Below are 121,896 nucleotides of genomic sequence, written 5' to 3'. Positions count from 1 at the left end.
ATAGAATGCAAAATATCTTCAAGATAGCATTGAAAGCATTAAACACATAAGTTGTGTCCCAAATGGCAGACTATTCCCTATATAAGGCATTACGTTTGACCATAGCTCTATGGGCCCTGGCCGCCCTGGTCAAAAGCAGTGCACTATATAGGGAATAGGGTGCCATTTGGGACTCAAGAGCTGGTTCATTTCCATGCATTTCCATGGGCTGTAATTCCTAATTATGCCACATATCTTGATCCTTTCTCGTTGAGCACAGAAACTCTGTCCAGAGAGAGAGAGAGAGAGAGAGAGAGAGAGAGAGAGAGAGAGAGAGAGAGAGAGAGAGAGAGAGAGAGAGAGAGAGAGAGAGAGAGAGAGAGAGAGAGAGCGAGAGAGAGAGAGAGAGAGAGAGAGAGGAGAGAGAAGAGAGAGAGGGAGAAAGAGCACAATATTTAGGCTACAGATAAACACAAAAATTAGATTAGCCAAAAAAACATATCCTTAGGCTATGTTGTAAACATTCTCCTTTCAAATTGTGGCATTTAGATAAAAGGTGAATAGGCCTATACATGTTTTATTTGTTGTAATCATGGTAGGCTATTCCATAAAACACATACATGTTTTATTTGTTGTAATCATGGTAGGCTATTCCATAAAACACATACATGTTTTATTTGTTGTAATCGTGGTATGCTATTCCATAAAACACATACAAACTGGTACCAGGGTACCTCTCATTTTAATGCTAAATTGTAATTATTTCGCCTCTATGGCCTATTTATTGCCTTACCTCCCTACTCTTCTACATTTGCACACACTGTACATATATTTTCCTACTGTGTTATTGACTGTATGTTTGTTTATTCCATGTGTAACTCTGTGTTGTTGTTTTTTGTTGCACTGTACTGCTTTGCTTTATCTTGGCCAGGTCGCAGTTGTAAATGAGAACTTGTTCTCAACTGGCCTACCTGGTTAAATAAAGCTGAAATAAATAAATAAAAACTCAAAACGTTGGCTGCTGTCAAATGTTGGTCACCATGGAGACGAGGAGGAACCGCGAGCGCTGCTCTCCTCCCACGGGCGGAGCGGGCCGGTTTAAATACCTGGGTAGGATGCTTCATCCGGTGGAAGGATAGTTCAACCCTGAGCAGTTTACCTGTCCCGTCCCGCTATCTCGTGGAGTAACCTATACCGAGACAACTTTGTAGGATAGACTACATCCCGAGTCCAACATCTACAGGAGAAAGACTAAAAGTGAGTATTGAGTCTGCTTCCTTTTAAATAAATGTGGCCGGTTGCAAATAGTCTACCGGTAACAGCCTGCCGTTCTGTGTAGACCGGTGCAGATAGAGAGGTCTGTTACTGCGTGCAGGAGAGAGTTGTTTGAACATGGAAATACATAGTCAGTTCTGTTCGAAGAAAGACCGTTGGAAAAGGAAATATGCTACAAGGTTTTAGGCCTCGCTGCACCTGTTCAGGTACTACATGTGTTGCCTTGCAATGTTTCAATCAACAATGTGCACTTTATTGGAATTTCAGATAAATTGTTGTCGCTATTTAGATGACGTTTCGACTTTTACATGTAGGACTGATCACCTGGGTCTCAGTTTGTGTTTTAGAGATGTGGTGATATAATGGTATAGTTTGGTTGGGTTTGAACAGGCAATAAGCACGACATTACCTACCTACTGTGCCATAAAGGTTTAGACCTCTTGACAGAGGCTGTGCTATGCTTACACACAGGCTAGGATAATAGAGTGATGTTTATGTCAGGTGATAGACTTTTTCCAACTGCCATTTCATTTATTAGCGTGTCACCTTGTGCAACAATTCATAGACCTATAAAATAAGTAAAACCATCATCACCAGTCAACAGAAGTTGGTTTGACACCAGCGTTGGGATCAATCCCATTTCAACTCCATCTACTCAAAATACAACGGCACCATTCAATAACTTGAATGTGATTTTCAATTCATCTCCTCTATTGAAATGGAATTGACCCGAACCCTGGTATCCCCGCTGGCCCAGCCGCCACACACCGCAGCACCTGGTAACCTGTCCTTGCTGTGCACCCAGAACATAATCAGCTAATGTCAACGTGGGATCCTTTCACTGGACACTTTCATCTCTTCATTCAAAGACTCAATCATGGACATTCTTACTGACTGTTGTGGCTGCTTTGTGTGATGTATTGTTGTCTCTACCTTCTTGCCATTTGTTCTGTTGTCTGTGCCCAATAATGTTTGTACCATGTTTTGTGCTGCTACCATGTTGTGCTGCTGCCATGCTGTGTTGCTGCCATGTTGTTGTCATGTTGTCTTAGGTCTCTCTTTATGTAGTGTTGTGTTGCTGCCATGCTGTGTTGTTGTCTTAGGTCTCTCTTTATGTAGTGTTGTCATGTGTTGCTGCCATGCTGTGTTGTTGTCTAAGGTCTCTCTTTATGTGGTGTTGTGTTGCTGCCATGCTGTGTTGTTGTCTTAGGTCTCTCTTTATGTAGTGTTGTGTTGCTGCCATGCTGTGTTGTTGTCTAAGGTCTCTCTTTATGTGGTGTTGTGTTGCTGCCATGCTGTGTTGTTGTCTTAGGTCTCTCTTTATGTAATGTTGTGTTGCTGCCATGCTGTGTTGTTGTCTAAGGTCTCTCTTTATGTGGTGTTGTGTTGTCATGTGTTGCTGCCATGCTGTGTTGTTGTCTAAGGTCTCTCTTTATGTGGTGTTGTGTTGCTGCCATGCTGTGTTGTTGTCTAAGGTCTCTCTTTATGTGGTGTTGTGTTGCTGCCATGCTGTGTTGTTGTCTAAGGTCTCTCTTTATGTAGTGTTGTCATGTGTTGCTGCCATGCTGTGTTGTTGTCTAAGGTCTCTCTTTATGTAGTGTTGTCATGTGTTGCTGCCATGCTGTGTTGTTGTCTAAGGTCTCTCTTTATGTGGTGTTGTGTTGCTGCCATGCTGTGTTGTTGTGTTAGGTCTCTCTTTATGTGGTGTTGTGTTGCTGCCTTGCTATGTTGTTGTCTAAGGTCTCTCTTTATGTACTGTTGTGTTGTCTCTCTTGTCGTGATGTGTGTTTTGTCCTATATTTTTATTTTATTTATTTGTAATCCCAGCCCCCGTCCCTGCAGGAGACCTTTTGCCTTTCGGTTGGCCGTCATTGTAAATAAGAATTTATTATTAACTGACTTGCCTAGTTAAATAAATGTTTGATAAAAAATCTAAAAATGTTAATGCTGTGACCAGAGACTAAGCGCCTAGTGACTGACTGACAGGTCACCATGTTGGTGTCAACAGTAACGCTAGGCTGGAGCTGGCCACAGGAGAGGAGAGACGGACTGGACACACAGTCCCCTTATAAGGAATAGAAGTGGTTAAGTCCCTGGCTGTGCCCTTAATCGTACCCTATGGGCCCTGGTCAAAAGTAGTGCACTACATAGAGAGTAGGATGCCATTTGGGACGCACACCCTAGCATCTCTCTGTATAGGGCCAGCTTCAACCAAACATGGTCATCATTATCGTCCTCCCAGCATGGCTTATCAACCGCTGTTTCAAGGTTCTATAGCTGCTGTTATCCTGCTGCTATTTTACATATTCTATGGCGTCGTGGTCATGGGCAGGCGGAGCTGGGCTGCTGCAAAGCCTCGTGGGTCCTGTGACCCGCAGCAGGGAGAGAAGAGGAGCTGTCAGTGAGTAATGATGACGTGACGTGGACCATGCAGCGATATTCACTATATAGGGAAGAGGGGGTCATCTGGAAGGCAGATTGATAAGTGAGGCTTTACAACAGTACGGCTGTACTGTACTGTTTATCTTTCTTTATCTATGTGGTTGTAGGAGATTGGGAATGAGACCCTGAATAATTCAAAGTTCATTGAGATTGAAACTGAGGCTGTAGACCGATATAACGAGGCATTGGAGGATGAATTGAATATGTTCTGTTTAACGACAGAGTGTGATACAGAGAGAGAGAAAGAGAGAGAGAGGGAGGGAAGGAAGAGAACGAGGGAGAAAAATGGGGAAAGAGACAGACAGACAGACAGACAGACAGACCGACCGACCGTTGGAATGTTTCTGAGGTCTAGAGTAGCATTTCCTATTAATCACTAGAATTGTTGTGATTGTTGTTGTTGTTGTCTGAGTTGATGTTTTATGAATTCCCCATCATCATCAGAGGGATAGTTATAACATCGTACTCTCTCCCCCTCTTCCTATTTCTCTCCTTCTCCTCCTATATCTCTCCTTCTCCTCCTCTCTTCATCTCTCCCCCTTTTCCTATCTCTCGTTCTCCTCCTGTCTTCATCTCTCCCCCTCTTTCTATATCGTTCCTTCTTTTCCTCTTCCTATATCTCTCCTTCTCCTCCTGTCCTCATCTCTCCTTCTCTTCCTATATCTCTCCTTCTCCTCCTGTCCTCATCTCTCCTTCTCCTCCTATATCTCTCCTTCTCCTCTTCTCTTCCTATATCTCTCCTTCTCCTCCTCTCTTCATCTCTCCCCCTCTTCCTATCTCTCGTTCTCCTCCTGTCTTCATCTCTCCCCCTCTTTCTATATCGTTCCTTCTTTTCCTCTTCCTATATCTCTCCTTCTCCTCCTGTCCTCATCTCTCCTTCTCTTCCTATATCTCTCCTTCTCCTCCTGTCCTCATCTCTCCTTCTCCTCCTATATCTCTCCTTCTCCTCTTCTCTTCCTATATCTCTCCTTCTCCTCCTCTCTTGATCTCTCCCTCTCTTCCTATATCTCTCTTTCTCCCTATCTTCCTGTACCTCTCCTTCTCATCTCTTCCTATATCTCTCCTTCTCCTCCTCTCTTGATCTCTTCCTCTCTTCCTATATCTCTCTTTCTCCCCCTCTTCCTGTATCTCTCCTTCTCATCTCTTCCTATATCTCTCCTTCTCCTCCTCTCTTCAACTCTCCTTCTCCTCCTCTCTTCCTATGTCTCTCCTTCTCCTCCTCTCTTCATCTCTCCTTCTCCTCCTCTCCTCATTTCTCCCTTTTCCTCTCTCTTTCTCTCCCTCTCCCTCAGCTTTGAGACCGACCCTCCGATCACTGACCCTCCAATCACAGACGACCTTCCTGTCACCGACGACGACCTTCCCAAGATGGCAGCCGACTCCGCCTCTGACGACAGCAAGTTCCTGCGGCAGGACGACGACTTCAAGAACAGTGGTGTGGGGCAGGCTGATTGGTCGGCCAAGAAGATGGTGTGGATCCCGTCAGAGAAGGAGGGTTTTGAGGCCGCCAGCATCAAGGAGGAGAAGGGAGACGATGTAAGGCTGTTACACCCCAAATGGCACCCTATTCCCTATATAGTACACTACTTTTCACCAGGGCCCTAGTGCACTATATAGTAAATCTTCCTCCTTCTCTTCCTCATCTTCCTCAACTTCTTCTTCCTCCTCCTCCTCATCCTCTTTCTCCTCTTCTTCCTCCTCCTCTTCATCTTCCTCCACTTCCTCCTAATTTTCCTCCTCTTCCTCCTGCTCCTCATCTTCCTCCTCCTCATCTTCATCATCTTCCTCCTCTTCCTCCTTCTCCTTCTCCTCCTCTTCATCTGTTTCCTCCTCTTCCTCCTTCTCCTGCTCCTCATCTTCCTCATCTTCCTCCTCCTCCTCCTCTTCCTGTTCTTCCTCCTCCTCTCTCCTCCTCTCCAGGTGCTGGTAGAGTTGGCTAACGGTAGGAAAGCGACAGTCAACAAGGATGATATCCAGAAGATGAACCCTCCTAAGTTCAGTAAGGTGGAGGACATGGCAGCTCTTACCTGTCTCAACGAGGCCTCTGTTCTCCACAACCTCAAAGAGAGGTACTTCTCCAGCCTCATCTACGTGAGTACACTCTTAGAAAGAAAGGCTTCCAAAAGGCTTCTTCAGCTGTCCCCATAGGAGAAGCCTTTTGGGTTCCATGTAGAACCCTCTGTGGAAAGGGTCCTATATGGAACCCAAAAGGGTTCTACCTGAACCCAAAAGGGTTCTACCTGGAACCCAAAAAGGGTTCTTCAAAGGGTTCTCCTATGGGGACAGCTGAAGAAACATTTTAGGTTCTAGATAGCACTTATTTGTTCACCTTTTGCTGCAGTGGGCTAAATCAGCACCACACAGTGTTTCTGGGTAGTCTTAAACAAATCTACTGTGAAACTACAGTATACACCTCAAACACATGGTTATGGACTTAAAGAAAGAAGACACCTGTACCATGTCAGATATAGAGTTTACATGTATTACATTTAGAGATTCAATCCTAATATTACACTTTATATACATCACAGAGGACTGAAATATAACAAAACTGTTTGACATAGAAACACTGAATTCTCAGCGGGTTTTTATGAATAATGTTTATAAAATGATGAAATTATAACAAATATGAATAACATTCCACCCATGAGGCCAGTAGAGGGTGATTTGGTCATCTGACTGCAGGAAAGATCTACGAGTGTATAGACAATATCCGTATACACACACACACACACACACACACACACACACACACACACACACACACACACACACACACACACACACACACACACACACACACACACACGCACGTACACACACACGTACACAGACATGCACACACACATGCACAGGTACATGCACAGGTACATACATGCACTCACATGCATAAACAATACACACACAAACATGATGTCAATGAGCAATTTGTGCTGAAGTTTTTATCATGTGTACAGAACAAAAATGATGATTTGGTTTTAAGTGTATGTTGATCCTAACCTTTCCTCTCCTCCTCCTCCTCTTCATCATCTTCCTCTTCTTCCTCTTCCTCCTTTTTCTCTCCTGCTCTCTTCCTCCTCTTGCCCCTCTCCTCCCCTCTCCACTCCTCTCCTCCTCCTCTCCTCCTCTTCTTCCATCCTCCTCCTCCCCCTCCTCCTCTCTTCCTCCTCTCCCCTCCTCCTCCTCTCCTCTTCCTCCTCTCCTCTCCTCTTCCTCCACTCCCCTCCCCTCCTCTCCCCTCCCCTCCCCTCATCTCCTCTCCCCTGCTCCTCCTACTCCTTCGCTCCTCTCCTCTCCCTTCCTCCCCCTCCTCTCCTCTCTTCTCCTCTCCTCCTCTCCTCTCCTCCTCTCCTCCTCCCCCTCCTCCCCCTCCTTCCCCCTCCTCCTCTCCTCTTCTCCTCTTCTCTCCTCCTCCTCTCTTCTCCTCTCCTCCTCCCCCTCCTTCCCCTCTTCCCCCTTCCCTCTCCTCCTCCCTCTCCCCTCCTCTCCAGACGTATTCAGGTCTGTTCTGTGTGGTGGTGAACCCCTATAAGATGCTTCCTATCTACTCAGAGAAAATCATTCAGATTTATAAGGGGAAGAAACGCCACGAGGTTCCTCCTCATATCTACTCCATCACTGATAACGCTTACAGGAACATGATGCAAGGTAAAGGGGAGAGGGACACACACACACAGACAGAGAGAGAGAGAGAGAGAGAGAGAGAGAGAGAGAGAGAGAGAGAGAGAGAGAGAGAGAGAGAGAGAGAGAGAGAGAGAGAGAGAGAGAGAGAGAGAGAGAGAGAGAGAGAGAGAGAGAGAGAGAGAGAGAGAGAGAGAGAGAGAGAGAGAGAGAGAGAGAGAGAGAGAGAGAGAGAGAGAGAGAGAGAGAGAGAGAGAGAGAGAGAGAGAGAGAGAGAGAGAGAGAGAGAGAGAGAGAGAGAGAGAGAGAGAGAGAGAGAGAGAGAGAGAGAGAGAGAGAGAGAGAGAGAGAGAGAGAGAGAGAGAGAGAGAGAGAGAGAGAGAGAGAGAGAGAGAGAGAGAGAGAGAGAGAGAGAGAGAGAGAGAGGCTTACTCTCTGTGTGTGTAATTTAATTAATGTTATAGAAACAGGACAGTTTCATTGACGACAGGCGATACAGCATTGAATGTCTAGAGATATCTGTCTGTCTGGTCTAGCAGTGGATTTAACCTCAAAACTGCCTTCCAAATGGTACCCTGGTATTCCCTATATAGTGCACTACTTTTCACCAGGGCCCTATTCCCTATATAGTGCACTATTTTTCACCAGGGCCCTATTCCCTATGTAGTGCACTACTTTTCACCAGGGCCCTATTCCCTATGTAGTGCACTACTTTTCACCAGGGCCCTATTCCCTATATAGTGCACTATTTTTCACCAGGGCTCTATTCCCTATGTAGTGCACTACTTTTCACCAGGGCCCTATTCCCTATATAGTGCACTACTTTTCAGCAGGGCCCTATTCCCTATGTAGTGCACTACTTTTCACCAGGGCCCTATTCCCTATATAGTGCACTACTTTTCAGCAGGGCCCTACTCCCTATGTAGTGCACTACTTTTCACCAGGGCCCTATTCCCTATGTAGTGCACTACTTTTCACCAGGGCCCTATTCCCTATATAGTGCACTATTTTTCACCAGGGCCCTATTCCCTATGTAGTGCACTACTTTTCACCAGGGCCCTATTCCCTATGTAGTGCACTACTTTTCACCAGGGCCCTATTCCCTATATAGTGCACTATTTTTCACCAGGGCTCTATTCCCTATGTAGTGCACTACTTTTCACCAGGGCCCTATTCCCTATATAGTGCACTATTTTTCACCAGGGCCCTATTCCCTATGTAGTGCACTACTTTTCACCAGGGCCCTATTCCCTATATAGTGCACTACTTTTCACCAGATTAAATCATATATTTGTCACATGCTTCGTGAACAACAGACTAACAGTGAAATGCTGATTTATGTTCCCAACAATGAAGAGAGAAGATGAGATAAAAATAATAATATAGAAATAATAACACAAGGAATAAATACACAATGATTAATGATAACTTAGTTATATTCACGGGGCACCAGTACCAAGTCAATGATAACTTGGTTACAGTGAGGGGAAAAAAGTATTTGATCGCCTGCTGATTTTGTACGTTTGCCCACTGACAAAGAAATGATCAGTCTATAATTTTAATGGTAGGTTTATTTGAACAGTGAGAGACAGAATAACAACAAACAAATCCAGGAAAACGCATGTCAAAAAGTTATAAAATGATTTGCATTTTAATGAGGGAAATAAGTATTTGACCCCTCTGCAAAACATGACTTAGTACTTGGTGACAAAACCCTTGTTGGCAGTCACAGAGGTCAGACGTTTCTTGTAGTTGGCCACCAGGTTTGCACACATCTCAGGAGGGATTTTGTCCCACTCCTCTTTGCAGATCTTCTCCAAGTCATTAAGGTTTCGAGGCTGACGTTTGGCAACTCGAACCTTCAGCTCCCTCCACAGATTTTCTATGGGATTAAGGTCTGGAGACTGGCTAGGCCACTCCAGGACCTTAATGTGCTTCTTCTTGAGCCACTCCTTTGTTGCCTTGGCCGTGTGTTTTGGGTCATTGTCATGCTGGAATACCCATCCACGACCCATTTTCAATGCCCTGGCTGAGGGAAGGAGGTTCTCACCCAAGGTTTGACGGTACATAGCCCCGTCCATCGTCCCTTTGATGCGGTGAAGTTGTCCTGTCCCCTTTGCAGAAAAACACCCCCAAAGCATAATGTTTCCACCTCCATGTTTGACGGTGGGGATAGTGTTCTTGGGGTCATAGGCAGCATTCCGCCTCCTCAAAACACGGCGAGTTAAGTTGATGCCAAAGAGCTCCATTTTTGTCTCATCTGACCACAACACTTTCACCCAGTTGTCCTCTGAATCATTCAGATGTTCATTGGCAAACTTCTATATGTGCTTTCTTGAGCAGGGGGACCTTGCGGGCGCTGCAGGATTTCAGTCCTTCACGGCGTATTGTGTTACCAATTGTTTTCTTGGTGACTATGGTCCCAGCTGCTTTGAGAACATTGACAAGATCCTCCCGTGTAGTTCTGGGCTGATTCCTCACCGTTCTCATGATCATTGCAACTCCATGAGGTGAGATCTTGCACGGAGCCCCAGGCCGAGGGAGATTGACAGTTCTTTTGTGTTTCTGCCATTTGCGAATAATCGCACCAACTGTTGTCACCTTCTCACCAAGCTGCTTGGCGATGGTCTTGTAGCCCATTCCAGCCTTGTGTAGGTCTACAATCTTGTCCCTGAGATCCTTGGAGAGCTCTTTGGTCTTGGCCATGGTGGAGAGTTTGGAATCTGATTGATTGCTTCTGTGGACAGGTGTCTTTTATACAGGTAACAAACTGAGATTAGGAGCACTCCCTTTAAGAGTGTGCTCCTAATCTCAGCTCATTACCTGTATAAAAGACACCTGGGAGCCAGAAATCTTTCTGATTGAGAGGGGGTCAAATACTTATTTCCCTCATTAAAATGCAAATCAATTTATAACATTTTTGACATGCATTTGTCTGGATTTTTGTTGTTGTTATTCTGTCTCTCACTGTTCAAATAAACCTACCATAAAAATTATAGACTGATCATTTCTTTGTCAGTGGGCAAACGTACTGTCAGGGCTGGCTCAAGGAAGCAGGAGAGGTAGAGTCAAGCGCAGGAGACAGTAAATTCTTGAACACACTTTTAATCCGTATGCACAAAAACAAAGAAAGTCCAAACACGGCAGGGCAGGGCGCCAAACAGATACCACGCTCCAACACCCTTATTAGACGTCCAAAATAGGGACCCAGCCCATAAATACCTCTGTGATGCTAAAACACAAAACAACCACAGGCAGAGGGAAAAAAAACCACACGTTCCTCAAGATTCCACATACCTGACAAGGAACATAATCACGCACAAACACAGACATACCTCGCTAGACTAAATAACCCCCCTACTAATAACTAAACCAAAACAGGTGCGTGCCTAACCTAGACCTAACCAACAGAAAGTGAAACAGAGGATCGATGGCAGCTAGTAGGCCGGCGACGACGACCGCCGAGCGCCGCCCGGTCGAGAAGGGGCGCCACCATCTGTCGGTGTCGTGACACGTACAAAATCAACAGGGGATCAAATACTTTTTTCCCTCACTGTATATACACGGGGTACCAGTACCTAGTCAATGATAACTTGGTTATATACACAGGGTACCAGTACCAAGTCAATGATAACTTGGCTATATACACGGGGTACCAGTACCAAGTCAATGATAACTTGGTTATATACACGGGGTACCAGTACCAAGTCAAATCAAATCAAATGTATTTATATAGCCCTTCTTACATCAGCTGATATCTCAAAGTGCTGTACAGAAACCCAGCCTAAAACCCCAAACAGCAAGCAATGCAGGTGTAGAAGCACGGTGGCTAGGAAAAACTCCCTAGAAAGGCCAATACCTAGGAAGAAACCTAGAGAGGAACCAGGCTATGAGGGGTGGCCAGTCCTCTTCTGGCTGTGTCAGGTGGAGATTATAACAGAACATGGCCAAGATGTTCAAATGTTCATAAATGACCAGCATGGTCAAATAATAATAATCACAGTTGTCGAGGGTGCAACAAGTCAGCACCTCAAGAGTAAATGTCAGTTGGCTTTTCATAGCCGATCATTGAGAGTATCTCTACCACTCCAGCTGTCTCTAGAGAGTTGAAAACAGCAGGTCTGGGACAGGTAGCACGTCCAGTGAACAGGTCAGGGTTCCATAGCCGCAGGCAGAACAGTTGAAACTGGAGCAGCAGCACAACCAGGTGGACTGGGGACAGCAAGGAGTCATCATGCCAGGTAGTCCTGAGGCATGGTCCTAGGGCTCAAGTCCTCCGAGAGAGAGAAAGAAAGAAAGAGAGAATTAGAGAGAGCATACTTAAATTCACACAGGACACCAGATAAGACAGGAGAAATACTCCAGATATAACAGACTGACCCTAGCCCCCCAACACATAAACTATTGCAGCATAAATACTGGAGGCTGAGACAGGAGGGGTCAGGAGACACTGTGGCCCATCTGATGATACCCCCGGACAGGGCCAAACAGGCAGGATATAACCCCACCCACTTTGCCAAAGCACAGCCCCCACACCACTAGAGGGATAACTTCAACCACCAACTTACCATCCTGAGACAAGGCCGAGTATAGCCCACAAAGATCTCCGCCACGGCACAACCCAAGGGGGGGCGCCAACCCAGACAGGAAGACCACGTCAGTGACTCAACCCACTCAAGTGACGCACCCCTCCTAGGGACGGCATGGAAGAACACCAATAAGCCAGTGACTCAGCCCCTTTAATAGGGTTAGAGGCAGAGAATCCCAGTGGAGGGAGGGGAACAGGCCAGGCAGAGACAGCAAGGTCTATGATAACTTATACACGGGATATACACGGGGTACCAGTACCAAGTCAATGATAACTAGGCTATATACAGTTGAAGTCGGAAGTTTACATACACTTAGGTTGGAGTCATTAAAACTCATTTTTCAACCAATCCACAAATTTCTTGTTAACAAACTATAGTTTTGGCAAGTCGGTTAGGACATCAACTTTGTGCATGACACAAGTAATTTGTCCAACAATTGTTTACAGACAGAATATTTATCTAGTGGGTCAGACATGCCTTTAAACAGCTTGGAATATTCCAGAAAAGTATGTCATGGCTTTAGAAGCTTCTGATAGGCTAATTGACATAATTTGATTCAATTGGAGGTGTACCTGTGGATGTATTTCGAGGCCTACCTTCAAACTCAGTGCCTCTTTGCTTGACATCATGGGAAAATGGGAAAATCAAAAGAAATCAGCCAAGACATCAGAAAAAAAATTGTAAACCTCCACAAGTCTGGTTCATCCTTGGGAGCCATTTCCAAACGCCTGAAGGTACCACGTTCATCTGTTCAAACAATAGTACGCAAGTATAAACACCATGGGACCACGCAGCCGTCATACTGCTCAGGAAGGAGACGTGTTCTGTCTCCTAGAGATGAACGTACTTTGGTGCAAAAATTGCAACTCAATCCCAGAACAACAGCAAAGGACCTTGTGATGATGCTGGAGGTAACAGGTACAAAAGTATATATATCCACAGTAAAATGAGTCCTATATCTACATAACCTGAAAGGCCGCTCAGCAAGGAAGAAGCCACTGCTCCAAAACCGCCATAAAAAAGCCAGACTACGGTTTGCAACTGCACATGGGGACAAAGATCGTACTTTTTGGAGAAATGTCCTCTGGTCTGATGAAACAAAAATAGAACTGTTTGGTCATAATGACCATCGTTATGTTTGGAGGAAAAAGGGAGAGGCTTGCAAGCCAAATAACACCATCCCAACCGTGAAGGACAGCATCATGTTGTGGGGGTGCTTTGCTGTAGGAGAGACTGGTGCACTTCACAAAATAGATGGCATCATGAGGGGAGAAAATTATGTGGATATATTGAAGCAACATCTCAAGACATCAGTCAGGAAGATAAAGCTTGGTCGCAAATGGGTCTTCCAAATGGACAATGACCCCAAGCATACTTCCAAAGTTGTGGCAAAAATGGCTTAAGGACAACAAAGTCAAGGTATTGGAGTGGTCATCACAAAGCCCTGACCTCAATCCTATAGAAAATTTGTGGGAAGAACTGAAAAAGTGTGTGCGAGCAAGGAGACCTACAAACCTGACTCAGTTACACCAGCTCTGTCAGGAGGAATGGGCCAAAATTCACCCAACTTATTGTGGGAAGCTTGTGGAAGGCTACCCGAAATGTTTGACCCAAGTTAAACAATTTAAAGGCAATGCTACCAAATACTAATTGATTGTATGTAAACTTCTGACCCACTGGGAATGTGATGAAAGAAATAAAACCTGAAATAAATAATTCTCTCTACTATTATTCTGACATTTCACATTCTTAAAATAAGTGGTGATCCTAACTGACCTAAGACAGGGAATTTTTACTAGGATTAAATGTCAGGATTTGTGAAAAACTGATCTTAAATGTATTTGGCTAAGGTGTATGTAAACTTCCCAATTCAACTGTAGATATGTAAATATAGGTAGTGGTAAAGTGACTAGGCAACAGGATAACGATTAAACAGAACTATTTTGGGTTCCATGTAGAACCCTTTCCACAGAGTGTACTACATGGAACCCAAAAGGGTTCTACCTAGAACCAAAAGTAGTGCATTATTTAGGGAATAGGATACAATTTCAGACAGAACCTAAATCCTACTGGTCCAGTTTCCAGCCATCAGTAGGGGGTGATCGCCAAAATACCCAGACATGGAGTCTGTCTGTGTGTGTTAAGTTGTGTGTGTGTGTGTGTGTGTGTGTGTGTGTGTGTGTGTGTGTGTGTGTGTGTGTGTGTGTGTGTGTGTGTGTGTATGTGTGTGTGTGTGTGTTTGTGTATCAAAATACCCATACATGGAGCAGGTTACCAAGGTTACCTTCCTCCAGTAGCCCTCTCCATCCCCCTGCTATTTTTAGCCAATATTGAGTGACAGAGAAGTTAATCTGGTGCAGAAATAGATGTAGGAAGATTTAGGAAGCTGTTCCTAGCCTCTAGTCTTTCCTCTATGTGTGAGTGAACAGAGCACCTTAAGTTCATGTTTGGTGTGTTCAGCTTGGCTTCAACTGTCCTGCCTTAACCCATCTCTCTCCCTCTGTTTCCCTTCTCTCCTTCTATCTCTCTCCCACTCCTTCCCTCTCTTTCTCTCTCTCTCTCCCCTCCCTCTCCCCATCACTCTCTGTCTCTCTCTCTCTCTCTCTCCTCAACCTCACCCTCTCTCCATCTCCCTCCTTCCCTATCTCTCCCTCCCGCTCCCCCTCCCTCCCTCCCTCCGTACCTCCCTTTCTCTCTGTCTTTCTCCACAGAGCGTGAGGACCAGTCAATTCTGTGCACGTGAGTCCAAATCTCAAACACAGACATATTTTTTCCAACACATGAACTTGTTGCCCCTTGTACCAGGGATGCGTCCCAAATGTAACCTTATCCCATGACCTTGGGACTATCAGGTTTTACCTGAGCTAAGCATTGTTCTGAGATTTTGAGCATCAATGTTTTCACATCTCAGAATTGTTTTGCTCACTCTTAGAATACAGGGTTCTAAAAGGGTTCTTCGGCTGTCCCCATATGAGAACCCTTTTTTGGTTCCAGGTAGAACCCTTTTGGGGTTCTAACCCCCTGTCTCTCTCCTCCCTAACCCCCTGTCCCTCTCCTCTCTAACCCCCTGTCCCTCTCCTCTCTAACCCCCTGTCCCTCTCCTCTCTAACCCCCTGTCTCTCTCCTCTCTAACCCCCTGTCCCTCTCCTCTCTAACCCCCTGTCTCTCTCCTCTCTAACCCCCTGTCCCTCTCCTCTCTAACCCCCTGTCTCTCTCCTCTCTACTCCACCAGAGGTGAGTCTGGACCCCTGTCCCTCTCCTCCCTAACCCCTGTCCCTCTCCTCTCTAACCCTCTGTCCCTCTCCTCTCTAACCCCCTGTCTCTCTCCTCTCTAACCCCCTGTCTCTCTCCTCTCTAACCCCCTGTCTCTCTCCTCTCTACTCCACCAGAGGTGAGTCTGGACCCCTGTCCCTCTCCTCCCTAACCCCCTGTCCCTCTCCTCCCTAACCCCCTGTCCCTCTCCTCTCTAACCCCCTGTCTCTCTCCTCTCTACTCCACCAGAGGTGAGTCTGGACCCCTGTCCCTCTCCTCCCTAACCCCCTGTCCCTCTCCTCTCTAACCCCCTGTCTCTCTCCTCCCTAACCCCCTGTCCCTCTCCTCTCTAACCCCCTGTCTCTCTCCTCTCTACTCCACCAGAGGTGAGTCTGGACCCCTGTCCCTCTCCTCCCTAACCCCTGTCCCTCTCCTCTCTAACCCCCTGTCTCTCTCCTCTCTACTCCACCAGAGGTGAGTCTGGACCCCTGTCCCTCTCCTCTCTAACCCCTGTCTCTCTCCTCTCTAACCCCCTGTCCCTCTCCTCTCTAACCCCCTGTCTCTCTCCTCTCTAACCCCCTGTCTCTCTCCTCTCTAACCCCCTGTCCCTCTCCTCTCTAACCCCCTGTCTCTCTCCTCTCTAACCCCCTGTCTCTCTCCTCTCTACCCCACCAGAGGTGAGTCTGGACCCCTGTCCCTCTCCTCTCTAACCCCCTGTCTCTCTCCTCTCTACCCCACCAGAGGTGAGTCTGGAGCGGGGAAGACAGAGAACACGAAGAAGGTGATCCAGTATCTGGCGGTGGTGGCTTCCTCTCACAAGGGCAGCAAGAAGGACACTGGAGCTGTGAGTGTTACCTCTAGTGTACAATACAATATGATACACTATAATACACTGGAGCTGTGTTACCTCTAGTGTACAATACAATATGATACACTATAATACACTGGAGCTGTGTTACCCTAGGGTTGCAAAACTTTCCCAAATTTTCCAGAAATCCTGGATGGAAGTTTCCTGGAATCAGGATGGAATAAGCAGGGCATCTGGGAATCATCCAACTGGGATTTCTGAAAAACCTGGGAATTTACAGGAATTTTTACAACCCCTACCTCTTCTGTACTCTGCTAAACACATTCAAAACAATGTGACTTGTTTAGTCCCTCAGAGGATAGCAGCAGATATTGAGACTTGTTTAGTCCCTCAGAGGATAGCAGCAGATATTGTGACTTGTTTAGTCCCTCAGAGGATAGCAGCAGATATTGAGACTTGTTTAGTCCCTCAGAGGATAGCAGCAGATATTGAGACTTGTTTAGTCCCTCAGAGGATAGCAGCAGATATTGTGACTTGTTTAGTCCCTCAGAGGATAGCAGCAGATATTGAGACTTGTTTAGTCCCTCAGAGGATAGCAGCAGATATTGAGACTTGTTTAGTCCCTCAGAGGATAGCAGCAGATATTGTGACTTGTTTAGTCCCTCAGAGGATAGCAGCAGATATTGTGACTTGTTTAGTCCCTCAGAGGATAGCAGCAGATATTGAGACTTGTTTAGTCCCTCAGAGGATAGCAGCAGATATTGAGACTTGTTTAGTCCCTCAGAGGATAGCAGCAGATATTGAGACTTGTTTAGTCCCTCAGAGGATAGCAGCAGATATTGAGACTTGTTTAGTCCCTCAGAGGATAGCAGCAGATATTGAGACTTGTTTAGTCCCTCAGAGGATAGCAGCAGATATTGTGACTTGTTTAGTCCCTCAGAGGATAGCAGCAGATATTGTGACTTGTTTAGTCCCTCAGAGGATAGCAGCAGATATTGAGACTTGTTTAGTCCCTCAGAGGATAGCAGCAGATATTGTGACTTGTTTAGTCCCTCAGAGGATAGCAGCAGATATTGTGACTTGTTTAGTCCCTCAGAGGATAGCAGCAGATATTGTGACTTGTTTAGTCCCTCAGAGGATAGCAGCAGATATTGTGACTTGTTTAGTCCCTCAGAGGATAGCAGCAGATATTGTGACTTGTTTAGTCCCTCAGAGGATAGCAGCAGATATTGGGACTTGTTTAGTCCCTCAGAGGATAGCAGCAGATATTGAGTTGATGGGAATTGAACTGAAATGTCTAAACTGTGTAACCCTTCTGTTTTAATTGAGAAGAGTGCTCATAAGAGACTGTACTTTTATCAATGTGATAACAAAACATTTCTTTAACAATGAGACATTTCTGTGTGACATTTTTGTTGTGTGACAGGATGCACCAACACTAGTCAAGGTATGACAAGTCTTTCTGTGGTGTGGGCTATGCAGACTACTGTAACCTTAACCTCTTGGGGCTAGGTGGGACGCTAGCGTGCCACCCGTGGTGCACTCCATCAACAGCAGGTGCATTTCAAGAGCGGCAAATTTGAATCCAAATAAATGTCAAAATTCAAATTTTTCAAAAATACAACTATTTTACACCATTTGAAAGATAAACATCTCCTTAATCTAACCACGTTTTACGATTTCAAAAAGGTTTTACGGCGAAAGCATAAATTTAGAGTATGTTAGGACAGTACATTTACAAGAGTTGTGTGTAATGTTTTGTCAAGTCAAAGACAGGGTCACCAAAACCATAAAACCAGCTAAAATGATGCACTAACCTTTTACAATCTCCATCAGATGACACTCCTAGGACATTATGTTAGACAATGCATGCATTTTTAGTTCTATCAAGTTTATATTTATATCCAAAAACAGCGTTTTACTATGGCATTGATGTTGAGGAAATCGTTTCCCTCCAATAACCGGCAGTCAAGTCAGCGTCAGAAATTAAATAATTAAAATTAGAAAACATTGGTAAAATATTATATTGTCATTTAAAGAATTATAGATTTACATCTCTTGAACGCAATCAACTTGCCAGATTTAAAAATAACCTTACTGGGAAATCACACTTTGCAATAATCTGAGCACTGCGCCCAGAAAAATACGCGTTGCGATACAGACTAGACGTCATGTTGGGGAGATCTAAAATCGAAAATACTATGTAAATAATCCATTACCTTTGATTCTCTTCATCAGATGTCACTTCCAGGTATCACAGGTCCATAACGAATGTAGTTTTGTTCAAAAAAGCTCATCATTTATGTCCAAAAATCTCCGTCTCGTTAGCACATGATGTAAGCCAGCCGGACTTCTCGTCATGAACGAGGGGAAAAAATATATTTCCGTTCGTTCAAACATGTCAAACGTTGTATAGCATAAATCATTAGGGCCTTTTTTAACCAGAACATGAATAATATTCAAGGTGGACGAATGCATACTCTTTTATAACGTATTGGAACGAGGGTACCCAACATGAACTCGCGCGCCAGGTGTCTAGTGGGACATCATCGTTCCATGGCTCTTGTTCGGTCAGATCTCCCTCCAGAAGACTCAAAACACTTTGTAAAGGCTGGTGACATCTAGTGGAAGCAATAGGAAGTGCCAAAATATTCCTCAGCCCCTGTGTTTTTCAATGGGATAGGTTTAAAGTCAATACAACACATCAGGTATCCACTTCCTGTCAGAAAATGTCTCAGGGTTTTGCCTGCCAAATGAGTTCTGTTATACTCACAGACACCATTCAAACAGTTTTGGAAACTTTAGAGTGTTTTCTATCCATATATAATAAGTATATGCATATTCTAGTTACTGGGTAGGATTAGTAACCAGATTAAATCGGGTACATTTTTTTTATCCAGACGTGCAAATGCTGCCCCCTAGACCCAACAGGTTAACTGACTGTGTGGTAGAAACTACTGTTGGTCTGGTTGGTGGACTGCTTCCTCTTCTCTTTGTGGTGTGGGCTATGCAGACTACTGTAACCTTAACTGACTGTGTGGTAGAAACTACTGTTGGTCTGGTTGGTGGACTGCTTCCTCTTCAGTTTGTGGTGTGGGCTATGCAGACTACTGTAACCTTAACTGACTGTGTGGTAGAAACTACTGTTGGTCTGGTTGGTGGACTGCTTCCTCTTCAGTTTGTGGTGTGGGCTATGCAGACTACTGTAACCTTAACTGACTGTGTGGTAGAAACTACTGTTGGTCTGGTTGGTGGACTGCTTCCTCTTCAGTTTGTGGTGTGGGCTATGCAGACTACTGTAACCTAACTCTAAGTCCTGCTATGGACCCCCCCCCCCCCTCCCCAGTAGTTCTATATTCAATACTGATAGCCAATGAGCGGTACTCTAAGTCCTGCTATGGACCCCCCCCCCTCCCCAGTAGTTCTATATTCAATACTGATAGCCAATGAGCTGTACTCTAAGTCCTGCTATGGACCCCCCCCTCCCCAGTAGTTCTATATTCAATACTGATAGCCAATGAGCTGTACTCTAAGTCCTGCTATGGACCCCCCCTCCTCCCCAGTAGTTCTATATTCAATACTGATAGCCAATGAGCTGTACTCTAAGTCCTGCTATGGACCCCCCCCCTCCCCCCAGTAGTTCTATATTCAATACTGATAGCCAATGAGCTGTACTCTAAGTCCTGCTATGGATCCCCCCCTCCCCAGTAGTTCTATATCCAATACTGATAGCCAATGAGCTGTACTCTAAGTCCTGCTATGGACCCCCCCCTCCCCAGTAGTTCTATATTCAATACTGATAGCCAATGAGCTGTACTCTAAGTCCTGCTATGGACCCCCCCCCTCCCCGTAGTTCTATATTCAATACTGATAGCCAATGAGCCGTACTCTAAGTCCTGCTATGGACCCCCCCTCCCCAGTAGTTCTATATTCAATACTGATAGCCAATGAGCTGTAATCTAAGTCTTGCTATGGACCCCCCCAGTAGTTCTATATTCAATACTGATAGCCAATGAGCTGTACTCTAAGTCCTGCTATGGACTCCTCCCAGTTCCATATTCATATTCTATATATTCTATATTCCCCTTACCCAATCACAGAAGAAGACAGTTTCGGGTTCATAGCAGAAAAAGGAGAATAGAAGAATACTTTATTGTGTATCATAATACGTTATGCCAGGTTATAATACGTTATGCCAGGTTATGCCAGGTTATGATATGTTATGCCAGGTTATGATACATTACGCCAGGTTATGATACATTACGCCAGGTTATGATACGTTATGCCAGGCTATGATACGTTATAATAGGTTATGCCAGGTTATAATACGTTATGCCAGGTTATAATACGTTATGCCAGGTTATAATACGTTATGCCAGGTTATGATATGTTATAACAGGTTATGCCTGGTTATAATATGTTGTGCCAGGTTATAATACATTATGCCAGGTTATGATACATCATGCCAGGTTATAATACATTATGCCAGGTTAGACCAGGTTCCAATACGTTATGCCAGGTTATAAAACGTTATGCCAGGTTATAAAACGTTATGCCAGGTTATGCCAGATTTTAATACATTATGCCAGGTTATAATACATTATGCCAGGTTATAATTCATTATAATACATTATGCCAGGTAATAATGCATTATAATATGTTATGCCAGGTTATAATGCATTATAATACATTATACCAGGTTATAATACATTATAATAGGTTATAATGATCACATCATCCTCTGCCTCCTCTGTAGGAGAAGCCAGAGAAGCCTGGGTCTCTGGCCTATGTGAGTATGAGAGTAGCACCCTATTCCCTATTTAGTGCACTACTTTTGACCACCGCCTATAGAGGTCTGGTAAAAAAAGTGCACTGCATATGTAATAGGGTGCCATTTGGGAGTTCAGAGCTGCATGCTAGCTAGCGTGTCACACCTACATTTGATTAAACGATATGATCAATCTCTCCTCTCCTATAGCATGTGAACACTATTAACTGTTGACGGACCTCTCTGTGTGTTAGAAAGTAGTGGCCTGTATGGCATTTAAAATAGTGTGTGAAACATCAGTCACCCCATAATAATCTTTTCACTAATCTCTCTGAGTGGTTGCTATGCTACATCTCACTGACTGTGTTTTGCTCTGTGTCTGTTGCACTGCTTTGTAGTGTGCTAAAAAAAGGTGTGTCTCAGTTGTCCATTTCTTTCTTGTTGTACAGTGTAACGGAACTTGTGTTGTTTTGTTGTGTGACATCATTCTTTGGTAATATGCATGAAGTGGAATAATAATTGTGATGTCACAGATATGTGATTGTTTTTCCTCCTTTCCCCCGTTTGCCCTCCAGGGGGAGCTAGAGAAGCAGCTGCTGCAGGCTAACCCCATCCTGGAAGCCTTCGGCAACGCCAAGACCATCAAGAACGACAACTCCTCACGATTCGTAATTAACTCACAGTTTACACACACTCAGACACTATTACACACTCAGACACTATTACACACACTCAGACACTATAACACACTCAGACACTATTACACACTCAGACACTATTACACACACTCAGACACTATTACACACTCAGACACTATTACACACTCAGACACTATTACACACACTCAGACACTATTACACACACTCAGACACTATTACACACACTCAGACACTATTACACACACTCAGACACTATTACACACTCAGACACTATTACACACTCACACACTATTACACACTCAGACACTATTACACACTCAGACACTATTACACACTCACACTCTATTACACACACTCAGACACTATTACACACTCAGACACTATTACACACTCAGACACTATAACACACTCAGACACTATTACACACTCAGACACTATTACACACACTATTACACACACTATTACACACTCAGACACTATTACACACTCACACTCTATTACACACTCAGACACTATTACACACTCAGACACTATAACACACTCAGACACTATTACACACACTCAGACACTATTACACACTCAGACACTATTACACACTCAGACACTATTACACACTCAGACACTATTACACACTCAGACACTATTACACACTCACACTCTATTACACACACTCAGACACTATTACAGACACTCAGACACTATTACAGACACTCAGACACTATTACACACTCAGACACTATTACACACACTTTTCAAACGAAACTATATATATTTAAAAAATGTCAAATTAAATTCATTCATTCCTTCGCTCTCTCCACATTACTACTAACTTAATTAACCTACTAACTTACTACTAACTTAATTAACTTAATTAAAGCTTTTAACTAGGACCCAGATTCTTTCCCTGTTTGATTATGTAGTCAGGAAAATCTCCTGGCCCTTGTTATTATAATACAGACTGCTATTCCTTGTTATTATAATACAGACTGTTATTCCTTGTTATTATAATACAGACTGTTATTCCTTGTTATTATAATACAGACTGTTATTCCTTGTTATTATAATACAGACTGCTATTCCTTGTTATTATAATACAGACTGCTATTCCTTGTTATTATAATACCGACTGCTATTCCTTGTTATTATAATACCGACTGTTATTCCTTGTTATTATAATACAGACTGCTATTCCTTGTTATTATAATACAGACTGCTATTCCTTGTTATTATAATACAGACTGTTATTCCTTGTTATTATAATACAGACTGCTATTCCTTGTTATTATAATACAGACTGTTATTCCTTGTTATTATAATACAGACTGTTATTTTAGTGATATCATGACATCTATCAAGAGCTCAGTCCTCACATATACAGTATCCTACATATCTCTCCTCACATATACAGTATCCTACATATCTCTCCTCACATATACAGTATCCTACATATCTCTCCTCACATATACAGTATCCAACATATCTCTCCTCACATATACAGTATCCTACATATCTCTCCTCACATATACAGTATCCAACATATCTCTCCTCACATATACAGTATCCTACATATCTCTCCTCACATATACAGTATCCTACATATCTCTCCTCACATATACAGTATCCTACATATCTCTCCTCACATATACAGTATCCTACATATCTCTCCTCACATATACAGTATCCTACATATCTCTCCTCACAGGGCAAGTTTATTAAGCTCAACTTTGACGTGACCGGATTCCTCGTTGGAGCCAACATCGATACCTGTATCCTCATGAAGTATACTTTCTATAAATATACCAACTTTGGGCTCCTTATAGAGATGTATTGTAGTGTTTATCAAATTCATGTTTTAGAGATTTGGGAGATATTATAACACACAAAAGGGACAGTTTCCCGGACACAGATTAAACCTAGTCCTGGACTAAAAAGCATGTTCAATTAAGAATGTATATTTATATTTCATGTGTGTCGGGGGAAACTGGCCCAACGTAAAATGCAGTGTCTTGTTCCTGCACCACAGAGTTTTTTGTCTTTAACCCTCCCTTGTCCACCAGACCTGCTGGAGAAGTCTCGCTGTATCCGCCAAGCCAAGATAGAGAGAGCCTTCCATATCTTTTACTACATGGTGGCCGGGGCGAAGGACCAACTAAAGGGTGAGGAGATGGATAGATGGAATGATGGATGGACAGGCCAGGATTGGTCGTTTCTCCTAAACAAGGGTCGGCAATCATTTTGTCTCGAGAGCCACATCGGGATTTCAGAATTCTGGGTCGAGCCCACCCCTGTCCTAGATAGTTATGCTGATTTAAAGGACAGGTCTGAAACGACTTTCTGTCTCTATATAGAGAAGCTGTTGCAGGGGGGTTTCAGTGTGTATCGTTTACTGGTAGCAGTAAACACTGAGTGTACAAAACATTAAGAACACCTTCCTAATATTGAGTTGAACCCAACACCTCCTTTACCCTCAGAACAGCCTCAATTCATCAGACCATGGACTCTACATGGTGTTGAAAGTGTTCCACAGGGATGCTGGCCCATGTTGACTAAAATGCTTCCCACAGTTGTGTCCAGTTGGCTGGATGTCCTTTGGGTGGTGGACCATTCTTGATACACACAGGAAACTGTTGAGTGTGAAAAACCCAGCAGCGTTGCAGTTCTTGACACAAACCGGTGCGCCTGGTACCTACTACCATACCCCGTTCAAAGGCACTTAAATATTTTGTCTTGCCCATTCACCCTCTGGATGGCACACATACACAATCCATGTCTCAATTGTCTCAAGGCTTAAAAATCCTTGTCTCCACCTCTTCATCTTTAACCCGTCTCCTCCCCTTCATCTTTAACCCGTCTCCTCCCCTTCATCTTTAACCCGTCTCCTCCCCTTCATCTTTAACCCGTCTCCTCCCCTTCATCTTTAACCCGTCTCCTCCCCTTCATCTTTAACCCGTCTCCTCCCCTTCATCTTTAACCCGTCTCCTCCCCTTCATCTTTAACCCGTCTCCTCCCCTTCATCTTTAACCCGTCTCCTCCCCTTCATCTTTAACCCGTCTCCTCCCCTTCATCTTTAACCCGTCTCCTCCCCTTCATCTTTAACCCGTCTCCTCCCCTTCATCTTTAACCCGTCTCCTCCCCTTCATCTTTAACCCGTCTCCTCCCCTTCATCTTTAACCCGTCTCCTCCCCTTCATCTTTAACCCGTCTCCTCCCCTTCATCTTTAACCCGTCTCCTCCCCTTCATCTTTAACCCGTCTCCTCCCCTTCATCTTTAACCCGTCTCCTCCCCTTCATCTTTAACCCGTCTCCTCCCCTTCATCTTTAACCCGTCTCCTCCCCTTCATCTTTAACCCGTCTCCTCCCCTTCATCTTTAACCCGTCTCCTCCCCTTCATCTTTAACCCGTCTCCTCCCCTTCATCTTTAACCCGTCTCCTCCCCTTCATCTTTAACCCGTCTCCTCCCCTTCATCTTTAACCCGTCTCCTCCCCTTCATCTTTAACCCGTCTCCTCCCCTTCATCTTTAACCCGTCTCCTCCCCTTCATCTTTAACCCGTCTCCTCCCCTTCATCTTTAACCCGTCTCCTCCCCTTCATCTTTAACCCGTCTCCTCCCCTTCATCTTTAACCCGTCTCCTCCCCTTCATCTACACTGACTGAAGTGGATTTAACAAGTGACATCAATAAGGGATCATATCTTTCACCTGGATTCACCTGGTCAGTCTGTGTCATGGAAAGAGTTGTGTATACTCAGTGTGTCTTATTGCTATTATAAACTGGTTACCAACATAATTAGAGAAGTAAAAATACATGTTTTATCATACCTGTGGTATACGGTCTGATATACCACGACTGTTAGCCAATCAGCATTCAGGGCTGGAACCACCCAGTTTATAATGTCTGATCTACCATGGCTTTTAGCCAATCAGCATCCAGGACACAAACTACCCAGTTTATAATAATATCATAAATATTATATACTGGGTGGTTCGAGCCCTGAATGCTGATTGGCTGACAGCCATGGTATATCAGACCGTATACCACAGGTATGAGAAAACATGTATTTTTACTGCTCTAATTACATTGGTAACCAGTTTATAATAGCATTAAGGCACCTCGGGGGTTTGTAGTATATGGCCAGTATCCCACGGCTAAGGGCTGTGTCCAGGCACTCCACGTTGCGTTGTGCGTAAGAACAACCCTTAGCCGTGGTATATTGGTCATATGTCACACCTCCTCAGGCCTTATTGTTTAATTATATAGTGTATAAACCATACAGCTCCTCCTCTCCTGTCTGTCCCCGTATAGAGGAGCTGTTACTGGAGGATTTTGGGGACTACCGGTTCCTGGTGGCAGGTCATGTGGAGGTGCCTGGTCAGGAAGATGATGAGATGTTCATAGAAACACTGGAGGCCATGGAGATCATGGGTTTCTCTGAGGACGAGAGGACAGGTACTGGGGAAGAGGAGGGCTGTCTCTGAGGACGAGAGGACAGGTACTGGGGGAAGGGGAGGGCTGTCTCTGAGGATGAGAGGACAGGTACTGGGGGAAGGGGAGGGCTGTCTCTGAGGATGAGAGGACAGGTACTGGGGGAAGGGGAGGGCTGTCTCTGAGGACGAGAGGACAGGTACTGGGGGAAGGGGAGGGCTGTCTCTGAGGACGAGAGGACAGGTACTGGGGGAAGAGGAGGGCTGTCTCTGAGGACGAGAGGACAGGTACTGGGGGAAGGGGAGGGCTGTCTCTGAGGACGAGAGGACAGGTACTGGGGGAAGGGGAGGGCTGTCTCTGAGGACGAGAGGACAGGTACTGGGGGAAGGGGAGGGCTGTCTCTGAGGACGAGAGGACAGGTACTGGGGGAAGGGGAGGGCTGTCTCTGAGGACGAGAGGACAGGTACTGGGGGAAGAGGAGGGCTGTCTCTGAGGACGAGAGGACAGGTACTGGGGGAAGGGGAGGGCTGTCTCTGAGGACGAGAGGACAGGTACTGGGGGAAGGGGAGGGCTGTCTCTGAGGATGAGAGGACAGGTACTGGGGGAAGAGGAGGGCTGTCTCTGAGGACGAGAGGACAGGTACTGGGGGAAGGGGTGGGCTGTCTCTGAGGACGAGAGGACAGGTACTGGAGGAAGGGGAGGGCTGTCTCTGAGGACGAGAGGACAGGTACTGGGGGAAGGGGAGGGCTGTCTCTGAGGACGAGAGGACAGGTACTGGGGGAAGGGGAGGGCTGTCTCTGAGGATGAGAGGACAGGTACTGGGGGAAGGGGAGGGCTGTCTCTGAGGATGAGAGGACAGGTACTGGGGGAAGGGGAGGGCTGTCTCTGAGGACGAGAGGACAGGTACTGGGGGGAAGGGGAGGGCTGTCTCTGAGGATGAGAGGACAGGTACTGGAGGAAGGGGAGGGCTGTCTCTGAGGATGAGAGGACAGGCACTGGGGGAAGGGGAGGGCTGTCTCTGAGGACGAGAGGACAGGTACTGGGGGAAGGGGAGGGCTGTCTCTGAGGACCAGGGGATAGATACTAGAGGGAAGAGGAGGGCTGTCTGGCTTTTAGTCTATCATTCTCTTTCTCCACCTCACTTTGTCTTTCTCTGTCCGTCTGTCATTCTCTCTCTCGTTCTATCTCTCTTGAGGACGAGGGGATAGGTAGGGGTAGGGCTTTCTCTCTTACTGCTGTCTCTCTCAGTGATGTCTGTCTCTCTCTCTCCTCCCACTCTCCTCTCATCCCTCACTCCTCTCCTCTCTCTAGGCATGATGAAGGTGGTCTCCACTGTGCTCCAGCTGGGGAACATTAAGTTCAACAAGGAGAGGAACAATGAGCAGGCCACCATGCCCGACAACACAGGTAATACATGACATCACACAGGTAGTAGCAGCACATGTGAGACATGACATCACACAGGTAGGAGCAACACAGGTGAGACATGACATCACACAGGTAGGAGCAACACAGGTGAGACATGACATCACACAGGTAGTAGCAGCACATGTGAGACATGACATCACACAGGTAGGAGCAACACAGGTGAGACATGACATCACACAGGTAGTAGCAGCACATGTGAGACATGACATCACACAGGTAGGAGCAACACAGGTGAGACATGACATCACACAGGTAGTAGCAGCACATGTGAGACATGACATCACACAGGTAGGAGCAACACAGGTGAGACATGACATCACACAGGTAGTAGCAGCACATGTGAGACATGACATCACACAGGTAGGAGCAGCACATGTGAGACATGACATCACACAGGTAGTAGCAGCACATGTGAGACATGACATCACACAGGTAGGAGAAACACAGGTGAGACATGACATCACAAGGGTAGTAAGAACACAGGTGTGACATGACATCACAAAGGTAGGAACAACACAGGTGAGACATGACATCACACAGGTAGGAGCAACACAGGTAACAACAGAGTTTGTTCACAATAACACAAGATTGAAAATACAGTTTACATTTAGCACAGTTAACACAGAGAGGAAAGCACAGGTAAGAAAGACAGCAGGTAACATACCACTAACACAGGTAAGAAAGACAACAGGTAACATACCACTAACACAGTTATGAAAGACAACAGGTAACATACCACTAACACAGGTAAGAAAGACAGCAGGTAACATTCCACTAACACAGGTAAGAAAGACAACAGGTAACATACCACTAACACAGTTATGAAAGACAACAGGTAACATACCACTAACACAGGTAAGAAAGACAGCAGGTAACATACCACTAACACAGGTAAGAAAGATAACAGGTAACATACCACTAACACAGGTAAGAAAGACAACAGGTAACATTCCACTAACACAGGTAAGAAAGATAACAGGTAACATACCACTAACACAGGTAAGAAAGACAACAGGTAACATACCACTAACACAGGTAAGAAAGACAACAGGTAACATACCACTAACACAGTTATGAAAGACAGCAGGTAACATACCACTAACACAGGTAAGAAAGACAACAGGTAACATACCACTAACACAGGTAAGAAAGACAACAGGTAACATACCACTAACACAGGTAAGAAAGATAACAGGTAACATACCACTAACACAGGTATGAAAGATAACAGGTAACATACCACTAACACAGGTAAGAAAGACAGCAGGTAACATACCACTAACACAGGTAAGAAAGATAACAGGTAACATACCACTAACACAGGTAAGAAAGATAACAGGTAACATACCACTAACACAGGTATGAAAGATAACAGGTAACATACCACTAACACAGGTAAGAAAGACAGCAGGTAACATACCACTAACACAGGTAAGAAAGATAACAGGTAACATACCACTAACACAGGTAAGAAAGATAACAGGTAACATACCACTAACACAGGTAAGAAAGACAGCAGGTAACATACCACTAACACAGGTAAGAAAGATAACAGGTAACATACAGTATGACTAATCTTTCTCTCTCTCTTTCCCTTTCTTCTCTTCTCTCTCTCTCTCTCTCTCTCTCTCTCCTCCCCCCTCTCCCCTCTCTCTCTCTTGCCTCCCTTCCTCCCCACTCTCTTCTCTCTCTCTCTCTTCAGCGGCTCAGAAAGTGTGCCACCTGCAGGGTATCAACGTGACAGACTTCACCCGTTCCGTCCTCACCCCTCGCATCAAGGTGGGCAGAGAGGTGGTGCAGAAGGCTCAGACCAAGGAACAGGTACTCTTCTACTCTACTCTATTCTATTTTACTCTATTCTACTCTATTATGTTTTATTCTACTCTATTCTACTCTATTATGTTCTATTCTACTCTATTATGTTCTATTCTACTCTATTATGTTCTATTCTAATCTATTATGTTCTATTCTACTCTATTATGTTCTATTCTACTCTATTATGTTTTATTCTACTCTATTCTACTCTATTATGTTCTATCCTACTCTATTATGTTTTATTCTACTCTATTCTATTCTACTCTTTTCTATTGTACTCTATTATATTCTACTCTATTGTTCTCTATTCTACTCTATTATGTTGTATTCTATTCTACTCTATTCTATTTGACTCTATTATATTCTGCTCTATTCTACACTATTCTATTATCTTCTATTCTACTATCTTCTATTCTACTCTATTCTACTATCATCTATTCTACTCTATTCTACTATCTTCTATTCTACTATTTTCTATTCTACTATCTTCTATTCTACTCTATTCTACTATCTTCTATTCTATTCTATTAAATTCTACTTTATTCTATTCTACTCGGTTCTACTTTGTTATCTTTTACTTTATTCTATTAATGTCTACTTTATTCTACTATCTTCTATTCTACTCTATTCTACTCTGCTCTACTCTATTATATTCAATTCTACTTTATTCTATTCTTCTTGGTTCTACTTTGTTATATTTTACTTTATTCTATTCATTTCTACTCTATTCTACTATCTTCTATTCTATTCTACTCTGCTCTACTCTATTATAGTCAATTCTACTTTATTCTATTCTACTCGGTTCTACTTTGTTATATTTTACTCTATTCTACTCATTTCTACTCTATTCTACTATCTTCTATTCTACTCTATTCTACTCTGCTCCACTCTATTATATTCAATTCTACTTTATTCTATTCTACTCGGTTCTACTTTGTTATATTTGACTCTATTCTTTTAAACTCTACTCTATTCTATTCAACTCTACTCTATTCTACTCTATTCTAATCTTCTCTGTTCTACTCTATTATGTTCAATTCTACTCTGTTCTACTCTATCCTGTTCTATTCAACTCTACACTACACAAAATACACTTCTACTCCATTCTTTTCAACTCTACTCTATTCTACTCTACTCAATTCTACTTTACTATATTCTATTCTGCTCTATTCTACTCTATTCTACTGTGTTCTACTGTATTCTACTTTATTCTACTTTATTCTACTCTATTGTATTGTATTACTCTATTCTATGCTACTATATTCTGTTCTATTCTACTTCATTCTATTCTACCCTTTTCTGTTCTATTATATTATACCCTGTTCAACTCGTACTTGTACTCTACTCTATTCTACTTTATTCTATTAAACTCTACTCTATTCTACTATTTTCTATTCTACTCTATTCTACTCTACTCTATTATATTCAATTCTACTTTATTCTAATCTACTCGGTTCTACTTTGTTATATCTCACTCTTATATATTCAACTCTACTTTATTCTATTCTACTTTATTATGTTATATTATGCTCTATTCTATTCAACTCTACTATATTCTACTCTATTATAATCTACTATAATCTACCTGAGTCTATTCTATTCCATTCAACTCTACTCTATTCAACTCTACTCTACTCTATTCAACTCTGTTTGACTCCATTCTATTATGTTCTACTCTATTCTATTGTACTCTATTCTACTCTACTTTATTCTGTTATATTCTATTCTACTCTATTCTGTTTTATTCAACTATAGATTACTCTAATCTACTCTATTCTATTAAACTCGTTTCTTCTCTTTAATCAACTCTATTATGTTCTACTCTATTCTTCTCTACTATATTCGACTTTATTCAACACTACTCTATTCTACTCTGTTCTACTCTACTCTATTCTTCTCTACTCTATTCTACTCTGTTCAACACTACTCTATTCAACTCTACTCTATTCTGTTCTATTATGTTCTACTCTGTTCTATTCAACTCTACACTATTCTATTCTAATCTACTCTATTCTAATCTATTTATCTCTACTCTGCTCTATTCAACTCTAATCTAATCTATTATATTCTACTCTATTCTATTCAACTCTACTCTATTCTACTCTACTCTACTCTACTCTACTTTATTATTCTCTAGTCTATTGTATTCTACTGTATTCTATTCTAGATACAATACCTTCCTCTCACATGTTCAGTTAAAAGTGTAATCTTATTTTCAACAGAGACCTGGCAACATATAATGTATCTGAAGCATAAGTAGTTATAGTACATAGCCTTTCTCCAGGAGAAGCTTTAGTCAGAGACAGGGATGTACGTGGAGGCAGACAAGATGACGGTTCACACACTCACTGTCTCTCTATCTCTCTCTCTCTCCCTCTCCTTCTCCCCTCCCGCTCCCTCTCCTTCTCCCCCTCCCTCTCCCCTCCCGCTCCCTCTCCTTCTCCCCCTCCCTCTCCCCTCCCGCTCCCTCTCCTTCTCCCCCTCCCTCTCCCCTCCCGCTCCCTCTCCTTCTCCCCTCCCGCTCCCTCTCCTTCTCCCTCTCCTTCTCCCCTCCCGCTCCCTCTCCTTCTCCCCCTCCCTCTCCCCTCCCGCTCCCTCTCCTTCTCCCCTCCCGCTCCCTCTCCTTCTCCCTCTCCTTCTCCCCTCCCGCTCCCTCTCCTTCTCCCCCTCCCTCTCCCCTCCCGCTCCCTCTCCTTCTCCCCTCCCTCTCCCCTCCCGCTCCCTCTCCCCTCCCGCTCCCTCTCCTTCTCCCCTCCCGCTCCCTCTCCTTCTCCCTCTCCTTCTCTCCTCCCCTCCCGCTCCTTCTCCCTCTCCTTCTCCCCTCCCGCTCCCTCTCCTTCTCCCCCTCCCTCTCCCCTCCCGCTCCCTCTCCTTCTCCCCCTCCCTCTCCCCTCCCGCTCCCTCTCCTTCTCCCCCAGGCTGACTTTGCCATCGAGGCCCTAGCGAAGGCCATGTATGAGCGGTTGTTCAGGTGGATCCTGGCTAGGGTGAATAAGACTCTGGATAAAGCCAAACGTAAAGGAGCATCATTCCTGGGGATCCTAGACATCGCTGGCTTTGAAATCTTTGAGGTGAGATTGAGGAGCATCATCTTTAAGTTGACAGAGAAAGGAATTCAGCAGGGGTCCCGTGAGGCCAGTTGGTAGCTCATGGCGCATTGCAACGCCAAGGTTGTGGGTTCGATTCCCATGGAGGACCGGTAAAAGAGAATGATGCACCCACTACTGTAATTCACTCTGGATATGAGCATCTGCTAAATGACTGAAATTGAAACCATTTAAAATGGGTAGACGTAGCGATTTGGGAGCCCCATCTACCTCCCAAAAGGGACATTTCCCCCAGAACATTTCCTACTATGATTATTATTATCCCACAATTAAAAACACCCCTACGGGCCCTGGTCAAAGTAGTGCACTAAATAGGGAATAGGATGTCATTTGGGATTCAGACCTGATGTACAGGACTATGACGTGAGAAGTACCTCTATGTTCACATCCATCTCTCCCATCTCCCCTCCTCAGGAACTACCATGGTACTGTAGCTCTGTGTAAACCACTATGTAACTTCTCCTCAGGAACTACCATGGTACTGTAGCTCTGTGTAAACCACTATGTAACTTCTCCTCAGGAACTACCACGGTACTGTAGCTCTGTGTAAACCACTATGTAACTTCTCCTCAGGAACTACCACGGTACTGTAGCTCTGTGTAAACCACTATGTAACTTCTCCTCAGGAACTACCACGGTACTGTAGCTCTGTGTAAACCACTATGTAACTTCTCCTCAGGAACTACCACGGTACTGTAGCTCTGTGTAAACCACTATGTAACTTCTCCTCAGGAACTACCATGGTACTGTAGCTCTGTGTAAACCACTATGTAACTTCTCCTTCTCCTCAGGAACTACCATGGTACTGTAGCTCTGTGTAAACCACTATGTACCTTCTCCTTCTCCTCAGGACAACTCGTTTGAGCAGCTGTGCATCAACTACACCAACGAGCGTCTGCAGCAGCTGTTCAACCACACCATGTTCATCCTGGAGCAGGAGGAGTACAAGAGAGAGGGGATCGACTGGGCCTTCATAGACTTCGGCCTGGACCTGCAGCCCTGCATAGAGCTCATCGAGAGACCGGTAACACACACACACACATACAGAGACACTCACACACACGGAGAACACACACACACACACACACACACACACACACACACACACACACACACACACACACACACACACACACACACACACATACACCCTGGACCTACAGTAATGCACACACGGATGGGTGCTGGTTCCCTAAAGCTGACCCCTCCCCCCACCCTTCTAGAACAATCCTCCAGGTATCTTGGCTCTGTTGGATGAGGAGTGCTGGTTCCCTAAAGCCACAGACCTGTCCTTCGTTGAGAAGCTGATGAACACACACACGGCCCACTGCAAGTTCTCCAAACCCAAATCACTCAAAGACAAGACTGCCTTCTCTGTTCTTCACTACGCCGGCAAGGTGAGATTAGATGATATGTTTCTGTCTGAAGAGTTCTCCACTACGCCGGCAAGGTGAGATTAGATGATATGTTTCTGTCTGAAGAGTTCTTCACTACGCCGGCAAGGTGAGATTAGATGATATGTTTCTGTCTGAAGAGTTCTCCACTACGCCGGCAAGGTGAGATTAGATGATATGTTTCTGTCTGAAGAGTTCTTCACTACGCCGGCAAGGTGAGATTAGATGATATGTTTCTGTCTGAAGAGTTCTCCACTACGCCGGCAAGGTGAGATGAGATTATATGTTTCTGTCTGAAGAGTTCTCCACTACGCCGGCAAGGTGAGATTAGATTATATGTTTCTGTCTGAAGAGTTCTCCACTACGCCGGCAAGGTGAGATGAGATTATATGTTTCTGTCTGAAGAGTTCTCCACTACGCCGGCAAGGTGAGATGAGATTATATGTTTCTGTCTGAAGAGTTCTCCACTACGCCGGCAGGGTGAGATTAGATGATATGTTTCTGTCTGAAGAGTTCTCCACTACACCGGCAGGGTGAGATGAGATGATATGTTTCTGTCTGAAGAGTTCTCCACAACGCCGGCAAGGTGAGATGAGATGATATGTTTCTGTCTGAAGAGTTCTCCACTACGCCGGCAGGGTGAGATGAGATGATATGTTTCTGTCTGAAGAGTTCTCCACTACGCCGGCAAGGTGAGATGAGATTATATGTTTCTGTCTGAAGAGTTCTCCACTACGCCGGCAGGGTGAGATTAGATGATATGTTTCTGTCTGAAGAGTTCTCCACTACGCCGGCAGGGTGAGATTAGATGATATGTTTCTGTCTGAAGAGTTCTCCACTACGCCGGCAAGGTGAGATGAGATTATATGTTTCTGTCTGAAGAGTTCTCCACCACGCCGGCAAGGTGAGATGAGATGATATGTTTCTGTCTGAAGAGTTCTCCACTACGCCGGCAGGGTGAGATGAGATTATATGTTTCTGTCTGAAGAGTTCTCCACTACGCCGGCAGGGTGAGATTAGATGATATGTTTCTGTCTGAAGAGTTCTCCACTACGCCGGCAGGGTGAGATTAGATGATATGTTTCTGTCTGAAGAGTTCTCCACTACGCCGGCAGGGTGAGATTAGATTATATGTTTCTGTCTGAAGAGTTCTCCACTACGCCGGCAGGGTGAGATTAGATGATATGTTTCTGTCTGAAGAGTTCTCCACTACGCCGGCAGGGTGAGATTAGATTATATGTTTCTGTCTGAAGAGTTCTCCACTACGCCGGCAGGGTGAGATTAGATGATATGTTTCTGTCTGAAGAGTTCTCCACTACGCCGGCAGGGTGAGATTAGATTATATGTTTCTGTCTGAAGAGTTCTCCACTACGCCGGCAGGGTGAGATTAGATGATATGTTTCTGTCTGAAGAGTTCTCCACTACGCCGGCAGGGTGAGATTAGATGATATGTTTCTGTCTGAAGAGTTCTCCACTACGCCGGCAGGGTGAGATTAGATTATATGTTTCTGTCTGAAGAGTTCTCCACTACGCCGGCAGGGTGAGATTAGATGATATGTTTCTGTCTGAAGAGTTCTCCACTACGCCGGCAGGGTGAGATTAGATTATATGTTTCTGTCTGAAGAGTTCTCCACTACGCCGGCAGGGTGAGATTAGATTATATGTTTCTGTCTGAAGAGTTCTCCACTACGCCGGCAGGGTGAGATTAGATTATATGTTTCTGTCTGAAGAGTTCTCCACCACGCCGGCAGGGTGAGATTAGATTATATGTAGGTGGACTACAATGGTGCCAGCTGGCTGATTGATAACATGGTTGTGTTGTGGTTGTATTGTGGTTGTGTTATAGGTGGACTACAACGGTGCCAGCTGGCTGACTAAGAACATGGTTGTGTTGTGGTTATAGGTGGACTACAATGGGACCAGCTGACTGACGGAGATCATGGTTGTGTTGTGGTTATGTTATGGTTGTGATGTGGTTGTATTGTGGTTGTGTTATAGGTGGACTACAATGGGGCCAGCTAACTGTCAGAATAATTTGATATCTTGATGATAATAATCAATAATCAATTCGCCTTGACTAATGCCCAAGGTTTGTAAGACAATGGGTTAAATAATTAGGCAAGGACTCAGCTTTCTGCAAAAGGTTTCTGTAGCTTTATTCTTGAGAACGTTCTGGCGTCAGGATAACAAAACAGTCATTATATAGTTCTTGCTTACTTACGCACATGCATTTACACACAAACTGTTGGTGACCTGCATCCCCCATAGACTTCTCACACTGTTTATCACTATTCAGAGCTCAGCCTGTTCCTTTCCCTCAAGGTTAGGAACCATTTGAAGTTTTACCCCCTTTACCATCTGTCCCCTGCTCTCTACACTAATTACATACACACATTTCTTTCCCTCTCCAGTGGTTCCTGGACTTTCTGGAACTAATCAGACCAATCGATCACTACATTGATCATTACATTGATTATTCATTAACCATGCTGTATGACTAATAATTCATCATGGTTTATTGATTCATTTACCTTTATTAGATCATTATCTTATCACTAACTGAGGGAGAACATGGTTGTGTTGTGGTTGTGTTATGGTTGTGTTGTGGTTGTGTTATGGTTGTGTTGTGGTTGTGTTATAGGTGGACTACAACGGGGCCAGTTGACTGACGGAGAACATGGTTGTGTTGTGGTTATGTTATGGTTGTGTTGTGGTTGTGTTATGGTTGTGTTGTGGTTGTGTTATAGGTGGACTACAACGGGGCCAGTTGACTGACGGAGAACATGGTTGTGTTGTGGTTGTGTTATGGTTGTGTTGTGGTTGTGTTATGGTTGTGTTGTGGTTGTATTGGGGTTGTGTTATAGGTGGACTACAACGGGGCCAGTTGACTGACGGAGAACATGGTTGTGTTGTGGTTGTGGTTATGTTGTGGTTGTGTTGTGGTTGTGTTATAGGTGGACTACAACGGGGCCAACTGGCTGACTAAGAACATGGACCCTCTGAATGACAACGTGACGGCTCTCCTCAACAACTCATCCAACCCCTTCATACAGGACCTCTGGAAGGATGGTGAGCCACATGCGTCCCAAAATGGCACCCTGTTCCTTGAATGGTGCACCACGTTAGACCAGGCCCCATAGCACTCTGGTCAAAAGTTGTGCACTATAGTAAATCAGGAATAGGGTCCTATTTAGGATGCAAGCACATACTACCAATTCACTTTACTGTACTCCCATCAGTAGAAATGTGTTGTCTACTACCCATTCACTTTACTGTACTCCCATCAGTAGAAATGTGTTGTCTACTACCCATTCACATTACTGTACTCCCATCAGTAGAAATGTGTTGTCTACTACCCATTCACTTTACTGTACTCCCATCAGTAGAAATGTGTTGTCTACTACCCATTCACTTTACTGTACTCCCATCAGTAGAAATGTGTTGTCTACTACCCATTCACTTTACTGTACTCCCATCAGTAGAAATGTGTTGTCTACTACCCATTCACTTTACTGTACTCCCATCAGTATTCATCAGTATTCTACTGTCTCTCCTTCTTGTCTGTCACCTGTTCTTCTCCCTCTTTCTCTTTCATCTCCTCCTCTTTCTCCCTGCCTCTCACCTTTCCCGCCCCCCAGCCTTTCTTCTCAGAGGTCATGAATAATCCTTGTTCTGTTTCCAGTGGACCATGTGGTGGGTCTAGAGACCATTACTAAGATGTCAGAGAGCTCGGCCCCCAGCGCCACCAAGTCTAAGAAGGGCATGTTCAGGACAGTGGGCCAGCTCTACAAGGAATCCCTGGGCAAACTGATGACCACGCTGAACAACACACAGCCCAACTTCATACGCTGTATCATCCCTAACCACGAGAAGAGGGTAGGACACTATCCCCCTACCCAGAACCCCTACAGCTATTTCTATATGTTTCATCAATTCATCTCCTCTCTCATGAGTCACCTGTGATCTCTCTCTCCCTCATTCTTCCTGTGTGTGTGTGTAGGCAGGGAAGCTGGATGCTAACCTGGTTCTGGAACAGTTGAGGTGTAACGGGGTTCTGGAAGGGATCCGTATCTGCAGACAGGGCTTCCCCAACCGCATCGTGTTCCAAGAGTTCCGACAACGGTGAGGAATGTTCTAACACCAACGTTAAGGAACCACGATTATGTCTGTGTGGTTATCATATAACAACTTGTACTCTTCCTTCTGTCTTCCTCTCTTTCTTCCTCTTCTTCCTCTTCCTCTTCTTGTAGCTATGAGATCCTAGCAGCCAACTGCATCCCAAAGGGTTTCATGGACGGGAAACAGGCTTGTCAACTAATGGTGATTTCATCTTACTGAAACGTCTGAGTTGATCTAACTGAAACGTCTGAGTTGATCTCACTGAAACGTCTGAGTTGATCTCACTGAAACGTCTGAGTTGATCTAACTGAAACGTCTGAGTTGATCTCACTGAAACGTCTGAGTTGATCTCACTGAAACGTCTGAGTTGATCTCACTGAAACGTCTGAGTTGATCTCACTGAAACGTCTGAGTTGATCTCACTGAAACGTCTGAGTTGATCTCACTGAAACGTCTGAGTTGATCTCACTGAAACGTCTGAGTTGATCTCACTGATACGTCTGAGTTGATCTCACTGAAACGTCTGAGTTGATCTCACTGAAACGTCTGAGTTGATCTCACTGAAACGTCTGAGTTGATCTCACTGAAACGTCTGAGTTGATCTAACTGAAACGTCTGAGTTGATCTTACTGATACGTCTGAGTTGATCTTACTGATACGTCTGAGTTGATCTTACTGATACAGTCACTGAGCCTAAAAACGTTTTGGCACGTTTGAACCCGCATTTTTAGAAAACCAAAAGTTGAGCAATGAACTAAATAGGACATGTTTCTACCTTAGTTCTGGATAAGTAAAGAGTTATTCTAAAGGGACCTTTGTTTTGAAAGGTGTCACGATAAAGGTGTTACGATAAAGGTGTTATGATAAAGGTGTCACGATAAAAGTGTTACGATAAAGGTGTTACGATAAAGGTGTTACGATAAAGGTGTCACGATAAAGGTGTCACGATAAAGGTGTCATGATGAAGGTGTCATGATGAAGGTGTCATGATGAAGGTGTCATGATGAAGGTGTTATGATAAAGGTGTCATGATAAAGGTGTCACGATAAAGGTGTTATGACTTCCTCTCCAGATGAAGCACCTGGACCTGGACCCTAATCTGTTCCGTATTGGTCAGAGTAAGATGTTCTTCAGAACAGGAGTGTTAGCCCAGCTGGAGGAGGAGAGGGACATTAAACTGACCGTGGTCATCATCGCCTTCCAGGCCCACGCTAGGAGCTTCCTGGCACGCAAGTTAGTGTAACAGTGTTGCTTCCAGCCTGGGCTCCACATAGGGACCCTCTGAACACATCGACACATTTCACCCGTGAGGTAGCGTTACCAGTCGCTCCCTCAACAGCATGATAGCAGACACACTCTGATGTGACTTCTGTCCACAGAGCGTTTAGTAAGCGTCAGGCCCAGCTGACTGCTATGAAGGTGATTCAGAGGAACTGTGCTGTCTACCTGGTCCTGAAGAACTGGCAGTGGTGGAGACTCTTCACCAAGGTACATATCACACACACACACACACACACACACACACACACACACACACGCACACACGCACACACGCACACACGCACACACGCACAAACGCACAAACGCACGCACGCACGCACACACACACACACACACACACACAGGTGTTTGATTTATGGTTATCTGTCCTATCCAGTGTTGTAGATGTTCTGCCACGTCCATCATGGAGAACCACTATGTAACTAGTTTTGATATATCGTAGTATATCGTAGTTTTGATTCGTTGATTTGATTTGATATCAGCTCTTAAGTAAACTTAGATTGGTTGTCCCGCAGGTGAAGCCCCTCCTCCAGGTGACGCGACAGGAAGAAGAAATGGGTCAGAAGGAGGAGGAGCTGAAGTCCGCCAAGGATCTGGCCCAGAAGAGCCAGGTGGAACTGAAGGAGATCTCCCAGAAACACACACAGGTGAAGTGGAGAAACACACACACACACACACACACACACACACACACACACACACACACACACACACACACACGCACACACACGTAAGGTGGACACACACACACACACACAGGTAAAGTGGAGACACACACACACACACACACACACACACAGGTAAAGTGGAGACACACCCACACACACGCACACACAGGTAAAGTGGAGACACACACACAGGTAAAGTGGAGACACACACACACACACACACACACACACACACACACACACACACACACAGGTAAAGTGGAGACACACACACACAGGTAAAGTGGAGACACACACACACACACCCACACACACGCACACACAGGTAAAGTGGAGACACACACACACACACAGGTAAAGTGGAGAACACACACACACACACACACACACACACACACACACACACACACACACACACACACACACACACACACACAGGTAAAGTGGAGACACACACACACAGGTAAAGTGGAGCCACACACACACACACACACACACACACACACACACACACACACACACGCACACACAGGTAAAGTGGAGACACACACACACACACAGGTAAAGTGGAGACACACACACACACACACACACACACACACACACACACACACAGGTAAAGTGGAGACACACACACACAGGTAAAGTGGAGAACACACACACACACACCCACACACACGCACACACAGGTAAAGTGGAGACACACACACACAGGTAAAGTGGAGACACACCCACACACACGCACACACAGGTAAAGTGGAGACCACACACACACACACACACACACACACACACACACACACACACACACACACACACACACACACACACAGGTAAAGTGGAGACACACACACACAGGTAAAGTGGAGAAAACACACACACACACACACACACACACACACACACACACACACACACACACACACACACACACACACACACACACACACACACACACAGGTAAAGTGGAGACTCTCTCTCTCTAGGTAGTAGAGGAGCGAGCTAAACTGGAGCAGAAGCTTCAGGCGGAGACAGAGTTGTATGCTGAGGCAGAGGAGATGAGGCTTCGTCTGGAGGTCAAGAAGCAGGAGCTGGAGGAGGTGCTCCATGAGATGGAGTCGCGGCTGGAGGAGGAGGAGGAGAGAGCCACACAGCTGCAGCAGGAGAGGAAGGACATGCAGCAGCAACTACAGGTGGGCAGATCCAAAATGGCTACCGAGCAATGACCTTTTCAACTATGGTATATCAGTGATGAGTCAAAATGGACAAAATCATTTCAAAGTAGCGTCAAACCGACTCAATCCCTTTCAGAAACTTTGGCATGAAATGTATGAAATGCTAATATCGATATTACCGGGTACATTGACTTCCATTGGTTTCTGGTTGGAAAATGCTGAAGTTAGTGGATGGTGGATTGACTGCACTCTGTCCTTATCCATAGACTGGTATAGATGTAAGGCCCTGTTGTGGATCAGGTGGAGGTCCTGTTGTGGGTCAGGTGAAGGTCCTGTTGTGGGTCATGTGGAAGCCCTGTTGTGGGTCATGTGGAGGCCCTGTTATGGATCATGTGGAGGCCCTGTTGTGGATCATGTGGAGGCCCTGTTGTGGGTCCAGTGGAGGCCCTGTTGTGGGTCCAGTGGAGGCCCTGTTGTGGGTCCGGTGAAGGAGGTCCTGTTGTGCGTCAGGTGAAGGAGGTCCTGTTGTGGGTCAGGTGACGGAGCTCCTGTTGTGGGTCATGTGGAAGCCCTGTTGTGGGTCATGTGGAGGCCCTGTTGTGGATCATGTGGAGGCCCTGTTGTGGATCATGTGGAGGCCCTGTTGTGGATCATGTGGAGGCCCTGTTGTGGGTCCAGTGGAGGCCCTGTTGTGGGTCCGGTGAAGGAGGTCCTGTTGTGGGTCCGGTGAAGGAGGCCCTGTTGTGGGTCAGGTGGAGGCCCTGTTGTGGGTCAGGTGGAGGCCCTGTTGTGAGTCAGGTGGAGATCCTGTAGTGGGTCCGGTGGAGGCCCTGTTGTGGGTCCGGTGGAGGCCCTGTTGTGGGTCAGGTGGAGTGACAAAGTCCATGTGGGTTGAAACATTGTGATTGTATTACCTAACCTTTATTAAAACATAATTTTGGGGTACAGAAAACACAAACTCTTATCCTATTTATCTCGCCTCCCTGTCCCTCTCTCTCTCTTTTCTCTTTCTCTCTTCATCCCTTTCTTCTCTCTGTGTATTAGGCCATGGAGGCCCACCTGTCAGAGGAAGAGGACTCTCGTCAGAAGCTGCAGCTGGAGAAGGTGACTGTTGAGGGGAAGGTCAAGAAACTGGAGGAGGACGTTCTCATCATGGAGGACCAGAATAACAAACTACTCAAGGTATGTTGTTCTCCACCCCTGTCTCAATAAACACCATTCCCCCACCCTCCCATCCACCCACCGATCTCCTGTTCCTCAGCAACGTGAGCTGTTGAAGGAGCATGTAGCACTCAGTCCCTGACCCCTCACCTCTGACCTCTGATTAACCTTACTCCCTGCTGTGTGTTGTCCTTCAGGAACATAAACTGTTGGAGGAGAGAGTAGTACAGTCCCTGACCCCTCACCTCTGAACCCTGACCTTTCTCTCTTTTATCCGTTGTCCTTCAGGAGCGTAAACTGTTGGAGGAGAGAATAGTACAGTCCCTGACCCCTCACCTCTGAACCCTGACCTTTCTCTCTTTTATCCGTTGTCCTTCAGGAGCGTAAACTGTTGGAGGAGAGAATAGCAGACTCCAGCTCTAACCTGGCTGAGGAAGAGGAGAAGTCTAAGAACTTGACCAAGCTGAAGAACAAACACGAGTCTATGATCTCAGACCTGGAGGGTGAGTTACTCACCTCTGACCTCTAACCCCTGACCTCTCACCCCTGGCATCAATCAGTCATTCAGTCAGTCAGTAATCAGTCAATTATTGTCTTTCATTTAGACCTTAATTGGTTGAATCTGGTGTGTTAGGACTGGGATAAAGCTGAACAAAGCTTACACACTCTCCAAGAATGCATCAGTCTACCTCTGCTATAGACGATGATGATGATGATGACGATTCCTCTTCCTCCTCCTCCTCCTCCTCCTCCTCCTCTTCCTCAGTGCGTATGAAGAAGGAGGAGAAGGGCAGGCAGGATGTGGAGAAGGCCAAGAGGAAGCTGGAGACGGAGCTGGCTGATCTCCAGGAGCAGCTGGCCGACCTGCAGGCCCAGATAGCCGAGCTCAGAGCACAGCTCGCCGCCAAGGAGGAGGAGCTACTGGCCACACAGGCCAGGTAATCAATCCCAGATCATCAGTGATGAACTATCTTCAATCAGTAGCTTTATTATCCAGGAATATATAAACACACTTGACAAATAGTTAAAGAGTTGAGAGAGACCGTACCTTGACAATCTTAACCATTATTGGGCATATCTACACACATAGCATAGCTATTACTTCCCATGCCCTAAATCTCTCTCTCTGTCAGGTTGGAGGAGGAGTCTGCCGCTTGTGTTGCGGCGGTGCGTCGTGTCAGGGAGCTGGAGGGGCTGTTAGGTGAGATCCATATCAACACGGGTCAAAAGTAGTAGGTTGGCGTTGATTGGGATGAGTCTCGTCCTTGAGGCAGAACTGAGCGTTGATTGGGATGAGTCTCGTCCTTGAGGCAGAACTGAACGATTTCTGCTAGATGGGCAAGCTGCAAAGTCTATATTCTCTATATTGTAAATATTCCTGAAAACAAATGTAGCTTTTTGGTCTTGATTTAAGGTTAGGCATTAAGGTTAGCAGTGTGGTTAAGGTTAGGTTTAAGGTTAGGTTTAAAGTCAGACGTTATGACTTTGTGGCTGTGCCAGCTGTTGACCACTCTGCAGAACTGCCTCCAGAACAACATCCATGATGGAAAACACTAACCTGCTCAAAGGTAGTGCACTACATGAGGAATGGGTGGTGTGTGTGTGTGTGTGTGTGTGTGTGTTTGTGCGTGCTCTGGTCATATGTGTGTGTGATAAATAGGTGAGATCCAGGAGGACCTGGAGTCAGAGGGGGCTGCCAGGAGGAAGGCTGATGCAGCCTGTAGAGACCTGGGAGAGGAGCTGAATGCTCTGAGGTCTGAGCTGGAAGACACTCTGGATACCACCGCCGCACAGCAGGAGCTACGGTACGGTCAAGTCACGGTCATCACCACATCCTGACCATACGGTCTCAGTTTGACCTCTAGTGACCCTCTAGAGGACACCACATCCTGACCATACGGGCTCAGTTTGACCTCTAGAGAACACCACATCCTGACCATACGGTCTCAGATTGACCTCTAGTGACCCTCTAGAGAACACCACATCCTGACCATACGGTCTCAGTTTGACTCTAGGGAAACATCCTGACCAACGGTCTCAGTTTGACCTCTAGAGGACACCACATCCTGACCATACGGTCTCAGTTTGACCTCTAGAGGACACCACATCCTGACCATACGGTCTCAGTTTGACCTCTAGAGGACACCACATCCTGACCATACGGTCTCAGTTTGACCTCTAGAGGACACCACATCCTGACCATACGGTCTCAGTTTGACCTCTAGAGGACACCACATCCTGACCATACGGTCTCAGTTTGACCTCTAGAGGACCCACTAGATACCACCGCTGCACAGCAGCACTGATGGTTGCTGTGTGTTGTGTTCTCCAGGGCGAAGCGAGAGCAGGAGGTAGCCATGTTGAAGAAGGTGATGGAGGAGGAAGGGAGGAACCATGAAGCTCAGGTTCAGGAGATGAGACAGAAACACACACAGACTGTTGAGGGACTGTCTGAACAACTGGAGCAAGCCAAGAGGGTAACACACACACCTGACGCCTGCATGGGAACACACACACACACACACACACACGCACGCACACACACACACACACACACACACACACACACACACACACACACACACACACACACACACACACACACACACTCCCTCACACCCTCCTTTCTCTCCCCACTCCTCACACCCTCTTTTCTCTCCCCACTCCTCACACCCTCCTTTCTCTCCCCACTCCTCACACCCTCCTTTCTCTCCCCACTCCTCACACCCTCCTTTCTCTCCCCACTCCTCACACCCTCCTTTCTCTCCCCCTCCTCACACCCTCTTCTTCCCCACCCTCACACCCTCCCATCTCTCCTATCTCCCCACTCCTCACACCCTCCCATCTCTCCCCACTCCTCACACCCTCCCATCTCTCCCCACTCCTCACACCCTCCTTTCTCTCCCCACTCCTCACACCCTCCCATCTCTCCCCACTCCTCACACCCTCCTTTCTCCTCACACCCTCCCTTCTATCCCCACTCCCTCATTCCCTCACACCCTCCTTATCTCCCCACTCCTCACACCCTCCCTTCTCTTCCTCACTCCCTCCACCCTCCCTTCTCTCCCCAGGTGCGAGCCAGTCTAGAGAAGGCTAAGCAGGGATTGGAGAAGGAGTCATCTGACCTCAGCGCAGACCTCCACTCATTGGCCAACGCCAAGCAGGAAGTGGAGCACAAGAGGAAGAAGGTCGAAGGTCAGCTGTCAGACTTGCAGTCGCGCCACAACGACAGCGAGAGACAGAGGGGGGAGCTGGGAGAACGAGTCTCTAAGTTGACCGTGAGTAGCGTACACTGGCTACAGATGTAGGATCTTCATTTGAACCAGTTTGCTACAGCAGGAAAATAATCCTGCAGCAACAGGACATTTTAATTATTATGTGGATTGTAATTAATGGACATTTTTGTAGGGGTTGATACATTTTTTCGTAAGGTAAACTCAAGTCTGAAACTCCAAAGTGGAAATTAGTTAAACTTTTAAAACCTTAAATACACTACACGTTTGCAGAAAATGTATCCTGCAACAGGGTGATCGAATGAAGAGCCTCTATCTGTACCTTACATGTCAGATGAAAATAATAAAAGTGACAAACTTTTAAAACCTGAAACACGAGCAGGGGATTGTCCTCGTACAACTGTCATCTATTTATTGGTGAGGCATCTGAGAACACTAACAACACCCCTTACCCCTGATGTGACCAGGTAAGTTGACTGAGAACATGTTGTGGTTTACAGCGAGGACCTGGGAGAGGGGAGGAAGCAGCGTATTTGGTGTATTTTATTTACATGATGACAGACAACATATTTTATTATTTCATGTTTGTGACAACCTGCTACCCTTCTTCACTCATCCACTTCTTCTCTCATCCACTTCTTCTCTCATCCACTTCTTCTCTCATCCACTTCTTCTCTCATCCCCTTCTTCTCTCATCCCCTTCTTCTCTCATCCCCTTCTTCTCTCATCCCCTTCTTCTCTCATCCCCTTCTTCTCTCATCCCCTTCTTCTCTCATCCCTCTGTTCCAGTCTGAGTTGGACAGTGTGAGCAGTCTGCTGAATGAGGTGGAGGGGAAGAACATTAAACTGAGTAAAGACCTGGTCAGTCTGGGGTCCCAGCTACAGGACACTCAGGTGAGACTCAGACCTACAGGACTCTCAGGTGAGACTCAGACCTACAGGACTCTCAGGTGAGACTCAGACCTACAGGACTCTCAGGTGAGACTCAGACCTACAGGACTCTCAGGTGAGACTCAGACCTACAGGACACTCAGGTGAGACTCAGACCTACAGGACTCTCAGGTGAGACTCAGACCTACAGGACACTCAGGTGAGACTCAGACCTACAGGACTCTCAGGTGAGACTCAGACCTACAGGACTCTCAGGTGAGACTCAGACCTACAGGACTCTCAGGTGAGACAGAGACCTACAGGACTCTCAGGTGAGACTCCGACCTACAGGACTCTCAGGTGAGACTCAGACGTGAGACTCTCAGGTGAGACTCAGACCTACAGGACTCTCAGGTGAGACTCAGACCTACAGGACTCTCAGGTGAGACTCAGACCTACAGGACTCTCAGGTGAGACTCAGACCTACAGGACTCTCAGGTGAGACTCAGACCTACAGGACTCTCAGGTGAGACTCAGACCTACAGGACTCTCAGGTGAGACTCAGACCTACAGGACTCTCAGGTGAGACTCAGACCTACAGGACTCTCAGGTGAGACTCAGACCTACAGGACTCTCAGGTGAGACTCAGACCTACAGGACTCTCAGGTGAGACTCAGACCTACAGAACTCTCAGGTGAGACTCAGACCTACAGGACTCTCAGGTGAGACTCAGACCTACAGGACTCTCAGGTGAGACTCAGACCTACAGGACTCTCAGGTGAGACTCAGACCTACAGAACTCTCAGGTGAGACTCAGACCTACAGGACTATCAGGTGAGACTCAGACGTACAGGACTCTCAGGTGAGACTCAGACCTACAGGACTCTCAGGTGAGACTCAGACCTACAGGACTCTCAGGTGAGACTCAGACCTACAGGACACTCAGGTGAGACTCAGACCTACAGGACTCTCAGGTGAGACTCAGACCTACAGGACTCTCAGGTGAGACTCAGACCTACAGGACTCTCAGGTGAGACTCAGACCTACAGAACTCTCAGGTGAGACAGAGACCTACAGGACTCTCAGGTGAGACTCAGACCTACAGGACTCTCAGGTGAGACAGAGACCTACAGGACTCTCAGGTGAGACTCAGACCTACAGGACTATCAGGTGAGACTCAGACCTACAGAACTCTCAGGTGAGACAGAGACCTACAGGACTCTCAGGTGAGACTCAGACCTACAGGACTCTCAGGTGAGACTCAGACCTACAGAACTCTCAGGTGAGACAGAGACCTACAGGACTCTCAGGTGAGACTCAGACGTACAGGACACTCAGGTGAGACTCAGACCTACAGGACTCTCAGGTGAGACAGAGACCTACAGGACTCTCAGGTGAGACAGAGACCTACAGGACTCTCAGGTGAGACTCAGACCTACAGGACTCTCAGGTGAGACTCAGACCTACAGGACTCTCAGGTGAGACTCAGACCTACAGGACTCTCAGGTGAGACAGAGACCTACAGGACTCTCAGGTGAGACTCCGACCTACAGGACTCTCAGGTGAGACTCAGACGTACAGGACTCTCAGTTGAGACTCAGACCTAGAGGACTCTCAGGTGAGACTCAGACCTACAGGACTCTCAGGTGAGACTCAGACCTACAGGACACTCAGGTGAGACTCAGACCTACAGGACTCTCAGGTGAGACTCAGACCTACAGGACTCTCAGGTGAGACTCAGACCTACAGGACTCTCAGGTGAGACTCAGACCTACAGGACTCTCAGGTGAGACTCAGACCTACAGGACTCTCAGGTGAGACTCAGACCTACAGGACTCTCAGGTGAGATTCAGACCTACAGGACTCTCAGGTGAGACTCAGACCTACAGGACTCTCAGGTGAGACTCAGACCTACAGGACTCTCAGGTGAGACTCAGACGTACAGGACTCTCAGGTGAGACTCAGACCTACAGGACTCTCAGGTGAGACTCAGACCTACAGGACTCTCAGGTGAGACTCCGACCTACAGGACACTCAGGTGAGACTCAGACCTACAGGACTCTCAGGTGAGACTCAGACCTACAGGACTCTCAGGTGAGACTCAGACCTACAGGACACTCAGGTGAGACTCAGACCTACAGGACTCTCAGGTGAGACTCAGACCTACAGGACTCTCAGGTGAGACTCAGACCTACAGGACTCTCAGGTGAGACTCAGACGTACAGGACTCTCAGGTGAGACTCAGACCTACAGGACTCTCAGGTGAGACTCAGACCTACAGGACTCTCAGGTGAGACTCAGACCTACAGGACTCTCAGGTGAGACTCAGACCTACAGGACTCTCAGGTGAGACTCAGACCTACAGGACTCTCAGGTGAGACTCAGACCTACAGGACTCTCAGGTGAGACTCAGACCTACAGGACTCTCAGGTGAGACTCAGACCTACAGGACTCTCAGGTGAGACTCAGACCTACAGGACACTCAGGTGAGACTCAGACCTACAGGACTCTCAGGTGAGACTCAGACCTACAGGACTCTCAGGTGAGACTCAGACCTACAGGACTCTCAGGTGAGACTCAGACCTACAGGACTCTCAGGTGAGACAGAGACCTACAGGACTCTCAGGTGAGACTCAGACCTACAGGACTCTCAGGTGAGACAGAGACCTACAGGACTCTCAGGTGAGACTCAGACCTACAGGACACTCAGGTGAGACTCAGACCTACAGGACTCTCAGGTGAGACTCAGACCTACAGGACTCTCAGGTGAGACTCAGACCTACAGGACTATCAGGTGAGACTCAGACCTACAGAACTCTCAGGTGAGACAGAGACCTACAGGACTCTCAGGTGAGACTCAGACCTACAGGACTCTCAGGTGAGACTCAGACCTACAGAACTCTCAGGTGAGACAGAGACCTACAGGACTCTCAGGTGAGACAGAGACCTACAGGACTCTCAGGTGAGACTCAGACCTACAGGACACTCAGGTGAGACTCAGACCTACAGGACTCTCAGGTGAGACAGAGACCTACAGGACTCTCAGGTGAGACTCCGACCTACAGGACTCTCAGGTGAGACTCAGACGTACAGGACTCTCAGGTGAGACTCAGACCTAGAGGACTCTCAGGTGAGACTCAGACCTACAGGACTCTCAGGTGAGACTCAGACCTACAGGACACTCAGGTGAGACTCAGACCTACAGGACTCTCAGGTGAGACTCAGACCTACAGGACTCTCAGGTGAGACTCAGACCTACAGGACTCTCAGGTGAGACTCAGACCTACAGGACTCTCAGGTGAGACTCAGACCTACAGGACACTCAGGTGAGACTCAGACCTACAGGACTCTCAGGTGAGACTCAGACCTACAGGACTCTCAGGTGAGACTCAGACCTACAGGACTCTCAGGTGAGACTCAGACCTACAGGACTCTCAGGTGAGACTCAGACGTACAGGACTCTCAGGTGAGACTCAGACCTACAGGACTCTCAGGTGAGACTCAGACGTACAGGACTCTCAGGTGAGACTCAGACCTACAGGACTCTCAGGTGAGACTCAGACCTACAGGACTCTCAGGTGAGACTCCGACCTACAGGACACTCAGGTGAGACTCAGACCTACAGGACTCTCAGGTGAGACTCAGACCTACAGGACTCTCAGGTGAGACTCAGACCTACAGGACACTCAGGTGAGACTCAGACCTACAGGACTCTCAGGTGAGACTCAGACCTACAGGACTCTCAGGTGAGACTCAGACCTACAGGACTCTCAGGTGAGACTCAGACGTACAGGACTCTCAGGTGAGACTCAGACCTACAGGACTCTCAGGTGAGACTCAGACCTACAGGACTCTCAGGTGAGACTCAGACCTACAGGACTCTCAGGTGAGACTCAGACCTACAGGACTCAGGTGAGACTCAGACCTACAGGACTCTCAGGTGAGACTCAGACCTACAGGACTCTCAGGTGAGACTCAGACCTACAGGACTCTCAGGTGAGACTCAGACCTACAGGACTCTCAGGTGAGACTCCGACCTACAGGACTCTCAGGTGAGACTCCGACCTACAGGACTCTCAGGTGAGACTCAGACCTACAGGACTCTCAGGTGAGACTCAGACCTACAGGACTCTCAGGTGAGACTCAGACGTACAGGACTCTCAGGTGAGACTCAGACCTACAGGACTCTCAGGTGAGACTCAGACCTACAGGACTCTCAGGTGAGACTCCGACCTACAGGACTCTCAGGTGAGACTCCGACCTACAGGACTCTCAGGTGAGACTCAGACCTACAGGACTCTCAGGTGAGACTCAGACCTACAGGACTCTCAGGTGAGACTCAGACGTACAGGACTCTCAGGTGAGACTCAGACCTACAGGACACTCAGGTGAGACTCAGACCTACAGGACACTCAGGTGAGACTCAGACCTACAGGACACTCAGGTGAGACTCAGACCTACAGGACTCTCAGGTGAGACTCAGACCTACAGGACTCTCAGGTGAGACTCCGACCTACAGGACTCAGGTGAGACTCAGACCTACAGGACACTCAGGTGAGACTCAGACCTACAGGACTCTCAGGTGAGACTCAGACCTACAGGACTCTCAGGTGAGACTCAGACGTACAGGACTCTCAGGTGAGACTCAGACCTACAGGACACTCAGGTGAGACTCAGACCTACAGGACTCTCAGGTGAGACTCAGACCTACAGGACTCTCAGGTGAGACTCCGACCTACAGGACTCTCAGGTGAGACTCCGACCTACAGGACTCTCAGGTGAGACTCAGACCTACAGGACTCTCAGGTGAGACTCAGACCTACAGGACTCTAAGGTGAGACTCAGACCTACAGGACTCTAAGGTGAGACTCAGACCTACAGGACTCTCAGGTGAGACTCAGACGTACAGGACACTCAGGTGAGACTCAGACGTACAGGACTCTCAGGTGAGACTCAGACGTACAGGACTCTCAGGTGAGACTCAGACCTACAGGACACTCAGGTGAGACTCAGACCTACAGGACTCTCAGGTGAGACTCAGACCTACAGGACTCTCAGGTGAGACTCAGACCTACAGGACTATCAGGTGAGACTCAGACCTACAGGACTCTCAGGTGAGACTCCGACCTACAGGACTCTCAGGTGAGACTCAGACCTACAGGACTCTCAGGTGAGACTCAGACCTACAGGACTCTCAGGTGAGACTCAGACGTACAGGACACTCAGGTGAGACTCAGACGTACAGGACTCTCAGGTGAGACTCAGACGTACAGGACTCTCAGGTGAGACTCAGACCAACAGGACACTCAGGTGAGACTCAGACCTACAGGACTCTCAGGTGAGACTCAGACCTACAGGACTCTCAGGTGAGACTCAGACCTACAGGACTATCAGGTGAGACTCAGACCTACAGGACTCTCAGGTGAGACTCAGACCTACAGGACTCTCAGGTGAGACTCAGACCTACAGGACTCTCAGGTGAGACTCAGACCTACAGGACACTCAGGTGAGACTCAGACCTACAGGACACTCAGGTGAGACTCCGACCTACAGGACTCTCAGGTGAGACTCAGACCTACAGGACTCTCAGGTGAGACTCAGACCTACAGGACTCTCAGGTGAGACTCAGACCTACAGGACTCTCAGGTGAGACTCAGACCTACAGGACTCTCAGGTGAGACTCAGACCTACAGGACTCTCAGGTGAGACTCAGACCTACAGGACTATCAGGTGAGACTCAGACCTACAGGACTCTCAGGTGAGACTCAGACCTACAGGACTCTCAGGTGAGACAGAGACCTACAGGACTCTCAGGTGAGACTCAGACCTACAGGACTCTCAGGTGAGACTCAGACCTACAGGACTCTCAGGTGAGACTCAGACCTACAGGACTCTCAGGTGAGACTCAGACGTACAGGACTCTCAGGTGAGACTCAGACCTACAGGACTCTCAGGTGAGACTCAGACCTACAGGACTCTCAGGTGAGACTCAGACCTACAGGACTATCAGGTGAGACTCAGACCTACAGGACTCTCAGGTGAGACTCAGACCTACAGGACTCTCAGGTGAGACTCAGACCTACAGGACTCTCAGGTGAGACTCAGACGTACAGGACTCTCAGGTGAGACTCAGACCTACAGGACTCTCAGGTGAGACTCAGACCTACAGGACTATCAGGTGAGACTCAGACCTACAGGACTCTCAGGTGAGACTCAGACGTACAGGACTCTCAGGTGAGACTCAGACCTACAGAACTCTCTGACTTACTTCACAGAACAACTGGTAGGGGAAACACTGAATAGATATAGGATGTTCAGCTGACAGGGAAACCTTCTCAGAGTGATAGATAAACAGAGTTTATTTTTCGGTTGTCCCCCTGTCTAATGCTTCTCTTTTTAAGTAATGTATGTTAGGGCCTTTGAGGCTAAAGTGAACTACAACACACTACCACAACCTGTTTATGTTTATCTGTTTCCCTCTCTCCCCCCTCTCGCCCCCCTCCCCTCCTCTCTCCCCTCCCTCTCTAGGAGTTATTGGCAGAGGAGACTCGTCAGAAGCTGAACCTGTCAGGTCGTCTACGCCAGACAGAGGAAGACAGGAACAACCTTCTAGAACAGCTGGAGGAAGAGACAGAGGCCAAGAGAGGAGTGGAGAGACAGGCCTCCAGCCTCAACATACAGGTCAGTAGAGAGAGAGAGAGAGAGAGGTCAGTACTGTTACAGAAAGAGAGTATAGAGTTTGACCTTTGACCCTTTCTCTCTCTTCAGCTGTCTGACTGTAAGAAACGTCTGGATGAGCAGCAGGGAACGGTGGAACTCCTGGAGGAGGGGAAGAAACGCCTGCAGAGGGATCTGGAGGCTGCCAACTCACAGTACGAGAATTAGACAGAAATGATAAATATACTGTATATAATAGTTATATATATATTTATAATAAAACATATGTAGGATCTTAATTTGATCACTTAATTTGTTGCTGAGAATTTTCCTGTTACGTTCGTCGTAAACACTGGACCAAGGTGCAGCGTGGTAGGCGAACATTTTACTTTATTTTAAAATGAACACCGACAAAAACAACAAAATACAAAACGAACGTAAAGTTCTGCAGGCAACACAGCACCTATGCAAAAACAAGATCCCACAAACTAAGGTGGGAAAAAAGGCTGCCAAAGTATGATCCCCAACCAGAGACAACGATAGACAGCTGCCTCTGATTGGGAACCATACCCGGCCAACAAAGAAATACAAAAACTAGAATGCCCACCCAAATCACACCCTGACCTAACCAAATAGAGAAATGAAAAGGCTCTCTAAGGTCAGGGCGTGACATTTCCTGCGCAGCAGGATCTTCGTGATTTAAATAAATTAACTGAAAACCTGCACCAACACATGGTTATATTAACAGTATTGTACTTTTTGGGGGCTAGCTAATAGCAACAGTATGGACTTTAAACGTTCAAATCCTGTTGCTGCAGGATTATTTTGCTGCGACAATACTGGTCAAATGAAGATCCTGCATCTGTATAGACATACTGTATATAATATAAAAACTAGCCATATGTAACTATATGTTACCTCTCCATGGTGTGTTTGTAGGTATGAGGAGAAGGTGTGTGCCTATGATAAACTGGAGAAGAACAGGATCAGACTACAGCAGGAACTGGAGGACATTCTGATGGACCTGGACAACCAGAGAACCTTGGTCTCCAACCTGGAGAAGAAACAGAGGAAGTTTGACCAGGTTAGTAGTCAATTCAATTCAACTCAATTCAACTTCATTCAACTCAATCGATTCAACTCAGTTCAATTCAATCCAATTTAATTCAACTCATTTCATTTCAATTCATTTCAACTCAATTCAACTTAATTTATCCCCTCAGGGGCAATTAAGAAAGGGAAGTCAGTAACAACAAGTACCACAATCAACACAACACCCTCCACACAACAGATATTTGTTAGCCTGGTCCCGTATCTGTTTGTGCTGTCTTGCCAACCTTTAACAGCTATTATCTTTGCATCCACCTGTGAAGATCTGTTATTTTCTCACCTCCTCTCTCCCCCCTCTCCTCCCTCCCACCTCTCCTCTCCCAGATGCTAGCAGAGGAGCGTTCCATCTCTGGTAAGTATGCTGAGGAGCGTGACCGAGCGGAGGCGGAGGCCAGAGAGAAGGAGACACGGGCGCTGGCTCTGGGGAGGGCCTTGGAGGAGGTGCAGGGCTCCCTGGAGGAGCAGGAGAGAAGCAACAAGGCCCTCAGGGCAGAGATGGAGGACCTGGTCAGCTCCAAGGACGATGTCGGGAAGAACGTGAGTGTGTTTGTATCTCGCTCTCTTCATCTCTCTCTCTCTCTCTCTCTCTCTCTCTCTCTCTCTCTCTCTCTCTCTCTCTCTCTCTCTCTCTCTCTCTCTCTCGTGCCCCCGTTTTCAGGTTGAGTGTGACTGATTGTGTTGTGGGTTGGCCAGGTCCATGAGTTGGAGAAGGCTAAGCGAGGTCTGGAGGCGGTGTTGGATGAGATGCGGACCCAGATGGAGGAGCTGGAGGATGAGCTGCAGGTTGCGCAGGATGCTAAGCTACGTCTGGAGGTCAACATGCAGGCCATGAAGACACAGCATGACAGAGACCTGCAGGGACGAGACGAACAGGGGGAGGAGAGGAGAAAACAACTACTGAAACAGGTAGGAGACAGGGGAGGAGAGGAGGAGACAGGGGGAGGAGAGGAGGAAACAACTACTGAAGCAGGTAGGAGACAGGGGGAGGAGAGGAGGAAACAGAGGAGGAGAGGAGGAAACAACTACGGAAACAGGTAGGAGACAGGGGGAGGAGAGGAGGAAACAGAGGAGGAGAGGAGGAAACAACTACTGAAGCAGGTAGGAGACAGGGGGAGGAGAGGAGGAAACAGAGGAGGAGAGGAGGAAACAACTACTGAAGCAGGTAGGACCAGGAGAAGGAGAGGAGGAGAGGGGGTGTCTAACCACCCTCCTTCTCTCCCTTCGCGTGAGCTGGAGTTGGAGCTGGAGGAGGAGCGGAGGCAGTGTGTGGGGGCGACAGCCATCTAACCTCTCTCTCTTTCTCCTCCCTCCCTCCCTCCCTCCCCTCCCTCCCTCCCCTCCAGGTGCGTGATCTGGAGGTTGAGCTGGAGGAGGAGAGGAGGCAGCGTGCAGGGGCGACAGCAGGGAGGAAGAAGCTGGAAGGAGAGGTGAATGATCTGGAGGAGCAGGTGGAAGCCACCAGTAGGGGGCGTGACGAGGCCGTCAAACAGCTACGGAAGATACAGGTCAGTCACACACCACAGAGGAACAACACTGAAATCCTGCATGTAGGGGGAAGTTGTCTGTAGACGGTGTAGACTCTGATCCTGGATGTAGGGGGAAGTTGTCTGTAGACGGTGTAGACTCTGATCCTGGATGTAGGGGGAAGTTGTCTGTAGACGGTGTAGACTCTGATCCTGGATGTAGGGGGAAGTTGTCTGTAGACGGTGTAGACTCTGATCCTGGATGTAGGGGGAAGTTGTCTGTAGACGGTGTAGACTCTGATCCTGGATGTAGGGGGAAGTTGTCTGTAGACGGTGTAGACTCTGATCCTGGATGTGGGGGGAAGTTGTCTGTAGACGCTGATCCTGGATGTAGGGGGAAGTTGTCTGTAGACTCTGATCCTGGGTGTAGGGGGAAGTTGTCTGTAGACTCTGATCCTGGATGTAGGGGGAAGTTGTCTGTAGACGCTGATCCTGGGTGTAGGGGGAAGTTGTCTGTAGACTCTGATCCTGGGTGTAGGGGGAAGTTGTCTGTAGACGCTGATCCTGGGTGTAGGGGGAAGTTGTCTGTAGACGGTGTAGACACTGATCCTGGGTGTAGGGGGAAGTTGTCTGTAGACTCTGATCCTGGGTGTAGGGGGAAGTTGTCTGTAGACGCTGATCCTGGATGTAGGGGGAAGTTGTCTGTAGACGCTGCTCCTGGGTGTAGGGGGAAGTTGTCTGTAGACTCTGATCCTGGGTTTAGGGGGAAGTTGTCTGTAGACGCTGATCCTGGGTGTAGGGGGAAGTTGTCTGTAGACGGTGTAGACACTGATCCTGGGTGTAGGGGGAAGTTGTCTGTAGACTCTGATCCTGGGTGTAGGGGAAGTTGTCTGTAGACGCTGATCCTGGGTGTAGGGGGAAGTTGTCTGTAGACGCTGCTCCTGGGTGTAGGGGGAAGTTGTCTGTAGACTCTGATCCTGGGTGTAGGGGGAAGTTGTCTGTAGACGCTGATCCTGGGTGTAGGGGGAAGTTGTCTGTAGACGCTGATCCTGGGTGTAGGGGGAAGTTGTCTGTAGACGCTGATCCTGGGTGTAGGGGGAAGTTGTCTGTAGACGCTGATCCTGGGTGTAGGGGGAAGTTGTCTGTAGACGCTGATCCTGGGTGTAGGGGGAAGTTGTCTGTAGACGCTGATCCTGGGTGTAGGGGGAAGTTGTCTGTAGACGCTGATCCTGGGTGTAGGGGGAAGTTGTCTGTAGACGCTGATCCTGGGTGTAGGGGAAGTTGTCTGTAGACGCTGATCCTGGGTGTAGGGGGAAGTTGTCTGTAGACGCTGATCCTGGGTGTAGGGGGAAGTTGTCTGTAGACGCTGATCCTGGGTGTAGGGGGAAGTTGTCTGTAGACGCTGATCCTGGGTGTAGGGGGAAGTTGTCTGTAGACGCTGATCCTGGGTGTAGGGGGAAGTTGTCTGTAGACGCTGATCCTGGGTGTAGGGGGAAGTTGTCTGTAGACTCTGATCCTGGGTGTAGGGGGAAGTTGTCTGTAGACTCTGATCCTGGGTGTAAGGGGAAGTTGTCTGTAGACGCTGATCCTGGGTGTAGGGGGAAGTTGTCTGTAGACTCTGATCCTGGGTGTAGGGGGAAGTTGTCTGTAGACGCTGATCCTGGGTGTAGGGGGAAGTTGTCTGTAGACTCTGATCCTGGGTGTAGGGGGAAGTTGTCTGTTGACTCTGATCCTGGGTGTAGGGGGAAGTTGTCTGTTGACTCTGATCCTGGGTGTAAGGGGAAGTTGTCTGTTGACTCTGATCCTGGGTGTAAGGGGAAGTTGTCTGTAGACTCTGATCCTGGGTGTAGGGGGAAGTTGTCTGTAGACAGTGTAGACACTGATCCTGGGTGTAGGGGGAAGTTGTCTGTAGTCGCTGATCCTGGGTCCGTTTAGCATTTCTCCACTAATGACTTCCATTTCCTCCCTCTCCGGCTCCTGTTCCTTCTCCTCTCCTCCTCCCTCTTCCTCCCCTCCTCCTCAGGCCCAGATGAAGGAGCTCCAGAGAGAGGTGGAGGATTCCCGTGCAGCCCAGAAGGAGGTACTGTCCTCAGCCAGGGAGTCAGAGAGGAGAGCCAAGACCCTGGAGGCCAGCACAATGCAGCTACAGGAGGTACAGTCTTCTCTCTCTCTCTGTCTCCCCCCTCTCTCTCACTCTCTGTCTCTCTCTCTCTGTCTCTCTCTTTCTCCTCTCCCTCTCCCTCGCTGTCTCTTTCTCTGTCTCTCCCCCACCCCACCCCCCCCTCTCTCTCAGGACATAGAATATGTTAATATGGGAGAATCTTGCCTTCTGATACACACATCACTAGAAACTTCACTCTCCTTCTCTCCTGTTCTTGTCTCCTAACATACCCCCCTCTCTCCTGTTCTTGTCTCCTAACATACCCCCCTCTCTCCTGTTCTTGTCTCCTAACATACCCCCCTCTCTCCTGTTCTTGTCTCCTAACATACCCCCCCCTCTCCTTCTCTCCTGTTCTTGTCTCCTAACATACCCCCCCTCTCTCCTGTTCTTGTCTCCTAACATACCCCCCCTCTCCTTCTCTCCTGTTCTTGTCTCCCTAACATACCCCCCTCTCCTTCTCTCCTGTTCTTGTCTCCTAACATACCCCCCCTCTCCTTCTCTCCTGTTCTTGTCTCCTAACATACCCCCCCTTCTCTCCTGTTCTTGTCTCCTAACATACCCCCCCTCTCTCCTGTTCTTGTCTCCTAACATACCCCCCCTCTCTCCTTCTCTCCTGTTCTTGTCTCCTAACATACCCCCCTCTCTCCTGTTCTTGTCTCCTAACATACCCCCCTCTCTCCTTCTCTCCTGTTCTTGTCTCCTAACATACCCCCCCTCTCTCCTGTTCTTGTCTCCTAACATACCCCCCTCTCTCCTCTCTCCTGTTCTTGTCTCCTAACATACCCCCCTCTCTCCTGTTCTTGTCTCCTAACATACCCCCCCCCTCTCCTTCTCTCCTGTTCTTGTCTCCTAACATACCCCCCCTCTCTCCTGTTCTTGTCTCCTAACATACCCCCCCTCTCCTTCTCTCCTGTTCTTGTCTCCTAACATACCCCCCTTCTCTCCTATTCTTGTCTCCTAACATACCCCCCCTCTCTCCTGTTCTTGTCTCCTAACATACCCCCCCTCTCTCCTGTTCTTGTCTCCTAACATACCCCCCCTCTCTCCTCTCTCCTGTTCTTGTCTCCTAACATACCCCCCCCTCTCTCCTGTTCTTGTCTCCTAACATACCCCCCTCTCTCCTTCTCTCTCCTGTTCTTGTCTCCTAACATACCCCCCCTCTCCTTCTCTCCTGTTCTTGTCTCCTAACATACCCCCCCCTCTCCTTCTCTCCTGTTCTTGTCTCCTAACATACCCCCCCTCTCTCCTGTTCTTGTCTCCTAACATACCCCCCCTCTCTCCTGTTCTTGTCTCTTAACATACCCCCCTCTCTCCTTCTCTCCTGTTCTTGTCTCCTAACATACCCCCCCCTCTCTCCTGTTCTTGTCTCCTAACATACCCCCCCCTCTCTCCTTCTCTCCTGTTATTGTCTCCTAACATACCCCCCCTCTCTCCTTCTCTCCTGTTCTTGTCTCCTAACATACCCCCCCTCTCTCCTGTTCTTGTCTCCTAACATACCCCCCCTCTCCTTCTCTCCTGTTCTTGTCTCCTAACATACCCCCCTCTCCTTCTCTCCTGTTCTTGTCTCCTAACATACCCCCCCCTCTCCTTCTCTCCTGTTCTTGTCTCCTAACATACCCCCCCTCTCTCCTTCTCTCCTGTTCTTGTCTCCTAACATACCCCCCCTCTCTCCTGTTCTTGTCTCCTAACATACCCCCTCTCTCTCCTTCTCTCCTGTTCTTGTCTCCCTAACATACCCCCCTCTCTCCTTCTCTCCTGTTCTTGTCTCCTAACATACCCCCCCCTCTCTCCTGTTCTTGTCTCCTAACATACCCCCCTCTCTCCTTCTCTCCTGTTCTTGTCTCCTAACATACCCCCCCTCTCTCCTGTTCTTGTCTCCTAACATACCCCCCCCTCTCTCCTCTCTCCTGTTCTTGTCTCCTAACATACCCCCCTCTCTCCTTCTCTCTCCTGTTCTTGTCTCCTAACATACCCCCCCCTCCTTCTCTCCTGTTCTTGTCTCCTAACATACCCCCCCTCTCCTTCTCTCCTGTTCTTGTCTCCTAACATACCCCCCTCTCTCCTGTTCTTGTCTCCTAACATACCCCCCCCTCTCTCCTGTTCTTGTCTCTTAACATACCCCCTCTCTCCTTCTCTCCTGTTCTTGTCTCCTAACATACCCTCCCTCTCTCCTGTTCTTGTCTCCTAACATACCCCCCCTCTCTCCTGTTCTTGTCTCCTAACACACCCCCCTCTCTCCTCTCTCCTGTTCTTGTCTCCTAACATACCCCCCCTCTCTCCTGTTCTTGTCTCCTAACATACCCCCCTCTCTCCTTCTCTCTCCTGTTCTTGTCTCCTAACATACCCCCTCTCTCCTTCTCTCCTGTTCTTGTCTCCTAACATACCCCCCCTCTCTCCTTCTCTCCTGTTCTTGTCTCCTAACATACCCCCCTCTCTCCTTCTCTCCTGTTCTTGTCTCCTAACATACCCCCCCCTCTCTCCTGTTCTTGTCTCCTAACATACCCCCCTCTCTCCTTCTCTCCTGTTCTTGTCTCCTAACATACCCCCCCCTCTCTCCTGTTCTTGTCTCCTAACATACCCCCCTCTCCTTCTCTCCTGTTCTTGTCTCCTAACATACCCCCCCCTCTCCTTCTCTCCTGTTCTTGTCTCCTAACATACCCCCCCCCTCTCCTTCTCTCCTGTTCTTGTCTCCTAACATACCCCCCCTCTCTCCTTCTCTCCTGTTCTTGTCTCCTAACATACCCCCCCCTCTCTCCTGTTCTTGTCTCCTAACATACCCCCCCCTCTCTCCTTCTCTCCTGTTCTTGTCTCCTAACATACCCCCCCTCTCTCCTGTTCTTGTCTCCTAACATACCCCCCCTCTCTCCTTCTCTCCTGTTCTTGTCTCCTAACATACCCCCCCTCTCTCCTGTTCTTGTCTCCTAACATACCCCCCCCTCTCTCCTTCTCTCCTGTTCTTGTCTCCTAACATACCCCCCCTCTCTCCTGTTCTTGTCTCCTAACATACCCCCCCCCTCTCTCCTCTCTCCTGTTCTTGTCTCCTAACATACCCCCTCTCTCCTTCTCTCTCCTGTTCTTGTCTCCTAACATACCCCCCCTCTCCTTCTCTCCTGTTCTTGTCTCCTAACATACCCCCCCTCTCTCCTGTTCTTGTCTCCTAACATACCCCCCCTCTCTCCTGTTCTTGTCTCTTAACATACCCCCCCTCTCTCCTTCTCTCCTGTTCTTGTCTCCTAACATACCCCCCCTCTCCTTCTCTCCTGTTCTTGTCTCCTAACATACCCCCCTCTCCTTCTCTCCTGTTCTTGTCTCCTAACATACCCCCCTCTCCTTCTCTCCTGTTCTTGTCTCCTAACATACCCCCCCTCTCCTTCTCTCCTGTTCTTGTCTCCTAACATACCCCCCCTCTCTCCTGTTCTTGTCTCCTAACATACCCCCCCTCTCTCCTGTTCTTGTCTCTTAACATACCCCCCCTCTCTCCTTCTCTCCTGTTCTTGTCTCCTAACATACCCCCCCTCTCTCCTGTTCTTGTCTCCTAACATACCCCCCTCTCTCCTTCTCTCCTGTTATTGTCTCCTAACATACCCCCCTCTCTCCTTCTCTCCTGTTCTTGTCTCCTAACATACCCCCCCCCCTCTCTCCTGTTCTTGTCTCCTAACATACCCCCCTCTCTCCTTCTCTCCTGTTCTTGTCTCCTAACATACCCCCCCTCTCTCCTGTTCTTGTCTCCTAACATACCCCCCTCTCTCCTTCTCTCCTGTTCTTGTCTCCTAACATACCCCCCTCTCTCCTTCTCTCCTATTCTTGTCTCCTAACATACCCCCCCTCTCTCCTGTTCTTGTCTCCTAACATACCCTCCCTCTCTCCTGTTCTTGTCTCCTAACATACCCCCCCTCTCTCCTGTTCTTGTCTCCTAACACACCCCCCTCTCTCCTCTCTCCTGTTCTTGTCTCCTAACATACCCCCCCTCTCTCCTGTTCTTGTCTCCTAACATACCCCCTCTCTCCTTCTCTCTCCTGTTCTTGTCTCCTAACATACCCCCCTCTCTCCTTCTCTCCTGTTCTTGTCTCCTAACATACCCCCCCTCTCTCCTTCTCTCCTGTTCTTGTCTCCTAACATACCCCCTCTCTCCTTCTCTCCTGTTCTTGTCTCCTAACATACCCCCCCTCTCTCCTGTTCTTGTCTCCTAACATACCCCCCTCTCTCCTTCTCTCTCCTGTTCTTGTCTCCTAACATACCCCCCCTCTCCTTCTCTCCTGTTCTTGTCTCCTAACATACCCCCCCTCTCTCCTGTTCTTGTCTCCTAACATACCCCCCCTCTCTCCTTCTCTCCTGTTATTGTCTCCTAACATACCCCCCTCTCTCCTTCTCTCCTGTTCTTGTCTCCTAACATACCCCCCCCTCTCTCCTGTTCTTGTCTCCTAACATACCCCCCCTCTCTCCTTCTCTCCTGTTCTTGTCTCCTAACATACCCCCCCCTCTCTCCTGTTCTTGTCTCCTAACATACCCCCCCTCTCTCCTCTCTCCTGTTCTTGTCTCCTAACATACCCCCCCCCTCTCTCCTGTTCTTGTCTCCTAACATACCTCCCTCTCTCCTTCTCTCTCCTGTTCTTGTCTCCTAACATACCCCCCCTCTCCTTCTCTCCTGTTCTTGTCTCCTAACATACCCCCCCTCTCCTTCTCTCCTGTTCTTGTCTCCTAACATACCCCCCCCTCTCTCCTGTTCTTGTCTCCTAACATACCCCCCCTCTCTCCTGTTCTTGTCTCTTAACATACCCCCCTCTCTCCTTCTCTCCTGTTCTTGTCTCCTAACATACCCCCCCCTCTCTCCTGTTCTTGTCTCCTAACATACCCCCCCTCTCTCCTTCTCTCCTGTTATTGTCTCCTAACATACCCCCTCTCTCCTTCTCTCCTGTTCTTGTCTCCTAACATACCCCCCTCTCTCCTTCTCTCCTGTTCTTGTCTCCTAACATACCCCCCCTCTCTCCTGTTCTTGTCTCCTAACATACCCCCCCTCTCTCCTTCTCTCTCCTGTTCTTGTCTCCTAACATACCCCCCTCTCTCCTTCTCTCTCCTGTTCTTGTCTCCTAACATACCCCCCCTCTCTCCTTCTCTCCTGTTCTTGTCTCCTAACATACCCCCCCTCTCTCCTGTTCTTGTCTCCTAACATACCCCCCCTCTCTCCTGTTCTTGTCTCCTAACATACCCCCCCTCTCTCCTTCTCCATCTCTTCGCTCTTTCTCCCCCTGTAGGACTTGGCTGCGGCAGAGAGGGCTCGTAAGCAGGCCGAGACAGAGAGAGACGAGATGTCTGAGGATCTGGCCAGCAACTCTGGGAAGTGAGTGTGTAGGCTATTTTTAAAAAGACCTCTAGAATGTGTCCCAAATGCCACCCTATTGCCCATTGGTCCGTGGTCTGAAGTAGTGCACTATAAAGGGAATAGGATGTAATATGGGACGCAGACCTAATCTCTTTTCCTTCATCTGTACTAATGTAGAACAACTGGACATGTGAAAACATGTACTGTCATCTTAACACCTAACCCTTAACCCAAACTTAACCATACCCTAAACCTAACCCTTAACCCAAACTTAACCATACCCTAAACCTAACCCTTAACCCAAACTTAACCATACCCTAAACCTAACCCTTAACCCAAACTTAACCATACCCTAAACCTAACCTTAACCCTTATGCCTTAACCTAACCCTTAACCCAAACTTAACCATACCCTAAACCTAACCCTTAACCCAAACTTAATCATACCCTAAACCTAACCTTAACCCTTATGCCTTAACCTAACCCTTAACCCAAACTTAACCATACCCTAAACCTAACCCTTAACCCAAACTTAACCATACCCTAAACCTAACCTTAACCCTTATGCCTTAACCTAACCCTTAACCCAAACTTAACCATACCCTAAACCTAACCCTTAACCCAAACTTAACCATACCCTAAAACTAACCTTAACCCTTATGCCTAAACCTAACGCTTAACCCAAACTTAACCCTTAAACCTAACCCTAACCCTTAACGAAAAACTTAACCTTTAAACTTAACCCTTAACACAAACTTAACCCTTAAACCTAAAACCTAAACCTAAGCCTTACCTTTAACCCATTAGTTTCTCCCATTCAATTCAGTGCAGACTATTGTCATTTATACTGTAAGTCTCTGCTCATCTGCTCCTCCTCCTCTCCTCCTCTTCCTCTCCTCCTATCCTCCTCCTCTTCCTCTCCTCCTCTCCTCCTCTTCCTCTGCTCCTCCTCCTCCTCCTCCTCCTCCTCCTCCTCCTCCTCCTCCTCCTCCTCCTCCTCTTCCTCTCCTCCTCTTCCTCTCCTCCTCCTCCTCCTCAGGTCTATGATGTCCGATGAGAAGCGTCGTCTGGAGGCTAAGATCAGCCAGCTAGAGGAAGAGCTGGAGGAGGAGCAGGCCAACATGGAGAACCTCAACGACCGCCTCCGGAAGACACAGCAACAGGTAGGAGAGGAGGGGAGTATACACTAGGTAGTGTGTAGGGGGGAGGGGAGTATGCACTGGGTAGTGTGTAGGGGAGGGGAGTATGCACTAGGTAGTGTGTAGGGGGAGGGGAGTATGCACTGGGTAGTGTGTAGGGGGAGGGGAGTATGCACTAGGTAGTGTGTAGGGGGAGGGGAGTATGCACTGGGTAGTGTGTAGGGGGAGGGGAGTATGCACTGGGTAGTGTGTAGGGGGAGGGGAGTATGCACTAGGTAGTGTGTAGGGGGAGGGGAGTATGCACTGGGTAGTGTGTAGGGGGGAGGGGAGTATGCACTGGGTAGTGTGTAGGGGGGAGGGGAGTATGCACTAGGTAGTGTGTAGGGGGGAGGGGAGTATGCACTGGGTAGTGTGTAGGGGGAGGGGAGTATGCACTAGGTAGTGTGTAGGGGGAGGGGAGTATGCACTAGGTAGTGTGTAGGGGGGAGGGGAGTATGCACTGGATAGTGTGTAGGGGGAGGGGAGTATGCACTAGGTAGTGTGTAGGGGGGAGGGGAGTATGCACTAGGTAGTATACACTAGGTAGTGTGTAGGGCGGAGGGGAGTGTGCTTTAGGTATGGTTTAGGGGAGGGGAGTATGCACTAGGTAGGGAGTATACACTAGGTAGTGTGTAGGTGGGAGGGGAGTGTGCTTTAGGTAGGGTTTAGGGGGAGGGGAGTATACACTAGGTAGTGTGTAGGGGGGAGGGGAGTGTGCACTAGGTAGTGTGTAGGGGGGAGGGGAGTATGCACTAGGTAGTATACACTAGGTAGTGTGTAGGTGGGAGGGGAGTGTGCTTTAGGTAGGGTTTACAGGGAGGGGAGTATACACTAGGTAGTGTGTAGGGGGGAGGGGAGTGTGCACTTCCTCCCATGACCCCCTCTCTAAAGTGATGTGTGCGTCTCTCTATCCCTTCCCCCTAGGTGGACCAGTTGAGCAGTGAGCTGCAGGCTGAGCGTATTTCCTCCCAGAGCAGTGAGGGCGCCAGACAGCAGCTCGAGAGGCAGAACAAGGATCTGAAGGTCAAGCTACAGGAGATGGAGGGTCAGGGGAGGTCAAAGTTCAAATCCTCCATCGCCGCCCTGGAGGCCAAACTACACCAGCTGGAGGAGCAGCTGGAGCTGGAGAACAGGTAAGGACAGGAGAGGGGGAGGCGAGGAGAGGAGGAGGCAGGAACAGCTCGGGCTGGAGAACAGGTGGGGGCAGGAGAGGATGATGGGAAATGTAGTTCTTACTCACATGGTCATGATGAACTACATAAATAACTTGATCTGAATGCAAAAGGCAAGGTAGGTAAATATACACTCTCCGGCCAGTTTATTAGGTACACCACCCCATTCACCAAAAATGTATCCTTCCTACAGACGGTCGCGTGGCCGTGGCTTGCTATATAAAAGAGGCAGACAGGCATCGAGGCATTCAGTTACTGTTCGGTTGAACTTTAGAATGGGTAAAACGAGTGACCTAAGCGAGGTCGAGAGGTCGAAGGAGAATGGCAAGAATCGTGCAACCCAACAGGCGGGACACAAACAGACAAATAACGGAGCAGTACAACAGTGGTGTGCAGAACAGCATCTCAGAACGCACATCTCATCGATCTTTGTCATGGATGGGCTATTGCAGCAGACGACCACACCGGGTTCCACTCCCATCAGCTACAAACAGGAAGAAGCAGCTCCAGTGGACACGTGATCCACTTCAATTGAGGAGTGGGAAAACATTGCCTGGAAAATGACAGCGAGTTCAGTTTACTTGAGTGGCCTGGTCAGTCCCCAGACCTGGTCAGTCCCCAGACCTGGTCAGTCCCCAGACCTCAACCCAGTAGAGTATCTTTGTGATGAGATGGAACGGACTGTTCACAGCATGAATGTACCGCAGTCCAATCTGCAGCAACTGCGTGATGTCATGGACCAACATCATTTTACATTTACATTTTAGTCATTTTAGCAGACGCTCTTATCCAGAGCGACTCACAGCATGAATGTACATACATTTCATACATTTTTTTTCTCCGTACTGGTCCCTGTGAAACGTTTTTCGACACCTTGTAGAATTCCCCGAAGATTTCAAGATGTTCTGGAGGCAAAGGAAGGTCCGACCCTGTACTAGATTGGTGTACCTAATAAACGGATGGGTGTACCTAATAAACTGATGACTGTACCTAATAAACTGGACCTGGTACTAGATGGGTGTACCTAATAAACTGGACCTGGTACTAGATGGGTGTACCTAATAAACTGGACCTGGTACTAGATGGGTGTACCTAATAAACTGGACCTGGTACTAGATGGGTGTACCTAATAAACTGAACCTGGTACTAGATGGGTGTACCTAATAAACTGAACCTGGTACTAGATGGGTGTACCTAATAAACTGGACCTGGTACTAGATGGGTGTACCTAATAAACTGGACCTGCTACTAGATGGGTGTACCTAATAAACTGGACCTGGTACTAGATGGGTGTACCTAATAAACTGTCCGGTGAGTGTGTAAGTCCAATAGTTGTAATACTATAGTGATGGAATGGATAGTGCAGTCATCATTACAGTTAGATGCATTGGTATCTTTCTGGAAATTCAGATTGTTGGTAGAGGACATCAATGGGTCTCCCTGCCTAAAGAAAGGTTAAATAAAAATATCAGCTGTAAGGTTCTGGTTTGGTGTGTGGGTCCAGAGAGAGACAGCTGTAAGGTTCTGGTTTGGTGTGTGGGTCCAGAGAGAGACAGCTGTAAGGTTCTGGTTTGGTGTGTGGGTCCAGAGAGAGACAGCTGTAAGGTTCTGGTTTGGTGTGTGGGTCCAGAGAGAGACAGCTGTAAGGTTCTGGTTTGGTGTGGGTCCAGAGAGAGACAGCTGTAAGGTTCTGGTTTGGTGTGGGTCCAGAGAGAGACAGCTGTAAGGTTCTGGTTTGGTGTGGGTCCAGAGAGAGACAGCTGTAAGGTTCTGGTTTGGTGTGTGGGTCCAGAGAGAGACAGCTGTAAGGTTCTGGCTTGGTGTGTGGGTCCAGAGAGAGACAGCTGTAAGGTTCTGGTTTGGTGTGTGGGTCCAGAGAGAGACAGCTGTAAGGTTCTGGTTTGGTGTGTGGGTCCAGAGAGAGACAGCTGTAAGGTTCTGGTTTGGTGTTGTGTGTGTCCAGAGAGAGACAGCTGTAAGGTTCTGGCTTGGTGTGGGTCCAGAGAGAGACAGCTGTAAGGTTCTGGTTTGGTGTGTGGGTCCAGAGAGAGACAGCTGTAAGGTTCTGGCTTGGTGTGGGTCCAGAGAGAGACAGCTGTAAGGTTCTGGTTTGGTGTGTGGGTCCAGAGAGAGACAGCTGTAAGGTTCTGGTTTGGTGTGTGGGTCCAGAGAGAGACAGCTGTAAGGTTCTGGTTTGGTGTGTGGGTCCAGAGAGAGACAGCTGTAAGGTTCTGGTTTGGTGTGGGTCCAGAGAGAGACAGCTGTAAGGTTCTGGTTTGGTGTTGTGTGTGTCCAGAGAGAGACAGCTGTAAGGTTCTGGTTTGGTGTGTGTCCAGAGAGAGACAGCTGTAAGGTTCTGGTTTGGTGTGTGGGTCCAGAGAGAGACAGCTGTAAGGTTCTGGTTTGGTGTGTGGGTCCAGAGAGAGACAGCTGTAAGGTTCTGGTTTGGTGTGTGGGTCCAGAGAGAGACAGCTGTAAGGTTCTGGTTTGGTGTGGGTCCAGAGAGAGACAGCTGTAAGGTTCTGGTTTGGTGTTGTGTGTGTCCAGAGAGAGACAGCTGTAAGGTTCTGGCTTGGTGTGGGTCCAGAGAGAGACAGCTGTAAGGTTCTGGTTTGGTGTGGGTCCAGAGAGAGACAGCTGTAAGGTTCTGGTTTGTTGTTGTGTGTGTCCAGAGAGAGACAGGCCAGCGCTAAAGGGATGCGTCAGAAAGAGAAGAAACTGAAGGATCTGACCATCCAGATGGAGGATGACAGGAAACAGGCAGAGCAGTACAAGGACCAGGTAACACACACACATATATATCACACACACACACACACACACACACACACACACATAACCACCACATATCCTTCAATTTTAAAATGTATTTTTGAGTTTGCTTTTTGGCTTCCTTCCCTCATGTATGTGTGTGTGTGTGTGTGTGTACGCTCATTCCATTGCTTGTGTGTATTCTGGTGCACGTGTGTGTGTGTGTGTGTGTGTGTGTGTGTGTGTGTGTGTGTGTGTGTGTGTGTGTGTGTGTGTGTGTGTGTGTGTGTGTGTGTGTGTGTGTGTGTGTGACTAGGCGGAGAAGGCTAACGTACGTGTGAAGCAGCTGAAGCGTCAGCTGGAGGAGGCGGAGGAGGAGTCTCAACGGGTTGCCGCGGGACGCAGGAAGTTACAGAGAGAACTGGACGAGGCCTCCGAGGCCAACGACGCCCTCAGTAGGGAGGTGTCCGCCCTAAAGAGCAAACTCAGGTACAAACAAGTTATTCCACCTGGCTAAATACAGCACTGTGCAGACATCACACTGAAATACACCTCAAGATGATGTTTTTACACCAGCTAGGTGCTGTGAAGTGTTGTTTTACAGGGTCAGCCATAGTAGAAGTGCAGCTAGTTTGCAGTCTTTCCAGCTTCAGTTTGAAGTGGTTGTGTTAGCTGTGTTGTTGGCTAGCTCCTCTGAACAACAGTGTCCTGATGAGAGAGAACATTTTCTCCGCCAGGCGAAACCACACCTCATTAGCTCGTTGTTATGGATGTATCCAAGTAAATATCACTAGAAAAACAGCTTAAACAAATGCAGCTACGTTGCTGTTAATCTGGCTGCACAGTTTGACGTGACTGTAACATGCTGACTAGACCGGGCGCGCACGTGACTGTAACATGCTGACTAGACCGGGCGCGCACGTGACTGTAACATGCTGACTAGACCGGGCGCGCGCGTGACTGTAACATGCTGACTAGACCGGGCGTGCACGTGACTGTAACATGCTGACTAGACCGGGCGTGCACGTGACTGTAACATGCTGACTAGACCGGGCGCGCACGTGCGCATGTTTTTTTTGTCTATCCACACCAGACGTGACCAGGACGCGCAGGTTGAAATATCAAAACAAACTCTGAACCAACTATATTAATTTGGAGACAGGTCAAAACGCATGAAACATTCATGGCAATTTAGCTAGCTAGCTTGCTGTTGCTAGCTAATTTGTCCTGGGATATAAACATTGGGTTGTGAAATGCACAAGGTCCTCTACTCCGACAATTAATCCACAGATAAAAGGGTAAACCAAGTTCATTTCTAGCCAGAATCTCTCCTCCTTCCGTCTTCTTCTTCTTCTGGACTTTATATGGTGGTTGGCAACCAACTTTAAGGTGCATTACCATCACCAACTGGACTGGACTGTGGACCTCAGGTTCATCTTTCAATCACCCACGTGGGTATATGCTGCTAAAAACCAATGAGGAGATGGGAGAGGCGGGACTTACAGAGCTTTAAGCATCAAAAATAGAACCAAGTTTTATTAGCGCCTGTGTAACCGATGTGAAATGGCTAGTTAGTTAGCGGTGGTGCACGCTAATAGCGTTTCAATCAGTGACGTCACTCGCTCTGAGACTTGAAGTAGGGTTTCCACTTGCGTTGCAAGGGCCGCGGCTTTTGTGGCGCGATGGGTAACGATGCTTCGTGGGTGTCAGTTGTTGATGTGTGCAAGGGTCCCTGGTTCGAGCCCAGGTTGGGGCGAAGAGAGGGACGGAACCTACACAGTTACACCTGGCTACGCAGACGCTAGTTGACGCTACGCAGACGCTAGTTGACGCTACGCAGACGCTAGTTGAAGCTACGCAGACGCTAGTTGACGCTACGCAGACGCTAGTTGACGCTAGTTGACACTACGCAGACGCTATTTGACGCTAGTTGACGCTACGCAGACGCTACGCAGACGCTAGTTGACGCTACGCAGACGCTAGTTGACGCTACGCAGACGCTAGTTGACGCTCGCGAGCAGTTTGGATTAAATGATTGAATAACATGTATGTGTACATTTATTTTGCAACGCTCGTGGCACAAGCGGTGGGGTCAGCATGTAAATTAGCAGTAGTTGGCTAGCTAGCTAGCAAGGGATAAGAACGTTGCCAGCCAGTAACGGCTTCTTGGGCATTATCACTTAAATACAACACACTACACCTGACCTGTATATAGCAGACAATATAACTCTACACCTGGCCGAAGACAAGCCAAAACAAGACCGTATATGATGTTGATGTTCTTCCTCTTCCTCTTCCTCTTCTGTCTCTGACTCCGAATCTGACTCTGACACCGCTTCAAACCTGTCCTTTAGATATTAACTAGCCCTCTCTGTCTGCCTCTTGCTGAGTCATCGTTACTTCGGCAATCAACTTGATACTCACATCATTACTTGACTTGGGAATCTACAGCAACTCTGCAGCTAATTCTACTTCTTTTTCTGATGACACTTTCTCAAACCCTTCTTCAAATTCTTCCTTAAACTCTTCCTCAGACTCTTCCTCAAATTCTTCCTTAAAACCTTCCTCAAACTCTTCCTCATAATCTACCTCAAATTCTTCCTTAAATTCTTCCTCAAACTCTTCCTCAATCTCATCCTCAACTTAAACTCCCCAGACGTTAGCTAACCCTTGGTCTCTCATTCATCCTCTGTCTTCACCTCTAAACCCTCCTCTTCTATAGCAGCCTTTTCTTCCAGCTCTTTAACAGTGTTTAAGGTCTAACCCCAACCATCCAGAGACATGTTTCTTACATGGCTCTGGAAACCAACTATACCTCTAACTCAACTCATTTCATTTCCTCTCTGTCTGATTCTGGCATCTCTTCTTCTTCCCTCTCCAAATTCTAACTTTTTCTTCTCTTCCTCCAATACGGCCTTCTATTCTGCCTCTTCCCTCTGCCTCTAATTCCAATATTTCCTCGACATTCCCGTCCTTCCCAGGCGAGGAGGAGGAGGGGAGTCATCTTTCAGCAGCAGTCCTCGTCGCGTGGGGAGCATTGGGAATGTCAGCCTCAGTGGGGCTGGGAGCCGGAGGAGCAGAGCTGGGAATAATGAAGGGAATGGTGGGAATGTTGGGAATTCTGAGAACACAAACAACGTTCCAGAAGAGGAGGAGCCTCTGTTCTCGTCCACCCCGCCTCCGGAGGACATCAACGGAACCCTGCCGGAAGAGTAGAGGGACAAAGTCTCACCCCTCCTTTTAAACACTGTCCATCCTTCTTCCTGTCCTTTCCTGACTTCCCTCAATACATCTTTCCATTTCCTGTCCTTTATCCCTCCCTTGTTCCCTCTCCTTCCATTCCTCCTTTTATCTTTCCCTCCTTACACTTCTCCCTCATTCCCTCTCCTTCCATTCCTCCTTTTATCTTTCCCTCCTTCCACTCCTCCCTTCTTCCCTCCCCCTCCCTTCTTCCCTCCATCCCTACTAAAATTCTTATACCCTGCCCCCTTTTTATGCATCACCTGTCTGTGACAATAGCTTTGATTGTGTCACCAAAATGTCACAAAGTAAGGTGTGAGCTGTTTTAAACTGAATTGATATCTTATTGCAGATGTCATAATATATATCTGAAGTTATAGCTTATTGCACTTAGACACAAAAGATTGTTTTTCTCTCTATGCACTTTTATTTATTTGATTATATTTTCAAGCAGTGGCTATATGTTATAAGAAACATATTCTTTAATCTGGGAATGTAATGTGAATTGAGTTTATATAGAGTAAACCCATGGACAATACTTTCTAAAGATAGATTTAATCAGATATCAGGCTGTGTCTTTGTTTTTCATTCATAATGAGTTCCTTACTGACGCACACACACTACAGTCTTACTACTACGATCTACGTTGATTTTAGGTTCACATAAAACTATATTGCTACAATCATACTAGCCTCGTCCCAGATCTGTTTGTGCCATCATGTCAACTCATTGTAACTCATGATGACAGAGACTGATACCCAGGCTACAAACCTACAGGACAGACAGACTGGTGCCCAGGCTACAATAGTCTACATGGCTTTTAATACCATTCAGTGTCAAGGGTTATTAGGCTTAATTGTTTGTGAAAACACCTAAATATATATTTTAAATGCTATAAACTATTTTCCTTCACCACAATCGTGTGTTCTTGTCTGTGGATTTTGTTCAACAGCAAAAAAAAAAAAGACATCTCTTTCACCAAGTCAGTTTTATTGAGGACAGTTGGGTCAGAGACACATTTAACCAAACATGACTTATTAGATACAGGAAGAGGCATCCCAGGATGAAAAACATATTTAATGGAAAAACTAAATGTGTATATTTTAGTAAAGAAGCTTGTGAGTTGCTACACAAAGCAACAACATGACATCTCATTGGGTGTCCATCTCTGTGACTTCCTGATTCACAGAAACAAGACACACCCCATCCATACAGTGAGGTTTTTAAAGCTAGACATTTCAAATGAGATTGCTTCATACATTCTACCCCCTGAGCAACAAGCAGTAAGTCACACGTAGGTATCCACTCCCATTTTAAACACACAGAACAGTATTTTCTTACATCCTATATTATTACTAGTACCATACAGGGAAAAAGTAAGAACCAAAGCAAGTGAATCAACCCTTACATGTATTTTGTAACATAAAACACATTTCCTTGAAGTAGTCATACGTCCCCCTCATCACAGAACAAGGTTACTTTCAGGGTTGGGCTCAGTTCCATTTCAATTCAGTCAATCCTGGAAGTAAACAGACGTTCCAATTACAAATGTATTTTAGTTTTACTTTCTAAATTGAAACAGACTTGGTAACTTTTATACTCTTGCATGGCAAAAGTACTGAGCTGAACTGAGCAGCCAACTTATAATATTCTTCTCTTTTCCTCATTTCCAAACACAGTTTTTTTTTTTTTTAAAGAAGCACCTAGTAAATTGGTAAATCTATAAGGATTGGATAGGTATAAACATGGTGACTACTTCACCTAGCCTAATCAGAGGTGTTATTTAGCATATTGCGTTGCTACTCCTGTCTATCCAACAGTTTCAGATAAACTACATTTGCCTAGGACCTAGGAGGGTAGTTAGACTAAATATTAGTTTGTTTGGCATTAAGTCTATGACGCTATATCATTGGCTAGAACTGAATGGGCTGAGGTGTATTACCGGTACCCGAGCAGTAGAAAGAGACCACACTGAGGTCCCAGCTACAGAGAGACCTCTTTAATAAGGTCAGAGCACACTGAGGTCCCAGCTACAGAGAGACCTCTTTAATAAGGTCAGACCACACTGAGGTCCCAGCTACAGAGAGCCATCTTTAATAAGGTCAGACCACACTGAGGTCCCAGCTACAGAGAGACCTCTTTAATAAGGTCAGACCACACTGAGGTCCCAGCTACAGAGAGACCTCTTTAATAAGGTCAGACCACACTGAGGTCCCAGCTACAGAGAGCCATCTTTAATAAGGTCAGACCACACTGAGGTCCCAGCTACAGAGAGACATCTTTAATAAGGTCAGACCACACTGTGGTCTCAGAGTAAGGCACAAAGCTTCACCCAACAGGATATAAGCGACTACGTGCTGTTCATCAATATAGGTGTGACAGTATTTGAGTGCGTCCATTCCCTATATAGTACCCTACTTTTGACTGGCTCCTATGACTGAGTAGTATGCCCTTACTTTTAACTGGGGAAAAAAGAAGGGCCCTATACAGGGAATGGGTTGGTATTTAACACACAAGCCTGTCATCACAGAATGAACCAACACCAATACCCAAAACATAGGGGTGAGAATGATCAGCCAGGTATTCAAACCCACATACCCAGGCCATTAGGGCCTTTAGAGACTGTGTTAGCCCACTGAGTTAAAGCCAAGGCATTACCCTAGGGAGCTAACGCGAGTCTTCAGATCTCAGGCAAGGTTATTCACCATGCAGGCATAGTAACCCAAGTGGTTCACAACCAGTGGTACTAGAACCCTTGGGGGTAACTGGCCAATCCACAGAGACTACTTGAGAAGACTCATGAGACCATAGGCTTACTGGTCAAAGACTCCTGAGACCATAGGCTTACTGGTCAAAGACTCCTGAGACCATAGGCTTACTGGTCAAAGACTCCTGAGACCATAGGCTTACTGGTCAAAGACTCCTGAGACCATAGGCTTACTGGTCAAAGACTCCTGAGACCATAGGCTTACTGGTCAAAGACTCCTGAGACCATAGGCTTACTGGTCAAAGACTCCTGAGACCATAGGCTTACTGGTCAAAGACTCGTGAGACAATAGGCTTACTGGTCAAAGACTCGTGAGACAATAGGCTTACTGGCCGAAGACTCCTGAGGGGGTATAGGGCAGAGCATGGAGTACATTACTTGGTGGTGTACAGTACCAGTTGTGAACCACTGGTTTATCCTAGCCAAATAACCTGTGTTACACTTGCGTCACCATATACAACGTGTTAAACACTTGTCATATGGGTTAAAAACCCTGAGATTCCAAACCACAGTGGCATTCATAGGGTTGAAAAATTCAGGTAACTTAAAAAAAAGAGAAAATGATTTCCAGAAGATCCTGGTTGGAATGTTGGATTTCTTGCTTATTCCTGCTTGATTCCGTGAATCTTCTAACCTTGATTTATGGAATATGTGGGAACTTTGAGAAAGTTAATGGAATTTTGCAGTCCTAGTCATTCACAGGTAAGGCTGTCGCATAACAAAAATAAATCTTGACTACCCTCTGTGCAACATACGTGGCTGTCTGAGTTCATATCCAAATATCAACATTTCCACGTACAACTATAAAATACGGCTTCAATCTTCACGTGGATTATTCACGGATTGTTCATTCATTGAAGACTTCTACTAGTAAGAAAATCCTACTGTATTGCTATAGTTTAAACACATTATAGTTCAGGACATCATAAACTTTGGTAATCTAACTCTGTTATAATATCAGCCTAGTCATGTTGAAGCTCTAAAAGGTGAGCGCAGGCTAGCGCTCAGTCAGGTTTTACCAGGCCGACGTGCCACCATCAGTAGCACCCTCAACACTATAGACTAGGATAGACGGCTATTGTGCTACAAAGCTGGTTTAAGCATGGGCAGAGCGAGCCATTGAGGAGTTTCACCATTTTGAAGTAGTCAAGTGGCTGGTACTTGCTATCGGTCAGGAAAGGACTACAGAATTCCATCCAGGTCAGTAGGACTGATCAGCCAATGAATTATACTATACTAACATTACATAACTGCAGGTGTCAGTAAATCACCAACCTTGGCTTAATACCCGTTCAGGCAACACCATCCAGGGGGCAGTAATTTACCAACCTTTGCTTTACCGTTGAAAAAATTGACTACTTTAAAATTGAGAAATCCCTCAATGGCGCTGCCCATGCTGTCACAGAAGCCCTCTCTATGCCGAACACATTCCTCAACCTAACCAATCACTCACAGATCTAGGATCAGATTACCCTAACCCCAATCCCCACCCTTAATCATTAGAGGGACAACATCTGATCCTGGACCTGCAGTAAAAAGGTGCAAAGTATATCTATTCCTTACCAAACCTTCTACGCCAACTTTCCTTCTGCCTCCTGACTAGTCCCAAGATGTCCTGGTTTTTCCAGAAATCCTGGCTGAAGGATTCCAGATTCTCTGCTTACTACACCCTGATTCTGAGAATCTTCCAACCAGGATTTCTGGAAAACCAGGGTATTTTTGGGAAAGTTACCTGAATTTAGCAACCCTACTCCTGACCCTCTTAACACTCCTTCCACTTCCTGTCCTTAACCAGTAGGTGTCACTGTTCAGTCACAGTATTATTATTCAAACATTGGTAGACAAAACAAGGGGGTGTATTCAAGTGAAGTAAAATATAATTCATCATTATTGTGTGGATAAACGTTCATTCCAGTAAGACTTCTTCCTCCATAAAACAACCAAAGGATCAAAAACAGAACAGATCAAATGTAACAACAAAACACGTGCCGTCCTGTAGCGAGACACTGTGGTCACGTCTCAAATGGCACCCTATTCCCGACATAGTGCACTACTTTTGACCAGTGCACTACTTTTGACCAGAGACCTATAGACCCTGGTCACACCCTGTTCCCTAGATAGTGCACTACTTTTGACCAGATATAAGTCCGCTACAGGTTAGTCCCAACAGGAAGTGTCAGAGCCATAAGCCCCGCTCCTAGAAGCCTCTCTCAGTCCTCGATAAGAGACCCAGGGCAAAGCATCCTGGGTAAAGTGCAGAGGAAGGAGTACCGTTGATCCGTGACGTCATCAAAGCTCCTCAACGGCGCTCTAGAACAGTTGATATCAACACTGAGGTTCCATGACGTTCCATTGCATTAGAGGGTGAGGTTCTGTCTCAATGACGTTCTAGAACTCTAGACTCACTTCCGTGATGTCCAGTGATCTGGTCCATTCCTTTCCAGAGTGAGAGCTGTACGCTAGCACATTAAACCCCATTGGAAGCTGAAAGCTGGGATACAAGCCTGGTGACCTAGGGAGACTGTGCTGGGCAGGGACATATTCATTAGTGCACGCTGTAGCTAACTGGAGAAAAACATTTTGCAACAGAACAGGTTTCGCACAAAAAAACAACAGCAGTTTATTGGACAAGTTCAGTTAGTCCTTCCCCGTTTCAGCCAGTTTACCGCCATTCGGTGTCTAGTGAATACGACCCTGATAGATATGGAGGGAGGGGTTGATGAGGTGTGGGGCTAGGGTGGAGGGGGGGGAGTTCACAGAATAATTTTTGGTCCTGGTCCGAAGTCTAACATCTTCACCATTCTGTAACACACAACAGAAACAGATTACTTTAACAGCACACTACAACTAACAGAATGTTTCAGACTCCATCCCAGGCTATTTTCAGCCATTTTGTTAGGACTCCATCCCAGGCTATTTTCAGCCATTTTGTTAGGACTCCATCCCAGGCTATTTTCAGACTGTCATTCCCCAATAGGCTTTGTTGTAGGTTAAGGATCATCATCGTTCATTAATATTATGTAGACTACCGAATCAGCTTTATATTTGTTCATTAGGTTGTAGGCTACGACATTACGACTAATGGGATATTTTTGTTTATGTATTGGTCTTCAGTGTCCATTTCATTCGCTGATGGGCTGTCAGGTTCCAGTTTAATGTAATACAAACTAAACAGATCAGAATGTAGATCCCTGACAGAGTAAATGTCTGTTACAAACTAAACAGATCAGAATCTAGATCCCTGACAGAGTAAATGTCTGTTACAAACTAAACAGATCAGAATCTAGATCCCTGACAGAGTAAATGTCTGTTACAAACTAAACAGATCAGAATCTAGATCCCTGACAGAGTAAATGTCTGTTACAAACTAAACAGATCAGAATCTAGATCCATAACAGAGTAAATGTCTGTTTACATTACTTGATTCAATTGTAGGTAGGCTATGAAATGGCTTGTCAAGTCATTGGTTGAGTAACAAATGTCACCCTATTCTCTAGTGCACTACTATTAACCAGGGCCTATAGGGATTAGGGTGCCATTGGAGATGCAGTCATTATTGAGCTAGTCGTAGAGCTAGCTATAGTTGACCCCCTCACCCTTTCTCGTAGAGTCCGTTGGTGGTGGACGGTGTGTCAGAAGAAGAGCCTCTCTGGATGGGTGGCGCCACCTGTCCCCCAGAGAGGGTACTGCAACCAGGAGACTGTTCATAGACAAACTCCCTACAGGACGCTAGTTTAGACTCCAGGTTCTGAAACCACAGGCATGGATGGATGCAGGCGCAGGCCGCACACACACAGTTATGTTATGTGTTTGTGATATTGTGATCAGAGGGGAAGACAGAACAGTGCTGTGATCAGAGAGGAAGACAGAACAGTGTTGTGATCAGAGAGGAAGACAGAACAGTGTTGTGGTCAGAGAGGAAGATGGAGAGAACAGAACAGTCAGCAGACTTCCTGTTACAGCTGTACGACTTACAGGAAACAGATGTTAAATCACACAGAGACAGAATCCCTGCACTACCTGTATGAGGGAGGTATTAGTGCAGGGGTTCTCAACCTTTTTCCCCAAGTCCCCCTTTTTTAATGTCACTTGAATTTAATATCGGCTAATCAATAAACACCAGCTTGATTTTGGTTTAATTTGAACATTGTTGTTTTGAAGCTCATTTCAAGTCATTCTACATAGTTTAACAAAATTTAGGGAGGCTATTTAATGATAATAATAGATTTAGAAAATAAAGTCTAGACCCGATTGCCCCAAATGTTATTCCGCTACCAATTATGTTTTATTAGAATTATTTATATTAAACCTCAATTTAATTATGCATACTCTTTTACAGAAAGTGATTCGATCAATTGATAGCGACAGTCACATTGTATCAGATGACTTTCCCAACTAAAGTCCAATTTCTTTGACTCCTCCACTTTAGAAGGTCGTAGCTCAGCTTCTGAATGTCATAGCAACAAACCAATATATACCCATGTACATCAGGGCCACGTCTTCCTCTGCCATTTTACTGCTTGCTGCTAGCCTAAAGCGTTTCACTGCTTGCTGCTAGCCTAAAGCGTTTCACTGCTTGCTGCTAGCCTAAAGCGTTTCACTGCTTGCTGCTAGCCTAAAGCGTTTCACTGCTTGCTGCTAGCCTAAAGCGTTTCACTGCTTGCTGCTAGCCTAAAGCGTTTCACTGCTTGCTGCTAGCCTAAAGCGTTTCACTGCTTGCTGCTAGCCTAAAGCGTTTCACTGCTTGCTGCTAGCCTAAAGCGTTTCACTGCTTGCTGCTAGCCTAAAGCGTTTTACTGCTTGTTGCTAGTGTAACCGATGTGAAATGGCTAGCTAGTTAGCGGAGTGTGCGCTAATAGCGCTTCAAATCGGTGACGTCACTCGCTCTGAGACTTTGAAGTAGTTGTTCCCCTTGCTCTGCAAGGGCCGCGGCTTTTGTGGAGCGATGGGTAACGATGCTTCGAGGGTGACTGTTGTCTGTGTGCAGAGGGTCCCTGGTTCGGGCGAGGAGAGGGACGGAAGCTATACTGTTACACTAGCCTAAATCGTTTTACTGCTTGTTGCTAGCATAAATCATTTTACTGCTTGTTGCTAGCCTAAAGCGTTGCGGATTTATGCATAATTTTAGATTTGTATAAACAAATCGCAAAAATAAAATTATAATAATAATTACCACTCAAATAAAGGAATGTCCCGCGCCCCCACCAAACGTTGACGACCCAGATGGAGGTTGGGAACCCCTGGTGTAGTTGTGTAGTGTGTAGGTGGGTAGTGTGTGTATGAGAATTAGAAGACAATCATCGCAGACCTTCAATGAACATCATCTTACCCCGACTTTCCTCAGCAGTTCTCCTACGATGTTGAGAGCTGAGATACGTGTCGACGTGGTGAGAGGAGCACCTGATAGGCCATCGCCTGAACACACACACACAATAATAAAAGAGTTTTACATCTCCTGGTGTGATCCGGGAATTTAGTGAGTAGACACATTTTATACATGAACACATACACGGGGGCACTCACCTCTGCTGTAAGAGGGTGGGGGGGTGGTGAAGGGGCTTGCTGAGGGGTGGGGGGGTCTGGAGGGCGTGGAGAGGAGGGATGGAGGGAGAGCAGGAGGAGGAGCGGTATGGAGGGATGAGGGCGGTCGTGTGGATGAATGGGAGGTATGGAGGGATGTTTTGTCCTCCGTCTTGTCTGAGTTCTTGGTGACAGTGAAGGACAGTAGTCTTTCCTGCTTCTGTTGGACAGCCAACTCCTGTCTTAGATCTAAGACACACAGAGAGACAGTAAGAAAGCCTGTCCCTTTAAGAGTGACTGATGATGTCATAGCTAGCACAGCTCTGAGGGATCATTCCATCCCTGGTTCAGCCCCCTGCGCCTGTGGAGAGGAATCTCCGGCTTGGAACATTATTATTTCTAGCTGTTAACCAGGCCAACAGGACCGCCAGTTAACCAGGCCAACAGTTACCCAGGCCAACAGTTACCCAGGCCAACAGTTACCCAGACCAACAGTTACCCAGACCAACAGTTACCCAGACCAACAGTTACCCAGACCAGGACCATTAATTCATAACACAGAGACACATGAACACTGTCCCAACACTGTCCCAGCCTTACACCTACAGTTTTATATAGAGCCATAGCTGAATGGAACTCTTTACCAATCCATATTTCTCAGGCAAAAAGTAAAGACCATGTGACTGGATAGGAAATAGAATGCATCAACTGACTGTTAAATGTGTTTCCTGTCAGGTATTTTAATTGTCTGTATTGTCTACGTGTTAAATGTCCGTAAAGTCTTAATTTGTAATTGTTTGTAATGTCTTATTAATTGGTGTTGGACCCCAGGAGAATGAGCTAACATGACGGCGTTAGCTAATGGGGATCCTAATCCTAGACACACCTCTGGCTTCATCCGTCAGTCTCTGAACTGACTCCAGTAGACTCCTTCTCATCCAGCTGACTTTAATACAGCAGTATTAGACATAACAGAAAGGGTAGGTCTGAGATAGAGGTAGGCTAGGTGTTTCATGTCTTCATACCTCTGGCTTCATCCTTCAGTCTCTGAACTGACTCCAGTAGGTTCTCCTTCTCATCCAGCTCACTCTCCAGGAAGGCATTCCTCTCTATCACATGGTTCATCCTCTGTTCAAAGTCCTCCAGAGACATGATGGTAGCCCTAATGGAGGGGTGAGAGGAGGAGGAAAGGGGGACAGGGGGACAGGGGGTAAAGATGATGTGGTGAGGAGTTAGGTGGTGTTAGTGTACATCATTAAGAACCATTCTCTATTCTACATGTAAGAATCCTGCCAGTGAGATGGTCCAGGGAGAACAGAGAGAAAAGAGAGGTGCTTATGATATAGGGATCTCTCCAGATCATCGTTAGCCTGCTCCAGTTACACCCCTCCCCCCACCTCTTGGCTCTCTCCAGGTCATCATTAGCCTGCTCCAGTTACACCCCTCCCCCCCACCTCTTGGCTCTCTCCAGGTCATCATTAGCCTGTCCAGTTACACACCCCCCCCCCCCCCACCCTTGGCTCTCTCCAGGTCATCATTAGCCTGTCCAGTTACACCCCCTCCCTCTTGGATCTCTCCAGGTCATCATTAGCCTGCTCCAGTTACACTCCCCCCTCTCACCTCTTGGATCTCTCCAGGTCATCATTAGCCTGCTCCAGTTACACTCCCCCCCTCTCTCTCTCTTACCTCTTGGATCTCTCCAGGTCATCGTTAGCCTGCTCCAGTTACACCCTCCCCCCTCTCTCTCTCTTACCTCTTGGATCTCTCCAGGTCATCGTTAGCCTGCTCCAGCTCTCTGATGTATTTATGGAGCTGGTCTCTGATGGCCGTGGTCTCAGCCAGGTCTTCTTCCAGAGTAGAGATCTGATGGTACACCTCCGAGTGCTGCCTTTCATACTTCTCCTGGAGGGGATAGGGGGCAGAAGTGGTCAACAGTAGTACCCCAACAGTGTTTCTCAACTCCTCCAGTACCCCAACAGTGTTTCTCAACTCCTCCAGTACCCCAACAGTGTTTCTCAACTCCTCCAGTACCCCAACAGTGTTTCTCAACTCCTCCGGTACCCCAACAGTGTTTCTCAACTCCTCCGGTACCCCAACAGTGTTTCTCAACTCCTCCGGTACCCCAACAGTGTTTCTCAACTCCTCCGGTACCCCAACAGTGTTTCTCAACTCCTCCGGTACCCCAACAGTGTTTCTCAACTCCTCCAGTAGAACAGAGTTTCTCAACTCCTCCAGTACCCCAACAGAGTTTCTCAACTCCTCCAGTACCCCAACAGAGTTTCTCAACTCCTCCAGTACCCCAACAGAGTTTCTCAACTCCTCCAGTACCCCAACAGAGTTTCTCAACTCCTCCAGTACCCCAACACTGTTTCTCAACTCCTCCAGTACCCCAACAGAGTTTCTCAACTCCTCCAGTACCCCAACAGAGTTTCTCAACTCCTCCAGTACCCCAACGCTGTTTCTCAACTCCTCCAGTACCCCAACAGAGTTTCTCAACTCCTCCAGTACCCCAACACTGTTTCTCAACTCCTCCAGTACCCCAACACTGTTTCTCAACTCCTCCAGTACCCCAACACTGTTTCTCAACTCCTCCAGTACCCCAACACTGTTTCTCAACTCCTCCAGTACCCCAACAGAGTTTCTCAAGTCCTCCAGTACCCCAACAGCACATTTTTGATGTAGCCCTGGACAAACTCACCTGATTCAACATATCATCAAGCCCTCAATGAGTTGAATCAGGTGAGTTTGTCCGAGGCTAATCTAGTACGGGCCCTGTTCTATAGCAGTCCGCTATATGGGGAGTACGGGCCCCGTTCTATAGCAGTACGCTATATGGGGAGTACGGGCCCCGTTCTATAGCAGTCCGCTATATGGGGGAGTACGGGCCCCGTTCTATAGCAGTCCGCTATATGGGGAGTACGGGCCCCGTTCTATAGCAGTCCGCTATATGGGGAGTACGGGCCCCGTTCTATAGCAGTCCGCTATATGGGGAGTACGGGCCCCGTTCTATAGCAGTCCGCTATATGGGGAGTACGGGCCCCGTTCTATAGCAGTCCGCTATATGGGGAGTACGGGCCCCGTTCTATAGCAGTCCGCTATATGGGGGAGTACGGGCCCGTTCTATAGCAGTCCGCTATATGGGGAGTACGGGCCCCGTTCTATAGCAGTCCGCTATATGGGGAGTACGGGCCCCGTTCTATAGCAGTCCGCTATATGGGGAGTACGGGCCCCGTTCTATAGCAGTCCGCTATATGGGGAGTACGGGCCCCGTTCTATAGCAGTCCGCTATATGGGGAGTACGGGCCCCGTTCTATAGCAGTCCGCTATATGGGGAGTACGGGCCCCGTTCTATAGCAGTCCGCTATATGGGGAGTACGGGCCCCGTTCTATAGCAGTCCGCTATATGGGGAGTACGGGCCCCGTTCTATAGCAGTCCGCTATATGGGGAAAAGGGGATGCATATATAGTATCTTAAGACGACTCTTGTGGTGTAGACCAACAACAACGGGGTGACGGTGGTGTAGACCAACAACAACGGGGTGACGGTGGTGTAGACCAACAACAACGGGGTGACGGTGGTGTAGACCAACAACAACGGGGTGACGGTGGTGTAGACCAACAACAACGGGGTGACGGTGGTGTAGACCAACAACAACGGGGTGACGGTGGTGTAGACCAACAACAACGGGGTGACGGTGGTGTAGAACAACAACAGGGTAATGGTGGTGTAGAACAACAACAGGGTGATGGTGGTGTAGAACAACAACAGGGTGATGGTGGTGTAGAACAACAACAGGGTGATGGTGGTGTAGACCAACAACAACAGGGTGACGGTGGTGTAGACCAACAACAGGGTGATGGTGGTGTAGACCAACAGGGTGATGGTGGTGTAGAACAACAACAGGGTGATGGTGGTGTAGAACAACAACAGGGTGATGGTGGTGTAGAACAACAACAGGGTGATGGTGGTGTAGACCAACAACAGGGTGATGGTGGTGTAGAACAACAACAGGGTGATGGTGGTGTAGAACAACAACAGGGTGATGGTGGTGTAGACCAACAGGGTGATGGTGGTGTAGACCAACAACAACAGGGTGACGGTGGTGTAGACCAACAACAACAGGGTGATGGTGGTGTAGAACAACAACAGGGTGACGGTGGTGTAGACCAACAACAACAGGGTGACGGTGGTGTAGACCAACAACAACAGGGTGACGGTGGTGTAGACCAACAACAACAGGGTGATGGTGGTGTAGAACAACAACAGGGTGATGGTGGTGTAGAACAACAACAGGGTGATGGTGGTGTAGACCAACAACAGGGTGATGGTGGTGTAGACCAACAACAGGGTGATGGTGGTGTAGAACAACAACGGGGTGATGGTGGTGTAGAACAACAACGGGGTGATGGTGGTGTAGAACAACAACAGGGTGATGGTGGTGTAGAACAACAACGGGGTGATGGTGGTGTAGACCAACAACAGGGTGATGGTGGTGTAGAACAACAACAGGGTGATGGTGGTGTAGAACAACAACAGGGTGACGGTGGTGTAGAACAACAACAGGGTGACGGTGGTGTAGACCAACAACAGGGTGACGGTGGTGTAGACCAACAACAGGGTGACGGTGGTGTAGAACAACAACAGGGTGACGGTGGTGTAGACCAACAACAACAGGGTGACGGTGGTGTAGACAACAACAACAGGGTGATGGTGGTGTAGAACAACAACAGGGTGACGGTGGTGTAGACCAACAACAGGGTGACGGTGGTGTAGAACAACAACAGGGTGACGGTGGTGTAGACCAACAACAGGGTGACGGTGGTGTAGACCAACAACAAGGGTGATGGTGGTGTAGACCAACAACAACAGGGTGATGGTGGTGTAGACCAACAACAGGGTGATGGTGGTGTAGACCAACAACAGGGTGATGGTGGTGTAGAACAACAACAGGGTGATGGTGGTGTAGACCAACAACAGGGTGATGGTGGTGTAGACCAACAACAGGGTGATGGTGGTGTAGACCAACAACAGGGTGATGGTGGTGTAGACCAACAACAGGGTGATGGTGGTGTAGAACAACAACAGGGTGATGGTGGTGTAGAACAACAACAGGGTGATGGTGGTGTAGAACAACAACGGGGTGATGGTGGTGTAGAACAACAACAGGGTGATGGTGGTGTAGAACAACAACAGGGTGATGGTGGTGTAGAACAACAACGGGGTGATGGTGGTGTAGAACAACAACAGGGTGATGGTGGTGTAGAACAACAACAGGGTGATGGTGGTGTAGACCAACAACAGGGTGATGGTGGTGTAGACCAACAACAGGGTGATGGTGGTGTAGAACAACAACAGGGTGATGGTGGTGTAGACCAACAACAGGGTGATGGTGGTGTAGACCAACAGGGTGATGGTGGTGTAGAACAACAACAGGGTGATGGTGGTGTAGAACAACAACAGGGTGATGGTGGTGTAGACCAACAACAGGGTGATGGTGGTGTAGAACAACAACAGGGTGATGGTGGTGTAGAACAACAACAGGGTGATGGTGGTGTAGAACAACAACAGGGTGATGGTGGTGTATAAATCCAGCAGACTGTTAGTGAGGCCATATTCATCAAGACAACAGAATTTATCTTCAGTTACACAGGGTATATGAAATGTACAGTCAAGTGTTCCAGGAAAAGATATATAACAGCCAGCAGATCAGCCTGACCTGACAGTTTGTTAGGGAAATGACCGATGACAAGACTAGCGGACTTAAATTTCTGCACCATCTCAATTATCTCTGCATGCAAATACTCACGTTAGCCAGTAGCCATGTCAGTCTAATGGGCCTGCAGTCTAATCTTTGCTTCCTCAATTTCTCTCAAAGCTCATTGGAGGAGGGGATCCAAGGTCCCTCCCTCTAATGATCTTTGAGAGGAAACAAGAATTTTGACAGCTAGTACCTTTTCACACACAGCTTAAGTTTGGTAATAGACAGGATGCTATAGCTTTTGTAACTTCATGTGTGACTCAACCGCTGGCAGCGTGTCACAGGAAGTACATCCATCAGGAAGTGAGAGTCAGACATCGTCAGCGGTTCCAAAGTGTCGTCACCTCAAGCACAGCCAGGCATGCACTAACGCCCCGCACCTCTGATTCAGAGGGTGACATGAGGAAGACACACTTCAGTTGAACAACTGAGTGGTTGTCTCCTTCCCCTAACCACATTCCCATCCACAGTTATGCAAGTAGTCATACTGAAGACAAAAAAAAAAATCCTGACAGCTGTGATGGAAAGAAGTTTTGGTAATAAAAAAGAAATAAAAATACAGACAGGTTTCCATCCAATAATTGGTGACAGAATCTACCTACTGACAGTCACTTAATTAGGCTATGTCAGGAATATACACTGCTCAAAAAAATAAAGGGAACACTTAAACAACACAATGTAACTCCAAGTCAATAACACTTCTGTGAAATCAATCTGTCCACTTAGGAAGCAACACTGATTGACAATACATTTCACATGCTGTTGTGCAAATGGAATAGACAACAGGTGGAAATTATAGGCAATTAGCAAGACACCCCCAATAAAGGAGTGGTTCTGCAGGTGGGGACCACAGACCACTTCTCAGTTCCTATGCTTCCTGGTTGATGTTTTGGTCACTTTTGAATGCTGGCGGTGCTTTCACTCTAGTGGTAGCATGAGACGGAGTCTACAACCCACACAAGTGGCTCAGGTAGTGCAGCTCATCCAGGATGGCACATCAATGCGAGCTGTGGCAAGAATGTTTGCTGTGTCTGTCAGCGAAGTGTCCAGAGCATGGAGGCGCTACCAGGAGACAGGCCAGTACATCAGGAGACGTGGAGGAGGCCGTAGGAGGGCAACAACCCAGCAGCAGGACCGCTACCTCCGCCTTTGTGCAAGGAGGAGCAGGAGAAGCACTGCCAGAGCCATGCAAAATGACCTCCAGCAGGCCACAAATGTGCATGTGTCTGCTCAAACGGTCAGAAACAGACTCCATGAGGGTGGTATGAGGGCCCGACGTCCACAGGTGGGGGTTGAGCTGACAGCCCAACACCGTGCAGGACGTTTGGCATTTGCCAGAGAACACCAAGATTGGCAAATTCGCCACTGGCGCCCTGTGCTCTTCACAGATGAAAGCAGGTTCACACTGAGCACGTGACAGACATGACAGAGTCTGGAGACGCCGTGGAGAACGTTCTGCTGCCTGCAACATCCTCCAGCATGACCGGTTTGGCGGTGGGTCAGTCATGGTGTGGGGTGGCATTTCTTTGGGGGGCCGCACAGCCCTCCATGTGCTCGCCAGAGGTAGCCTGACTGCCATTAGGTACCGAGATGAGATCCTCAGACCCCTTGTGAGACCATATGCTGGTGCGGTTGGCCCTGGGTTCCTCCTAATGCAAGACAATGCTAGACCTCATGTGGCTGGAGTGTGTCAGCAGTTCCTGCAAGAGGAAGGCATTGATGCTATGGACTGGCCCGCCCGTTCCCCAGACCTGAATCCAATTGAGCACATCTGGGACATCATGTCTCGCTTCATCCACCAACGCCACGTTGCACCACAGACTGTCCAGGAGTTGGCGGATGCTTTAGTCCAGGTCTGGGAGGAGATCCCTCAGGAGACCATCCGCCACCTCATCAGGAGCGTGCCCAGGCATTGTAGGGAGGTCATACAGGCACGTGGAGGCCACACACACTACTGAGCCTCATTTTGACTTGTTTTATGGACATTACATCAAAGTTGGATCAGCCTGTAGTGTGGTTTTCCACTTAAATTTTGAGTGTGACTCCAAATCCAAACCTCCATGGGTTGATAAATTGGATTTCCATTGATTATTTTTGTGTGATTTTGTTGTCAGCACATTCAACTATGTAAAGGAAAAAGTATTTAATAAGATTATTTCTTTCATTCAGATCTAGGATGTGTTGTTTAAGTGTTCCCTTTATTTTTTGGAGCAGTATATTTATTTTTATTGTAAGTTAGTTGGCTGCTAGACTGTCTAATTACTGACCCCCCCCCCCCCCCTCCCCCATTGATTTTGTTAGTCACTCACTCAGATATATTATAAACTGCAAACATCTCTCCACCCTACGGCAAAATGTGTACAATAGCAATAAATTAGCGGTAAACTGCTAATTGTTCTCTGCCTCATGGCAAAATGAGTAAAATGACATGAAATGAGTTCTAAAACTGCTGAATCTCTTCTCTGCCTCAGGAGGTCTGGAGTGATCACCTCTTGTGATGAATATAGTCCCTCATCACACACACAAACACACCTGTCCCATGGAGAGTTCTTTAGACCAGCAGCCTCCCTATCATCCTCAGAGATAGCAGGCTCATAAACACTGGCCCAAACTGTCAACTGGCTGATAGGAAAATACCTATTCAAATACAACTGGGACTGCAGGCGTTGCATCAGACAGACTCGGGCCACGTTCAGTAGCAAAATGCTGACGAACATTGAAAACGGTCCCTCCTGCCCGAACTGTGCTCTTTGGAATGTCTTGCCGTAAAAGCCAAACTCAATATCCACGTTGACTCTCCCTCATGTCACTCTGCTGTTGAGCTTGATTGACTGTCTTGACCTGAAGCAACTTGTTGATGTCCCGCCCCCCCCCCCCACACACACACACACACCCCCCGTGGGCACATACTTGACCTGGTCATCACTGACCCCATCAACAACATGCCGGTCTATGACCTCGGTGTGCCTGACCACAAGGTTGTCTCACTGGACTTGACATTCCTTCCCCCTCTAACCAAGTCCAAGCATCACATACGTTGTCAGAACTAGAAAAGAATGTTGACCCAGCCAGCCTGTCAGTGGATGAAATTGTGGAGTTCTACAACCAATCCCTGACCAGTGTGCTTGACCTCCACGCCCCCATAAAAATACAGGACATCACATTCGCTCACTCAGCTCCCTGTTAAACTCCATGTCCCGAACCGGCTCATAGCCCATAACAAAGAGGGGAAACAACATGAAGATAATAAAGTAAACTATATACAATTAACAATGGTGTGTGTAGCCAGTTCAGTAGTGTAAGTGAGTGGTTGCATGCATAGATGGTGATAATGATGGGTGTTGAGAGGTGCCAAAAACAAACAAACCACAAAATGCCACAACCAAAACATAAGTGTGTCTGCGTGGAGAGTCTCCTCAATGAATGGGAGAAAGGTGTATTTATCCCGGGACACACCCGGGCCCAGATGTGTCCCATTTCACTGACGACCCTCCCGGCTTCGCCCACCGACATCCTATTAAGGAAAACAAGAGCAAAGAGAGAGAATTCAGCAGACAGAGTGGGAGGGTCATCACATCCAGAACTGAAAAATACTAAATCCATTGGCTGCATCCTGCAGCGTCTCAGAAACTTGGGCCTCACCATCCTTTTAAGACCACTGTCAACAGCTCCCTTCTGAAGCCCGCCCTGGATCCAGAAGTGCTGGATAATTACAGGCCAACATCCAACTTCTCCTTTCTAAGGTGTTGGAAAAAAAGTGGTTGATGTACAGCTTCAAGGCCATCTCAATCAGAACCACCCATTTGAGAAGTTCCAGTCACGTTTCCGGCCGGCCCACAGCGCTGAAAAACGGCCCTACTCAGGGTCACCAATGACCTGCTGATGGCAGCTGATGCAGGCTGTCTCCAGATCCTCCTGGACTTGCACGCAGCTCTTGACACTGTCGACCACCCCACCCTCCGGGACACCATTGGACTGTCTGGACCAGCGCTGAGCTGGTTCCACTCCTACCTCTCAGACAGGACTCAGTACATGTCGCTAGGTGGGTCCAAGAACAGATCCATGTGGGACACCGCAGGTGACATGGTGGGTCTGGGACCTGGACCATGGGACCATCCAGTACATGCTCCCCCCTTGGGTTGTGTGGAATCTCCTTCCACTGCTATGCTGTTGACACCCAGCTGTAGGTGTCAACTGCCCCCAAGTCCCTCTGATGCATGTGCCCGTCTGAACACCTGCCTTGAGGAGGAGAGATGAGGGCATGGATGAAGCAAAACGTCCTTCAACTGAACAGCAGCAAAACCAATGCCCTACTAGTTGGCAGCCCCCACCAGGTCCAGCATGCACCTATAACACACCTCACCATTGCAGGACAGAACATCCTTCTGTCCCCCCTCAGGTTCCAGTCTGGGTGTAAAGCTCCATTACTTCCTGACCTTTGACAGCCGCATCAAACAAAAGTGTAGAACGTCATTCTATCACCTCAAGAACATTGACCAAACTCAGTCCCACCCCCTCACTCAGTCTGATGCAGAGAAGCTGGTCCATGCCTTTATCTCAAGGCTGGACTACTGCAACACATCCTTCACCTGGATCCCTGGCAGGAGTCTCCAGGATCCCTGGCAGGAGTCTCCAGGACTACTACAACAGTCTTCACCTGGATCTCCTCCAGAAGCTCCAGTACATCCAGAACAGCTCTGTCAGGATCCTGATGAGAGTGAGGAAACACCATCACATCACCTCCATCCTGGCATCTCTGTACTGGCTCCCCATCTCAACACCATCACACCCATCCTGGCATCTCTGTACTGGCTCCCCATCTCAACACCACCACATCACCTCCATCCTGGCATCGCTGTACTGGCTCCCCATCTCAACACCACCACATCACCTCCATCCTGGCATCTCTGTACTGGCTCCCCATCTCAACACCACCACATCACCTCCATCCTGGCATCGCTGTACTGGCTCCCCATCTCAACACCACCACATCACCTCCATCCTGGCATCTCTGTACTGGCTCCCCATCTCAACACCACCACATCACCTCCATCCTGGCATCTCTGTACTGGCTCCCCATCTCAACACCATCACACCCATCCTGGCATCTCTGTACTGGCTCCCCATCTCAACACCACCACATCACCTCCATCCTGGCATCGCTGTACTGGCTCCCCATCTCAACACCATCACATCACCTCCATCCTGGCATCTCTGTACTGGCTCCCCATCTCAACACCACCACATCACCTCCATCCTGGCATCGCTGTACTGGCTCCCAGTCTCAACACCATCACATCACCTCCATCCTGGCATCGCTGTACTGGCTCCCCATCTCAACACCATCACATCACCTCCGTCCTGGCATCGCTGTACTGGCTCCCAGTCTCATTCCAGATTGAATTCAAAACCCTCCTGCTGACTCATCACTATGCTAAGGATACTGGGACTAAACACCTCCCTCTGCAACCGGATCCTGGACTTCCTGACGGGCCGCCCCCAGGTGGTGAGGGTAGGTAGCAACATCTGCCACGCTGATCCTCAACACTGGAGCTCCCCAGGGGTGAATGCTCAGTCCCCTCCTGTACTCCCTGCCAGGCATGACTCCAACACCATCATTAGGTTTGCAGACGACCCAACAGTAGTAGGCCTGATCACCGACAACGACGAGACAGCATATAGGGAGGATGTCAGAGACCTGGCCGGGTGGTGCCAGAATAACAACCTATCCCTCAACATAACCAAGACTAAGGAGACTATTGTGGACTACAGGAAAAGGAGGACAGAGCACGCCCCCATTCTCATCGACGAGGCTGTAGTGGAGCAGGTTGAGAGCTTGCCAGGTCTAGGGCAAAAAGGCTTCAACAGTTTTTACCCCCAAGCCATAAGACTCCTGAACAGGTAATGAAATGGCTACCCGGACTATTTGCATTGTGTGCCCCCCCACCCCTCTTTTTACGCTGCTGCTACTCTCTGTTTATCTTATATGCATAGTCACTTTAACTATACATTCATGTACATACTACCTCAATTGGGCCGACCAACCAGTGTTCCCACACATTGGCTAACCGGGCTATCTGCATTGTGTCCCACCCACCACCCGCCAACCCCTCTTTTATGCTACTGCCACTCTCTGTTCATCATATATGCATAGTCACTTTAACCATATCTACATGTACATACTACCTCAATCAGCCTGACTATCCGGTGTCAGTATGTAGCCTCGCTACTTTTATACCTTGCTACTGTACATAGCCTGTCTTTTTACTGTTGTTTTATTTCTTTACCTACCTAAAGTTCACCTAATACCTTTTTTGCACTATTGGTTAGAGCCTGTAAGTAAGCATTTCACTGTAAGGTCTACACCTGTTGTATTCAGCGCACGTGACAAATAAACTTTGATTTGATTCATAACAATGCCCCTCCTTATCTCAAGGAACTGCTCTCCCTCCATAACTCCACCCTCAGGTCAAGAGATAACCTGCTCTTCCACACCCCCGGGACCAAGCTCCGTCCCTCGGGGATCGGGCTGTCAGGTCAAGAGATAACCTGCTCTTCCACACCCCCGGGACCAAGCTCCGTCCCTCGGGGATCGGGCTGTCAGGTCAAGAGATAACCTGCTCTTCCACACCCCCGGGACCAAGCTCCGTCCCTCGGGGATCGGGCTGTCAGGTCAACTTTTTTTGTTGTTGATTTTATGCACCCGCAGATTATTCTGTATAATGAGAAGAGCTTTACAAATGTAATAAATAATAATAATAATAATAATAATAATATTATAACGAAGGGCTTGATAAGTTGAATCAGGTGTGTAATAATTGAAATAAATGGAAGGGCTGGGGGTCCCTGAGTAGAGGTTGGAAAAACGCTGCTCTAAACTAGAGTCAAGTCAACAGTTCATACCTTGTAGTTCTCCAGTTCCATGTGTAGCCTGTTGTTCTGTGTGACGAGTTCTCGGTTCTGTGTCTCACACTGCTTGAGTTCAGTCTCCAGTTCCACCTCATAGTCACGACTCATCTGCTGGAACTCCTGCAGCTCCTCCTGCACCTCCTCAGCCCTGGGAGAGGTTAGGGGTCAAGATGGTGGTCGTGGAGTAACAGAGGACACTACGGTTTAAGCAGATACCTGTGGGTACCTCTGCTGGGGCCTGGCAGACTGCTACTTTCTCTCTCGTGTGTGTGTGTGTGTGTGTGTGTGTGTGTGTGTGTGTGTGTGTGTGTGTGTGTGTACCTCTGTTGGCGCTTGGCTGCCTGTTCCTTCCAGTAGTCCACCTCCTCCTCCAGAGAGACAAACTTAAGGGGCTCTGGTTCTCCCATCTCTGCCCACACCACTGGTAACTCTTCTCTCCCCGATCTCTTCTTCTCTCCCTCTCTTACAGTTCTCTCACTGAGTCAGTAAATGGAAGTAAGGCGAGAGTCAGTAAATGGAAGGAAGGAAGGAAGTAAGGCGAGAGTCAGTAAATGGAAGGAAGGAAGTAAGGCGAGAGTCTGTAAATGGAAGGAAGGAAGGAAGTAAGGCGAGAGTCTGTAAATGGAAGGAAGGAAGGAAGTAAGGCGAGAGTCTGTAAATGGAAGGAAGGAAGGAAGTAAGGCGAGAGTCTGTAAATGGAAGGAAGGAAGGAAGTAAGGCGAGAGTCAGTAAATGGAAGGAAGGAAGGCAGGCGAGAGTCAGTAAATGGCAGGGGCAGGCAGGCAGGCAGGCAGGCAGGCAGGCAGGCAGGTGAGAGTCAGTAAATGGCAGGCGAGAGTCAGTAAATGGAAGGCAGGCAGGCGAGAGTCAGTAAATGGAAGGCAGGCAGGCGAGAGTCAGTAAATGGAAGGCAGGCAGGCGAGAGTCAGTAAATGGAAGGCAGGCAGGCAGGCGAGAGTCAGTAAATAGGTGCGAGTCAGTAGGCTAAACTTAGATGATCAACAGTGTTGATACTTTTTCTTCCGAAAGAGTTCTCTATTCAGCCTTTCCAAGTCAACAATGTGCTTCAGGCAAGACAGGACAGCAGAAAAGGGTTACAGGAGTTTAGTGCAAACTACAACGACATAAGTCAGTCATCACCTAGCTAGCTAAGGAGTGCGCTGTCAGTGTCAACTGATGACAATAGGATGGCTGTCAAACTATAGGAACGCAAAGAAAAGCACAACGGCCAGGCTTAATGAACATCAATTTTGTTTATAAAGCCCTTTTTACATCAGCTGATGTCAAAGTGCTGTACAGAAACCCAGCCTGAAACCCCAAACAGCAAGTAATGCAGGTGTAGAAGCACGGTGGCTAGGAAAAACTCCCTAGAAAGGCCAAAACCTAGGAAGAAACATAGTGAGGAACCAGGCTCTGAGGGGTGGCCAGTGCTCTTCTGGCTGTGCCAGGTGGAGATTTTAACAGTACATGAATGTATCATGTTTATTCAAACAAAGCAAATGGACGAATTTGGAATATGACTTGTTTATTTTGTAGCTATTGCCATTCTACTCATAACCAAAGTCTTAAAAGCAGTGTTTGTAAGATTTAAACAATATCTGAACTTGTACATTCAAGTATTTGCTAACTGATGTTACAAGCAAACAAGGCAGCAAGCAAAAGAAACTGCACTTTGGTCAGAATACAAAAGGGGAAGTGTATTCTCGCCTTCACACCAGTAACAAGCAGTGTCAACTGGACAACGTTAGATTGTTATGCTTGCAATATGTAGTCTCTGGTCAAACTAAGTAGCTATGCTCTGGCATTTATTTTCTGCCAATTTTACAATAACGCAACCAGAGTCAGAATTGACCAAATGCAGTTACAAATGTATATGTGCAGACAGCATAATTTGCCTATACATCGAACTAACGGACGAGTCTGTCATAAATTTACGTTACCATCGCGATTTAAATCCCAGTATATTGACAGTTGATACTAACCTACCTAGGATTGCTTGTGGTGGCTAGCAGCCGGTGCTCCAACGGTGCCGAAAGATGACGGTACCTTTATAACGGAGCTACAAAACGGAACAAAAGTATCCAGAAAATGTTGTTACATAGATCATCCCTTGGCCGAAAGTAGTAACAAAGTTGCCAACTAGAACAATGCGAAGGCTGCATATCTCTTTTGTCCAAAGAAGACTCATCGCTAATCCTCCAACCACCGCGATAGTTTAACCTCTCACCATTGGTCGGTTATACTGTCAATCAAGTGTGTAGGGCGATGAATGGCCAATCGCGTTCATGATTTGCTTAGGAAGTCGGTTAAATCAAATGCGCTTTTAAGCAAAGAGGAAGAGGCGAAGCGAGAGGTTTTACTCCGCACAAAATCTGCTCAATAAAATGTTTGTATGGAGGTCAATGGGTGTCGAATTTGGTAAACAAAAGATGTAATAGCTAATTTGCTACGTGAGGTTAATATGATCTAATAAAGTGTTATAATGGTTAGGTTGTTACAAATGCACTGATATGAGTGAACGCACGTGGCAACTTCGAAAAAACCCACTTTATATCTAGTGCAATTTTTTTTAGGTGAGGGAGCCCAAAAATATGTAAATGACGTCATCATTTCCTCAATCAAAGTTTGTACCGACAGATGTAGCCTATTATTACAGGGCTCTCCAACCCTGGTGCTCTACCGTGCTGTAAGGATTCACTGCTACCCCAGTTGTAATTAACCTGGTGCTCTTGAGTGGTGCAGCGGTCTAAGACACTGCATCTCAGTGCTACAGGGGTCATTACAGACCTTGGTTCGATTCCAGGGTTTATCACAACAGGCCATGATTGGGAGTCCCATAGGGCGGCGCGCAATTGGCCCAGCGTTGTCCTGCTTAGGGTTTGGCCGGGGTGAATGAATTTGTTCTTAACTGACTCGCCTAGTTAAATAAAGGTTAAATAAATAAAATAACCTGATTAATCTTATAAACCATCAAATTATTAGAATCAGGTGCGCTAGATTAGGGTGGAATGAAAACCTACAGGAAGGTAGTTCTCCAGAAGCAGGGACGGTGAGCCCTGTTATAGAATACGCATAAAATGCATCCTCCATTAGCAACGTCTGACTAGGCCCACACATATTGTCTCAAGAACATGTTTTATTACCCTCAAACACCAAGTTAAACATACCTAATAAAACAAATAGGCCGCCATGACTGTCAATCGTGAATCGTAATTCTTATGGTTTTACCGGTGAAACGGCATCTTCATGCCAATCGTTTGATTGATCTTAATCAGTTTCATGGGAATATGGATTTCTACCTTCTTGAATTACTGTTTCGTGAGCGAATTACAGCAGATGGTGTTAAGTATTAGCCTTTCTTGTATTTTAGTTTCAATCAAAGCATATATATCCTGCCAAGTGGCTCTTTTGAGTTTGGGCACATTATATATTTTTCCACTATTCAGCTTCAGTTAACCATCCTAAAATCTCAATAGAAATGTGGTGTTTTTGGTGTAACAATAATGTTATTGCCCTACTATGCTATTATATTTGGTTCTGTTAAGTAAAATAGGCTACTAATGAATCATTGTGATTTTGCAAGACATTGATTCCCGCTTTGATCTAACTTTACTAAACGAGCACCTTTGTGAGAAGTGATAATCTTTTTATTTGTATTAATAAGTGATGAGCAGGACTATTAGCCGTAAGGCAACAGATCTTGAGGGCTATTTTTAAAGGATTGGAGCGCCCTTCGTGGATCTAAAAGGTCAGCGCGAAATCAATTTTTATTTGATTAGCTTGAACCCATGGTTACAATATACCCTATTACAGAATAAAAGAAAACACAGAGGTTAACTATGATCTAATTTATTTGCATAGACGTAATCATCAAATCAATTGACTAAGTAGTGAACATAAATCATTACTACTGTCAGGTCGTGTCAATTCGAATCTGGTATCAGAACAAAATAGTCAGCACATAGTAACTTCTGATTTCTTTGTACTTTAATTAATGCAAACACATTTATGGTAAATATGTGGTTCGTATATACGGGCTCCCTGTAACACCACGCAGGGCAGACAGAGAACTGAGATAGTTCCTGCTCACTGCTGGCCTGTCAGAGGGAGGATGAGCGTGGTTTAAACTTACTCATCCTGTCGTTGGCGTGCAGGTTTGTCCCAACCTCGAGACGCCTCCTGTTGCCGGGCGTAGTTATTATCTTCGGCAGTCGATTTCTCTTGTGACTGCACAATGCACAGTTCTCTAAAACCCCGACACCCCTCCGCATATACATTTCACCCATATCCTGCCCTTATCTTTTAACAAGCTCTTCCATATCCCTGATTTACAGCATCTGCATTCTTTCCATATGACTCAACATCCCATGAGCCCCTTCCTCTCACACAGCAGTATGCTCTTATCATATAGAGTATAAACTTTACATTATAGCATAGCTTCTTTGTTTTATTATATAGGTTATGCAAACAAATAGTTGGTCAAACCCTAACACTACGTATGAATTGCAGGAAATTCGTTTTAAAACAGCCATAAAATCCATATTTTGGTGTGGTGCATTCACACATCTCAATAAACTAGAACCTAAATGCATTATTACCCTCCAACTTGGCCCAATTCACATTTCCCACCCTGACATACCAAGGTAGAACTGTAGGCTACATGTGTGCAATGCAAAGGCCCATTTCGCTACACTCGCAATAACATCTGCTAACCATGTGTATTTGACCAATAATATTAGATTTTGGAGGATTGAGAACTTTGGCCAATCAGAACGTAAAAAATATATCTAAATTCACCGTGTCTGCCTTGATGTTCATAAAACTCTATCGACCCCTCTTGCACAGTGGAACCCAAAACGATATGTTACCACTTGGTTGGAGTTACACCGTTCTTCCGAGGACACCCAACCCAGAGGGTCCACAGCAAAGCCCAAGGAGCCTGACCCTCTCTGGAAGTTGCTGTAGTCCTGCTTTGGATATTTAGCCTATATTGGCTATTGGTTGAGATGCATAGCCGTTCCTCATCTTTCTCGCCACCACCAGAGAGAAGACCTGTAGGCTGCTGTAGCTTACATATTTATTTGGTTGGCATTCAATCGTTGTTCATGGAACTTTTGTGATAATTAAATATAATATATTTCAAATCTGAATAAATTTTCGGTGTATTATCAAATTGAAAAAGGTAAGGAAGTGCACCTACCTGCCTCCTCCAGCACTACACACCTGTTATATCTGAGTTGTGCCTGTTGTCATAGAGAACTCATGGGAATAAACCGTTTTAGCATAAAGGCATCCAGTTTCACCATTTTAAAGTAGGGTGGGGATTTCTATGAGTTGGGAGCAATTATCCAATGAAGAAGAAAAATGTACTACTTTAAAATGGAGATAAGAGCTAAAAATGGCAGATACAAGAATGAGTCCTGTATCTATCTCAATGGCCTGTTATTCACAGTGTATCTGCCCTCTCTTTGGCTAGAAGCGTCCCACATGATCTCACCTCCTCCAGCCTGCCTTCCATCTTGGGGGACATGTATTTCCATTGTTAGAGCGGTCACTCAATATCTTGTTAATTTAATAGACAATTGTTGTTTCAGGACAACTGGGAATTCAGAAAAAACTGAGGTCAAATCCTTATTTCAATGACCTTCAGGTCAGAGGGTTTCCGACTTGAGTTGGATGACTGTTAAAAACAAATTTTCCCTGTCAGAGAAAGTCAGTAAAGTAAAGTCGGAGGTTGGCGATTTCCAAGTTCCCAGTTGTCTTGAACGCAGCATGATGGTATGTCGGGACTGATGGTCTGTTGACGTAGCGGTTTAGGATAATTAACTTTGCAGGTTAAAATAATCTGGTTTCCCATTGATGACGTAGCTATGCAGTTCTGAGACAACCATCCGTGGGGGGGGGACACAGACTGACGCCTTGATCACACCGACAGCGTCAATGCGAAAATTGTACGCAGCATCATCTAGAAATCTGGGCAACAAAAGTTCAACATTCACCTACTGCTATTTCTGTCAAGCCATCTACACATAGTTTGACGCATATGTTTGATAAATCCAATGTATGCACCACACAGAACGCACTGCAGTAAGGCAAACGCAGCGTTCCATTGGAAATGAATGTACTTCTGGTGTACCAAAATGCAATGACACTGTCGCTGTGATCGAGGCGTGAACCTCCCCACAATTCCCAACCAACGCAGCTCCAGTAGGCCTACCTGTCCTCTATTCATTTGAATGTGTTGACAGTGGAGAAACTGCTTGAGCTACGCTGAGAATTTGAAAAGTATGAAAGACAACGGTCCAATATTCTAGAACATTGCAGTGCATGGGCATACAACTTTTGGATTATGATAGACGCACTCCTTGATCACAGCGTTATTGCATTTTGGTACACCAGAAGTACATTCATTTCCAATGGAACGCTGTGTTTTCCTTGCAGCATTACGTTGCAGAGGCAGTTGCAGTGCATTCTGTGTGGTGCACACATTGGATTTATCTAACATATACATCACACTGTATGCAAAGGCAGCTTGACAGAAATGGTAGCAGAAGTTGAATGTTAAACTTTTGTTGCACAAATATTTAAGGGCTCCCGAGTGGAGCAGCGGTCTAAGGCACTGCATCTCAGTGCTAGAGGCGTCACTACAGACCCTGGTTTGATTCCAGGCTGTATCACAACCGGCCGTGATTGGGAGTCCCATAGGGCGGCGCACAATTGGCCCAGGGTTGTCCGGGTTAGGGTTTGGCCAGGGTAGGCTGTCATTGTAAATAAGAATTTGTTCTTAACTGACTTGCCTAGTTAAATAAAGGTTAAATAAAATATCCAGATGATGCTGGGTACCATTGAGCTGCAGGCCTACACCATCGAGCCACAACAGTAGAAACGTAAACAGGCCATCAGCCCCGACCCTTTTAATGTCCTGGTCCCGACATACCGCGACACGTATTTATATTAAGGCACGTATGAATATACCTACCGCGACACGTATTTATATACCTACCGCGACACGTATGTATATACCTACCGCGACACGTATGTATATCCCTACCGCGACACGTATTTATATTAAGGCACGTATGAATATAGCTACCGCGACACGTATGTATATACCTACCGCGACACGCATTTATATACCTACCGCGACACGTATTTATATACCTACCCGACACGTATTTATATCCCTACCGCGACACGTATTTATATCCCTACCGCGACACGTATTTATATACCTACCGCGACACGCATTTATATACCGCGACACGCATTTATATACCTACCGCGACACGCATTTATATACCTACCGCGACACGTATTTGTCATCTAGTGATCAATTAATGATGTGGTTATTTATTATCTAGAATAAAACCAACCGTTCTAAATGCAGAGTGTTTTATTTATTTAACCAGGTAGGCCTAAGACCCATTGACGTTAGAAACCTCTTTTGCAAAGGAAGACCAAGAAGGCAAAACAGGGAAATAGCAGCATGTCCATAAAATGTAAAAAATAATAAAATACACACAAAAGACAAAGTATCACAAGTTACAGATTAAAAATGGAGGCCATCAAAAACATTGGCTTCGATCAGTGTTGAAAATAGACTCTGACTTTAATATCTTTTGTAGAAGGTTCCAGGATGAAGGGGAATTATGGGAAAAAGATTGGTTTTCCCCATCTCAGTTCTAGCCTGAGGAAAAGACAGGGACAGATCAGTTCTAGCCTGAGGAACAGACAGGGACAGCTCAGTTCTAGCCTGAGGAAAAGACAGGGACAGCTCAGTTCTAGCCTGAGGAAAAGACAGGGACAGCTCAGTTCTAGCCTGAGGAAAAGACAGGGACAGCTCAGTTCTAGCCTGAGGAAAAGACAGGGACAGCTCAGTTCTAGCCTGAGGAAAAGACAGGGACAGCTCAGTTCTAGCCTGAGGAAAAGACAGGGACAGCTCAGTTCTAGCCTGAGGAAAAGACAGGGACAGCTCAGTTCTAGCCTGAGGAAAAGACAGGGACAGCTCAGTTCTAGCCTGAGGAAAAGACAGGGACAGCTCAGTTCTAGCCTGAGGAAAAGACAGGGACAGCTCAGTTCTAGCCTGAGGAAAAGACAGGGACAGCTCAGTTCTAGCCTGAGGAAAAGACAGGGACAGCTCAGTTCTAGCCTGAGGAAAAGACAGGGACAGCTCAGTTCTAGCCTGAGGAAAAGACAGGGACAGCTCAGTTCTAGCCTGAGGAAAAGACAGGGACAGCTCAGTTCTAGCCTGAGGAAAAGACAGGGACAGCTCAGTTCTAGCCTGAGGAAAAGACAGGGACAGCTCAGTTCTAGCCTGAGGAACAGACAGGGACAGCTCAGTTCTAGCCTGAGGAAAAGACAGGGACAGCTCAGTTCTAGCCTGAGGAAAAGACAGGGACAGCTCAGTTCTAGCCTGAGGAACAGACAGGGACAGCTCAGTTCTAGCCTGAGGAACAGACAAGGACAGCAGACTGTGAACCAAGACTGTATTGATGCCGTGTTCATGTGGTAGTCGGAACTAGGAAACTCTGAATTTCTGACTTGCTAACTGGTTGTAGTTATACACGTGCCGTATTCAACGAATCAGTAAGTCGGAAATAAATCCTAGTTTCCTAGTTCCGACTAGCAAGACAACGGGGCACGAGTGACTAATCTGGTCAGTAAGGAACAAAGAGGTACACAGGGAGTTGTCCTATCAACGCTACCAGTGCTTTAGCCTCCTTGTGGATGGAACGCTCCATTGCACCAAGGCATACAACTCACAGTGATGGGTGAGTGATCTTGCATTGGTGATACATCTTAAAGCCACCAGAATCAGGGCCAGATTAAGAAATAGTAGGCGCCAGTACATAATATAGACTGGATTTTGTTTTGCTGAAACTTGGGCCCCCCATGGGCCTGCGCCCAGGGGCTTCAGCCACGGTAAACCCCTGCATTAATCCAGCCCTGACCATAATGCACTGTATCCAGAGTTAAAGTAGGCCTACTTGCTGAGGCCTGCATAAAGACAATATCACCATAATCCAGCAGAGTTTTAAAAAAGTGCTTTCAATAAGATCCTTTCTGACTGACATTGAAAAACAAGATTTGTTCCTAAAATAAAAACCCTATTTCAACTTCAGTTTCTTGGTCAAGTTATTAATGTGCCGTTTAAAATTGAGCTTTTCATCTAACCAAATCCCAAATTACTTATAGGTAACCCTATCAATTTGCTGGCCTTTTAGAGTTAAAATCTGAAAGTGACTCCACCTGTCTACTTTCAGAGAAGAGAAAACCATACATTTACTCTTGCTTGCATTAAAGCACAAGTTTCAATTGGAAAAAGTTGCTTTTGAACAGCCTCATGGTGTCATCAGCATACAGATGAAGATTTGCAGTCAACAGTCTTCATCTGTTGACTGCAAGTTTATATACAGTGTAAAAAGGATCGGACCTAACATTGAGCCCTGGGGAACTCCTTTAGTAAGCCTTCAAAACTCAGATTTCAGACTCCTCCTGTGCTACACACTGTTCTGTCCGAAGGATCTCTTATTCAAACTCAGCTTGCAAGCTTATCATGATGTTCAAATCAAATCACATTTTATTAGTCACGTGTGCCGAATACAACAGGTGTAGTAGACCTTACAGTGAAATGCTTACTTACAAGCCCTTAACCAACAATGCAGTTTTAAGAAAAACAAATAATTAAAGAGCAGCAGTAAATAACAATAGCGGGGCTATATACAGGGGGTACCGGTTCAGAGTCAATGTGTCAATGTGCGGGGGCACCGGTGTCGAGGTAATTGAGGTAATTATGTACATGCAGGTAGGGATATTAAAGTGGCTATGCATAGATAACAGAGAGTAGCAGCAGCGTGGGGGGTCGGGGTGCAAATAAGCCTCTTGGACTTAGACTTGCCGCTCCGGTACCGCTTGCCGTGCGGTAGCAGAGAGAACAGAGAACAGTCTATGACTTGGGTGGCTGGAATCTTTGACAATTTTTAGGGCCTTCCTCTGACACTGCCCGGTATAGAGGTCCTGGATGGCACGAAGCTTGGCCCCGGTGATGTACTGGGCTGTACGCACTACCCTCTGTAGTGCCTAGCAGTCGGAGGCTGAGCAGTTACAAGGCAGTGATGCAACCCGTCAGGATGCTCTCGATGGTGCAGCTGTAAAACCTTTTGAGGATCTGAGGACTCATGCCAAATCTTTTCAGTCTCCTGAGGAGAAATAGATTTTGGATGTTGGCCCTCATAGTTACTTGTCTTAACCAAAAATAGGTTTACTCCAATATCTGCATTGTTTTTAACATTGCATGTAGACAAACAATTGACATCTTCATGTTACATTTTTACTTTCATATTATTTATTTTTTTAAATTGGCTGATTTTTTGTCTGATTTAAGATAACACTTCAACCCTGTTACAGTCCACACAGAGACACTGTACTTTTGGAAACACCTACAGCTAAGGCACATGCTATGCCCTGGGGCCTGGCCTACCCGTTCATCAGATATCCCTGGGGCCTGGACCACCCGTTTCATCAGATATCCCTGGGGCCTGGCCTACCCATTTCATCAGATATCCCTGGGGCCTGGCCTACCCGTTTATCAGATATCCCTGGGGCCTGGCCTACCCGTTTCATCAGATATCCCTGGGGCCTGGCCTACCCATTTCATCAGATATCCCTGGGGCCTGGCCTACCCGTTTCATCAGATATCCCTGGGGCCTGGACCACCCGTTTCAGCAGATATCCCTGGGGCCTGGACCACCCGTTTCATCAGATATCCCTGGGGCCTGGCCTACCCATTTCATCAGATATCCCTGGGGCCTGGCCTACCCGTTTATCAGATATCCCTGGGGCCTGGCCTACCCGTTTCATCAGATATCCCTGGGGCCTGGCCTACCCATTTCATCAGATATCCCTGGGGCCTGGACCACCCGTTCATCAGATATCCCTGGGGCCTGGACCACCCGTTCATCAGATATCCCTGGGGCCTGGACCACCCGTTTCATCAGATATCCATCCCTATGAAGATCATTGAACACTATGGGAAAGGAGACAAGGTCTCATATTATAATATACTCTACTCAACCTAAAGTCCCCAATCAGATTGCATGGGAAAATACTTTATTTTACCTTTATTTAACTAGGCAAGTCAGTTAAGAACAAATTCTTATTTACAATGACTGCCTACACTGGTGTCATGACGCTGGCCTCTTTGAGCACAGGGAGGACAGTTGACCCCCTCCCCCTTGCACCATCCCCCAACCTACCTCCCCCCACCCAGGCCCTGTGTGAAGGGTTGTAAAATTCTAGAGGAGAATCTCTTGCCACATGGTTCATAGAGAGACACAGGAAATTCTTCCAACTCACAGAATTGGGGAACCGAATGACATGTATGTTCTGGAGAAGGTATGGAAGATTGGTGAAGAATCCAGCTACGAACTGGTCCGCTTGGTACAATTTTGTGATACTCAGAAGAGACGATATAGCCATATTACCATAAAACTGTTTATATAATAGCCTCAGCTATCGGACTTGCATCCACATGGTTGTACAGAATGTATTAATAAGGATAACGCTATTTGTAATACATTGAGATGCTATGTACTGATGTTAATGTGATAGAATTGTATTTCTGTACCAAGCTTAACTCAGTCATCGGCACGCCCCCAGGGACACAGACAGGACCAGGCGTCATGTGACAAGCCTGTTCTATGTTCACTATAAAACCCCACCCTGATTTACTTTCTTCAGACCAGGCCTCCACTCCATTGCGAGTTGGCCAATAGGTTTGACCATCCAAGTACTCTACTGAAAGTGAACTATACCACGTGGTTAACTTTTAGACTATCGATATCGACAGAATAAGAACAAGTCTTTGATATAATTTCTAGCTGCAGACTATTAATTAATATCATTGAACGCGAAGACCAACGAAACATACATTCTATAACGACATTAATGAATGTCGCTTTGAAAGATCCATTCTAACCGAGAGAGAGAGAGATAGAACTCTCCAACAGAACGACTCTTCAACAAGGATCCCGACGACACACTGAGCGTAAATATATATTGATTGCAGTTGTTCCCGAATGAGTGAGCGTTCATGTACAAAGGATTAGCATATCAATTGTTAATATTAATGAGCTCTGTGTGCCTCCTCAGCTGCCCTTTATGACCCTTTGTTTAACAAGACACCAGCCATGCCTGTTTAGCCCACTAGGGTACATTCCTCTACCAATTCTTTGTGACGATAATTACTGTTTGTATGCTTTCTGTGAATTACTTAGTTTAGTAAATAAATGATTTTAAGACAATTGATGTATGGATGACTCTTAGTAAAGGCTGGGTTCGTGCAGATACAACAATTTACGACGTTTGGAGTGAGACTGGACTCGAGGTAAAATACACCATTTAAACCAGAAGATTATCGGCCTATAATATAATATTATAATATAGGAAAGTTATATTAGGAAAATTATAACTTTGTAATCTGAATATTTTCCTTGGTGCCCCGATCTCCTAGTTAATTATAGTTAAACGATTAATCAGTTTAATCGCGTGATAATAATTACAGGGAGTTAATTGATAAACATGTCTTCAGTTTAATGGTACCCCAAAGACACGACACTGGCCAAATCCGGACGACACTGGGCCAATTGTGCGCCACCCTATGGGACTCACAATAACAGCCAGTTGTGATACAGCCTAGAATGGAACCAGGGTCTGTAGTGAATCCTCTAGTACTGAGATGCAGGGTCTTAGACCACTGTGATACAGCCTGGAATGGAACCAGGGTCTGTAGTGACTCCTCTAGCACTGAGATGCAGGGTCTTAGACCGCTGTGATACAGCCTGGAATGGAACCAGGGTCTGTAGTGACTCCTCTAGTACTGAGATGCAGGGTCTTAGACCGCTGTGATACAGCCTGGAATGGAACCAGGGTCTGTAGTGACTCCTCTAGTACTGAGATGCAGGGTCTTAGACCACTGTGATACAGCCTGGAATGGAACCAGGGTCTGTAGTGACTCCTCTAGTACTGAGATGCAGGGTCTTAGACCGCTGTGATACAGCCTGGAATGGAACCAGGGTCTGTAGTGACTCCTCTAGCACTGAGATGCTGGGTCTTAGACCGCTGTGATACAGCCTGGAATGGAACCAGGGTCTGTAGTGAATCCTCTAGCACTGAGATGCAGGGTCTTAGACCACTGTGATACAGCCTGGAATGGAACCAGGGTCTGTAGTGACTCCTCTAGTACTGAGATGCAGGGTCTTAGACCACTGTGATACAGCCTGGAATGGAACCAGGGTCTGTAGTGACTCCTCTAGTACTGAGATGCAGGGTCTTAGACCACTGTGATACAGCCTGGAATGGAACCAGGGTCTGTAGTGAATCCTCTAGTACTGAGATGCAGGGTCTTAGACCACTGTGATACAGCCTGGAATGGAACCAGGGTCTGTAGTGACTCCTCTAGTACTGAGATGCAGGGCCTTAGACCGCTGCGCCACTCGGGAGCCATATGGACGTATCCTTCACAGATGAGGAATGGCAAAACATACTGAGGTCCAATAAGGCCGTTGCAAGAGAGCTGCGGTCAAGGCTATCTTCGTTGACAACCATCCACAGGTTCTACTGGACTCTCCTGACTGCTGGGGATGCAACCAGGACAAAGGCACCTTGGGTCACGTGTTAAGGACATGCCCACATTTACAACAGTTCTGGATGATTCCCTTTGGCCCAAGACTGTTCCTACTCTCAAATCCCTCTGAACTGAAACATGTGGAAAACTACACTGGGGATTGAACACAAACTACCCTGCTCTGTGCCTGCAAAATTATACCCCCCTAAATAGAAGAGCCATGACATTGATACAGTACAGGAGTGGTATGTGCTAATGGTTAAGACTGCTGCATATGAACACCTTTGTTACAAACTGATTAAGCACATTCAAATGTTTGAGTTAAGGTGGGCTAGCCATCTATGCAATATTTCAGACCCCTCCCACCTCAGATAGCAGGTTGACACTTGTCCTGGTGGCAGAACGGAGCCATTTCCACATTTCCGGAGCCAAGTCCAAATTGGCCACAGTGAATTCAGAAAGTATTCAGACCCCTTCACTTTTTTTTTTGTTACATTACAGCCTTATTCTAAAATTGATAAAATTATTTTCCCCTCTTCAATCTACACACAATAAAGCGAAAACAGGTTTTTAGAAATGTTTGCAAAAAATAAAATATTCTAACCCTTGGCTATAAGACTCAAAATTGAGCTCAGGTGCATCCTGTTTCCATTGATCATCCTTGAGATGTTTCTACAACTTGATTGGAGTCCACCTGTGGTAAATTCAGTTGATTGGACATGATTTGGAAAGGCACACACTTGTGTCCTCCTCCCAGAGTGCTAAGAGCCTTGGCGTGACCCTGGACAACACCCTGTCGTTCTCCACCAACATCAAGGCGGTGACCCGATCCTGTAGGTTCATGCTCTACAACATTCGCAGAGTACGACCCTGCCTCACACAGGAAGCGGCGCAGGTCCTAATCCAGGCACTTGTCATCTCCCGTCTGGATTATTGCAACTCGCTGTTGGCTGGGCTCCCTGCCTGTGCCATTAAACCCCTACAACTCATCCAGAACGCCGCAGCCCGTCTGGTGTTCAACCTTCCCAAGTTCTCTCACGTCACCCCGCTCCTCCGCTCTCTCCACTGGCTTCCAGTCGAAGCTCGCATCCGCTACAAGACCATGGTGCTTGCCTACGGAGCTGTGAGGGGAACGGCACCTCCGTACCTTCAGGCTCTGATCAGGCCCTACACCCAAACAAGGGCACTCCGTTCATCCACCTCTGGCCTGCTCGCCTCCCTACCTCTGAGGAAGCACAGTTCCCGCTCAGCCCAGTCAAAACTGTTCGCTGCTCTGGCACCCCAATGGTGGAACAAGCTCCCTCACGACGCCAGGACAGCGGAGTCAATCACCACCTTCCGGAGACACCTGAAACCCCACCTCTTCAAGGAATACCTGGGATAGGATAAAGTAATCCTTCTAACCCCCCCCTTAAAAGATTTAGATGCACTATTGTAAAGTGGTTGTTCCACTGGATATTATAGGTGAATGCACCAATTTGTAAGTCGCTCTGGATAAGAGCGTCTGCTAAATGACTAAAATGTAAAATGTTAAATGTAAATGTAATGTCCTACAGTTGACAGTGCATGTCAGAGCAAAAACCAAGCGATGAGGTTGAAGGAATTGTCTGTAGAGCTCCGAGACATGATTTTGTCGAGGCACAGATCTGGGGAAGGGTACCAAAAAATGTCTGCAGCATTGAAGGTCCCCAAGAACACAGTGGCCTCCATTATACTTCAAATGGAAGAAGTTTGGAACCACCAAGACTCTTCCTAGAGCTGGCCGCCCGGCCAAACGGAGCAATCAGGGGAGAAGGGCCTTGGTCAGGGAGGTGATCAAGACCCTGATGGTCACTCTGACAGAGCTCGAGAGTTCCTCTGTGGAGATGGGAGAACCTTCCAGAAGGACAACCATCTCTGCAGCACTCCACCAATCAGGCCTTTATGGTAGAGTAGCCTGATGGAAGCCATTCCTAAATAACACGCTCATGACAGCCCGCTTGGAGTTTGCCAAAACGCACCGAAAGGACTCTCAGACAATGAGAAACAAGATTCTCTGGTCTGATGAAACCAAGATTGAACTCTTTGGCCTGAATGCCAAGCATCACACCTGGAAGAAACCTGGCACCATCCCTACAGTGAAGCATGGTGGTGGCAGCATCATGCTGTGGGGATGTTTTTCAGCGGCAGGGACTAGGAGACTAGTCAGGATCAAGGGAAAGATGAACTGAGCAAAGTACAGAGAGATCCTTGATGAAAACCTGCTCCAGAGCGCTCAGGACCTCAGACTGGAGCGAAGGTTCACCTTCCAACAGGACAACGACCCTAAGCACACAGCCAAGACAACATAGGAGTGGCTTCGGGACAAGTCTCTGAATGTCCTTGAGTGGCCCAGCCAGAGCCCGGACTTGAATCCGATCGAACATCTCTGGAGAGACCTGAAAATAGCTGTGAGACCTGAAAATAACCTGACAGAGCTTGAGAGGATCTGTAGAAAAAAATGGGAGAAACTGCCAAAATACAGGTGTGCCAAGCTTGTAGCGTCATACCCAAGAAGATTCAAGGCTGTAATCGCTGCAAAAGGGGCTTCAACAAAGTACTGAGTAAAGGGTCTGAATACTTATGTAATATTTGATTTTTATAAAAAAATATTATAATAATTGCTAACATTTCTAGACCTGTTTTTGCTCAGTCATTATGGGGTATTGTGATGTCATTATGGGGTATTGTGATGTCATTATGGGGTATTGTGATGTCATTATGGGGTATTGTGATGTCATTATGGGGTATTGTGATGTCATTATGGGGTATTGTGTGTAGATTAATGAGGAAAATTACAATTTAATCCATTTTAGAATTAGGTTGTAACGTAACAAAATGTGAAAAAAGGGAAGGTGTCTGAATACATGTCAAAATTCATACAAACAAAAATTAAGATCAAAAAGCACATTTAAGGTTAGAAATTAGGGTTAGCAGTGTGTTTACGGTTAGGTTTAAAATCAGATTTTATGACTGCCAGCTAGTGAGCACTCTGCAGCGCTGCCTCCAGAACAAGATTCAAAACTAACCTGCCCTGAGATTGCATCCCCCTCTTGACCCCCCCCCCCCCATCAAGTTGTGTTGACAGAATGTTAATATTAGTTGAAATAAAAGTTACACTAACCAAAATATACTCAATTGGTGACAGAAACCACACACTCAGTCCTCAGCCCTAGGCTCAATGCCAACAAGGTGTCCACACTCACTATGTCCTCTGTATGCTGTTCTAACCCATCTATGAAAGGGTGTGACGCACTCTTGGTTGGAATGAGGTCCATGTCCGTCTCAGCTTTTCTCTTCCTTGGAGAAAAGGTCAGTGGAAGGCCTTTATCCTGTGGAACATGGGCCTTCATATCCAGCAACACGCTTCTGAGCTGTGAAGACAGATCAGTCACGTACTGTTCCTCTTGGAGATGATAAGTGAGTTCTGTGATCTCTTTAAGATATCCTGCACATTGCCTCCGTAACCGCAACAGCTTCCTAGAGGACCTGTTCTTTCCTCTTCCAGATGGACCTTCGTATGGACGGTCAATGTTGGAGTCTCTGGTGGCCTGCTTGGTCTTAAACATGACATTTCTTATGTCACTGTCAGTGGGGTAATAGCGCCTGCGAGTAGGTGGAGGGGGCTGCTCTCCATGGAAAAGCTCTTCCACTACAAAGGTGTTCAGATGACACTTCATTTCAGTCATCTTTCTCACACCAGACAGAGTCAGCTGCTCAATCTTCTCTCTCAGCCTGGCATCTACAGCTTCCCTAACATAAGCTGCCTGTTGGAGAAACAACACATGGGTTTATCATAAAGGGGTCAGTGGGTAAGGGGGTAACTTAACCAACACTATTATCTATAGTTATATTTACCTCGCCAACAACTGCATGTGAGCTGTGCTCAGAGAGGGAGGGGAACCTGACGCAGTAGACAACCTCTGCCTTCACGGAGCTGGGTGTAAAACTTAGTGCTGCCTTCAGCGTTTGGGAGGCCTCCTTTTTAGAGCGCACTGTACTTTCCTCAATCTAGACATAAAAAAATGTGGTATTTGTTACATATGTACTGTTACTATGTACGGTGTTAGGCTGATTCACACATTTTACCAATCAGATCAGCTCTTTTGCCCATAATTGGAAATGGGCTGCCTGTGTAAACACGGCCTTAAGACTTTGACCAACAGTAGGCGTAGACCTTAACTTTTTCATATTTACCTTAAAATCAGGAAAGCGGATAACTTGGGCGATGTTTATTATAGCCTTGCAGTCCACCTTTTTGGTATTTTGTACCAGTTTCCGTTTCTGTAGAAAGGTATGGTCTTCAAGCTATGGAAGATGGCAAAACGTTTAATAATAATTTAAAAAAATACCAGTCAAAAGGTTGGACACAGCTACTCATTCAATTTTCTACATACATTTTCTACATTGTAGAATAATAGTGAAGACATCAAACCTATGATATAACACATATGGAATCACGTAGTCACCAAAAAAGTGTTAAACAATTCCAAATATATTTTTGATTCTTCAAAGTAGCCACCCTTTGCCTTGATGACAGTTTTGCACACTCTTGGCATTCTCTCAACCAGCTTCACCTGGAATGCTTTTCCAACAGTCTTGAGAGAGTTTTCCACATATGCTGAGCACTTGTTGGCTGCTTTTCATTCACTCTGCGGTCCAACTCATCGCAAACCATCTCAATTGGGTTGAGGTCGGGTGATTGTGGAGGCCAGGTCATCTGCTGCAGCACTCCATCACTCTCCTTCTTGGTCAAATAGCCCTTACACAGCCTGGAGGTGTGTTGGGTCATTGTCCTGTTGAAAAATAAATGAGTCTCACTAAGCGCAAACCAGATGGGATGGCGTATTGCTGCAGAATGCTGTGGTAGCCATGCTGGTTAAGTGTGTCTTGAATTCTAAATAAAACCACTGACAGTGTCACCAGCAAAGCCAGACAAACACCATCACACCTCCTCCTCCATGCTACACAGTGGGAACCACACATGCGGAGATCATCCGTTCACCTACTCTGCGTCTCACAAAGACACGGCGGTTGGAACCAAAAATCTCAAATTTGGACTCAGACCAAAGGACAGATTTCCACCGGTCTAACATCCATTGCTCGTGTTTATTGGCCCAAGCAAGTCTCTTCTTCTTATTGGTGTCCTATAGTAGTGGTTTCTTTGCAGCAATTCGACCATGAAAGGCCTGATTCACGCAGTCTCCTCTGAACAGTTGATGTTGAGATGTGTCTGTTACTTGAAGTCTGTTATGCAATAATTTGGGCTGCAATTTCTGAGGCTGGAAACTTGAATGAACTTATCCTCTGCAGGAGAGGTAACTCTGGGTCTTCCTTTCCTGTGGCGGTCCTCAAGAGACAGTTTCATCATAGCGCTTGATGGTTTTTGCAACTGCACTTGAAGAAACTTTCAAAGTTCTTGAAATTTTCTGAATTGACTGACCTTCATGTCTTAAAGTAATGATGGACTGTCATTTGTCTTTGCTTATTTGAGCTGTTCTTGCCATAATATGGACTTGGTCTTTTACCAAATAGGGCTATCTTCTGTATACCACCCCTAACTTGTCACAACACAACTGATTGGCTCAAACGCATAAAGAAGGAAAGAAATTCCACAAATTAACAAGGCACACCTGTTAATTGAAATGCATTCCAGGTGACTACCTCATGAAGCTGGTTGAGAGAATGCCAAGAGTGTGCAAAGCTGTCATCAAGGCAAAGGGTGGCTACTTTGAAGTATCTCATATGAAATATATTTTGATTTGTTTAACACTTTCTTGGTTACTACATGATTCCATATGTGTTATTTCATAGTTGATGTCTTCACTATAATTCTACAATGTATAAAATAGTAAAAATAAAGAAAAACCCTGGAATGAGTAGGTGTGTCCAAACTTTCGACTGGTACTGTATATAGCACTTTTCTAGACACCCAAAGCTCTTTACAGTGTACAGGGAAACTCACCACCCTAACCCCACCTACATACTCTTGCAATAAGTGCCATGGGATGTTTAGTGACCAGAGTTAGGACAACCCTTTAAAGTCCCATCTTATTGAGGAACATTCCATTGTTAGTACTTCAACATTATTCTAATTAAATGTTATAAAAAGTGTAGGGTGTAAATGACAGTGATCCGTCTATGAACTTACTTCCTTCTTGTCTCTTTCAGCAGCATATTTCTCTTTGGCTTTTGTCTGTCTGTCTTTGCCCTGGTGGCATTCATACGTCTTTGTGCCAACAACTTGAAACGGAACACCATTGAACGGGATACTTTTACTCTCCCAGCTGAGTTTTTTCCGTGCCAAAGGCTGTGCATCTGTTAAAAAGGTCAACAATATGATATATTACTATTAGAATGATAGGCTTGTAGGGAAACTAACAAAGTTGCTCTGTCAAATAACTCATCTGTTCTTGAAATGGATCCCTTATGCTGATGATGCACTAGCAATTTTGAGGCAATAAAGTTGAGCATCGTTGCCATGGCAGCATTGGTTGCTGCAATCAATGTACTCTTAAAGAGTAATGGTAGACTCACCTACACTCCTTAAGGTCAAAGGACCTTATACACTACATGATCAAAAAAAATGTGGACACCTGCTCATCGAACATCTCATTCCGAAAATCATGGGTATTAATATGGACTTGGTCCCCCTTTCCTGCTATAACAGCCTCCACTCTTCTGCGAAGGCTTTCCACTAGATGTTGGAACATTACTGAGGGGACTTTCTTCCATTCAGCCACAAGAGCATTAGTGAGGTTGGGCACTGATGTTGGACGATTAGGCCTGGCTCGCAGTCGGCCTTCCAATACATCCCAAAGATGTTCGATGGGGTTGAGGTCATGGCTCTGTGCAGGCCAGTCAAGTTCTTCCACACAGATCTCAATAAACCATTTCTGTATGTACCTCGCATTGTGCACGGAAGTATTGTCATTAGGGTTGCACATTTTGGGGAATATTCAGAGGTGGAAACTTTCCGTGGGGATTAACGGGAACATATGCAAATTAATAATAATACCATTTAAATGTAGATGTTTTTTGCATTGGATATATTTACCATAACATATGGAGACAGAAACATAAACCTTTTACCTTATCATAAGTAGACATAACTGCAAATTATTAAATCATTCTAGTAGAAATAAAAAACACGAATTAGTTACGAATTGAACTTTAATTAAATGAGTTGACTTTTCACATGGGATGATTTCACTGAGCAACAAAAGAAAGGGAATATCGAATGATCTATCACATCTCCCAAAAACGTTTTCAACATACATCTGTAAAATGATAGTTTCTAGACTAAAGCTTTGGTTGTCTTCCTCTCAGGTTTCCATGTCTTCTCCCTGGACCTCCTCAATGTCCACCTCTTGACAATGAGACTCTGAGATCTCATCTTCACTGTCACTTTCCAACCTTGTTGAGGATGGCTCGTTGTCAGGCTCAAAAAGCCTCAAATTTGTCCGGATGGCCACCAATTTTTCAACCCTTGTATTGGTCAGCCTGTTGCGTGCTTTGGTGTGTGTGTTCCCAAACAAGGACCAGTTGCGCTGTGAGGCGGCTGATGTTGGTGGGATTTGGAGGATGATGGAGGCAACAGGGGAAAGATCCACAAAGTCCCTTCCACCAGGTGGCTGATGAGATATGTTGGCACGACTGCCATATTGCATCTCCATCCCAAAGCCCTTGCTTGGAAGTGTACTTCACCAGACTGCCAAGAACCTTGCCCTCATCCAGGCCAAGGTGGCGAGACACGGTAGTGATGACACCATAGACCTTGTTGATCTCTGCACCAGACAGGATGCTCTTGCCAGCATACTTGGGGTCCAACATGTACGCTGCGGCGTGTATGGGCTTCAGGCAGAAGTCTTCACACTTTTTGATGTATTTCAGAACTGCAGTTTCCTCTGCTTGGAGCAACAGTGAAGTGGGCAGGGCAGTACGGACTTTTTCTCTTACATCTGCAAGCAGAGTCTGAACATCAGACTGCACGGATTGAGGGAGATAATGCTACTGCTATAGGTTTCAGGAGTTTCAGGCTGTTTACCACTCTCTCCCAAAATACATCATCCAGGAGGATCCTCTTGATGGGGCTGTCCATATCAGCAGACTGTGATATGGCCATTTCTTGGAGACTCCTTCCCCTCCAGGAGACTGTCAAACATGATGACAACACCATCCCAACGGGTGTTGCTGGGCAGCTTCAATGTGGTGCTCTTATTCTTCTCACTTTGCTTGGTGAGGGAGATTGCTGCTATAACTTGATGACCCTTCACATACCTAACCATTTCATTGGCTCTCTTGTAGAGTGTATCCATTGTTTTCAGTGCCATGATGTCCTTGAGGAGCAGATTCAATGCATGAGCAGCACATCCAATGGGTGTGAAGGTAGGACTCCTCCACTTTAGACCAAGCAGCCTTCATGTTCGCAGCATTGTCTGTCACCAGTGCAAATACCTTCTGTGGTCCAAGGGCATTGATGACTGCCTTCAGCTCATCTGCAATGTAGAGACCGGTGTGTCTGTTGTCCCTTGTGTCTGTGCTCTTGTAGAATACTGGTTGAGGGGTGGAGATGATGTAGTTAATTATTCCTTGCCCACAAACATTCGACCACCCATCAGAGATGATTGTAATACAGTCTGCTTTCTCTATGATTTGCTTGACCTTCACTTGAACTCTGTTGAACTCTGCATCCAGCAAATGAGTAGATAAAGCATGTCTGGTTGGAGGGGTGTATGCTGGGTGAAGAACATCCAGAAATCTCTTCCAATACACATTGCCTGTGAGCATCAGAGGTGAACCAGTTGCATACACAGCTCAAGCAAGACATTCATCAGCATTTATCTGACTACATCCTCCATTGAGTCAAAAAAACTTGATTCCAGGAGGACCATGAGTTGTTGCTATCGATAAGGTGTCTGATTCATCATTTTCACCTCGAATAGAAGTAGAGGGACTTTTGTCAGAGGTTGCTTGTTGTGAGCACTGAGGGAACTTTATGCACTTGGCCAGATGATTCTGCATCTTTGTTGCATTTTTCACATATGATTTGGCACAGTATTTGCAAATGAACACAGCTTTTCCTTCTACATTAGCTGCAGTGAAATGTTTCCACACATCAGATAGTGCCCGTGGCATTTTCCTGTAAAGATTAGAAGAAATTTTTTTTTACAAAAAAATACAATTCCATGTACAAATAAATAGTTAAGCAGTTAGATTAAACAACTCCTTTGTAAGATCAATTTTTTAAAATGAAACATGTATGGAAACAGGTGAATTAACACTCCTCAGTTAACAGGCTCAAGCAAGCTAAAACCAACATGGTAGCAAAAATTAACTAGCAGAAATTGTTAACAAGTTAGAAATGTAAACACACAGCTGTAGGCTAATATTTACTAGTTAACAAAAAATGATGTAATATAAAATATATTCACCCCACCCAGTATTGTAATCAAAACTTACCAGAAAGCATGTAGTCCTCAGACAGTGTAGTAGTGTGGACTCAATAGTATCTCATTAGTGTGCAAGATCTTGAGAATCAGCTGTACATGTGATGGAAGAGTGCACTGTGCATGCAGAGGGTTGCAATTCCAATGAATTGGGGAAAGTTTAACCAAAATATGCCACAAGACCTAGAATTGCCTTGTGTATCCTACAAAAAAGGTTAATTGTTATAAGCTAACTTTTTTGATGAATTAAAGCAAGTAGCGTTACGATTTCCCTTCACTGGAACTAAGGGGCCTAGTCCGAACAATGAAAAACAGCCCCAGACCATTATTCCTCCTCCACCAAACTTTACAGTTGCCACTACGCATTGGCACAGGTAGTGCTCTTGGCATCCACCAAACCCAGATTTGTCCGTTGGACTGCCAGATGGTGAAGCGTGATTTATCACTCCAGAGAACACATTTCCACTGCTCCAGAGTCCAATAGCAGTGAGCTTTACACCACTCCAGCTGACATTTGGCATTGCGCATGGTGAAAATGGCTTGTGTGTGGCTGCTCAGCCATGGAAAACCATTTCATGAAGCTCCCTACAAACTGAGCTCTTTAGTAAGGCCATTCTACTGCCAATGTTTTTCTATGGAGATTGCATGGTTGTGTGCTCTATTTTATACACTTGTAGGCAACGGACTGAAATAGCCAAATCCACTCATTTGCCTGGGATGGTAAAAGCGTGGCATACGACGGCTAAAATCATACAGTCTGCTAAGGCTTTAAGATACGTCAAAATTACAGATTTTTGGGGGGGGTTTTGCGGAGGAGGTCTTAAGGCATCCGCTTCCCATCCGAAACACTATGTGCATATATTATGGTAACATTGTCGTTATTTTGGTCTTCAGCATGGGTTTTTTTCGGCTGTTCCTGCCGATGTCGGTAGCCGAAGTCTACGCCCCCTTCGTCGGCGATTGGCCAACAATAGGGATTCTTCATATGCGGAAGGCTTTTGTCATGCAATTTTATATCTTAACTAAGATGTCCGGTGCAGTATTTCTCAATATAAATGTTTTTTTTTGCCCGAACAGCCGGAAACAAAACTTGCAGAAAACCAAAACGAACAAAAAAACATCACAAAATGTCATCATAACACATGCACAAACTGTTTCGGCTGGAAAGCATACGGACACCTTTACCCAAACAAATGTGCTTGCATGCTCTTTAAAAAGACCTTTGCCCTTTCCCTAGATGCTGAGAAAGCATTTGATCGTGTGGAGTGGTCTTACCTATTCTTTGCTCTAAATAAATTTGGTCTGGGGGACAACTTTTTAAATGGGTGAAAGTTTTATATGATGACCCTCAGGCTGCTGTCCTTACTAATGGACTAAGGTCAAATAGCTTCTCTATACACAGAGGTACCAGACAGGGCTGTCCTTTGTCCCCCCTCATATTTGCACTCGTTATGGAACCACTGGCCGAAGCCATCAGGGTAACGCCTGCTATACAGGGGCTGCTCATTGGTGATGTTCACCATAAAATAAGCTTGTATGCTGATGATGTCCTGATATTCATTTCTAATCCCGAGACTTCAATCACATCTCTTATTAATATTATTGAATTATTCAGTGAATTCTCAGGCTACAAGATTAACCTAACTAAATCAGAGGCTATGCCATTTGGTAACCTTCACTCTGTACCTAATACTTGGTCTCCCTCAGGTTTTACGTATCTGGGTATATTTGTAACTCCTAAATTCCAACAAATGTACAAAGCCAATTTTGTTCCCTTGTTTGACACAATAAGACAGGATCTGGAGCGCTGGAACTCTCTTCCGATTTCATGGTTGGGTAGAATATCCCTCTTGAAAATGAACATTTTACCTAGGCTATTTTACCCAATCCAAATGATCCCAGTATTACTCTCCAATAAGGTAATAAAGGATGTAAATGGATGGCTAAGTTCCTTTATATGGAGTAAACGCAAGCCAAGACTTAAGATGGCAATATTGCAGCTGCCAAGTTCTATGGGTGGCTTGGATCTGCCCAATATCAGGTTCTATCAGTGGTGTGCCCACCTATGTTATATTTCAGACTGGATCACAAATGATGACTCCTCTATTTGGTTAGACATTGAGACTTCTCTTTCAAAATACCCTTTACAGGAACTTTTATTTTTCACAAGTTTCAAGTCTGTAAAAGATCACTGTAACAACTTTACATGGGTGCCGCTGGAATATCTGACATGTACATTGCATTCTAAGACAGATCAGTTCTACAAAGTATGGGAACCTTACCTAAATTACCTAGAACCTGAAGTATCAGCTATTATGCTGCGAGGATTCTCTTAGAATGGTGATCTATGTATTTCAGAATTACACTGTAGGTTCCATGTGGGGAACCCAACTTCTTGGTTTAAACTGAGCTTTTTAAAAAAAAATGATTTCTGTTTATGTTTGTTTAAAATGTATGTATTGAGAGACGCAATGGGGGGGATGGGGTGAGAGAAGCGCTGAGCAGGGAGAGGGAAATGGTGTGTGTGTGTGTACGTGCGTGCATACATACGGATATGTGTAAGTGAGTGCTGTTTTTTTTGCCTTGTCTTTGTTGTTGTATCTCTTAATATGGGTGAAAATTGTGAAACTCCAATAAAAATACTGTTACAAAAAGACCTTTGCCTGGAAAATTAGAAATACGCAGCAATAGCATTGTTTGTCCATTTTGAGACGCCGTAGCCAAAATAGTCCGAATGAATCTAAGATAACTCAAGATATCTGTCATTCATTTTGGCGTTTTCGCCTAGGTGATCTTAGTCTGACAACAGATTTTGGCTGCGTTTCAAACTCATAAAAGACACACCCTCGTCCACTTACCCTCGCCTTATGCCCTTGGGGAATCCCCACGGCCGTATTTGTCGTCGGTCCAAATGATTAGCCAAGCAAGGGAAGTTTACAATGTAAGTCCCTCTGCCTCATTTTTAATGGAGTTTGCGAGTATACAATTATGTTCACTTTGGGGCTTGAAACTCCCCATAATTCAATTCGCGATGATTGTACATCCGCTAAGAAAAGTCCGCCAAAACTTTAAAACCTCAATGTTATTAATATGGAGTCAACATACAAGTGTAAGTAAAAACAAATGTAAATAAGTTAGAAATTGTCCTACTAATGCACAAACACGTCTCGTAAAAGTAAAGTATTGATGTTTTTGTTTGGATAACTTTTTGAAATAAAACATTTTCCTTCTTCAGAAGTTCCAGCTAGGCAGACTAGTGTTAGTTAGCCAATTAATTTGCTAGCTATCATACAGTAGGCATATATTAATAATTGTATAGTTAATATAAGTAGGACTGCCATATAAATTGCACGGAAGAGGATGGCTGACGTTTTACATGCCCGTAACCAATTGTGCTATTTTGTTTGTAACTTTTTTTTTTAATACTTATTTGTACATAATGTTGCTGCTACCGTCGCTTATGACCGAAAATAACTTCTGGACAACAGAACTGGGATTACTCACCACGAACTGGAAGAAGATTTCCTTTAACGAGTCCGACGAGAAAGATATACCGCTCTCCCGGGAACAGGCCCAAATGAAGAAAAAACAGGTGAAGAAAAGACAGAGGAAAAGAGGACGCGGATTGGGCTGCCTTTTGAAAATCCATAGGCGAGCGAGTAAACTCCCACTGCCATCAATTCTACTTGCTAACATGCAATCATTGGAAAATAAAATCGATGACCTACGATTATCCTACCAACCGGACATTAAGAACTGTAATATATTATGTTTCACCAAGTCGTGGCTGAATGAAGACACGGATAATATAGAGCTGGAGCGATTTTCAATGCACCGGCAGAACAGAGAAGCTACGTCTGGTAAGACGAGGGGTGGGGGTGTGTGTCTTTTTGTCAATAACAGCTGGTGCACGATGTCTAATATTAAAGAAGTCTTGAGGTATTGCTCGCCTGAAGTAGAGTACCTTATGATAAGCTGTAGACCACACTATCTACCAAGAGAGTTCTCATCTATATTATATGTAGCTGTCTATTTACCACCACAGACCGATGCTGGCACTAAGACTGCACTCAATCAATCAACTCTAAGGCCATAAGCAAACAAGAAAATGCTCACCCAGGAGCCGCGCTCCTAGTGGCCGGGGACTTTAATGCAGGCAAACTTAAATCAGCTTTACCAAAGTTTTACCAGCATGTCACGTGCAACCATAGGAAAAAAACTCTAGACCACCTTTACTCCACACACAGAGATGCATACAAAGCTCTCCCCCGCCCTCCACTTGGCAAATCTGACCATAATTTTATCCTCCCGATTCCCGCTTACAAGCAAAAATTAAAGCAGGAAGTACCAGTGACTCACTCAATACGGATGTGATCAGATGACACGGATTCCACGCTACAGGACTGTTTTGCTAGCACAGACTGGAATATGTTCGGGATTCATCCAATGGCATCGAGGAGTATACCACCTCGGTCATTGGCTTTCAATAAGTGCATTGACGACGTTGCCCCCACAGTGACCGTACGTACATATCCCAAACAGAAACCATTGACTACAAGCAACATCCGCATTGAGCTAAAGGCTAGAGCTGCCGCTTTCAAGGAGCGGGACACTAATCCGGATGCCTATAAGAAATCCCGCTATGCCCTCTGACAAACCATCAAACAGGCAAATCGTCAATACAGGATTAAGATTGAATCCTACTACACCGGCTCTGACGCTAGTCGGATGTGGCAGGACTTGAAAACTATTACGGACTACAAAGGGAAACCCAGACGCGAGCTGCCCAGTGACCCGAGCCTACCAGACGAGCTAAATGCCTTTTATGCTCACTTCGAGGCAAGCAACACTGAAGCGAGCACGAGAGCACCAGCTGTTCTGGATGACTATGTGATAACACTCTCGGTAGCCGATGTGAGCAAGACCTTGAAACAGGTCAACATTCACAAAGCCGCGGGGCCAGACGGATTACCAGGACGTGTACTCAAAGCATGCGCAGACCAACTGGCAAGTGTCTTCACTGACATTTTCAACCTCTCCCTGACAGTCTGTAATACCTACATGTTTCAAGCAGACCACCATAGTCCCTGTGCCCAAGGAAGCGAAGATAACCTGCCTAAATGATTACCGCCCCATAGACCTCACGTCGGTAGCCATGAAGTGCTTTGAAAGGCTGATTATCACATCAACAGCATCCTCTCGGATACCCTAGACCCACTCCAATTTGTATACCGCCCCAACAAATCCGCAGATGACACAATCTCAATCGCACTCCACACTACCCTTTCCCACTTTGACAAAAGGAACACCTATGTGAGAATGCTGTTCATTGACTACAGCTCAACGTTCAACACCATAGTGCCCACGAAGCTCATCTCTAAGCTAAGGACCCTGGGACTAAACACCTCCCTCTGCAACTGGATCCTGGACTTCCTGACGGGCTGCCCCCAGGTGGTAAGGGTAGGCAACAACATGTCTGCCATGCTGATCCTCAACACTGGGGCCCCTCAGGGGTGTGTACTTAGTCCCCTCCTGTACTCCCTGTTCACCCACGACTGCGTGGCCAAACACGACTCCAACACCATCATTAAGTTTGCTGACGACACAACAGTGGTAGGCCTGATCACCGACAACGGTGAGACAACCTATAGGGAGGAGGTCAGAGAACTGGCATTGTGGTGCCAGGACAACAACCTTCCCCTCAATGTGAGCAAGACAAAGGAGCTGATCGTGGACTACAGGAAAAGGTGCGCCGAACAGGCTGTAGTGGAGCGGGTCGAGAGTGTCAAGTTCCTTGGTGTCCACATCACCAACGATCTATCATCAAACACACCAAGACAGTCGTGAAGAGGGCACGGCAAAACCTTTTCACCCTCAGGAGACTGAAAAGATTTGGCATGGGTCCACAGATCCTCAAAAAGTTTTACAGCTGCACCATCGAGAGCATCCTGACCGGTTGCATCACCGCCTGGTATGGCAACTGCTCGACATCTGACCATAAGGCGCTACAGAGGGTAGTGCGTACGGCCCAGTACATCACTGGGGCCAAGCTTCCTGCAATCCAGGACCTATATAATAGGCTGTGTCAGAGGAAAGCCCAAGCTATAAGACTGCTGAACAATTAATCAAATGGCCACAGGGCTATTACATTGACCCCCTCCATTTGTTTTGTACACTGCTGCTACTCACTATTTATTTTCTATGCATAGTCACTTCACCCCTACCTACATGTACAAATTACCTCTAACCTCTAACCCTGCACACTGACTCGGTACCGGTACCCCTGTATATAGCCTCATTATTGTTATGTTATTGTGTTACTTTTTATTATTTTTTACTTTAGTTTATTTGGCAAATATTTTCTTAACTCTTCTTGAACTGCACTGTTGGTTAAGGGCTTGTAAGTAAGCATTTCACGGAAAGGTGAAATGCTTGTTGTGTTCGGTGCATGTGACAAATAGTTTGATTTGACATGATCATAATTGACTGTAGCACATATAAAGCACCCACAAGCTACTAGTGGCTGAAAACACAACGCATGTCATCACAAGTGTCCACTTAACTTGAGGGCTGAGGGGAGAGTGTGTTTGGAATGCAGCCTTTATCGTACAATCCTTACTGTTGACCAATCACCGACAAAGTGGCTTAGACTTCGGCTTGCCTCTAGAAAAAAAAATTGTTTGCCCGAACCACAGAACCGAAAGGGTAAACCAGACACGTCATAGGGGCTATAA

General features: G+C 46.5%; 3 protein-coding genes across 7 annotated transcripts in view; 1 reads left to right on the top strand and 2 right to left on the bottom strand.

Annotated features, from left to right (window-relative positions):
• The first annotated feature begins 1,070 nt into the window (after positions 1–1,070).
• On the top strand, positions 1,071–72,034 carry LOC106606313 (myosin-11). 3 transcript variants are annotated; one of them, XM_045719623.1, is made up of 45 exons: positions 1,071–1,236; positions 4,989–5,232; positions 5,617–5,787; positions 7,188–7,344; positions 14,618–14,645; positions 15,900–16,002; positions 20,723–20,755; positions 21,310–21,402; positions 23,096–23,159; positions 23,451–23,549; positions 25,695–25,838; positions 27,126–27,221; positions 28,945–29,063; positions 31,976–32,128; positions 33,015–33,188; positions 33,388–33,561; positions 36,513–36,627; positions 37,241–37,434; positions 37,559–37,680; positions 37,809–37,878; positions 38,750–38,910; positions 39,057–39,165; positions 39,474–39,605; positions 40,613–40,819; positions 41,846–41,983; positions 42,342–42,465; positions 42,729–42,900; positions 43,096–43,163; positions 43,623–43,767; positions 44,295–44,439; positions 45,034–45,240; positions 45,985–46,089; positions 52,594–52,746; positions 52,834–52,937; positions 53,662–53,806; positions 54,157–54,369; positions 54,526–54,738; positions 55,176–55,337; positions 57,319–57,447; positions 62,709–62,794; positions 63,815–63,938; positions 64,878–65,086; positions 67,798–67,906; positions 68,193–68,365; positions 70,858–72,034. In XM_045719623.1, exons 2-45 carry the CDS (start codon positions 5,065–5,067, stop codon positions 71,090–71,092), a joined length of 6,045 nt encoding a protein of 2,014 aa, XP_045575579.1. In that variant the 5' UTR covers positions 1,071–1,236; positions 4,989–5,064; the 3' UTR covers positions 71,093–72,034. The 3 variants fall into 3 exon arrangements, with proteins under 3 accessions (XP_045575579.1, XP_045575580.1, XP_045575581.1); XM_045719624.1 differs by lacking the exon at positions 20,723–20,755 and adding an exon at positions 17,393–17,413; XM_045719625.1 differs by lacking the exon at positions 20,723–20,755.
• A 55-nt stretch (positions 72,035–72,089) lies between these two features.
• On the bottom strand, positions 72,090–94,590 carry LOC106606316 (nuclear distribution protein nudE homolog 1). Of its 2 annotated transcripts, none has more exons than XM_045719627.1 (9): positions 94,054–94,590; positions 92,393–92,548; positions 92,066–92,219; positions 81,157–81,305; positions 80,429–80,565; positions 79,407–79,652; positions 79,213–79,298; positions 77,480–77,631; positions 72,090–76,685 (listed from the first exon to the last, which is right to left on the bottom strand). In XM_045719627.1, the coding sequence occupies exons 2-9, from the start codon at positions 92,476–92,478 to the stop codon at positions 76,637–76,639; spliced, it is 1,059 nt and encodes a 352-aa protein (XP_045575583.1). In that variant the 5' UTR covers positions 92,479–92,548; positions 94,054–94,590; the 3' UTR covers positions 72,090–76,636. The 2 variants fall into 2 exon arrangements, with proteins under 2 accessions (XP_045575583.1, XP_045575582.1); XM_045719626.1 differs by having other exon boundaries at positions 94,058–94,589.
• Positions 94,591–99,446: 4,856 nt separating this feature from the next.
• Positions 99,447–121,896, bottom strand: part of LOC106606317 (uncharacterized) — a 23,451-nt gene continuing 1,001 nt past the window's right edge. Inside the window, exons 2-6 of one of the 2 annotated variants that reach the window (XM_045719622.1) lie at positions 111,865–112,031; positions 109,911–110,021; positions 109,572–109,724; positions 108,838–109,480; positions 99,447–103,097 (exon numbers count right to left, since the gene is read on the bottom strand). In XM_045719622.1, coding sequence (XP_045575578.1) covers positions 108,848–109,480; positions 109,572–109,724; positions 109,911–110,021; positions 111,865–112,031 — 1,064 coding nt within the window. In that variant the 3' untranslated portion in view covers positions 99,447–103,097; positions 108,838–108,847. Of the gene's footprint in view, positions 103,098–108,299; positions 109,481–109,571; positions 109,725–109,910; positions 110,022–111,864; positions 112,032–121,896 lie in introns of those variants that run through there. The other variant, XM_045719621.1, reaches the window with a different exon arrangement.

Source organism: Salmo salar, chromosome ssa06, assembly GCF_905237065.1.
Source record: "Salmo salar chromosome ssa06, Ssal_v3.1, whole genome shotgun sequence".
Taxonomy (NCBI): Eukaryota; Metazoa; Chordata; class Actinopteri; order Salmoniformes; family Salmonidae; genus Salmo; species Salmo salar.
Note: the sequence above shows the minus strand (reverse complement) of the source record. Positions and strands in the feature narration are given on the sequence as shown.

Coding starts and splice junctions, on each gene's coding strand:
- LOC106606313 (XM_045719623.1), top strand. CDS start 5,065: ATGGCAGCCGACTCCGCCTCTGACGACAGCAAGTTCCTGCGGCAGGAC. Junction 39,606..40,612: donor TCTCCCAGAAACACACACAG/GTGAAGTGGAGA, acceptor CTCTCTCTCTAG/GTAGTAGAGGAGCGAGCTAA. Junction 44,440..45,033: donor AACTGGAGCAAGCCAAGAGG/GTAACACACACA, acceptor TTCTCTCCCCAG/GTGCGAGCCAGTCTAGAGAA.
- LOC106606316 (XM_045719627.1), bottom strand. CDS start 92,478: ATGGGAGAACCAGAGCCCCTTAAGTTTGTCTCTCTGGAGGAGGAGGTG. Junction 79,653..80,428: donor ACTGAAGGATGAAGCCAGAG/GTATGAAGACAT, acceptor TGTGTGTCTTAG/ATCTAAGACAGGAGTTGGCT. Junction 79,299..79,406: donor CCCACCCTCTTACAGCAGAG/GTGAGTGCCCCC, acceptor GTGTGTGTTCAG/GCGATGGCCTATCAGGTGCT.